Below are 144,179 nucleotides of genomic sequence, written 5' to 3' on the forward strand. Positions count from 1 at the left end.
TTTACTCAAAATAGCAATATGTCACATCAGTTCTGGGGGGAAAATGCTGCTGTTATGAAACAATGTAACTGTACATAATGTGTGTCAAATAAATATCTAACAGTTCAGTCACAGATCAAAAGTTTGTGTTACGCTGCATCTCAGTTTCTGACAAGTGTTGTAGAGCTGTGAGGTCAGAAAGAGCAAAACAAGGTGCATTAGAAGTCATTTTACCTGGTGGTTATTGTTATGCTACAGTATTCAATATTAAATGAATATTTTAAAAGTCACTTTTCATCTGTCTCTAATATAATAGTGTCAAAGGACTATTCTATTTACATATCACTTTTTTCTTAAATTGAAAGGCAATTTTAAAACTTACATAATATACAACATTGTATAATAGTCTTTGCTGCCTTCGTGGGTTTTTTTCACTGAAAAACTGCAATTTAATGATAATTTACACATTTACACATGTGAGCATAGAGAAAGGAAAACATAAAGAGCCTGACTCGGTATCTGATCTCAAATAGCTCAGTTTGGGACTAACCTGAGGGTTTTCTCCTCTAGTAAACAAATGCTCCATCAATTTAATTACGAGCTCTAATTCTCCCATCTCTCAATAGTAGTACCAGACAATTAGATTTCACACAGGCCCCAGAGAGGACCCGCTGAGGTTCAGCCTCTCTCTAAACCTTTCCCCCAGCGAGTGGGGACAGGCGAGGACAGAGCAGGCACGGCACAGCTGGGGGACAGGATTTGCAGGAACAGAGGTGGAGGAATGGAAGGACTGGATGTTTATGGAGTATGTTGGAAGACAAGAGCTATTGCTAGGATGGAAGAATTTTGGGGCTTTAGGTTGTTGTTTGGGTGGTTTTTTTTGGTTTTTTTTTTGTTTGTTTGTTTGTTTGTTTTTTTGTTTTTTTTTTTTTTTTTTCTGAGCTCTTCCCTTTCTGCAAGCCATTCATTTTAATTGTACAACCCCCTTCAGAACCTGGGGTGACTATGCTTATTCCTGTCAGCAAAATAACTTTTACCATTATTGATAGTCAGCCTTGGTAGGCATCCACACTGTGAATTTATTTTTTTTTTTTTTAAGTCATCTTTGTAACTCTTATCCAAACTACCGCTGGCTTAAAAGTAAAAACATGCTGGTGTTATTCAATCTTAAATCTAGTTCATAGAACATGCCTTACTATGTGGACTGAATTTTCAGTCCAATACACTATTACTTTTTTTTCCCATATTCCTTCTCCATTCTGCAGGACCAAAGTCTCACGGCTCTAGGTAAGAGAAGCTGTAGATCAAGTGAAGAAAGGCAAGATTTAAAAAAAAAAAAAAAAAATTACAATGAAGAAAGGCTAGTGACACAGCAAACAGGGACAGGTTTTCCATGAGATGGGTCAAGGTTTTTAACAAAATCTCCCTGCTTTATTTTTTTATGCTGTATAATATATCTTAAATTAAGATTAAATCGTATTTGAATTTTAATTTTAAAAAATAAGTATTGTTTTGCATTAAAAGGGAGGGAGGGAGGATGATGTCCATCATGGCATGGATAATTCAAGGCAGAAAAACACTTCCCGAGCAGGGACAGGCGGCACTTCCCGGCGCTGGGACAGAGGCAAACAGCTAGAAAAGAGGGCAACAAGGAAGCCCTGAAAGGAGAAGTTGTATTCAAAAAAATCAGTATTTATTTATTAGTTAGTTACATCTCCATCAGCACGTCAATGCAGTTTTCACCTTGTCCTACTTTAGCCTCTCCATCTGGAGAAAGTGAGGGATGTTACTGACCCACTGACTGTAGAGACACCTGCATTTATTATATAAAGCAACAAATCTACTCATTACTGAATGAATCAGCCTGGTTCTTCCTCCTTCCTTCCATGCTTCAAGCATTGATCTGTGCAAGTTAAAGAACTCATCCAACTTTTCAGTGAGTGAGTATATCTCCATACTGTTAAAAAAGTAATTTTTAAATTTTTTCTTCTCCTCGTGTTTCCTGCTGGCTTAGAAACCTAAATGGACTCCCTGATAGATCAGAGAGCCACCTGAACTCAGAATCACTTTCTTTCAACAGCAGAGCTGGTAGTGCTACTCAACATGTTTCATTTAATAGGCATGTCCGTTGTATGAGACAGAAATTGATGTAGTTTGTAAAGTTTTTATCTGATTGATGCCCTTAATATTTGTTTAAAATAACTGAAGAATCTGTTTCCAGAGATTTTTCATTGCTAGCACACTGATAAATCCTACTACATCTTCTATGCAGTAATATTTTCTGTGCTCAAACCAACACCAGAAGAATAATTGTTGCTTTGCAGGAAATTATCTTGCACACGGATCAAATGTTTAAAAACATTAACAACTATGAGACACGTCATAAAGTTGTTTCAAGAAGACACTTAAATAGAGAACAGAAAGCACAGCTGTGGATGTCACCAGATGTCCTCACTGAGGGCTCTGTCAAGAAAAACTGTCGCAGCAGTAAAATGTAGGTCAGTTACATCTTCACTACACTTACTTACAGCTCACCATTTACATCCAAAGTTTGAGTCATCTTGGATTTTGTGGCCCACGTGTTCATAAAAAGGGTTGATAATCAATGGAAAATGGGATAAATTGTTTCATCAGAGGTTCTGACGAATGTTAATTGCTAACCAGAAACACAGGACAATTACCTTTTGACTTGTAATTGCTCTCATGTGATGGTCGCTTATGAGATCCAATCACTCCATCAAAGTCCTTTTAATGAGAGCTTTGCCTCAAGCCATGATCTGTATCTTATGTAAATCATCACAATAATGTTCAACGGCATGGACATTAGCATATTTAAAAAATAATATATTTCAAGCATATTTTTGCTGGTGTTTGTCACCTTCACAGCCACTGATATTTCTGGTTTTGTTGAACTTCCTGTTTAGTTCTAACGTTGTAGGTGAAATGACAATTGGCAAAAATAAAATTTGTTGTTAATTGGGGCACAGCCTCCCCAAAATCAATCAATCGAACACAATATCCCAAGTCTCTAAATTTTAAATATCAACCAAAGGAAAAATAACAGAAATATCTTGGAGGAGAAAATAATCACACTAACAAGACCAAAACCCGTTTTAAAAAATAAAACACATTAATTTTCTAACATAATAGAACATTATACATCTTTTTCAATGCAGTCACATGCCAGGACACGAAACTTCGGTCATTACATCATATACCTCTGTTTATAATAAAGCAACCAGTGTCTGAAACAGCCACCAGAGTCACTTTCATTGTATGTCTGTACATGGTTTTCTGCATGAAAAAAGTAGGAAAGGAAACCTCACAAGCTAAACCATAGTCTGAAAGACTGTTTTCCTTAGAGGTAAATAAAATACTGCATTAGCCTCCTGTGTGTTTCGAAATTAGGGCTTTTCTCCTGAAATTGTGCAATCGATTATTCCAATATAGTAAGTTAATAACATGATGGATGATCACAGGATAAAAAAAACCCAAAATACCCACAAACCGACAAGTTTTATTAACACCAAAATACAAATTTAAAAACTGCCATCATAGTAGCAGAAACTTGGTTATTTCAGGACATTTGTTCACCTACTAAAAAAAGCACAATAATAATCAACAACTCAAAACATTAATATAACACAGGAATCATATCTGCTAATCTTTCTGGTTAGATGTTACCTGTAACACTAATATTACAGCGATTCACTGATTCACTTCAGAAACTGTCTAGTACTTACTCATTTTTTCAGACCAAACTGTATTTTCTCCAGGATTAACAGGAGTAGGGAACAGACTAACTGAAAAATAATGGTCCATTATTTGGAAAGGTTCCTTTCAGACAAATGGTCCCGAACACTGAATCATTTCCCAGTATTTTTTACCACAACCTTATGGAAACTAAGAGGGGGTGAGGCGGCGGCGGTGGTGGGTTCGGATTGGTTTTTACTAAAAAGAAAAGCCGTAACTTTCAACTTGCATCTTAATTGCTTTTAAGAGCTGCAAATTGCTGTGGGTAGAATCAGAAACACATGAAGACAATGCAACCACTGTCTTTGTTAGCTTAGTCAGAAGAGCTTTTCTTTAAAACACAAGTGTCAGGTCAGTCAAGTCATTGCTTTACCTCGAAGCGTATGTTGTCACCTACTACAAGTGTCATGCTTCTTAAAAAAACAAAACAACACCTCAGACTGCTCAGGTAGATATTCAAGAGATATTTTTTCTTTTTACTACAAGAAAAGAAAAGGCTTTATAAAAGCAGATGAATGTATGTGTGAAGAATATTCAAAATCAGAGTGTAAAAATTTCTTACGTGTGTCACGCTTCAGCATGGTTAACAAAATTGCATTGCATTTTATGGGAGAAAATAAGAATCCAACCCGAGAAATATAGAAAACCTAAGAATAGAGAGAGGGATGGAGTGTAGCATTATCTTGCTTACCCCATCTCACTATAAATACATCACCCTTCATAAAAGGTGACATGAATTTCTTTGAAGTTTAAGAACTAGCACGTTGTCTCAAACGTGTTCCGCTCCGTGTGGAAGCGGCTTCATTATCTCCGACTGTATAAACTGACGCAGCGGTGGCTGTTTACTGAAACAACCTGTAAATGTGTTCGCCCGTGTTTGCAGAGGATAAGGACTGTGCCATCCCAGGCCCATTCCAGACCGTAAAAGTGGTTCTTTTCTCACCCTTATCTGAATCATCCTTCAGCAGACTGCCTCTGAACAGATTTTACACTCCTCTTCTTTGATCTACTTCATAAGAGCATCAGAACTGTTTACTTTGAAATGCACATATTTCTTTCTTGGGATGCAGGGAAAGGAGGCGGCGTTCTGAGACATGAACAGATAAATTCAAGTGAACTAGTAATTTTTTCAGTGTTTCCTATCCCGTCCAATATCCTGACACATAACTGCTCATTACTTAATCTTATTCTTCAATAAATTCATAAGCATGAACTCAAATTATTCAAAACTTCCCTCCCTGTTTTCTGAAAACGACCTAACGAATTGCTATGCAAATGCCACTGTCCTCTAGTTTCAGTCATTCTCTCCCTGAAGACTTCTTAAAACTGAAGTTAACAAGGGTACCTAGGCCTTCAGAGGAAGAGGAGAGTCCTGGCAGCAGCACTCTGCCTCATGGACAGCACCAAAAAATATTTAACCCCGCACTCTCCAAGTAACTCCAAGCTCAAAACACCCTCTACCCACCCAGCCTTAGTGAAGAGCGCTGAGCTTCTCACAAGCATATCGATAAGATACTCTATCAGTGTTTCTTCACGATTTCCATCTGTCGAGGATTACTTACTTGTTCCTACCTCACGTCCCTACTTCCTTTGCTGATAGAGAGGCAAAAGAAGGGATCAAAATTTGGGCATAAGACTCATAAAAGAGGCTTCTCCCTGTCCTTCCCTGTTATCAGTCCCTTCTGAATCCCCGTCCTTCATGGCAGGAGATAAAGGCTGTGGGGCCGAGGGCAGCCGGGCGCTGTGGGGTGGGGCGGCCCAGGCCCAGGCCCAGGCCCAGGCCCATTCCCAGCACCTACGTGGGGACGGCTGAACTTGGCGCCAGGTCAGGCAGCCTTGAGTTCTGCAAACTGCTGCCCTCGGAGATTAGGCGGATGTAACAATCACCTGAAAGGGGAGATTAAAGCGCCTCTCAATGAGCTCCTTTGTCCCCGGCCTCATTTGATGCTTTGGGCCTTTACAAACCACGCCGGGGAAGGCGCTTTAAATGTTTGCCGCGGCGGCCGGGGCGGCTGCAGTGAGGGTCGGCTGGGCCGGGGACATGGAGAAGGGGCCCTTCTCGGTGGAGTGGCTGGCTCAGAGCAGCCGCGGCGGAGCCCGGGAGGTGCCCGGTGAGTCTCGGCCGTGTCCCCCGTGTCCCCGGTGTCCCCTGGCTCAGCGGCGGCCGCGGCGCTTTCTGTCACCGCGGGTGGGATGCGGCCGCCGCTGTGTCACCGCCCGCGGGGCCCGGGGCCCGCCGAGGGAAGGCTCCCCCCTTCAGACACCCCCGTCTGTCCCCACAGAGTCTCCCCGGCACCAGGAGGCGGAGGAGCGCCGCAGCCCCGGGCACGAAGCGGCGCGGTCCCGCACCAAGTTCTCGGCGGCGCAGCTGCAGGAGCTGGAGCGCAGCTTCCGCCAGCAGCGCTACATCGGCGCCGGGGAGAAGCGGCGCTTGGCCGCCCTGCTGAACCTCTCCCAGAGCCAGGTGAGCGGGCCTCGCCCTCCGCACCAGCGGGACACGGGCCCCGCGGGGATGGGAGGCACCTCGCGGTCACCAGGGGACGGGACAGGAACGGGGACAGGGACAGGGACAGCTCCTGCAGGTGCGGCCGCCCGTCAGCCTCACCCCCGTTTGCCGGGCAGCAAACGGGGCTTGAGCAGAGTGACAGGCCCGCCTGCCGTGCCCCCGCAGCTCCCAGCGCCCGGCGACAAGGGGCAAATGGATAAATGGGGAATGCAACTTCAACAGCTGAAAGTTCAGCGGGAGTAAAAGTACTTAAGCAATCTCCAGAACCTCATTTTTCAGGCCAGTTCTTTCTTGTGGTTGTGTATTTATTTGATGGGTACATTGCAAGATTTTTGAACAGAACTACCCCCACCCAGCCCCACTGCACAAGTCCTGTGTTACAGCCCTGGTCCATTTCTGAGTATTGCTTTGCCTTGCATTATGAAGTGTTCACGGTTTAATTCCTTATCGTGCCAAGACAATTACTCTGTATTAAATATAGAACAACGTTATTAGTCCTACACCTTTACTGTTCATGAATTCTGTTACTTTGACAAGTCTGCCTTCATATTACTATATGAAAAAGGAATAAGGGGGTTGGTTCTTGACTCTTTTTCTCTTATTGTCAGATAAAAACATGGTTTCAGAATCGTCGTATGAAGTTCAAACGCCAGACTCAAGATGCCAGGATCGAAGCTCTTTTCTCGGGCTTGTTTTCGCCCTGTCATTGTCACCCAGACACTGCCACCTCCAGCTATCCTCACGGGCTGGATGTCAATGCCTCTGCTGCCTCCCTTCACCCAGCCATGCCAAACCCTGCCTTGTTGTTACCTTCTGTTCCAACTCAGTCTCTTCAGCCAGTTTTGCCAAGTCCAGCTTTCCTATTGCCTCCCGGGCCAGGATTATCTTGTTACTCTTCTGTGCTTCCAGCAGTGACTCTGACCACCGAACATAACAGACTGATGTTCCAACCAGATCTTCCTTCCTGTTAAAAATGTCAACGACTATCTGTAATCTCAAAAAAGTGCCAAATATATCTAAGAGTAACTACTTAACTTATTTTGTTATATTAAATATATTAAAGATTCTTTGAATTATTTTCTTTAAAATAAAAAAATTTGATTAGAGGAGAAAATTATTTACCCATTATTAGAGAATTTATGAGGGTTGAAGCGGAGGACATGAAATCTCTCTTTATTCCTACAGTCTTCACCATGCTGTATGGAAATTTCTATATAATTTTTCCTATCTAAAAGTTTTCAGAAAATAACCTATAATCATGTAGGGATCTCCACTAAAAAAGTGGAGTACTGTTTACACTGAAACTTATGTAGTGACTATGTCATTTAATAGGCGATTATGCATTCTGAGTGGGGATTTTAAGGAAACATTGGTGAGCTACGGCCAAGTGCATTTAAATTAAAATGTTACCAAAGGTTAAAACGCTATGAACAAAATTGAAGAAGTTGTCCACTATTCTCTTTTATGTGTATATTCTGCATCATTCTTCAAGTGGTCTCACCTGTTTTTTGATGGACAAGTCGCATTTATGCATTAAAAGAGGGATAAAGCTCTAAGGAATTAACTGGCAAGCATGTTGATGCCATGGTCAAGAATACTTGCAATTTAAATCTGCTTATGAAAATGAATTGTTCACAAATTCAGGTCTCTTGGGATACTCAAAAAGAAAATACTTCACTTTTTACTTCCAAAAGTCGCAGCTGGAAGTTGACAGGCTCCCTAATTTTTAAACTGCAGAGTTAGTTTAGGCTTGATCTTAGGAACACTTAGGGCTGTTCCTAAAAGTCACAAAGCAAGTTTTATGGAAAATGGCAAAGACAGGCCTTTAGACAATGGGAAATAAGAGACCTTACATCAGTATAAAGCAGCTGCAGCAGGTGTGACTACATCTCCTTCCCCAGTCCAGATCAGTTTGACTTGCTTGCTAGGTGATGGTTAGACTACTCTGCATTTGCAGACAGATAAAAAAAATTACACAAAAAAAAATTTAAAAAGACCATCACAAGAAAGAAACTCACTCCCCCGCTTCTGTTCACAAGGCAAAAAAGGGGGCCTCCTACAACTTTGTGCATTCCCTTTCCCCTCTTCTCCCTCCACCCTCCCTGTCCGTACCCTGCCCCCCAGCTCCCTGCTCCATCCCCTTTGGTGCACAATAGGGAGAAGGGGAAGTTGGGAGACACTCGAAGGAATTTTCCCCACCACAGCCCTTCTCTGTGCCCCACCAGGGCAGCACTGACCCGTGACACAGCCAGGCAGCTGCGGGGACAACCTGTGCATTTCTCGGTCACTTTGAACACACTCTACAGAAAATTCCCTTTACCCCTTCCAAGTGTGGTGTGGTGGTTGTGTGGGTTTTTTTTTTTTTTTTTTTTTTTTTTTTTTTTTTTTTTTTTTTTTTTTTTTTTCCCACAAGTGAGAAGCCCCTAGGCTATTACATCGAAACTCTTGATGACTCATTGATTAGAGGGTGGAGGGTGGAAATTTGAACTACAATGTAACAATCAATTAATGTATTTAAAAGGCCTTACAGGTGAATTAATGATACTTCATTAAAATCTGGACTAAGAAATAAGTGTTAACTAAGTGCTCTTAGGAGTGAACAGCAATCCCAGGAAGAACTAGAAAAACTCAACACATTTCAGGATCACTAAAACAAAACATTACATGTTTAAAGGGAATAGATCAAATCGCTAAAAAAGTGCAAATTGCAAAGTACACAACTCTAATTGTTTGCTAGTGGTGAGACAGGCCAAATTTTCAGGTTACAATCCCATTCTGATGACATGACTTTGAAACACACAATTACACCTAAAAGTTTTTTTGCCTGATTTATTTTGTCAGTTGTAAAACTTTTAAAGTCCATAATGAAAGACGTTAATTCCTGTTTAAAAACATGCTGACTTAATATTTTATTACCTCTGTCTGCCTCCACATGGAAGATGGGACTGGACTTGTAATATTTGATTCCTATGCAGAAGAGAAACTCACTGACCGCTTAACCTTCCTCTGGAGAATGTACTTAGCTCAAAGCACAGGGCAGGGCAACTGGGTGCAGTTACCTCTGTCCAGGCTACCAAACACTCAACAGCAGACAAGACAGTCTCGGTGGGAGGGTAGGAAAGTCAGACAAAATGTATTTAACCATTAAATCCATTACCTTTACAGGAGGACAAGTGACCACCACAGTTTGCATTGCACAAGTGCAACCTTTTATAGAGTTGACACATATAAACTCTCTTTGTATTTATTTTTATATATATATATATATACACATTTATTTAAAAAATGGGGGGGAGCGATTAAAGCAATGAAAACCATCTGCATAATATACTTTAGATTTATTAATATTTTATAATAATTATCAAATATAAAAATATTCACGTTCACATTTAACTTAAAATAATAAAAACATTCTTCCAAATCAGGCAAGAGATTCTAAGCATGAAATACATTACAGCATAAAACACTGCTTTTTCACTATAATGCATATACAGGGTGGCATTGCCTGTCCATTTTGTGCTGAATAACTGGATGGAAAGAAGGATGAGGAAGAAGGTGTTGATGGTAGTAGGGCAGTTCATTGGCCATGAAGTGGTAGGTGCTTTGTGACGCATCGTATCTGGGAAAGGAGAAGCTGAACTGCACAGCAGGCACCGGGGTAAAGGGCAGGAGTCTCTGGGGCTGGGCAGCAAAGGGGTAGTGGAGAGCATCCTGAAACAGAGCTGGTGAGGTCCCCGGGGCGTAGCTGTGGACTGGAACAGGAGACACGAGGCTGTGCTGCTGGTCCTGTATCTGTCTCTTCAGTTTCATCCTCCGGTTCTGAAACCAGGTCTTAATCTAGGCAACAAAAAGAAGACAAATCAGGGACTTTGACCAAAGATAATGTGAAAACTATGAACAACCATATCGGAGCTGCTTTTGCCATTTTGCTTCAGATGGAATTGACACAGCTGGACTGATGCCTTTGCCCTTTTTAGCAGAAGGCAGAGGACTGCGGGATGTAGAGGGAAGAGTGGCTGCGTTCAGGGATTTTACAACAATCAATTAGAGTCTTTAAGATCAGACAGGAGCTCTGCATGGCTACACGCAGATCTCGATATTCAGGCAGTTTACCTCACTAAGAAATAATAATAATAAACCACCTCAATAGCTTCCCGATAGAAAGTGCCCCAAATTTCCCCGAGGGTAACTCGTTAATCCCCGAGGGATCCCACTCCCAGAGTAAAGCTCTTACTTTAGTAAGAGCCACTTTTAATAAACTCAAGAGTGCTACGTCCGTTCATCGCAGGGAAGACAAACGCGGAGCCTCCGATCCTGGCCGCTCCTGCCAAAGGCTCCGCTTCCTGCGGGACTAACCTGGATCTCCGAGAGCTGCAAGGCCGCCGCCAGCTTCCTCCTCTCCGTGGCGCCGAGGTACTTGTGTCTCTGGAAGGTTTTCTCCAGGCGGCACACCTGCTCCGAGGTGAAGGCGGTGCGCGCCCTGCGCTGCCGCCCGCGGGTTCCGCCCTCCGCCGCGGGCCCGGCGCGCTCCCCGCCCGCGCTCTCGCTCTCGTAGCCCGAGGACTCGTCGGCGCTGAGCCAGCCGCCCTCGGGGCCTGCACGGGAGGAGGAGGAGCGGCGGTGAGACCCCTGCCCGGCTGGGCACTGCCTCCGCCGCCCCTCAGCCCTGTGGCACAGCCCGGCCAGTCCCCAGCCCGCCCCCCCTCCTCACTGTGCCTGTTCCCTGTTCACGCACCTGGCTCCGGGCAGGGCTCGGTGGTGTCCCGGGGACGGTCTGGGCTCCGCTCGGCCGCGCAGGGCTCGCTGTCCCCGGGCTGGCCCGGCTGGGGGCTGTCCCGGCGGGGCTTGGCCCGGGCCAGGAGCGCGGGGCTGTCCCGCCAGGTGGGGCCGCGGGGAGGCGGCGCGCAGCAGATGTGGGGCCTCACCCCGCGGGGTTTGGCATCCGCCGAAGGGACCTGGGCCTGGTGCATGGCGGGGACGGGCTGGGCGAGCCGCGGCCCCGGCCCGCTCTTATATGGGCGCTCCGTCCCGGGAGGGGTCGTTTGTAAGTGCGAACACACATCAAAGTGGGAATCGGGCAGAGATAACAGCTACCGGCCAGGAGGAAAGTTCACACGTCTGGCAAATGTCTACAGCCCTTGGCTCCAGCGTGTCTGCGGGGCCGGGGAGACCCCCTTGAAGTGCAAAGCTGCCCCTCTCCCCTGGAGGGCCGGGCACGGGCAGCCCCGGCCCCGCGAATGGGCCTCTAAAGACGCCGGGACTGCCCGTGGCAGCGCGGGTTGATCCCTCCCTTGTCAGTCACCCAGTCCCGCATTGCACAGATGCCCGAAATCAGCCCCAAAACCCACAGCCACGGCGCCGGGGCGGGCGTGAGGGATAAGGAACCTTGGGTAGAGCCTGCCAGCCCTGCCATCCTTCTCCTTCCCTGGGAAAAGCCGTGGGGGGCAATGTCAAGAAGTCCCTATCCACGGGGCTCAGCCCTCACTGCCCGGGCTGGGGGTGAGCAGAGCCTCGGGCCCTCTCAGCTTGAACTTGGCGCCGCCTGTCTAGCCAGAAAACCCATCTCCCCAATCGTTTAGTGATCAAAGCGCTGAGTGAGCAGCGGAGCTCGCACCTCATCAGCTTCATACTGCCCCGACCCATAGGCCGCTTCCCGAGAGGACGGTGCCCTTGTAATGCAGGGAGAACACCAAGGAGAAAGGGGCATCCCGGCAGCTCAGCCCATCCCCAGGGTCTTTTGTTCAACTTCACCGGGTTTCTGGTCACGCCAGTAAGAAATGCCACACCGGCAGTAGCAGTATTTGAATAACTCACATTCTATCCCTCGCTTAAAGGAGGATGGAGGCGAGCTCCAATCCCTCAAACTGGGCGAATGCACTGACAGGACCTCAGTTGCAATGACGATTCCAAAATCCTCAGCGTTCCTGCTCGGATGCATCACCGGAGGGAGTGCACACCATAAACCTGGGTCTAACAGGGAGGTAGTCTGCTTAGTTCTGAAACACAGCAATTTAAAAAAAAAAATAATCCAGGTTACTCCACACATGGGCAATGTGAGGGGGGGGTGGGGGGGTGGGTTTGTCTTAAAAGAAAAGAAAAAAAAAAGTCAAACAAATCCCAACTAAACCACCTCTCCAGTTTATTATGAAAATCATTCGGGGAAAATAATAATAATAATAATAATAATAATAATAAACCCCCCCTCGTATTCGTGTTATTCATTTTCATTGTCTCAGGTGTTCCCGTAACTCCGTGGCCGCGGGAATGGATAGAAGGTTATCGACCCCTCCCCATCCCACAGATCAGCTTATCCCCACACTGGCCCCAGGGAGGGATAAAGCCCAGGCACCTGAGCAGTGCAAACACCTCACCGAGCCCACAGAGCCCAAGAGCTGCGTGCCTCCTGAAGCTTTGCTTGCAACACCATCCCCTCGGGGCAGGGATGGGAAAGGCTGTTGTTGCCTCGGCACAGCCCCGACAGAGAGATCGCCCTGCTCTTGGAGGGGCGCTGGGCACGGCTACTGAAGGAGTTTCACTTGCTGATGGCACAAGACTGTCATTTTGGCTGATATGCACCAGCCAATGCAAATGCCCAGCTGGATCTCACCCTGGAACAGAACCGCATTCCTGTGAGTGCCACTGACCCAACCAGAACCACTGTAATACAAACGGTTAAATCCTATGCACATTTCAGTCAAGCAGGGATAGGTCACTCACACTTCCCCAAATGAACTAAGAGCCTGCACATTTATTTTAATAACTTCAGGATTTAATAACTATTCCACTTGTGTTCAGTCCATTTTCTGAAGAAAACACATCACTATGTTATCCCCGGTCTTATTTCAGAACAGCAATTTCTGAATAACCCCATATGTGGACAAATCCAAGCAGAAAAGCTCATGTTCTGCCACACAGAAACACATTCACGGCAAGTTGTCCTCAGTAAGGCAGTGAGTGCTATCTGCAGAGCCTGGCTACCTCACCAAAAAGTTTCGAGTCAATACAAGAAAACCATAGGTATTCAGGAGCTCCTAAACTGAGCACACCCCTACCCAGCAAGCAGCAAGCATCCTGCTTCCAGCAGGGCACTTCTCCAGCAGAAGAAACTTGTGCCAAGCCAGGCAGCCTTGGGTCCCCCACACCCTGCAGGCCCCTCTCCTGGGCACACAGAAACACCCAGGGACTACCCTCTAGGAGAGACACTTCATCCCCTACTGCCAATATTGAACCAGACAGGAGATGACCACACAGTGCTGTGCCCAAAGAGACCAACATTTGCATTGATGCATTGTGTGTAATATAGAATGGAACTATTATTAACCCTGAAGAACTGATGCCATTTCCTTCCTCTCCTTTGACTGGGAATGCAGGAAAGCAACTGACCTGTCTCACTGCTGAAAGTCAAGGAAAACTGATTTTTCTTTTTTTTTTAATTAGACTCCAATCTGAATTGCCTATTTAGTGAAGTATTTAAACCCAACATTAGGATCTCCCCCACTTCAGATGAAGCTAGCTGCATCTGTGGACCACAAAACCCTGGAACAGATGGGAGACGTGTGGAAGGTGTTATGTGGCTGTTGTAGTTCCCATTAGAAAGAGGTGGCAGCTTGAGAAACTTGAAAACTTTAATGACCCTGGGTGGGCAGAGGCGCTTCATCTGCAGTTAAATCTTCCCCTCACCTTGCAGTAATATGGGGCTCATATGAGACACAAATTTACTTCCATTCAACTCTTTTCTATCATACGAAATTTTTACAGCATTGACTGATGTGATATATAAACATGATGAAAAATAAATCTAAATTCTCTGGGAAAATTATACATTTTCCTATAGAACTCTCTATACTCAGAATGCTGTAATATATTGAAAAAATGATGTATTTTTCTTACATGTGTTATATTAAAAACATAGTGGACCCATTTTTCCAAATTTCATTTCAATATAATTATTGTTCCGCATTTGTATCTAAGCCTTACAACCATAAGAAACATGCTTGCTGCTTCCAGAAATGGACTAAAAACCTTTCACTCTTGTAACTCGGTGTGATACCCTGAATGTCAGTGCCGTGATTCACGGCAGGATGTGATAATTACAGATACGCCTGTCAGGACAGAGTGCTCTTCTCGTGTGAGCTCTACAAGATTTCTAAGGACAAATGGTAGATTTCTCTCTCTGGTATGCCTGGGAATATTTCATCTGGGGCTTTGTGCACACATGGAATATAAACCCATGGGAACAGGCAGGACTGCAGCAGCCCTACAGCATGAACGTTTTGCCTAAGGAAGGTCCAGCCCATCATTCAGGCCGCAGCATCTCTTGCACAAGAGACCAGATACTCATCCTTTGCCAGATGCTGAAGAACTTTCGGTGCCCAGGAATGCTGTCAGTGTGCCAATGGAACCATCACATTGATTTTGCTTGAAGACATAAGAGAAAGTGGACATATTTTGCCAACAGAAAAATAGTCCTTCTCAAGGGGAATAATTGCTAGCATAGTTGGGCAGTTGCAAACTTTTTAGCTGCTAGCCATGTCTGTAAGTAGACCACGGGGGAAAAAAAAAAAAACAAAAAAACAAAAAAACAAAAAAACAAAAAACAAAAAACAAAAAACAAAAACAAAAAAAAAAAAAAAAAAACCAAAAAAAAAAAAAAAAAAAAAAAACCAAACCAACCAACCAAACCTAATCCCCCAACAACATACAGAACTATCATAGAAGTTATCATAGTTTGAGAGCTGATGTACTAGGCCACCAGATCTGGGATAGTGGCTCCGTCATAGGCAGATCCCAATTATATTTACGAGGAGCACAGGTTTTCCAATACCTTCTTGACCAAACGGGAGAAGTGGAGATGATAGGGGATGCGATAAAAACAACTGCAACGCCACCCGCTCCACTATGAGAAGTCGAAAAACATAACAAACCCAAACCAAAAAGACCCCAACATTCAAACCCCAAACAAACCCCATGCTTAGCTGCACAAATGGGCAGGAGCAGAAAGCCTGGGGAAGTGCAGGGGCCTTGTAAACTCACTGTAGGAAGGGGGTTTTAACGCGGCTAAAAGCGCAGGCGAGACAAGGCAGTTTGCCTTGCTACATACAGAAGGGGCCCCAGGAATCCCAGGCGCAGAGGCAGCCGCAGGGCCCGCCTGGGCTCCGGGCTGTGGGACAGCTGATGGCTGTTTGTACCCTCCGCTGCTCCCCTTTAGAAATGCTAACTTGGTTATTCAGCGTCTCCTTTGATGTCCTGATAGGTGCTATTAGATAGTCAATTAGGCATCAACGAGATCGATTGTTTGGGAATAGATGCTTTTCTGTTTGAAGTACCCGTGAACACTAACAGTGCCATCACCCCGCCGCTCCTTTGCCCACGGGAACAATGCGGGCTGACACACAATAAATGACAAATGCTACTGACTCAGCCGGCAGCGCTGCACCCTCTTCCCTCCCAGCTGACACACCGCAAACCCAGCCACATATTCCCGTTCAGCGACTGTGGAAACAAACGAGCGCTTTGCATTAAAAACGATTTATCGGGGAAATATTTTTGTGTGCTTTGCAGAACTAATGGACAAAGCACCTAGATAAGTTAAGTACAAGTCAGCTCGAAACAAACTAGTCCTTGTATTTCTATGCACGCCTCATTGCCTGAGGATTTGCGACACCTCCACAGCTGTTCGGAATTCCCCAGGCAGAATAACTAAGAGCTGAAATGAGAAATAAAGCACTCAGCGTACCTGAATACCGAAGAGAGGCTGGGATTAGGTCCCTACGAGGTGCTGTTAGAGGGTAACATGAGGTCGAAGCCTTGGGGTTTAAAACACAGGTATAAAGGAAGGGTAGTAAAATCTACGCAAGGAACATGTCGAGACCAAGAAGTCTCTCCTCTTTCTTCCCCCTTCCACTTCGGTGGGTTTTATCGAGTTAATTGTCATCTAATTGAGTATCAAAGAAAGAGATAATGGGCAGCAATTAGATGTAATGGCCTAACAGTGCGAGATCTCTCTCGATTAGCACACAACGCCGAAAAATTTCACCTAGTTTGTAAAGAGGTCCCTGGAGTGGCTCCACCATGTCTGGGAGCTGCAGGGGGGTGATAAACCCCGATCCTATTGCCAGTCCCCTGGCGGCTGCCTCAGCCAAATTGGGACGGGCGGTTGGGAGCGCGCTGCTGGCGGCTCCCCAGCCCCGCGGTGTTAATTCAATCAGGTTTCTCCCCTCAGCGCACGCACTGCAGGGGAGAAGGGCTTTGAAGTCAGTGCTCTGGCAATTCTCCCCTCCCATCCCCTTTTCCTCCCCGGGGAGCCCAGTGGCCACATTATACAGCCTCTCCCTCGAGAGCCGTCGGGCCGGGAGGGTTCTGACAATTTCACCCCATGAGCATTAAACTACTCCTCCTCATCTAATCGATTTCTCTTTTCTTTTCTTTTCTTTTCTTTTCTTTTCTTTTCTTTTCTTTTCTTTTCTTTTCTTTTCTTTTCTTTTCTTTTCTTTTCTTTTCTTTTCTTTTCTTTTCTTTTCTTTTCTTTTCTTTTCTTTTCTTTTCTTTTCTTTTCTTTCCTCATTTGTAGCTGACTTGCCCAGACCGCTTTGAGCTGCCGGAGAGCGTTCGGGGCTATGTTATTGTGGTGCTGGGGTCTGCCAGGGCTAAAACACAGTGAAGGAGAATTTCAAACAACCAGGAATAAAGCATGAAGTCCGAGTTTCTTTCAGATCAAAGGCAAAGCGAGCATTCACATTTTAATGCCAGAGCTGGACAGCTTTCATTTGAGCAACTACCGGGAAACAGAAAAATACTTGCAAGCTAGCCCTGCCCAAGCACTGGCCAGGTATTTCATGCGCTTGCTGAGTGTACCTGCGGCCGAGGAGTCATTATGTTAAGTGACCATTAGCACCTTTCGAACAGAGCTCGGCTTCTGCCCCGCCAGCCGTTCTGCAGCTGGTGCTCCCGGAGCTGGGCTGTCCCGTTACTCTCGCCCATCAGCGCTCAGCCCTGAACCCCGCCAGCCCCAGCCGGAGCTCGGGGAGCCGCTCACAGCCTCCCTCCATCCCCGACACCGCCCCGCCGCCGCTGCCGCTCGGCCCCGCAGCCCCACAAACCCCGCGGGCTCAAACCCCGGCAAGGACGGCAGCGCTGCGTGTTGTCCCCGGCAGCACCGCCGGTCTCTGCCTGGCTTTAGAGCTCTGCGGGGAGGGGAAGCCGCTGCCCCTGGACGGGACAGCCCGGCCTGGCCCCGCGTTCCGAGCCCGGGGCCCGGGAGGGCAGACCCAGGGGATTCGGGCTCATTCAGAGCCACCCCAGATCACTTCTCACCGGGGACATGGGGACCACGTAAGGTGTGCTCCTATCTCCCCTTTTTCACCGCTGGGGTGGGGGACGACGACCCTCCTCCCCTGCGCACCCTCCGTGCCCGCAGTTCCCCGCCCAGGAAACAGTTCCCCTCCGCAGGAGGGAGCACTTTGTTCTCCCTCTCTCCTCCTGAGCTTTCCCATCTGTCTCTCACTTTCCCCGGTCCAGCTGCGGTGCTGCCCGTGCCCACTTCCCTTTCACCCTCCCCCATTTGTTCCGGGGCTGGGGCGCTCCCGGAGCGCTGCGGGTAGTCCCGGTGCCCCCAGAGTGCTCCATCCCTTCATCCCTTACTCCCTATACCGCCGCTCTGACTTCTGAGAGCACGAAGGGTTATTACCATTATTCCTTCCGAGGAGAGGTGGGGCTCTCCTCTGTGGCCATACAAAATCATAAAGGGATGGAACACCCAACCCTTCAAACATTACTTCCTTGAAAACAGAATAGCCACAATGGTTCTAATGCTTTATACTTTTTTCCCCCCCCGGTAAATTTTACATTTATTTTCCTTGACTGTTTTGTTATTTTAAACATGACTTTGCTTTAGAGCAAAAGAAAATATTCACGATTGCAGCTCTTTCTGGAGACACCTCAGTTCCCTGACGTTTGAAAGAGTCAAGACAGGTTTCTTCAAATCAATATTTCCGCTTATTGATACTTGGCTTCGAGAAATAAGCCTCCATCGAATGGGAATTTTACTTACCTGTCGACAAATTTCCTTAATCCACAACTGCATAATGTTCCTGAGATCTCAGCAACGTTGATAGGACCCTTTTTAATTTAGCTGAAACTCTTGCACTGGAGACGCACAATTCGTGCAATTGCAAACAAATACTAATATCTCAAAAGACTAGAAAAATACAGCATAGGCTACAAAATAATCAAGGAGACTTCCAGAGGTGACTGCAAAGCCCACTGCCCACAGCAGCACATAATGTTGTTTTTTACCAGGCAAGGGCACTCGAGTGGCAGATTGGCCCCTGTATACAAAAGATATTCAAGGAGGTTTACAGAGAACCCTCAGACCATTCATTACAGGAGTTTAAATTACCAGTGTGCCGGAAACCTTCTAATAACCCCCCCAGCTCACCTCTAAAGTGATGGAAATTTTTATTGCTCTTTTCATGTTAGTTGACAATTGACTTTGAAAGACTTATGTCAACTTACAGTCAAAAGATCATTTCTCAGAGCCTTTTTCCTGGCCTGCAATCAGGCCGTTTTGATCACCAATTTACTAGCTCATTATCCAAAATTTAAAAGTGCATAGCACTGTGGTAAGGAATTTTACTGCCATTGATGGAAAACCAGCTTTGGAATGTTAAAATTCTTTTGATCATCACCCTTGTACCCTGACAACTGCATGTGAGATGACTAGATACTGTTTTGTAGGTAAGAAATTTCAACATCCTTTCCATATTTAGGTAAGAGGTTCTTACTCATCCACTGAGGCAACTCATAAAAACGTGAAGATATCATATCATACTTATTTAGAAAGTAATTTTTTAATCTTGAAAGCATCTGTTCTGCTACTATAGCTAGCTGAGTTTTAAGTGTACCCACATATTTGGCTAAAAACACAGTTCCACGACAGAAAATCTCATCCAGTAAGTAGCTGAAGGGGTTGGATACATCTTTAGAAGACAGAAGGAAATTCACACTTCTTTGCGCTCAGCCACAGAGTAAATGGCAGGGGGGCAGAAAAAAAATCTAGATAAGGAGTCTATGCTTCTTTAAATGAAGAGGATCGTTCATTTGGGGCAGGATGAATACCTCTACAACCCTTGAGAAAGGAATTCACATAAGATCTGGAAAAAATAGGTTTATTAAAAGATTTCATTTATATTATTGTTTGTCCCACCCCGTTTATATTTTACAGTTGCCTATAAATGCAAGGGCCTGAAGTCCATGACTCAGATTGTCCAGCGTCATCGGTGCCGCATCATAACTCCACCAGGCAGTTACAGACGAGGGCAGCCCAGAGACCCATCAGTAGTGCAAATCCTCTTTAGTCATTGTTCGTGTCAGAGGGTCAGACACCCAGCAGGAAGGCTCTGGGGTCCCGGTACCCTACAAAGCAGGGCGCTGCCCAAAAGCCAAGCGGCTGCGCTCTGCAGGCGCTGCTGAGGTCCAGGGCGGGGGCCGGCAGGGCCGCCAAGGCGAAGCCCTCGGAGGCGGCCCCGTGCTGGGGCAGGGGCGGTGGCCGGGCCACGTATGAGAGCGGCAGGGGCAGCACAGCGCCCTGAGGTCCGTACGGGAGAGCGGGGCTGCAGAAGGGCTCCGTCCTCAGCTCCTGCAGCTGCCGCTTGAGCTTCATCCGCCGGTTCTGAAACCAGGTCTTGATCTGGGGAAGAGCACGAGGGGGAGAAGGAGAAAAGACGAGGTTAAACAACGCCACTCAGGCTCGTTTATCCCGTTATTTGGAACCGCACGGGACGCCCCCGCTCACCTGCACCTCGGAGAGGCGCATCCTGCCCGCCAGCTGCCGGCGCTCGGCCGCGCCCAGGTACTGCTGCCGCTGGAAGGAGCTCTCCAGGGTGCTGATCTGCTCCGCGCTGAACGCCGTGCGCAGCCGCCGCCTGCTGGGCTCCTCGGGGCCCTCGGGACCCTCCTCCGGCACCGCCTGCCCCGCTCCCGATGGCCTCCCGCCTGCTCCTGGGGCAGGGATAAGGAGGAAAGGGTCAGCCAGGCCCGAGAACAGCGTGGGGAACCAACCGCCCCCTCCCTCCCTCCGCCCCCGAGCAGCCACCGAGCGGTGGTGCCTTCCCGGCCCCGGGGGTGTCCCGGAGCCGCCCCCCGCCCCGGAGCCCCAGGCTGTCCCGTACCTGCGGCGGGAGTGACCGCCACTCGCTCCCTGCTCTTGCCGCCTCTCCCGTCCCTCGGGCTCGCTTCAGGCCGCTCCTGGCTCCGCTCGCTCCGGCCGAGGCTGGAGCCGGAGTCGGGCCGGGGGCCTGCGGATGATGCTCGGTGTGGAGAGCCCTCGGTGGGGCTCTTGAGAGCTTGGCTGCTCTGGGACAACCATTCCACGGAGAAAGGGGCCTTAGTCATCCTGCCTTGTTTGGGAGATGCCGGGAAGGAGGTATCGGGGAGCACGGGTCTCTCCTTTATACCGCAACTCCCGGAGGAAAAGGTTGTTTGTGTAAATACACATCAAAGGGCCAGATAAGTATCATGTAATTGCTATCAGTCCTGCCCCCCCAACAAAAGATCTCGTTCACACATTGCCCCAGCTCGCGGAGGCTCGGCTCCGCCGTGTCTGCCCCTGAGGAGTTCACTCCGCCGTCAGTGATTTACAGCTCTTGTTACATCCTATCCCCATGCAAATGGCATTTATGGAGCTGAGCAGCCTCAAACGGCGCTGGGGAATGTACCCCCGGGGGAGCGCAGCATCCCCGGCCGCTGCAGGGAGAGGGGACGCTGCTGCTTCCCCTGGAGTTGCTTTTCCATTCCTTTTGAAGCACCAGGCCCACTGTTCTTCTCAAGCCCGCTCCTCTCTGGGCTGAGCACTGCGTTCCCGAGACAGCCTCAGGCAGGCAAGCAGAGAAACTCCCTCACTGGGTTCTCCAGGACTGCAGCATCAGGTTATAAGCACCAGGCACAGGCTGAGGGGTTTGGATGAGTAGGTTGTGAAACAGAAAAAGGTAAACGTCAAGGTCATTGGATTCTATGAATCGACACACTTCTGGTCGTTTTATATAAAGTATGGCTTCTGGACTTCATCAGAAAATGACAATTATTGCCTTAGAACTGACATTCTGCTGAGAGTTCTGCTGAAGTTACATTATTCATGTCATATCTTCCCTCCAGATCTCTTGCAGCTATGCAGGTTATCCAGATTTCTCTGCTATCTTACTATCCCTCTTTTTCTTCTTACTACCTCAAGTGTGTCTTTCAGAATCGTTCCCGTTCATCTCCGGGTTTTATGTGCGCCAGGAACACTTGGCTGCTGCAGTAAAGCCTCTGTAGTAAATTGACAAAAGGTTCTTAGTGCTTTATGGGCAGTGTTTCTCTGCAGGGTAACCAGGAATTCCCTCCCCTTTTCACCCTCCTGTGCAAGAACAGAGCAGGACTTCCACTGCATTGATAATTCCTATCACAGCCCTGCCTGGTATCAGTCTGCCTCCAGAGATCACGATTCCACATCTTACTTATCTGTCCTTGTTCTTGCTGCTTTACACTCAGCCACCACCTGTACACAAACCTCTGCTGTCTGTCTACCCTGTCACTTGGCCAACCTGTTACTCTGCAGCTCTCTACATTTCTCAGCATTCACTTTCTCTGTGATAACAGTTACTGTGACCACAGTTCTAACTATTTCTTAGACTGTCCGTGAGACAGAGGCTTGAAAACCCTCCTAATTATTTTATGTTTATGATGGAGTATGTGGCATGAACTCTGCAATCCTCTCGGATTCACTACTCCGGTGGATACAGGAGGTTGCACAAGCTCACATGTCTATTTCTTCCAATGTACTCAATTTTAATATTATACAGATGTATTTTTTTCTTTATATTAATCCAGTTAAAGTTTTATTGAAATCCTCTTTGTCAATCTTTTTCCTAAACCAAGCATTTCAACCACTTGTCCACTCCAAATATAGTTGCTATAACCATTTTCATCAAGAAATCCTACAGTTTTTTGTTCACCAGATAATTGTTTCACTGGACCACATTCAAGTTTGACTTGTGAACCCCTTTTAGGCCCTGTCTCTCATTGTTTGCTCATTTTCATGGCATAGCATGTGTCCTACTTTGCTCTACCAGCGATGACATTGTTCAAGAGTTTGTCTCTAACCCAACAAAAACAAAACCATGATTGTCACCTTTATTTAAAGGTGTCTAATAACCAATTTAGAACCACAACCATACATGACCAGAGCCCTCTTGGAGCCCTTTGTTTCTGGCCTGTGTAGGTCGGGATTGGCATTGCAGGCTGAGCCCACTAAACAAGCTTCCTGGAGGAAAAATTGTGTAAAAATGTGTAAATAAACATTCAAGTATTAATGCCTCCCATATATGTTATCTACTTAAAGAAGTCCACAAACACTTCTACCACAGACAAAGCCTGTTGGACACACACACACACATATATATCTATATATATGTGTGTACACATACATGGTGTCTTTTTCACCAAACAAATGGATTTGTTTGATATCTAATTATTTGAATCCTCATCTCTTTATCCTTCCCAATGGAAAGTTTAGAAAGCTTACTTGACCAGACTGTAGAAGATTGTTTTTAAATTTCCTGTTTTATAACACACACCCCCACCAACCCCCCACCCCATTACCTCACCCCACTTTGAATATTTCAGGTTTTTAAATATTCTTTTCTTTAGGTGAATGTAAAGACTTCCCCTACCACAAACCTCAGGATAAATTTTAAAATACCAGAGCTTCTGAGCATTAGACAGTTCTGTTGGCAACATATCTCACAGAGCAGACCAAGCAGGCAGGAGATGGAGGGGAGACATACAGGAACGTGCTCTGTTCACTGAATTACTGAAGGACAAGTCCCTCCACTCAGCCGCATTTAACACGTGGCCTGGCAGCAACCTTTCCAGACAGAACTGGGAATATCAGTGCCACTGCCTGCTTGCAAAATCCTGCCAAGCTTCCCCTGCAGTCAGGCAAAAAGCCATTCTCAAGGACTAATTCTCATGAACATCAAAAAAAGAAAGTGTTTTTTTCTGCAAGCTTTCTTCTCAATTTAAATATTTCTGGATCACTGTAACAGCATTCTGCATCACAGATAGGGCACAATCCCATCCCAATGAGACATATATGTCCCATGTGCCCAGAATTATTTCCAGTCTTAGTCCTTACAGAATATTATGTATAAGTATAAATAATGTATTTATATCCTACTTACATTCTTATATATAACATATATATTTATATCTCTCTATACAAATACTTTTTGAAAAAATACAAGAGAGTCAATTTCTATGACATTACTTTTCCAGCTTTATGTCAGCAAATAAAGACACTTGGCAAGCTGTCACATAGGACAAAAAGAATACATAACCTAAGATGGAGCTCTAAAAATATCGAGTTTAGTCATCCACTGATACATCTGCCTTTACTGATTTGAAGACTTTTTTCCGTCTGAGCTGCAAATTACATTTTTATACACTGCTGGTTTATTAATTGCATTGTATTGAAGTAAATGGCACTGCAGAAAGGTGGCATCAAATGCTGAGCTCCCAGAGACACAAATTGATCATGGTGTGACAAGATTAAACCAAATCTCATTTCCATTACACATAAAATGTATAAGTCTCCTGGACAGGTAGCAGATGACTTCTGAATGTAATGACTGCTACAATATTTAACAGCTGCTAGTTTAATTTTATCTAAAATTCTTAAGCTGCCTTCTTTGTGTTTCCATCTATTATTCATTAAATGCTTGTTTGAAAATCTCCCGCTAAACTGTGATTCAGAAATACCCTGTTTGGAATCAAGTGATATTACCAACGGGATGAAAACCTGCTCATGCTAATGAAATTTGTCAGAGTAGGGCAGGGACAGATAGTAGCTTTTACTCTGCTGCTACAGGGGGGCAGAGACAAAGAGCTCAGACATACCAACACGATTGTCACTAGCAGGAGTCTGGAGATCCATTACCATAGATAATGGCAATACTCTATGCAGATGTTTGCAGAATACACAGCTGCCCTCTTTGGGGAGGCAGCACCTTCCCCTTCAGCTCTGCAGAAATCTTCACACACAACACTGGTCTCATGTTGAGGAGGTTCTGCAGAACTACCTACTAGGCTGCCTACTAGACAGTTGGTAATATTTAAAAATATTGGATAATAGATAATAAATAGAAATAATTTGGGATTACATCTCAGCCTTTGAGAATTAATTGTGGGTCCACATCTTCCAGTCCAAAGCTCAGGGGCAGGATTGTGCTGAGACATCCCCTGGCTATTGGAGATATGGAGGAACTGAAGAGGGAGCAGCTGAGAGTGCCACTACCCTGGGTTCCCCACAGGTACCGGGGAGAACTGCCACCACTTGGCCAAAGGAAGGGACTGTCACTTTGTACCAGAAAGGGACACTTTCCCATGGCATTGGAGTGTCCTGTGAGACCAGAGTAGAGGGAATTTGTGGTTCCTAGGAGTAGCTAGGTGGTGATGCAACTCAAAGAGTAAAATCCAGGCAGTTTATACCACACAGGGGCCTTGTGTTCACCTGTGGACATGCAGATTTCCCATGAAGGTGTGTCCAGGGAAGCAAGGGGCTGCTGGGATCTGCTATGCAATTTACATGGTCTTTGCCCCGGTGTGTTTATCCAAACATTCTGTTTCTGAGTAAGCACTATTTAGGACTTAAAAGCATTACAAATGGCCTCCAACCAATCTCTTCATTATCAACAATTATCATTATCTTTCCTCTTTGACAGAATAAGAGCTACTTTTCCATGAGGCATTTCAAGACTGTATGTGCAGAAACACCAGGAGGGCCTGGTATAAACATAGTGACAATGCACAGATGAAAATTAAATGTCTCATCATGTTTGGAATTGATCTAAATCAACACAGTATTCGAAATGCCAAGAGCTCCCATGGCTCCTTAACACAAGCCTGCCACCAGCAGCTAAAAAGAATCACTGAAATGTTTTTAAAAATGTATGTATTCTGCAGAGACATGCTGAAAATATTAAAAAAGAAAATACTCATTTTAATGGCTCTTTACCCAAATTTAAGCTTATTTTTAAAAAGTCAAATTCAGAATGTAGTAGGACTATGTTTGGAACATGTACTGCTGTTCTTCTAGAAACAAGGTATAGCACCAGAGTCCTTTGTTTATTAATTATTACTAGACAAACTATTAGAGTTGGAAACCCATCCAAGTTTCAGGAATGTAAATCTTCCTTCAGCACTCACTGCTATCATATTGCCAGAGGGAGATCTCTATGGACACTGCTCAGAAGTCTGTAGTTGGTTTAATTCTGTTTAGACTAGAAATTGGACTTTAAAAACAATTAGACACACTTAGACACCTTGTAATCTTTTCAAAATCTAACAGAGAGGTTAACTTCACATTTTACATCCAGGCCTTTTTCTTTGTCAGTCTTTGCTGAAAGGTGTGTGGCTTTTTTTTTTTTTTTTTTTTTTTTTTTTTTTTTTTTTTTTTTTTTTTCTCTCATGATGATTACTTCTAAAGTTACATTTATCAACATGTAAAAGTAAGAATGAATTAATCAGAAATTTTCCATTACATTCCTATTTCCCACAAATACTTTCTAAAGAAATTTAGAAAATGAAAGAAATTATACTGACCAAAGCTTTTATTATTCGTGAAAGTAACTTTTCAATTTCAGCTATTCAAGAATGAATAATTTCCCTCCTTGATTCCAGAGTTAGCATTTGAGCACGATGAGTCAGTCAGCAGGAGAATGGTCTATCACAGCTGGCAGCCTGGGGACATCTATCACGCTCTGTGCCCATCCCGGTCTATGCCACACAATGTTGCTTTGAAATGCATTGATCTCAGCAGTGAAAATGTTTTACTGACTCTTCCTTCCCCCCTAACTTACACCTAAAATAAATAAGGTCTTTGTATTGCTCCAAAACCAATCTGTTCAAATTAAATGGAAAAAAACTTTAGCTTTCTTTTCTTTTTTTTTGGTGACTGACTTCAAGGCCCTTCTCCATTTCACATTTTTAGTTATTTCTCCCCCTCATCTGTATTCCTCACTATACACCGTTTCTTCCTATTTTCCTTATTCCAGTCACTTCCATCAAGTATCCTGCAAATGTTACTATTGCTTGAAGAAGAGAATAACTCTGGCAAGATATATAAGTGTAGCAACAGAGCATAAATGACACAGTATGTCTGCCTTCACTTATCCCAAACAGGGAACACAGATATGTCCTGACATTCCCTTAGTTTACTGATAAGGGAAAAGCTGGGCTTAGTGGGTGAGGACAGGAATGTAGTTAGGTTAAGATGCTTAACACTGCCCCTGTAACCTGCAATTCGATGTCTGTGTTTCCTCCCGACAGTGCAGTGTCATTATTTTCCCAGATTTTATAGAAACGAGTGTGTTACACATGGATAGAAGGTCAATAGGATTTAAGACTAGGATGATGTGTGTGCATGTTCTCTAAAAGATTAAAGGGAGCAGCTGAACGCTGAATATAAATATACGTTCATTTTACAAATGGAATATAAGAAAACCCCTGCCATTTTATGTTTGCATGTTTCTAATGGGCAAGGTTTGGGCAGACATCTGAACGGCCGATGGTTTTTCACTCTCCCCGTGCTCCCGGTGCAGCACCGTCATGTACAACGCTGCAGAGAGCCTCTTGTGCCATCTCCTGGTTGGACCGAGACTCCACAGTCAGAAAGCTGCTACAGAAAGGACGGGAACCAGTAGAAGTTTAGCTGAGGCAGTGATAGAATCAGGGAATCGTTCAGGTTGGAGAAAAACTCTGACTATCGAGTCCAGCCCTTAATCCAAGTTCACTATTAAACCATGTCCCTGAGTGCCACATGTACACAGGAACACTCTCGGATGGTCACTCAGTTCCTGGCAGCTAAAACGACTCACCCAGCACATGGATGTGCATGGCAGGCTCTGCCTCTGATCCCTCTGCTGCTGCTTTTAGCATCAAGTCAGTTTTCTACTGGATTAGCATTAGAAAGGAAATTCAGCATCTCTCTATACCATCTTTGACATCAGTTCTAGCAACTCATGCCACAGCATCACCTACATTTGGTATGTATCAGTAGAAGAATGCAAATAAACCCCTGAACACTGAAGTGACCAGAATACAATTAAATTAATAATCAAATTAATATATTTGAATTATGTCCAATTGCACTTGATTGAAGATCCCTACTGAGTCCCTCTCTCTTCACAGGAACAAGCAGGCCTGTGCACTTATGACAGAGTTTTATCTCACTTGTTCTTAAAAATTCACAGGAAAGCAGATCCTAGAGGTGTGTTATAGATGAGTAACCTGTCCCAGTGCTTCACAGGAGCCTCTCCAACATAAAAACTGAAACAAAGTCAGCCTTGTTTCAAAACTAAGTGCTTAAACTTCACAGAACACAAAAAACCCCCACAAAAATCCCAAACCCTTACCCTGCAGCTACTACAATTTTTTACAGCAACATTTCACGCTCACAGGTCTACTCAATCCAGTCTTGCTATGTAAGTCCAATGCTTTCTGTCTCAGCTTATGAGGAAGTTTATGTTTCTGAATATATACTTATTGTGGGCCTCTACTCTCTCTCATTTTGGCTGTATGTATCCTAGCTGCAGTGCCTAAATTCCTGCTGATGCTTCTCTATTGCCAAACAGAGCAAAATAATTCCCTTCTGTCATGTGCAGCTCTCATGTAGTACACTTCAGGTGTTCTCCCCCCACCTTCTTCTTTTCTTTTTGCAAACTGTACACATGGATTCATATTCAGCTTGTCATCTGTTATAGTCTCTAGGGATTTTTACTGAAGCTCTGTAGTTACTTTTAATTTAACATTTATCCTTCAAAACCATGAGACTTGAAGCTGAAATTTAAACTGTTATCATGATTATTGTGAGTTCTAAGCTTGTATGTTGTGCAAGTGTGCTTTCCATCCCACCTTGTATTTCAGCAGTAAAATTCACAGACATTCCCACACATCCCATACAGTGTAGGCTGTGAGAAGGCTGCCTTATGGTAACCCTGGGTAGTTTGCCTTCCTCACTGGAGCATGCAGAATCCCAAGCAGGTCTTATCTTGTTACTGTGACTGTGATAGTTCCCTTCTTCCCACCCAGGTGTGTTGAGAACGGAGCACATTTTACCTCATTACTGTAAACCAGAATAGTTTGCTTCCCACCCTCTGCAGGAGTGCCAAGGTGAAGGCCATCTGCAGATCTTGGAATTCAAACAGCAGCACCTGCATTACATGGGGCAGCTAATGAGCAAAATGGGACATCACATATGTATGAAATGTTAATTAGCACGGATTTCTTTACTCATCCCCACAGCACTTTCCCTGGAGCTTCACTCCTGAGCAGGGCTCCAGTGCACTGGGTCCTCATTTGAGTGGTGCTCCAAAGCTCTCACTTATTTTGTGCCTTGTCCCTGAGGGATCTGCACCTGCTTTTCACTCATAACATCTGGATAGTCCTAACCTCACTTAATTCACTTTCATAGGTTAACAAGCATGCTAATTACTCTTTGAAATGATGCACTAACCAGTTGTACATTCACGTTAGAGGCCCATCATCTGAATCTGAGTGACCAAATATATAACTAGGCCAGGAGGATCTGTTGTCAAGGCATTTATTGACTTCAATGTATAACGTGCTGGTTTTAGCTCTTGGGACAGTTACCTTAACCACTAGGTCATTTAAAAATTCTTCATGGACAAAAGCATGTCAGCCTTTTAAATTAGTTTCTAAGCTTTGCAGATTTTCAGTAACTCTTCTAGTGTCCAAGTCTTCCTGGCTGATTTTCTGTCATTCTCTTTATCTTTCCTTTCCACTCATTCCTGTGGTTTTGCCCATTTTAAAAAAGAAGTAATATTTTCTCGTTCTCTGGGAACTCACTCATTCTTCCTCCATCAAAAATACAGTAACTCCAAGATTATTTCAATTTTCCTCATTATTACAGAATGGATTTTATCAGAAGTTAATGTTATGATACGTCTAATTAGCCTCATAGCCTCTGACCTGTATCCCTGGTTAACTTTGATTATGACACGCATTGCTTAGAGGGGAAGCAGTGGAACAGCAAGCACTCCAGGCTTTTGCACCATCTGATACTTACCTCTTCTGGTAAGCAGAGAGATCTTACTGTATAATAGAAAAGTATTTTAAAATCAATTTTTATTGTTTTGCTTTTCCCTTGCTGGCAATTTTTTTTGTCTGTCCAGTTTTGTTCCTAACCTGCTGTGTTGTTCTTTTATATTTGTTCTGTCTTGCTTCTACTTTTTCTCCAGTATTCTTTTTTGATTCTTTTCAGGTAATTGATGAGCCCCTAATGCAGCCACAGTGCTCTCTGAGTTTTCTTTCCTTTGCATATGGATAGACAATCGTTATACTTAAAATATGGCCTTAGAAACTCTTCTTAGAAACTTTCAGCTCTCTTGAATTTTTCTTTGTGTTTCAATTTCTTCCCCAGGACCTCATGTACCAATTCCTTGAGTTTGTTGAAGTTTGCTTTTTTGAAGCCCAGTGTTACTATTCTGCTTCTTTCATCTCTTTCTTTCCTTTGAATCACAAACTCTGTTGTCTCATGCTAACTTTCATCTTGATTGCTTTCCACATGCAGATTTTCAACAGTTTATCTATTAAGCACTGTAAAATCTTAAACAGTAAGGTTATTCCCTATGGCTCCTGCACTAGCTTATACACACAAAGCTGTATCTAAAGTGTGCTCACACTGGGATGAGAGCAAATCATATCCTGGCTGTCGTCAGAGGGATAAGAAGGTGGTGTGGGTAGGGATGTGAGCACGGTGCACTTCAATACACCCCTTGGTCTGGAGAAACAAAAAACGAAAACTATTGGTGACATTTCAAAACACATTATCCTTGCAATTTTTAGATGTAGCCTAGGATATTCAGTATTTCATCAGCTTAGTTGATTAAACATCAAAACCTAATTGTTTGGCACTCTGTTGAGTTCTCCACATTTTTCTCTAGGTTTCAGTCCATTGTCTTTTATTTAAATAAACAAAATTGGGGGATTTTGTATTCCCAACAATGGTCTTTAACAGAATTATCCAACCTTTGACTTGCAGTTTACCTTTATGGAAAAAAGTTACTTTGCTCATGTCTGTGGATCTGTACTCTCATCTCAGGAGTCATCTGTTCTTTTCCACCTTTTATTTTCAAGTCCTTGGCCCTTTCAACTCCTTGCATCAAGAAAATGAGAACTAGGAGACATCTTGAAGGGATATCAAGACACTTCTTCCCCTTAAGAAGTGACTTTATTTTTCCTTTTCCCCAGAAAATACAATAATCCTAGTCTATGCCTGTGGAGCTGATTATCCTGGAATTTTGCTACTTAGGTGAATAATTTACTACTGTTATTGTTCATGAATTTTATCACATATGACAGAAAATAAGCATCTATTTGCAGAGTTGTTGTCATTCACTGATAGATTAAAAACAGCCGCATTAAAAGTTTCTTCAAACATGTTTGCTGCAGGAATTTTTAAATAGGAATTCTGAAGGAGAAATTGTTCATTCTCACATGTATTTTAGAGGGTTATCAGACTATGAAACCACATAAACACAAAATGTGAAATGTCTGATTGATGCAAACACTCCAAAGTAGTACCATAACACTATGCATTAATACCAATAGAACGTTTGATACACTGAAACACTCACAGAAGACATGAGCTGATTTTTAAAATCTTGTATAGCACCAATTATTGTCATGGAATAAGCAATGTTTTCTAGATGTAGTAACACAGAACTAAGAGATACATGAGCTAATTCTCATGAGTGCAAAATATAAATGATAAGAAAATTCACAAAAGCAATTTCAAAAGTCTGACTGGTAACTGTATAAAATGAGTTTATTAAGATCATGTGATTAGCAAGTCTTGTGGAGTACTTTACATTAGTAAAACTTATGCTACTTAAAATTTTACTGTCATTTAAAGGCAAGGTGTGGATTTAAGTGAATGGTGATTTTTAATTGGCAAAACCCCAAATAACTACTAACAAAACCAATTCTCTAAATTAAATGCATACAGATAAAATATGTGAAATGTATGTCTGAAGATAACGTTATCATTAACATTCTTAAATCATAAAGGTAGGAGGTAAATATTAAATGTTTTCACATTTGGCAATTTTTAGAGAAATAGCAACATGATTTACTTCCCTAAGGATAAGTCAGAATACATTAATTAATGACATGTTAAACCTACATATGGTAAATAAAATAAATCATATTGAAAGTAGGACAAAAGCAAGAAAACCCTGTTGAGGACAGTTCTTCAATGCTTAAACCAGTATGAGCCAAAAGTTAGTAGTACTGTATTAGTAGGAAAAAGTAACTGAGTATTTAAAGGGAAGTATGGACACACTTTGTTTTTACTGAGGAAGATGAGAGGGTTGACATGTAATATTGCTGTTACTGACAAGAGAAAAGGAGAAGCCTTCCTCTTACACATTGAGAAAGCTACAGTTTAGCATATGCACATGCACTTCTGTCAAACACAACAGTACAACTGCAAAATACCAGACATGTACATGCTCCCATCTCTTACATCATTATCCTTCTCCATCACTAACACTTGAGGAGATACTTAGTTCACATCTGCCCTTCACTTCTCTCAAAACATTTTCTTTAAAAAAAATTTTAACACAGTTCTAAGCAAGTCACTTTCAGAATGGTGCTTAAGTGTTTCTTGTCCTTCCCTACTTCTCATTCAACACTACCACTGCTCCCTCTGGCAGAAATACTTGTATTTTTAATGAATTTGTAGCCTTAACATTCTGGCCTTGCATAAACCTGGGTAGCTCAACAAATTTCCTAGCAATAGCAACACATTTCATGGCCATTTAGAAGGTTTTGTAAGTATAAGCTCTATGAACAGGTTAGCACCACAGTTTTACAAGTTGCAGATCCAAATTTCACATCGTTATCTTCTACTGGATGCTGCTGGAGCACTGTGATCAACAAAAACAACCTCAGGAGCAAAAGCCATACTCAAATGTGCACACATACAGACAGACACGTAACTTGGCAAAGTGACTCTTGTGCCAAATACAGATAAAAAAAGCAATTTCACATTTACTGTCTTCACAATTCCAGGAGTGCAGAACCAGAGCAACAAGTTGGTAATACTTACATTCAGATCTTACTTTCATTTGGAAACAGGTTAGTCTGATGACTTTAAAATGAAACAAACAAACAAAAAAAAAAGTTGAAGGATAGCATTCCTCTCCTTCCTTGGCAGGAGAAACAGACAGTCAACTATTTAAGTCAGTTACAGTTTTCATAATATACAACATAAAAGCAAGACATACCAACAGTCAATGAACAGCAGAAGATTTGTGTTTCTGAATTATAAGCATAATCTGACAGGATATAAGTGTACTACGTTTATATAAAAATAGATTCAACATTTAATGAACTATGTTTTGAACTCTCCTAGGCCAACTTAGCAACAGAAGCTGGAATTTAAACTTTTTTCCACAGTATTTTTTGGATATTGGTTTTCAGGCTAATTAATTATTTATGCTAGAGTAACAAAATTAATAACCTTTTTCATTCCCTCTTCAATTTCATCTCTCTTTTTATTCTTTTGATCTACCAGTGATTCAAATCTCATTAGTCAGCATTTTATAATTCCATGTTAAGAAACAGAATAATTTCAACTTGAGACAGTATCTTATGTCACTTCACTTGAGTATCTGCTTGGAAACAGGTCCAGTAGATGAAGTCAACTTAATCCAGTTTTACAGTCTAGACCCAGAACAGAACAGATGAAACATAAATAATTACTGAAATGTTGCTTTCATCTTGCGCAGTGTGTCCTGAATTTTTCGAGAATGTTTTTCTGCTGGTATCTGATGGAAGTTGGCACAGTTGTCAGCTGCCAAGGCAGAAATGTCTGCATCTTTAAAATGAGTTATTCTTTGTCTGAGGTAAGACTGTAGCTTGAAATCTGGTGCATATGTATAAGGATTCTCTTGAAAGGCATGAACTTGGCTCACAACTTTTGCAATATTTCTTGTAAGAGAATATGGTAAAAAAGATTAGTTTGTTTTGCTGACGATAAAAACAAAAGCATAAACAAAAAACAAACCTTAAAGGAAATTCAAAGGCATCAAGCATTTTATTCTATTGTATATGTACCTCTAATAACATCTCTAAACAAATGAAATTATTTGAACTGTTAATTGTGAAATGCTGCAGTAGCTCTCATTATCTCATTAGACAATAGTATAATAAAAAATATAGGTGATATACACACATAATTAAAATAATTACCTAAGTTTAGTCCACTTGTGAGCTCCATTTGTCATTGTGAATCCTCCAGTTTCAAGCTGTTGGACATGCATAGCCAAAACATGGGCTGATGGAATTGTTGGAAGAGTTTTGAATCTGTCTCCTTCCATCAGACATAAGCTGTCACTTTTTAAAAACACCTAGTTAAAAAATGCAGATTAATCTCACATTAAGTCTTAGACAAGGTTTTACAAGTTCTCAAGTACTTAACACTATTTATTTGTCATGAATATTAACTTTTGGTACCGAGGTTGAAAAAAACACTATGAATTCATCTTGTGGCAAACTTTTCAAAGTACATGAAATAACTAATGTTAATCAAAAGATATTTCATACATATTTCAACTGTTCTAAACCACAGGCAAAATTGCATTTCAAAACTCCACTCTGTTTCAAAATTGTACAGATCAATAAAAGAATTCTTATAATAAAATAAGCATTTAAGATTATTCAGAACACATTACAGCTGCAAAGCTTCTGCAGAAATCTTTTAATGCAATGTAGCATATCTAATGTTTTAGCTTGCTTTTGAAATTTTGACTTGCCACACAGGATATATGCTAGCAAAATACTGAGATTAAAATTTATGTAAACTCTTGAAGTAAAAAGTCTTCAATCAAATTAAAATCATAACTAAAAGCAATAATTATGGTTTGCATCCTACAGAGAGCCCTATTTAAGCAGATCTTGCACCTTCTTCAATCCCAAAGATGTAATTTTGCATTAAGGACTTTATACTATACCTCAACAGCCTTGAGTTCCTCCATTATCTCAGCTACTTTTGCAGGTAGAATTTTCCAGGCCTTACAATAAAACAGAATATATTTTTGTTTTTCACATTAATGTCTATATTGGAACAAGATTATATTAAGGAAAATGGCTAGAGAACAGAGTCCCAAACTTACCGGCAACTGTCGTACAATAAGATTTTCCAAGCCTGTGAGGATCTGCATTGCAGTAGCAAAATTTCTTTGTTCATAGCAGCACTTTGCTATAAGAAGAAATTTTGATAACAAGCTCACCTGCCGCTGGAAAAAAATTAGGATATATAAAATGCACATATACATAGTAAATCTACATAATAAAATTAAATGAGAAGGAAGAAGAGGGACTTCCTTTTTCAATTTGTTATCAAAATTGCTGACTGTAGTAACATTTCTCTTCATACACTTTTTCCCTTCCTGTCACTCAGGTGTCCTTGATAAAAGTTTGACCTGTAGTCCCCTCAGACAATCCATTTCTAACATTCTGTTAGGTTTTGACACCTGCTACTAAAAAGCATCCAAGACCCTCCTTGTGACAACAAACCAAATTGTTAACTGCCCACTCCCAGGTGTATTTCATATTTCTTGCAGATTTGCTACATAGCAAGTCATAGATAATGAATAAAAATTTAATAATTAATAATTGTAGTTAATAATACAATAAACAGTGACAAACCTTAGTTGTGTGACATGTTACAATTTCAGCAGCAACCCAGGTGCTGACACTGTCTGCGTTTTTCAGTAATTGCAGAAGGTACTGGTCTTGTATGCACTTGGACAGAAACAGATTACAGACTTTAAGTGAAACTGTCTCAGCAGAAACTGCCCTAAGGAAAATACAGAAAAAAAAAGGCAAAAATAATTCTGGCTGATATTGGATTTTTAAAGAAAGCCTTGATTGTGAAAAAGTCAACTTCTAACCATTTAAAATAATTTTGCATTTCTTGCCATCTTGATTTTAAACTTCATGATATACATAGTGAGCCATGTTACTCTTTTCTTCCTTATAATTACAAGATAAGTATATTTGATCAAAAATAAGCATATACAGGATACATTTCTGTACATAAAAACACTTTCACCACTCATTAGTGCATAATAAACCCCAGCCAATCTGACACAAAATAACAGCCAAAAACCCAAACTCAACAACTGCAGCCACATAAGAAATGGAGCCTGATATCAAGTGGCACCACACACATTGTTTCCCATGATTTAACCCCAAAATCTATATAAACCAGGTGATCTAGCCTTGGCCATTGAACAACCTGTAAAAAAAGAGTTGCTTTAGATGTTCATTCCCTATCCTTAGGAGCAAAAATTTACCACAGTTAGTGCAATTAACAACTACTAATTAGAAGCTAACTGAATCCACTGAGTATGTAAGAAGTAGACCATCATAAAAATAATTAGGTCTATGTGGTTGGATGAAAAACATTAATTACTGATGAGCAAATAATTTAAATAGGTTGGTAACTACTCTAGTAATTATAGAAAAATTCCTCTGTATCTCTGAATACCAATAATTCATCTCCCTAACACACAGAAGGAACATTGTACAGAGAAGCTGTATATCCACCTTCAAAACCCAGCTGCACACAACCCTGGGCAAACTGGTACAGCTTTCAGCAAGGGTGCTTGGACTACGTATCTTGAGAAGTCCCTTCCAACCTCACCTATTTTGTAAGGCCATAAATGTCTGAGATTTCATATACATACACACATTCATGAGCAAGAATCTACTTCAGAAGCCATGACATTTTTTCCCTGCCAAAAACAAAACCTTTCAAGCAACCCCCAATACAAGTTCTTAAAATATTTTGGCCTCAACTCATTTCAGATTTCAAAGAAATCACCTGGCAAATGTGGCCTTCCAAATACATGCATGTCCATAGGTACATACCCGTATCTACGTATAAAACCTCCAGAAATTAAATAACCCATATACATAGGCTACCTAGGCTGTAAAAAAAAATACTAAGTATTTAAATTGTTTCTCTGTTTCTGGCTGTATTAAAAGTATAACACTAAGTTATTGTGCATCAACAGAATTGAAGGGCACTTAAAACAAGCAACTTACTTTGGCACAGCGACACATTTGTCTTTAACACCAAGAGCTCTGGAATTTAGGAAGTGTACTGGATGACATTTATTAAACACTTCCTAAACAAAAAAAGAGCAAGATATATCTGCTGTTAGTTCTCAGAGTTCTTTTAAAATGCTTGGGGATAAAAATGACAGAGTGTGTCCTCTTTCCCACCCCACCTGCATGAATTATGAGAGGGATCACAGCCTAAGCAGATATTCTAAATTTCACTGTAGAGATTTCAAGAGAAAAGTTTCAGTTTAAAGTCTTATAAAATAGACTAAAATGAAATAAGCTTGAAAAAAGGTTGGGCGATGGTAAAGAAAGAAGAGAGTAAAAAGATATTACTTGTACTTCCAAATAGACCTTTGTACCTGTTGCAGTAGTGTCAGCTGCCAACAAAGCTGTTGGGCACTGCACTCCATCAAGAGAACTGGTCCCACTTCATCTGCTCTAGCTAAGGAGACTGAGGATTCTTCTGTGAAACTGCTACAGCAGGGCTTTGGCAAAACTGCTGAACCTGTGTGCAGCCACTCTCTCTGATATTGCGCAATTGGTCCCACACCTTTGGATAGTTTCCAGTAGAAGTTCTGTAGAAAAAATAAATGTAAGGTTACATCTTCTTTTAAACAAACACTAAGCCTCCCCTTGATGTAACTTTCAAGAAAGTGTTGTTAAGAGAAACACCTTTGTGCATGCAAAACTCTTCAGCTCACCTTCAAGGTTAGCCCAGAACAAATTGGTTTACTCAACACTGCTATTTTAAGCTAATATAATATGCACAGTGGATGAGTCTAAGCAGGAGGTTGCCAGATCTCAATCAACAATCAGTATTGAAAACAAACCTCTGTGTATTCAAGCTTCCTGCCATAAAATATTTTACTTCTCCTTTTTACTTAGAATCAAACATCTCTTTCCAAGAAATACTTGGTTTTTCATTCTTTTCCCTTCCATCTTCCATTACCATTATTGTGCAGTAACAATAAAAAAGTCCATGTTTCTCTATTCTGTTTGCATTTCTTGGCGGAATTCTCATGGAATTGTGCACCTTTATCACAAGGCTGATGTTTAATTCAGCTTGCACATTAATGATACATTTGACTTGCACACATTATTTTGGTCACTCTATAAAGAGATCTGTCTTTGGGAAAAGGCTGCAGTATGTTCTGGTTTCTGGGGCTGTAGAACACAATAAAATAGTAAATACAGACAAAAGTTCAGACAAGTTCTTGCTACAGGCTTTGAAGTTCTAGCAGGGAGCCTCGTAGCTCCTGCTGTTTTCTTGTATTTATAGTCTTACCAAGATGCCTAATAAAAAGCATTAATGGTTGAAAAGGGGGCAAAGGTTTCAAATAACTATGAATCACATGTTAGTGTCAAGAATGAAGAGTTTGACACTCAAAATTTTGATTATCTGATCTGTGATTACTGATTCAGCTGTCAAGAATTAAGATTATTATAATGGTTGCAGAACTGTCTGGATTTTAGATACTTTCAAAAGAAAATTTAAAATGCAGGTACATAATTCTAACTAAGTAGGTCTGGACTCTAAGTTGGACATGTCTGTTTTTGTCAAAACATAATATATGGAAATGTGCTCCATATACTCCAGTCTGAAGAAAAGACACACCTTTCTGGAAACATCTTCTGAGAGCTTTTTACATAGAGAATGTAATGTTTTTCTGCCCTCCTCACTTTCCTCTTCACATTTGCCCACACCAGAGCACAGATCAGCACTGCCACTTTTCCTGGCAGAGGCGTCCTCAAGCAGTGACAACAAGCGTTCCCCGTAGCCATTTAATGAAGCAACCTGGGAATGCAAAACAGGCTTACAGAACACAGAACTCAACTTCCCAGAAATTGTAAGCAAGTTACAATATAGTTGCAAAATTCTTACCTGCCCAAAACCAGACATACTGAACATAGCTGTCAAATATAGCATTATTTTTATTTACTTTAATTGTACTAGGGCAACTTTTTGTAATAACTATGTTACAGACTCCATAACTGACTTCATTTTTTTTTTTTTCTTAAAAGAGTTACTGAAATTCTGAATTACCTTGGAAGAAATAAATTCTTTTAGGGTACCCAGAAGATCAGTATTTGTTGCAAAGTCTACACTGTAACAGTCTTCAATCCATGCCTGCAGGATGTAGAAACTGCGGTTACATATTTTGGTAAGAGATGTGGAAGGATCCAGGCTTGCACTGGTGAGAAGAAAAAGAAACTTAAGACGCCAAAATTGATATCCAATTCCAATTTAAAAATAAGCATTGACAAAACCCACAAGTTTTATTTGATATTTAACGTAGGATCTTAAATTCCTAAATTTCACGTCTCTAGAATCCAGAGCTCTATGGAAACAAAGCTGAGGTTGTAATTACTACCCATTAGTGGATAACTGGTAAAAGTAGGAAGCAGAACAGAGAAGTAAGCCCATTGTCAGATGCAGCTCTTGCTCCCATTTTGCTCTCACTTGATAAGAAAGTCTTACAAAAAACAACATAAAAATTCATTTTAATTAAGTACGACTTATGAGAAACTGTTATTTGTTTTAGAGAGGAAATTCAATTGTGCCTTGATAATGTTTTTCATGGGAATTTACTGTACCTGGATAAAGTGCTGCTGATTCTATCAAGAAGAAACTGCAAAAATTCTTCTTGTGTGCAGAAATACCGAAATGTGTAAAGAAACTGCTGTACATAACCTTCTAAAAAGGCATTTCTGTAAAGCACAAGAAAAACTTCAGACAAGCCAGAACACATCTTCAACTTGCATTTGAGTACAGCAACAGCAAAAAAAAAAATCTCAAAATATCAAGAATAGGCATTTTAGATTATCAAGCTCTTCATAAAACCTTGGTTCTTTCAAAAATTATTTTTATACATTGAGTACTGTGATTGCCAACCATGAAAGCATAATTTGTTTTATAAAGAGTTTCTCTACTTTCAATTTTGTGAATAATCACTTTGACATTTCTATTATTAAGACAAGTTGCAATCTAAATAATATGGAAGAACATATTACATTTTCTTTTTTTTTTTTTTCTATCATCTAACTTGATGCTGCTTTAAAACAGTTTTATTATAATAACAGCATAAGAAGTAGATATATTAAGCAAGAAAATATTGCCTGTAGCTCTAATTAGAGGAGTAGTTACTTTAACAACAGAATGTAATTATTATACACACATTTAAAATGAGGGCATTTTATTTTTTTATATACACAGACTCTCAAGGTCTTAACACAGGTTAATTGTCTTTTCTCCCTATTGGCTTACAGCTAATAATAGAAGTTTGAGTTAGATGAATGTGGGAAGTCCAATTCTGAAGCATTTTCTTTGCTTTGTGCAAAATATTAACTACCAGGAAAAGCAGCACACAGTGTAAGTAACTGGCTCTTAGAGTCAGGGTGAACAGGGAGCAGCAGCTGGGAGGAAGATCCTCCCTCTACAGTGGCACAAGTCTGATGGAGCCTCTGGCAATTTCCATCCTTTGCACTATGACAGCACAGGTATCTTAAAACAACAGTGTCCTCACGGGAGTTGAGGGATGCTTCTGTCCCTATTTAGACCCTGAGATATGCCTGCATCTTGATCAGTGACAAAGACTGATTATTGGGGCTATAATCTGTAGAACCAAACCTAAACATTTTCATATCCAGACCTTACTAATAAGAATTAAGAATTTATATGATTATATGAAGAATGGTTGTACTGCTGGCAGTAACAAAGTCTTGATTCCATGGCAACTATCAGAGCAAACCTCAAATAAGCAAAAGATAAAAAAGTTTAAAGTTGCTAGGTTTTTTATTATCAAATACTTTTAATGAAAGCCAGCTGATCTTTTGACATTTTCATCTCCATTTCTGTAAATGAATGTTTTAAGAAACAACACAAACTTGACAGAAGAGAGGAGAATTTATTAAATGTTGAGTTACTAGGATTTATCACAGAGACAAGTTTTTCCCAGTTTAGCAACTATGCTTCAACCCACTCCCAATTTATTGTAAAATATACTATACCTAGAATATAAATAAGCCATTAAACCAAGTGGTGTACCAGCCTGCAGAACTCTCACTCCATTTTGATTGTTACACTGGTGTTTCTCTGTGTTATAGTAAAGGAGCAATGATGATTCATCCATAGGTGCCGTGTCCATGGTGTCAGCTTTCCCAGTGTGAATGACTGCAGGCAGCACATAGGATTCCACACCCCACTGCTCTGCATACATCATCTGCTCAAAGAAGCAAGGTCATGATAAGACAGGAAATTAAAGAGGAAAATTCACACAAAATGCAATCAATTTAAGACAAATTTCATTTAATACAATTGATTTTTTTTTTCCTTTTAAAATAATACTAGTAGCAATTACCTTTAATAATTCTTTTGGATCTTACTTAATTTTGCAGCTTGACACAAACCATTTCACATTTCATACAGTGATCTGAGCAGCCAGCTACATTGATGCAGCAATGAAATGACAAATGAAGCACAAGTGAAATAAAGTCTGACTTGCCTGCACGTATTTCTTCACCAGTTCAAGAAATTGCACTTTTGATTTCATCTCCTGTAACTGTCCTCTCAGTTTGGGCAACATAGATTTAGTTTCAGGACCTTTAGATTTAAAATACATGGCATAAAAACATCAATAAATCAGATTTACAGAACAGATCCTTAAAAGTACCATGCAGCCATTTAACTACTGGCAAGTTGCTGTAATCTTACCTTTGCTTCTTCTTTCTTTCTGTAATAGTTTCTGATAAAACTTTATGGTCTTTCTGTAATTTTTTGTTTCCATCATTAGCAATTGTTCTAGTTCCTATTTAAAAAGAAATAGTATTCTGATCAGAATTGTAAGTGGAAGGTGGTTCTAGTAAGAAAGTGAAGTTTTAGAAGAGAATTATTTTTATGAAGAAAAAAGAACACCCAAACAGACAATGATATTAACAATGATAAACTACCTTTCACATCTGTATTTACAGGCAAGATACAGCAGGAGTTACCTGCTCCCAGAAAAGCATTAGTGATTAGAACAGTCCCAATTCCACAGCTTAAGAACTGGAGCAGGTTTGTGTATGATGAGACTGTGTGGAAGTTTGTCTGAATCTGTTCACATAAATATGCCTTTAGTTATATTTGCATTTATCTGGTTATTTTCAAGAGTATTTTTAAAACTTAAAATCAGAAGTCATCCAGAATTAAATTTTTTATGTTCTGAATTTCGTGCAGGCCCCAGAAACACTTTAAACAGCTGCCCTACATTTGCAGCAAGAACTGGAAGTCTGACTGAAATCAGTGGCTTCCAAACAAGTGTAATTACATGCTATTATACAACCAGGTCAGAAGGCAGACAAGAGAGCTGCTCGAGAAATAAGACATATAAATTTCCAAGACATATTTTCTATTTATGTATTTCACAAAATTGAAAGAACTAAACTAAATTTCACTAGAACTATGTAACTTGAGCAATGAATAGAAATGAAAGTATATCAGGCTCCTCAAAATATATCTATTTAAAAGTAAACATTTACATTTATAATTGCTTGCATATCAAAATGTCATTATTTTACCAGCCAGTAAAAATGGGACATCCACTTTAGGTTCATCTTCTGATTTATTATGAAACAACAAACATGATGTATGTTGTGCTTTATAAAAGTGGTGACTTTTGCACTTGGGTCCAAAGTTAACTACCAGTGACCCAGTTACATGAAACAGCATTTTAAATGCAGTAAGTTCATGGAATGCAGCAGACAACTCCCACAAGCAGAGCGATCAGAAAACACACAGCTCAGAGCTAACATATCAAACAACAGATTGGTAAATAGGTTAGCTTTAATGGGATGGACTTGCTAGAAATTAATTGGAGCTTAAGAAAAAGCTGTCACTGTTTTTCAGAAAAGCTCAAAAAGGTTTAACAACACAGTTCATTAGCATTGAGCCATAAAAGCCCCCTGGATTTTTAAAAGATGTACTCCTACAGAGGCATTACACAGAGAACAGGGAAAACACAGGAAAGCTATTATCCAGATTCTAATTGGAAGCTGCTTGCTTTAACTTCAAGGTCTGCTTTTGTTTCATCAATTAAAGCAAAATCAAGGTGATTAAGAGACTATGGAAACAGCAAGGGAATCAGAAGGAGTGACCATTTGGAATCTGGTGGGCAAAGTGTTTTGTCCCCTAAAAAATCTGGACTGAGCAGCAAAAGGCCGGAGGCAAATTCCCTGCCTATTCCACAACATTTTCCAATTCAGGTAGGTCTAGAGTACAAAAACTTTTGCTGAAGCTCTGTGCCTGTGATGTGCCCCAGCCACAGTCTTTCTTAGCTCTTTTCTGTAGTACCACCACCATGGGGTTGGTGCAAAGGGCAGATAGTGCTTTCCTAGTCAGCTCTAAGCACAGAGGATGGGTTGTAGATCAGTGATTGCACTTTTGTGTCAGAGCACTTTATTTTGGAATACTACACCTCTACTGTGGTTTATGGGTAACACATGACAAACCGTGAAGATTTTAAACTGCTTAAGAGTCAATATTTAAAAGAAGAAATGGTTTTTTGACTCACTATAACAGAACAAATTTTATCATACTTTTAACCAGCAAGATGTATCTTAATGATTTAAAATCATTACTCACCACTTTTTTAGCATCTATATTTTGTGACTCACTTGATTTCTGCTTTCCAAGGTTTTTCAAGTAACTATGAACTTCTGAATCAAAACATTCAGCTCCATAAAATGCACTGCTCCAACCAGGACTACAGCCACAAAAGTCAGGTAGATTGGGAGATGCCAGGCAGCTCTTTCCAGTTATTTTTATCGTGGCCTGTTCCTCTGAACTTGTATTTTCTTCTGCAAAGCCTGGACCACAGCCATTACTTTGCAAATATTGTTGCTCTTTTGCTGTGGGGATTGCACTCTGCAGAGTCAATTCTTTTTTAATATTATTCAAAGGTGACTCATCAAAATCCATTTCAATTAATGATGTTTTTATCATAGGCTCAGCCTTCATGTCCAAGTTTGCTTCCCCTTTTCCTAAAGAAGGTGTGTGGGGGAAAGGAAATAATGGTCATGTGCTGTAATGCATGCTTTGTTGAACTTAAACATGACACATACAGAACACTATTATCGGACTCCCTATTGTGCTCTAACAGTGCATTCAGATGCTTATTGTGACTTTACTTTTTTTTTCTCAACTACACATTGTAAAATGATAAAGGTTAAAAACATTTTGGAACTATCAAGAAATAGTTAAACAATACATTTCCGAAAAGTACAAAATATTTTCCATGCATATGAAACAAGCATTTAAGCAATACAGAGAAACTTTAAAACAGAAGTTCAACATGTCAGACCAAGGCATACATTAGTAAAATGCTTAGCTTTTGAGTTTTTTTCCATCCATAAGTCTTGAAGCTTTTATTCCATACAGAGAGGGCAAAATATTTGATATAGCCAATAGATGTTAAACTTACTAGTCCTACAGGGCTCAATCCCTTGAGTTATGATAGGACTCTTTTGCAGTTATAACAACTACTACCAACCTTCAGGGACTGAGGTGACAGTCAAAGGTTGGTATAATGCTGACAGGAGTTCATACCTGCCAGAAGTCTCCCTTTTCACTTGAGCAACCCCCAAGGGCTTAGATATGCCACCTTGGAGTCAAACAAACCTAAACTCCTGGTGCAAAGAAATCACACACTCCATGGTAAAGTCTAAGCTCTACATTTGCAATCATTCTGAGCCAAAAATGGAAAACTGTTATATTGAACAGCAGCCAAGTGAAAAATTAAAAATTTATGTTTTGCTATTAAAAAATGAACAATATAAGTATACACAAGCCCTTCTGTAAAGCACACACATTTTCACTTTGCTCAAAATAGAGAAGTAACCAAGTTTAAATGCTGAAATTTGGATGAACTATCTTGAAAAAAACCTCACACTGGTAAAGCAGCAACCAAATAGAAGCTGTCCATCAATGCACCAAGCCTAGAAAGGGTAAACGATTTTGTTACAATATTAAGGTTCACTAGTCTCAGCTCAGTTTTGAGTTCAGTTACTGAAAGATAAGTATTTTGTAAACTTTCAGTCACAAAGTGTGTCAGGAGAAATGGAAAACCCAAACTGAAGAAGTATAAATAAACAATCCACTAATGGAGTAGACACTAGAATATCTACTCAAACACAAGAAAACCACATACAGCAGTTACCAGCTTTAGGGTTTTCAACAGAGACATCTGTTTAAATAAAAGTAAGTAAAAGTAAATGACATCCCACAAAATAACACTGGGTCATATGTAAGCCTCATATAAAAGACATTTATGTCCTTAAGGCATTGATAATGTTCAGATTCAGTGAAAATGTAACTGTTAAGGAGAGTGCTCTCCTGAAGACACAGGCAAAATGTCTCAAAGCTTCTGTCATTGATAGATTCCCAGCACACACAAAGATCTAGAAACATGAAGTCCCTTCTCACCTTCTGTCTGATCACTGCTTGCCAAAAAGCTTTCAGATTTCTTCACATCTTGGAATATATTGTCGCATTTTGCTTCATCTGCTGAATTTTCAGTTATGCTGAAAATACAAGGAGACTAGGAAAAATTAGTATTTCCTATATTTTTATATTTACATCAGTAAAAGGAGATCTTACAAGTGGCTCTATCATGCACATAAAGGGCTTCTTAGCTTTTATCTAATTCCTAAAGTTTTCGTGTTCAGCCTCAGTTGTTATTTTACAAGAAAAAAAAAAATTCAAATGGCTATTCAAGCACAGTAAGACAGATTTTCCTGTACAGGATTTGGCAAAACTCCAACAGAAGTATCAGAGCACACACAAACAGAAGGCCTAACTCCAGGCATAACTACAGACTGCAAGTTACTGCAGTGGGGTTTTCACTCAGCATTCAGTCTCTGGATAAAACTGACTCTAAGTCATCTCTAGTTCGAATCATAATCTTAAGTCAAAGAAGCTAACACTGAAAAATCTGCTATAGTCTTTGTCAAACCAATGTTAAGTAAGCACCATCTGAGAGATATTTTAAGACAGGACTTGCATGTGATGTAAAAGCTAGACCTGTATTTTTCTCTGGATAATAAATTATGATCTCACACCGTCAAAAACTACTTTGTAACAGGAGTTCATACACAGGATAACCCTTCATAAATCTCAGTAATTCAGCTGCAACAGCTCAGGTTTCTCCTACCATATCACTGAGCTTTGGGGAACTAAGAGCCTAACTTCCAACCAGTTTTCAATATCTCCCAACTCAAATGGGAAATAGGCCAGTATACCAGGGTTGGGTACTCAGAAGTCATAATTTATTATCTCTGAAATTTGCTGTAAGGAAAATTTTTCACCTTTCAACACTGAAGTTTTTCTAAACTGTATCTACTAAGCTGCTTTGTCAAAACTTCAAATTTGTAGTTCCATAAACCCTCAAATTAACTTTCACATAAATTGATTACCGTTATTCAGCTATCCTAAGATTGAGTTACAGAGAAGTGTGGTAGAAAATATTTCTGACTGAATCATTAAGCACTGTTTACCACAGAGAAAGCTTTGAAAAACCTCAAACTGTGAAATTAACAGTTTACAGAAACAAGTACAAATACCTGAAGAGAAAATGTATATTCTTTCCTGCTTCAACGAAGTAGGGATAAAAGCATTAAATTCAACTGTAAGAAGGTAAAAGTTGAAAAACACTTACCATAAATGTGAAGATCTTCCTCCATTTACTACCTGATAGAGATTTTCCAGTAACTTTTCATCCCAGTAGAGGTCACAAAACTTCTCACAAATTCTATCAGAGAACATACCAAACTTAATTTCCTTTAAGTTTAAAATGAAGTTACCTTGTTTAAAATAAAAAGAACAGAAACAAATAAAAGAGGGAGAAAAAAATTAATAGCAATATTCTTACAAATCAATGATAATAACATACAGAAGAAAATGCACATACCCATACCAAAAACTTCAGCTCCATTCTCTAAATAACCATCAAATGCAAATTCCTCTTGTATAAGATGAATCACTTCCTGTAGTAAAGTGTCACTTGCTGTGTTCTGATGGGGCAGGACTTTATTGTCACAGAAATTGTAACTGTCTTTGTCCACTGAAGTACGTGGTGTGTGTTCTTCAGTGCAAAAAACATCTGTGCTGGTTGTACACTCAGTTTCTTGGCAGTTGGCTTGAATAACAGGGCTACTTTTACCAAACTGGTTCTCTACATTAGTAGTCTCATGACTTTGCACATTGCAAAGGGAGGCATCATTTTCTGCTTGCATGCTCATTTTATAACTTGCAATAGTACTTGAAAGTAGCACTGGCAAACTGTGATAGCAATCATAAGCCATTCTTGAGCGAAGAGGCTTATTTGGTATTTGCTCTGATACAGCCAAATGTACTGGTACAAATGTCAGAACTCTTTTCCCTGAGTCCTGTTTGAGAATGATGTTATTTATATGAAGAAAATTAGGAGATGTAGGACAAGCTAAAGAGCCGTAGGGATCTTCAGATAAAATGCTCTTCTCTTGTAGAATATGTGAGGAATCAGATGGCGATGGTAATGTAACTGGAGAAGTAAACGTATTGCCTGAGTTTTGCTCTTCTGAAGACATCTGGAGTGAGTGGCTTGGAACTTGTAAATCACATTCAGGTGTTTCAGGTGCAGTTTCAACACCACCTGTATCCTCAATACCACAGCTTTTGGAGTCTTCTACGTATCCTGATTTGTTCTGATTCATATATGCTTCTTTCCTTGCCTCTTTCTCAAATTGGTCAGAAACTGGTGTGTGAACCTCTCTGAAAAAAACCAAAGATGTTTTAAAGGAAAATTTAAATAGCTCTAACAATGAAATTTAAGCTTTAAGTTACTCTGCTTTAAGATATACTAACTTTGTTATATTTGCATCTTGTTGCAAAATAATAGGCTTAAAGTGAGTTGCAGGAGAAGTGAATGCAACAGGCAATGTTGCTTTCTCACAATTTGGTGAAATCTGGCACGGTACTGGTCCTTTAACTGCTACAAGTTTACTTTCACTGGTAAAAGGCACAAATCCTAAAAGCAGAAACACAGAAAGATGATCAATATGTAAAATATAAATGCAAAGTAAGTAACAATCAATTTAGATAGAAAAAAAATTGCACATTGGACTGAGAAAATCTTATGTGGAGAACTGAACTAGAGAATGCTAAACCAGAGTAAACATGTCAGAGCCTGACTGCTTACCTAGACTTGATACTGAAGGATCCATTACACATTTCTCATTTTTAAATTCAAAAGTGACATGATCTTGAGACACAGCTTCTTCCTCAATAGCCTAACAATAAACATGGAATCCCAAATTGATGTTATTAGCATTTTCTTTTTTCAAATTCTGCTCAGCACATTGCTTTAAAAATCCTAATCCTCATATACACCTTGAATATTGCAAAGCAATAACCTAGTCGTGCCAAGGTGAGGAACTAAAAAAGTTACATGCAGAAGTCTAAGGACTGGTAGAAGTGTTTAGAAATCTCGATAAATTGGTATTTAAAATCAGAACCTTAAGGTAAGGTTTTGAACAATTTCAAAGTTTTGAACAAATTCAGCTCCATGGACTAACTGAATCCTGTGTGTATTATGTACACACATTTGAAACATAAACAGAACCCAACAATTACATATTAATTTCTTCTGTGGGGTGGTAAATATGAAATTAATTATGTGTTCTTCATCCATACAGATTGTGGAGTCAGAACATCACAATCTGTGGAGTGATCACTCCAACAGCAAGAACTAGGAAAAGGCAATACTTACAGACTACTTGAAAATACATAAAAAACCCACCAAAACAATCCAAAAATCACACCAAGAAAATCAAACCCAAAATCTAGCTACACTCGCAGGCGACAAAATCTTACTGGAATACATTTACAGAAATAACTGAAAAAACATACAAAATTAAAGAAAGGTGGCACTCTTACCTTAAAGATGGGTTTACTCAATAATATCAAAATATTTTTGCTGTTTATATCTTGTTCAAGTAAATAATGATTACATGTCTAAAAAAAAAGTAATTTTCAGTCAGTAAATAAGTTTTCAATCAAGTGAGGTATTCTTGGACAAGGACAAAATCAAGATAAATAGTCAATTAGAAGTAATCTAAGTTTAGAAAGTCCTATGAACCTTGTCCAAGTCCAAGTACCTTGATAATTTCAATATAAATTAAGAACATACCCCTCTGTGTCCCTAAGGAGGTAATTTTAAAAACAAAACCCAAAGTGACTGGTTATGATTTAATTAGATATCAGTCTATTACAAGTATTATTTTGATTTTAAAAATACTAAAATGAGACTGTAGACACAACTAAATCTAGTAACCTTAATTGCAGCAGTTAGAGAAGGTCTTTCTTCAGGGTTTTTTCTTGCCATATCCAGAAGTAGTTTTTTTAATTTTCTTGGCAATACGAGTTTGTGACTTGGTGGAACACTGTATTTTGCAGCCATCCACAGAACTGCAGCAACACCATAAACACAGACCTATTGGTATAACACAAGAGACAGGAAAGATTTAAACAGACTAAATAAAGCCTCCACTGCAAAAACAATTCCAGCAAATTATCCAAAAATTGCTCCCATTTCCTGCCAAAAAAAGAAAAAAAAATTACTAGAGCTTTTAAAGTACAGATTACATTTGGCTTTTGAGGGTGCTGGTGCATGCTGGGCCAATAACAGTAGCTATTTTTCTACTGGTGGAGCAACAGACATTAATTCTCTTATTCTTTACCTAGGGATATTATTCAACAAAAAAGTATTTAAGAACCATTTTGAGGAATTTGTTTCTCATGTAAAAAGATTGCTGCAAGCTTCAGAGTTCTACCATAAAACCTGGGCAACTGCAATTTACTTAAAAAAGGTCATGATAATTCAGCAAGTAAGTGGCACACAGTAATTGCAAGCTAGCCAGGACAAGTCATATTTTACAGAGAAGATTACACCTGTCAGAAGAATGAGGCACTGCATATTTATTTTAGCAATTATAGTGCTGTCTGCAGCTAGACCAATTGAAGTTGCCCCAATGAGGGACCTTGAAAAGGACTTGGTCTTTACCAGCTTTCTTGTTTTGTTTGAAGAATTATAATTTTCTGAGTCAGATTTAGTGCACTTAATGCTTAGCTTTCATATGTTATCATGTACTATAAATGCAATTTTAAGAAATTTAAAGCACCACACTTTACCTTGCCTCTGAAAGATATTATAAAAGCTCTATGGACAGAACCCTAAGCACAGTAGTAAATAATGTGTTCCCATAAAACAATGTTTTCTGGTACTCTTTTGAGCAAAGTGAACAGCAATGAACAAAATCTAACAAGTAAGTGATAAACTTACAATTATAAACAAAATAATCTCATTAATAGTTCCATTTGAACTATTGAACAAAAGCTACTAATAGTTACAAAAATACCTGAAATGGAGAAAGCAGCTCAATCAAAACAAAAATAATTTTCTTCCCCTTAGGTTTAGAACTCAAAGATTACCCTAAATTTATTTATTTAGGAAAAACTTGCCATCCAAGCCATCTGACCCTTCAAAGAAAGTTCTTTTTACTGTTACTGTGACTGACACTACACAGTCTTCATTCCCAAACCATAAATTGAACTGAACGTTTGTAACTAGAATGGTCATAACTAGAAAGTTATACAGCCATCAGGAAAAAGGCAAAAACCCCCATCAGCTTATTCTATATATAATGTTGTAGAAAAACAAGAAAACAGATTACTTCAGATATTCTAAAGAAAACAAACAAAGCACAAAGACTATAGAATTATTAATTTCTACTGTCTGGTGAAACTGCTCTATTATATTTCAGGGTTAGTTTAAGCTTCTGAAGCCTCTGAGAAACCTGCACATTGGATCAAAGAAGTTTAAGAAATAGCAATTTTAGGAAAGATATAAAGATATTTTCCAGTTACAGATAGCTTTACAGAAAATTGAGTATTTTAGTAGATTTTTATGAACTTTTATTTTCTGATTCATGATTATTATATTTAATTCCAAGGAAATTATGTTACACAAGGTACATATTAGCTAACCTCTTGTCTTGTTACATAACAGAAATGTACTGTAAATTCTGTTCCCCTGACTTTTAAGATCACTGTGGTACAGTTTGCAATTCAAAAGTAGTTGCAGTGGAGACACATTCACTTGCTATTTGACATTTTTATTATCTTTGTTCTAAAAGCTTCTTATGGCTTTTATCTATAGAAAAAAGCTCTAAGAAAACTATATTGGAAAAAGACATCATTCATAATGTTCTTAAAGTAAAAACATACTGATAATGATATTTTTATACAGTCCTCTAAATGTGAATAATGTTTGGGCTTTTGCCCAGATAGTCTGAATGACTGATATTACTGTGACCTTCAGAATGTGGGAACATGACTTCAAAGTCTGTCTTACTGCTAAAAAACTGAAAATAATTAAGTCTTATGGAAAACCATTGAATAACAGATTTTTGGCAGTTACTCCAAGAATTCTGGAAGGCAAAATTATAGAAGCAACTAATTTTATGAGAGATCAATATACAAAAAAGCCCCACAGATAACCAAGAAATGTTGGGAGAACTGAGAAATATTAATACAATCTTAGAAAAGTTTAGCTTTCTTCTTCAATTAGCAGAGGGATAAAACAGTCCTTAGATAAAATACAAAGCAACATACAAAACCTACCACATTACCTTCTCAGTATCCACATCCTCTTGTCCAACTTCAGGAGCTAAATAAAATACATCACAAGATTCTAAATGAGAAAAGAAATCAGAAACAAAAGGTAAGATGTTTGCTTTCTTCTCCATTTCCCTGAAAAGAAATAAACTTTCAATGTCTTATTTTACCGTCAGCTTTTGGAGCAGCGAAGAGGATCCTTCCATGGCAGTCAATCAGCACAGAGTCCAAACAGAAGACCACTGTGAAAAAAAACCCCAAAACACAAAAGGGCAAGGCATAATAAGTATCTGTTCTTGTACCTATTTAGCACTAATGAAAATAAATAATTTTAACCAAGAATTTACAGTGCCAGATATTACCCTATGATAACTGATGCTTTAAATAACATTTATTCTAGAACAGACACAAGCCAATAAAGAGACAGTAGCTGTGTAATTACCCAAAGCAATTTCTGCAGAACAAAGACTAGAAACTGGAAGTTTATTCTCTTTATACCCAGCACTGAAAAGGAAGGCCAAGAAAGAAACAAAACAAAAAGAAATAAATACTATAGGTAGACACACCCTAGTCTTCTCATAAGGTACCAATAAAAGATGGTCAATTTCTCTTAAGAATTTAAGTCTCTCCTCTTTTCCTCCTTCAACCCCACAAAAATAGAGGGTCATCACCTGGAGAGAGCTGACACACACGTGGCCAGATCCAAAACTCCTCTAGGTGCAACAGGATATGAACTCCAGTTTTTCACAAATAGTTATAATCTCACTTTCTCAGTGAAGAAATGTTACATAAGTCGGTATTTGCAAGGCCATGAAATTTTCCATTGTTAAAAAAGACATAATGGACTTCTAGAACTATTTTAAATGATCAGAGGTCTTCAGGAACTTAACATTAAGGTAATGAGATCATGTCATAAAATTTGGTGTTGAAAATCTTGTGGCAAAACTGTGTCTATCTGTTTGCTAACTTCAAAGCACATTTTAATTTAATGTGTTTTAATATATGAAGCCATATGGCCAGTAGTGTAGTTCTCTATTTCTAGACTACCATCAAATGCACAATTTTCTTATTTATAAAAAAGTACTGGAAGAATAGATTTTTAAATTGAATAAGAGATTAAAACATTAAATGTATAAATTATGAAATAAAATATTAAAGATGCCTAAGAGACACATTAATTTATTAATAAAAATTAATTGAAGAGGTCAAAGAGGAAAAAATAGAGTAAGAAAAAAAGGTAGTAATGCTTTTGCTTTTTTTAGTTACCTGTACAAACCACATCTAAAATTAAATTATTCACTATGCTTAACATAAATAAAGGCTTGTCTACTGCTTTCAATAATATTTAAGCTAGGGCTGAAGTATATGTCTTGAAAAGCAAAACTTCCCCGAATTAGGACCTTTGCTGGTTATTTCTGCAGAGGCAGCTTCACTACCACTTGGCTTTGTTTGTCAGCCCCCAGCCCTGCTCACACAAACCAAATCTCAGCTTGTTCAGTACAGTAAGAATCCTCACTTGGGCTCCCTGAATCACCCATGAGCAACATGTAAGCAGCAGCCTCTGATAAGAGAAGAATTAAGTGAAGTCCCAATGGACTTCTTGAAATCCCAAACAACTTTAGTAGCAGAGTTGAATTAACAAATACGTGAAGAAGAGGTTAGCTTTGGGATATGTTTTCTTAGCCAAGTAATTCCTGCTTAGGATAATGAAAAAAGTGTAATCAAGGAAGGATTTGGAGGAAGAGGCTGTCTGTGTGAATAAATAAAAAATAATCCAGCTTCATATATTTAACCATGACTCATCAGCTACCAGTCTTACTCTACCATTGTCAAGACAAAGGATATTTTTACAAGATATATTTAAAATACGTATCAACTTCACCTTTAGTAAGTATTATTCAAAAGGAATGTTGAGAGAACTCCATGTGTGTGTGTGAACACTGAACTAGTAACACCTCTATAAACCTCTCCACAATGCACCACTCCCCTCAGAACAGGCAGAGAATCCTCCTGCAGAAACATTCAAAACCTGAGGTAGCTTTATTTGTCAAATACAGATTTTTCAAGTAAGGTATCTTCCATTTGGTGGTTTGTATCATTATGCTCCCTTCTACAGGCTACATAAGGTTCAGATGGCAACTTTCAATATTTTTAAGACATGCATTCAGATGCATGTGAGTGCGGTAACAGAGGCTGGCTAAGCATATTACATTAAAATCTGAGCCATTATGTGCAGTTATCTGAAACCTTCAGAAACATTAGCAACATGCTGTGAGGCTGAAATAATCCTTCTGTTACAAGGTATATTAAATACTTAGTTTTATAGGTAACAATTCTTAAAGTGCTCAGAATCTTCACTTATGGCTTATTTCCTTTTAAGCAGTTTAATATCATAGAAATAAAATAACTGAAGCTGAAATCCAAAGAGATGCAATAAGTTTTCTGTACATTACTATCTACCTGTTTATATTCACTTACAGGCTTCAAACTCATCCCTGCCCATACTCTCAAAAGCAAGTTTGTTTCAAACCAAGGAAAAGAAAGGCAGGGTGGTGGGGGTGGAAACCTCTGCTCTGTTTATCAGAACTGTTACAGGTTTATCATTAGTATAAGCTAAACCATCATCCAGAATTGTGTATGGAAATAGAGAATGGTCTTCTGAGTTGCACACAACATATTCCAATTTTGTCAAAGGACAGTTCTCTCTTCCTCTCTCAGAAGTTTACTTTTGATAATTTGTCTGTAAACTGAAGCACAGGGGATGTAGAAGGAGTAACTCCATGACAAGACCCCCCGTACTTTAAAATGGCAAAGCCCTGCACTGTAGAAAATATGTCAGGAATCATTTGTCACAAAGAAACCCAGACAAAAGAGGAAGAGGAAGTTTTTTGTTTACATATAGATATATATATATATGTAGAACTTATTTCTTCCTGCTTGGTACAAGTCACAAGTGTTTTTGTTGAAAGTCGAAGTACAGATTCTCTATTCCCAAAAGGTCTAAAATTTGTTCCACTGCTTGAAGCCAAAGATTCATTTCTGCTGCAAAAGCTATCAAAACTCAGAATAAAGAGAAAAAAAGACATTCATCTATATATGAAAACTCCAAACTGAATTTTGTCACAATGTAAGAGAGTCAAAATAGAAATCTCGCCTTTTATTTTCTGCACACAAAATGAAAGCCAAGATCCTTTTAATCAACAGAATAAAATTAACATTAACACAGTAACATATATAACTAGGTAAAATACTTTATGATAATTAAGACTATACCTGGATAATCTATGCAAGTCTGCAGAGTACATAAACACTCATGACATAATGCCCAGAGTTCAAAGTCTTTCAGAGGCCTACCAAACCAGGACAACAGGAGTTTTAGAGAGATCCACTGAAAAAAACAGTGAGGATGAAGAAAGTTATAAAAATTATCACAAATAAAAAACAGCTACTAATGCAATAAAAAAAGTAAATCCTAATATAAAACATACTCAACTCAAAAAGTAACAAGAAAATATATTTATTGCACTTACCAGTAATGAATTAACACTGTTTATTAAAAAAGCATAGCATAGTCAGCTAACTGTATAAATGAATTGTTTCTTAATTGCTTCAGAAAAAGTGAGCTGTCTGGAAGGTCTTTCTTACCATACTAAGGAAAGACTTTTAGAATGTCCATTGTGTAATAGACATATTTTATGATGAAACATAATTACATAATTATAGGGATAACACCTAGACTGAAAAACATAAAAAATTCAAATGATTGCCATCAACAAAACAGTCCCACATTCAAAATCTGATTTACCCTGAAAGTTGCATTACATGTCTTACCTTAAAGATTTCATCAACATCTCTTTTCTTCTGTGAAAGATGTTAACAGTATTGACAGAATTAATGACAGGTTTATTTGAAATTCCAGGACGTTGTTTTAGTTTTAATCACTGGCTGCTCAATTTGTAGTAACAACATTTGTTTTTCTGACTATCAATTTAGCTTTTGATACCTACCGTAACACCTTAACGTGACAAAGATACTGCTCCATGGAAACTTACTGTTCTTTAGAGCCATTTTATGACTTTTTTATTTTTGGGGGGTGGTGTGTGTTTGTGTGAATCTAAGAATTGGAGATTTATAGTAGTGCACACACCTTACAGATCAAACCATGTCATATGGAAAAGCTCATCTCTAGTAGTGGCTCTTGACATCAGCTGCACTTTATAATCTCTGTTACCTACCAAAGGAACACTAAAAAATTCATTGTAGGCAGCAACCTCTGAGTGAGAGCAGACCCAAAGAATTCTTTTTAAAAAGAGCACAACACATTTTTTCTTGCATATACAGTCCTGAGAGAGTCAATTTCAGGCCATGTTAAGGAAAAGAATTACCAGAAGCAATTCAGGATTAACTCTGGAAAAAAACAAACATTCCACCTTCAAAAAAACTCCCAAACAAACAAAACCCAATCAAATAAAAAACCAACCAAACCAACCCAGAAAAACCCAAACACAAAACTGAAGCACAGGAGAAAAACAAAACCTCCTTTGAATTGTTTTGTTGCTTTTACAGGCACCTTTATATCCCAATCAGTATTTGTAAAATCTGCACAGACCAAGGGTCTCTCCCACACACTATGGCAGTACATCATTAACTTTGACAAATCAGCCTCTGCACTGTCATTTACTAAAGTCAATTTTTCATCCTTTTACTGAGATGCTCTTTGGATATTATCATGAAATACGTAATGAGGTGAGTACTGCATTGAATTTCATAAAGCTCAAACAGAAATAGCTTCAGTGCAATCTACTGAGAAAAGGACATTTCTGTAGCTGAAACTTTGTTAATAATTTTAACCAGAAGACCTTCACAAAGTACAAAATACTTTAGCCTCATATTGTTTAAATATTCTTTGAAGGTGAACTAGATAAACTACATTTTTTTAACAAAATATGTCAGGAAATGCACCTTTTGATTTACTGAAAATGTTTCATAGTCTGCCTAACTTCAACAGATAAAAATGAACTTGGTGCTATTATTCTTGTAGCCTACATTGCAGCACATTGCAAAAATTAGTAACTTTAGCATAGACAGATTTGAAACCAGGTGATAAGATTCAGTTTCATTCTCCAATTTTGCTATCACAAGCACCCTGGAGTGCAAAATTCTTTCATCCATGTGCTCTTACTGTATCTAGAAAAGTAAGCTCTTGAATTGTCTGATAAAAAGCCATCAATCACACAGCAGGAAGGAAAAGGACAGATAAACAAAAGAATGAATTAGTCTAGAGAGTATATAGGATATAGCTTCATACTATACTGTTGATAGATTACTATCCCTGAGCAGCACTGTCTCCCCCTCCAGCACACCAGTGGTTCTCATGTGCCTCAAATGCCTTTGCTCACAGACAGTTTACAAAGAAAGGAGCAGTCAAATCTTCAAATTAACCCTGAACAGATGACATGAGTGAAGAGAAACCATGAGAGAAATTTCAGACTGACTAAAACATTAAGAAGGTTTTGGGATTTAGGAATTTTCTTCTACTAAGCACACACTGGTGCCACATGTTTCTCTGTAAGAAAATCCCTCCTCTTGAAGTTTATGCCTCTAGAGGCTCTAAGAGCTGCAGTGAAGAAAGATGGACTTCCTTTACCACATATACAAATCACCTTTCACTTCAGGAGAAGGTGATGAATGGCTAGCCAGGGAAAGAAGAATCTCTCAGTAAACTGGAGACTGAACTTTGTTATACAGCAGAAAGCTGCAAAGTATTTCTCATCACCTCTTGGATATCCAAGCTCTTTAGAGTAAGAAAGAAATGACAGAAAGAAATTTAGGTGTGGCAGGAGAGTAGGAATAAATCCTAAGAGCAGCAGCAAAAGTTTATAAGATAGAAGTGTGTCAATGTCAATGATTAGAAAGGAGAGGATGAAGAGGCACCAGAAAAACTCTATTTTGGAAGAAAAATGTATGTAGGGAAAGCAAATCTTAGCATAAATGAGAATCACTGCCATCTATGAGATGGCCAAAACAAACTAAGTCAGGAAAAAAGGATGCAGTCTGGTTACAGGTTGGTGAACTTTATTTAAATGTATGTGCTCATTGCTTCTCTGGCAATCATTCCAAAGAAATAAGAAAACTCAAATATAGTATTGTTAGCTGGTATTTGTGTGCTAGTTGGTCTTCTGTCATGTTAATAAATACCTGCACTGCTATTGTCTCTTACTATAATTCACATCTCTCCTCACCTTGATCACATCAATTTTATTCCTGAAAGAAATACCCAAGAAGGTCATTCTTCTAAAGCCCTAATTATTCCAAATTTCCACCTTCCTTCACCAGAAAGAGAACTGTGGAAGACTTCAAATGAAAACTGAGGGTTCAGACCTGCTGGGGACTTGTGCTTCCAACATCTTGCAGAAGTTACCCCATGTAGTCAAGGTACACAACAAAACACGCTTCATCACACATTTGCATTTGTGGTGAAAAATGCATGCAGTCTGGTTCAAATAGTTTTCAAACTATACACTTCTCAACCTGTGGTTACAAGGCAGCTTTTATTTAAGCCTCAATCCTCAAACAAAGATATTTAATGCAATGCTCCTGGTACCACACCTTTGAAGTATCGTAACACAATGCACATTGTAACTCCACTGAACCTTGCTTTAGTAAATGTTTAAGTGTAAAACTCCTTATTTAGGCATGTCTCAGGTTTGGCTGTTTTGGTTTTTAACATGCAAGTCTCTGATTCATGGCTCTTTCTATTTCCTAAAACTTAAAATCCCCACTCAAACACCAAGAAAGAAAGATCTGAAGTACTGGAAAATGTATGATTAAATGCTTTTAGTCAAACCATCTTTAGCATGCATATTTTAGCAAAGCAAGCTCAAGCTCAACTCTTCAGCATTTATAAGTCCACTTCATTTAAACCATTAACATTATTTTAATATTGTTATTAAAAAGTCATTAATATATTATCAGTGAAACTGCACCAAAGAGGAAACAAAATTATAATCTAATTTCTCTTTCCAAATTTATGTTCTCAACGAGACGTTTTCATGACAGAAATTATATTACCCATTTTTAAAAGTACAAAAATGTTTTTCCCAGCACAGAAATTTTGTCAGGAAAATATGAAAAAGCCAAATGAGCCATTAGTGCCTATATCTACATCCTGGTGCCATTTTGGTTTATGCCCAAAGATTGCATTTCAAACGTTACTTGTTGGAAAAGCTATGGGTTTTTTGCAGTGCTGCAAAGATTGTTTAACAGATCTTCTACTTAATTGTTGGTACCAGAATTGTAAACCCCAAATTTAGTAAAGCATTCCAAATATGCAAACATAATCTATTTTATGAACATAATGCTGGCATGTTTAAAATAGCCAAAGCAAGATTTTCATCATTCTTTTCTTAGCAAGTATTATTCTGGGAACTGACAACTTTTCTTTCCTTCGTGTTATTTCCCCAGTGTTAAAAGTGTCAGCCTCCAGCTACATGGCTTTTCACTTCTCTCATGCTTGACAGGGTATGAATGACCAACAGAAAACAAACTTGCATTTATCAGGTTCCCATTAACCCTTCCCAAGTAAATGCCATAGCATTTAAATCACAGTGAAACATTTAAAAGGATTAGAGATGAGACACACCTGATTGGAATGAAACTGGTTAGAGAAATAAAAGATCCCCACTCAAACTTGAAGTGAAAAATATTTATTTATGGCATGCAAAACTATAAAAATTACTAGGAAAACCCTCACAAGATACATTGCAGTAGCCAGACAAAAGCAAGCAAGTATTTTTAGTAATGCTTACTAGCAGTAAAGCACACAACAATAAGAAGCAGTGTTTGAGTATTAGAAAAATATTGTCCACTGGAGAAGTACTGACAGGCAAGAAAAACTGTCTGTTCTCCAGAGTAGACAAGGTTGATCTTCAACCGGATGGGGCTGGTATTGCACCTTTAACAACATGAAATACTGAAAGGAATGCTAGAGATACCCTTCTATTGAAAGGAATGCTAGAGATACCTCTACTTGCTGCAATCAAGCCAATCTGTTATAGAGAACTCAGGTAAGAGCAGCACTGCAAATCCTCTGAGGTGTTTTCTATTTGCCCCACAAGGCAGAAATCATAATTAGTTGGGGCTTCGCACTTGTGCTTTTGCAGTAAATGAACAAATTCAGACTCAGCTTTCTTAAAAAAAAAAAAAAAAAAAAAAAAAAAAAAGAGAGGAATCTGGTAAAATTCTGGCCAATGGGAACTTGAGAAAAGACAGCAGTTGTACTTTTGTCAGGTAAGGGATAACACAGTATCGCTTATTTTTTTTTTTTTCAGTTCTCAGGAGGTAATACAGAGGCAAAAACTGCTATATTTTGGAAACCTGAGGAATAAAATCTCTTTTCCAAAAGAAAATAAGAAGCTGAAAACATTAACCCACCGCATTTCTCTAAGAAGACTTGCAGTAAAGTTTGCTATACAGTTAAATGATTACTGACTATGAATGACCTTCCTTCAGAAAACAAAGGATCACAAGGCTAGAAATTCAGCATTTCAGAAGCCTAGGTGTTAATACATTTAAAGGGCTTTTTCCTCCCTAAAGCAGTTAAATAATCAAAGAAGATAATGTTTGGTTTTTTGTTTAAGACCAACAAGGTTTTTCTAAATAGCACATTTTTATTTGGCAGAGCCTGAACACTTGCTGCAATTATTTACTAAAAAAGAGAATACAGAGCATGAGTCTATCAAATGTTTCTTCTATTAAAAGACAGCTACAAACCTCTGATATAAGAAGGAACCACTACCCTGCTGTCTTCATTTTAGATGCTATGTATTACAACACAGCTTATTAGGGTACCTGGAATAGCAGTTACCTTTTCTAATTCACAGTGATTGTCCAGTGAGTTCAGCTGGAGCAGGATAACCTCACTGTTCATAATACCCTACTTGTTTGCAAGAATGAAATTCTGTTCAGGCTGAAAGGACACTTCATTTAAATGGATGATGAAATATTTGAAGAAAAATAAGACTTCAGATAAATAGCAGAATAACCTGAAAATGTGTTTTGGTTTACTTTTCTGTGTGTCAAGTGTGTCTCAAGTGCTGCTGCAAAAAAGCAAATAAGATTTGTTACAGCTTTTAATTTCATGGAAAAATTTTGGAAAACTATAGTTCTGGGGAAGATTATTCTCCTAAAACTACCTTCATGCACCTAGACTTAAGCTTTTGCCCTGGTAATCTGGTAAGGACAGAATACAGGTCTTATTTCAACATTTTTCTTTCTCCTTAAGAAAGAACCCCTATCACTACACTCAACTAATGTTCGTAAGTGATGGCAGAAATAGGAAAAAAAATGAATGTGCGTACAACAAATGGATTATTTCTCAGAGTCTGAAGAATTGCACTTGCAGGTTTAAAAACTAAATGAAGAATTCAATATGCATGCAAAGAATAACCCCCTTGGAAGGCAAAACCATGCCAGTGGTACTTAGCCACACTTATGATCCTCCTGAACTATGAATTTAATAACACACCTGTTGAGGGAGAAGAGACAGGAAAGGAAAAAAGGGACAGATTCTTCAATTTGCTCTAGTTTTTGAGCTATGATGAACCAAAGGCTCTTTACACACCTGATAATTCTTGGTTAGTGCTCCAGCGAAAGTGTTGGGGCAAGGTGAAAAGAGGGACAGATGGATAGAGACTGAATATAACTCCAAGTGCCACAGTATGGGATGGCTGGAAGATGGGCTGGCAGGCAAGGAGAACAAGGCTGACTTACCAGTAGAAAGCAAGGAAAAACCCAACATCTTCACCTAAGAATAATGCCTAGAAACAAAATGTGTGAAGTTTGTGCTGCTCATTTTTATCCTGTCGTAACAAAGCTGGAGAAGGATAAACAACCCTGCAGATTTAGACAGCAGCTCTCCTACCACAGAGATTGTTTACACCTCTGAGTGTGGCACAAGAGAAAACCATCTAGTCGGAGACCAAACTTGTCCACCCTGAGATACGTAACTTGAGCAGAGAAGAGACCATATTACAATTATCTATCAACAAATCATGGTAGATTCTCCCTCTCTTATTTGGCTATTTATAAAGACTTAATGCATGAGACAACATATCCATCATATTGTGCACATATTTAAATTCTATAGTGAAACATATGTAACAAACAGAGACGCAATTTAAGAACACAGAACGAATATAGCATATGTACAATTTCCAAAAACTTAAATGTACATGTAAGATTAAAAAAAATATGGACTCTATCCTCCTGAAGCTGATGGGATATTGCCACTGATTTCAATGAGGTCAGGTATACAGTTAGAAATTTTGCAATTTTCATAAGCACCTGGGAGGCTCACTGCAAGGTAGTGAAATTTATGCATTGACAGTAACAAAGAGTTAAAAATGCACGTATGCTTTGGTCATGTTCTTACATATGTAATCAGCTATTAAGGAGTGCTGCTCTAACACACTAGTGAGTAGACTCCATTTGTAAAAAAAAAAAAAAGTAAAAAATTAATATGGAAGTCGATTTTGCAACAGCATAAATTTCACCATAGCACTTTACTTTTTTAATTTAAGAGGAAAAAAGGATCACCATGTTTCCAATATTAACTCTAAAGTGTGCAGGCTAGCATAACTCCATTTTCTGGGATGCTAAAGGGGACAAGGGGAGGGAAGAAATCACACAGTATTTAAGTCATCTCATCTCCACATAAGTGACTACAGCAACTATATAATGAAGACTTTATTTTTACTACCTGCTCATTACTTTTGATTTCTGAACCTCTGCCTCCACAAAGATTATCTTCATTATTGTTTGCACTCATCACACCGTTGCTTAATTCTGGTGGCCTAATTAGGTTTGATCCATGTCTGTTCCCACTGGGTTTTGTTGTTAACACTGAATCCATCTTGTTAAAATGTGGTATATAATTTTCATTTGACCCTTGAAAAGTTTCAGAACAGTCTTCCAACACCAAGTAGTTGTCTAGCATTTTTGCTCCAGCAATTGACTGATTTGGGCCTTTTAGCATATCAGCTGGTTTTAGCACTTCAGAGGTAGCACCAGAAGAGTTCACCAGATCTTCTTTGTGATCAGATGAAGAAAAACCTATCTTTTTACCACTGATAAGTGACATATGTTCTTCTAGATTCAAGCCAGACACTTGGGTGCATACACAGGGTGCTTGTAAATGACGAACATCAACTTGGTGACTCTTAGATTCTATTTCTGGTGGACTACTGACAGCAAATGAATTAAGATTTCCCTTTGAAAAAGCAACCTCATTATTATTGTCTAGAGGTAGTGACTCTTGTGTTACAAAGTGATTTTTCCTATCTACTGTTGGTCCACTGTTGGTTACAGAAGTAAAAAAGTTATTTGTATCTGCAAGTTCGAGTGGTAGCTTTGGAAAGGTTTTCATTTTTCTCAAAGAACCTTTCTTAAAAAGGCCATCTCTGTCCAGGTCAATAACACATGATTTTATATCCAGAGCAACACTACCAAAGCTGTCAGTATACACTGCGTGTTTGTCCTCTTCTTTGCTCTTCTCAGTTTGAGTTGCAAGTTGAGAATGTTGAGTTTTCTCATTATCCAAATCAATTTGCATTTCCTTCAAACCACTTTCTCTGCCAGTCACCATGGTAACTACAGAAGAATTGTTATGACAGGCAGTTGTTACCTCTTCTACTGCAGACGAATCACCAGCAATGCTGTTTTTCTCATTTGAATATAATTTAGATCCCAAACTTCTCTGACACATTCTTCCCTTCCACATGTTATCACAGACATCTAGATACAAATACAGATGCTTATATTAAATGTGTATTTAAACCTTCTAATCTCTCCTAGTAAATCTTTATATTGCTTTTTCTGCCGTTGCTGTTACATATCTCTAGTATGTTACACAAATTCTCAGTTTCTGAACAAAACACTTTGAATCATGAGGGACACTTTAAATATATTAATTAAGAGTTGCATGTCCCTGTTTCCCCATCACCAATTTACAAATATTTAACAATGATTTGTTGTAATCTAGGAAAGGAACCTAGAACAGGAGATCATACAACCACAGTCTTTAAAAAATCATTAGATATGTCAGGCAATTTAAAGTTTTAGACTAAATACATTTTAAGGTTACCTTGAGAAGCACCAAATGATTCAATTGAAAGAACTCTTCTTCCAACAGCAGACAAGCTTCGACAAATATTACTTGATGAAGCAATCTTCATTTTTTCTTCACATAATGACAAAATGCTCTAGAGAAAATTAATGTTAAATACTTATTTTAATAATGAATAGATTTGTGAATTTTGACTAGCATGAATGATGTTAACTCCCACAGTACATCTGAATTTATATGATGCTACATTGGAGGTCTTTCTTCTCCAATTCTTTATACTGCATGTTTCTTTTATGTGGTTGAATTAATTTCTTGTTTTTACCATGGGCTATTATGAAGTCATTTAATACAATTCAAGTTTTAGCCTACAGTTAGAAAGTCAAGAACAACTGATAAAAATTATCTTAAATGTTATCCTTTATGAGTAACATAGTGAAAATGCAAAAAGCTAGAGTGCTGATTCCTTTTTTAAACAGCCAATGCTTCGCTTGAATTCAGTGACACAGGCAGGTTGATGAATGTTTTTATTACTGAAATTACATTAAAAGTAAACTCTGAATCTTTAAAAACTGCAAAATACAACTCTAAAAAGCAATATTCCCAATTAGAAAAAGCAATCATTATTAGATCACAAGAAGTAACAGTATTTCATATCTCTAACCTGCAGCCTGAGCACCATTTGATGGCATTAGCATTGGTCTCACACATAATTAACTACAGATATTCACACATTTAAAAACCTGTCCCTTTGGGCAGGATGTAGAAGAGCTGCCTTTCCAAATACATCCCACCATTTCCTCAGTAACTATTCCTGGATCAACACTGATAAGACTTCATACAGCTCTTACAAGATGCTCTCACTTCCCCACTAACCCACTCAACTGTTCCTCTGCCGTTGGGCATGGGAAGAAAAAACTGGCCCTGGTGGTTCACATATTCCCATATGAGGAATTCCCTTCCCTTGAGGAAGGACAGGAAAAAAGGAGACAGGTATCCAGCTGTGCTGAAGTCTAGCATAATGCCTAGAAAAGTCTAGGGGTTTCCCCTCCAAATAGCTCCCACAAATGCGTTTACCCAAGAAAGTGTCCAGTGGAAAAGGAACAGAAAGAACATACTCAAAGTAACTCTTATATATTACCCAAGACCAATTATTTTTGGGATGATTTAAATAGTCAGCAACAGCTTTTGGGGTCTACAGACCCACTTGGAGATGATAGAGTGCTATACAATCCCTCCTCTCACAACAGTACATGAATAGAAGCAGAGCAGTTGCCCAAGCAGGTTCCATATTAGGTATGGTCTTGTGCCTGGGCAGTTCTCAGTCAGGGAGACTATATTTTTCACTTTATAAAAATGAATATGTTAATTCTTGTGTTGCAGCAGTTTTCCTGCAAAGTATTGATCACAGGTGCTATACCATTTAGAAAATACACTATCAGCTCAGGAAAATGAAACACCACCCTCCTCCCCCCACCCCACCAAAAAAACCAACCAACCAACCAAACAAACAAAAAACCCCAAAAAAGGTAGCATTACTCTGAAGTAGAAGAACTGAATCCAAGAAAAGTCATATTGCACAAGTGTTATTCTCTAGTTACATTCTCGTAGTCTACAAAAACTTTGAAGTTAAACTTTTGCACATTAATATCAAATAACTCTATCAGGTAACCAACATTTAGAATATAAATTCTTTGAAAGCATCAGCTTGAAAAACCCTATATAGTTTCAAATTCTTTCTAACAGCTAAAGGTAAAATAAGAGGCTAAATGGAATAAAATACAAAATCCAATAATGACATCTAAGCCTTTATGTATTTACAGAAAAACTAGTTAGTAGTAATGCTTTGAACATGCCAAGGAACAGATATTTCCTGGGGCAGGGTCCCTACATCCCCTTCTTGAATGCAATCCAATTATCACACAAATTTCACAGCATAATGCCTGTGCTTTTATTTCTAATGGCACTCTGTCTCTCTGCAAACGAAATATTAAATGGGAAGAAAACAGTTAGTGAGAAAATTTGGATCCATCAATGTATTCACTTAACCTTCTTAAAAATCCAAGGACTGTCTAATTTCTACATGTACTTTTCAGATTGTATATCCATTAGAGTGGGAAAAAGGATGAATTTCTGTACAGTCGGGGAAGACCTCAGCTTTCTTGCAAAACCTGGGCATACTGCTTATCAGGACCATCTTGATAATTACAGAGATTAATGAGCATACATACAGAAATATTAGTATCACTTTTTTTAAAACAAAAATTGATGTAGGGCTGTTTTACCTCAATATCTGGCCTACTTTCAGGATTCTCTTCTTGCATTTGTTCCAGTAGTGTGTGCAGATCTTGTCCAAATTCTGATTCTGTCTCAGGTTCTAGAATATATTCTATTGCTGCTTTCAGTGTTGCACCCAAAGAATAGATGTGTGCCTACATGAAGTTTAAAAAAAGATATTAAATATGTTACCAATTCTCTCCCTCCTGCCACCAAAGCTTCAAGACCACACAAGCTTACACTATTTTCAATTTTAAGGTAACAGTTTACTGGAAGAGTGGTTTAATTTAAACATGATGAACAAAACCAGCTTCAGACCTGCTTTGGGGGATATATGTGCTGCAAACAAAAAGAAATCTTGTGGGGTCCAATTAGAACTCTTTTTTTTTCCCTTGTCAATAACCAGTATTACAAGTATTACATCAGGTTACAATTAAATATAAAACTGAGAACCCTGTGTTGTAAGTATTGTTTAAGTTAGAAGCATGCTGGGAGATTAAAGTGACATTCCTCTTAGCAAGGAAACAAAATATTAATTTGGCAAAGCCCTTTTAATATATAGCAATATTTTATGAGTGCTATCAAGCATAACGAAAAGAAGCAAAAAAAATACAGCATAATACCAATTGTCACTGAAGACACTTATGAAAGAATTTTAAAAAATACTCCATGTTTTCCCCCTCTGCTTCTCTTAAAGCCCACAACCCCAATGATGGGTTAGGGTTAGGCGAACCAGCTACTTTTTAAATTCTACTGCCAATGCAGTAGATTTCTCACACGACACAGCTACCTCTTAATTATAGTAGTATCATCTTGCTTCTTGGGAAAAAAAATAAAAAAGAAAAAGAATTAAAAAAATACCTTTTCAGATCTGCTTAAGTAATGGTATTTTATCCATGATGGTCGATATTTTATGTTCCATTCATAGAACAGCTCAGTAAAAATTATAAACAAATATAAGTGCAAGTTTGAATAAACGTTTCAATGGTGATGCACCATAACCAGGATTTCAAATGTACTGAACACTGCCCTCTGGGGTTTACAGATACATACAAAAATAAAATAATGACTGCACTTGTACATTAAATTGGTTTTAATGCATTTGCTGCACACTTTACCATCTGTTATCTTAGAAAGAAGACGGATTCAAAGGTCAAAAGTAATTTCCTACCCTCACCCACCCCTAACTTTCTCATTAAGGTCTGTTTTTGTCTCTAAATTGTATGGATTGTACTTTTTCCACAGGTATACTTGTACACTTACTTTCTAGTGAGGCAGGACACCTCCATGAAGGAAAGTGTAACACCACCCATCAGGAAGAGCTGTGTGTATGAGATTGGACAATGCCTCTCTTCCCCTGTCCTCTCCATGCCATCTCCGAACCAAGAACACATGAACCAGTGCTGACTACTGGCTCTGAAGCCTTGATTTATTTTTGGGATACATCAAGATTAGCACAAGTGTCAGAAAAGCAGACTATATGCCATCTGATCTAGATAGAAAAGATATTTTTTTTTTCCAAAGGGGCACTTTCAGTCTCAAGTTCTTCACTGTTACACAACTTCATCATAAAGCAGAAGTAGTAAATGAAGACTTTTCAGAATCTCAGAGGAACTAAGAGTGGAACTGTTATGATTTTTATTTTGATTTAGCAGATGAATGAAGGATGTTTATCTGTTCCAAAAGTAAGGGTTACCTTCTCCCCACCTCCTCTCCCTGTGCCACATAAACTACCATAACCCACTCAGTGGCAGCAGCCCTACTGAAGCACACCCTTGATAGACTAGAATGGTTTTTTTCTATTTCGTAAGATGAAACGGACCATGCTGGCCAAGGAATACAAAATTTTGAAGCCTGAGCAAATAGTCCACTAACAACGTGATGGAAAAAAGGTTAAAAAGGTTTTCTTCATACACATCACAACCTTCACCCATACTTATTTCAGCTGCAGAAACTGCAATCCACCTAGACTAACAGAACTACTCACAAAGAACTACAGTTCTACATGGGTAGAACTACATGGGTAATATTTAAGGTAATCCAAAATAACCTTAAGTCTGTCCGAACTGCAGCAATGAGAAAATGAGTTTACAATCATCCACTAGGTGGGGCGTTCCCCAAGTTAATGCATCTAAATGCTTCTACTGACACAGCTGGGCTTAGGAAGACAATTTCACTTCCTGGGAAAGAAGAGCAAGAGGGGATATGCAATAAATACAGCAAATTCTTAAGCATAAAATACCTAATTCTTACTAGAAGTGACTGCTCTCAATGAAAACAATCTCACAGGCAAGATAAAGACTTTTCAGTCTGCTCTACAGAGAGTAAGAAATAGGAAAGGGTGGCAAAATCTTTTCTTCTGGTCAGCTAGAATTGGGACTGAATTGGCTGTTGGGAATTTTATTAAATAATTAAGAGGGCTCTTTTCCTTAATTTCTGAAAAAAACCCAAAACTAACAAAACCACCACCACAAAAAGAAACAAAACCAAAAACCCAACAGAACACCCCCCCACCCCCCCACCCCCACTTCAAAAACTCCCCTTGCACCCACTTTTTTAAAATATAGATAAGGAAAAAAGGTTTTTGAATTATAAGCATTTTGCATTACAGGGTAATAATTTAATAGCCAATAAATAGCATGTATTTCCAGAGAGATCCAAAAGAAAAACCAAACAAACCCAAAGCAATCTCTTCAAAATTCCTAAGGAGGCTCAGGAGTTAAAGACAAAATGTCACTTGTTACAAAAAAATATATAGACCATGCCAACAAGACTGCACCATCCTTTCAAAAAGGACGGGAGGAAAGGGAGGAAGTCACATTAGGAAATCAGCTCTCTGGATTTGGTCCTAGAGAGTACATATCCTCTTAGCCCAAAGCAGCAAATACATCAAGAATTGTAGGCAAACCATTATGGTATGCATTACTGGGAAGGCCATCATGGAAATAATGTGCCCCTTAAAAATCACAATGGCAACACAAAAAAAAGATGTTTGAAGAGAGTAATAAGTATGATTTGAGGTAATAAAAGTTCTTCTTTCAGCAACATCCTGAAACAAGGGAACTCACATATTTCAGAGAAAGGTTTGAAGGTCATAATCATAGAAGTAGCTTCAAATCAAAATAACTTTTAATATTAGAGTGATTTCCGAGACACAAAGGCATAACAAGACAAAAAAAATCCCAAAAAGGTAATTCAAAAGGTGAAGATACATGTTTTTAAATGAGTAGGCTAAGTACTGGAAGCACTTACCAAGGGAGAGGAAAGCTTCTGCCATCATCTTATAATTTTATATCATGATTCAAATACATTTCAAAAGGCTTCTGCAAGTTCTAATCAGAAGTTACTTGCCTTGCTGCATGCCATTTTATAATCATTTAACACTATGAAATGAAATCAGAGAACAGTAATGATCTGCTCTAGTTTTAAAATCTGTCAATCAAAAGATTGGTAGAGGAAGTTAAAGCTCCAAGTCTATACAGAGAGCGTGACAGAGGCGTTGTTGTATTACTGCTTGACGGGGCTAAAGAACTGAACTCCTCCAGAAACTCACATTTGCAGACAAACACTACAGAAAAAAACTGACAAAAGAGCTTTTGAATAGTGACTGCATAAGCATGTAGCAATTATGAATAATGGTCACTTATATTTTGTATTGAGATTTCATTGAGTTCAGAATTGTAGGTCTTCTGAAGAAGTGAGAAAGACAGAGCATAATACAACTAAATACTTCCTGAAAAGTATTTCTGACTAAATGACATGTTACAGAAATTGTGTAAAACAATTCTTGGTTTTGACATTTTTATCTGACCCTTATTTTACTTTGCGTATTTTTCTTTTTTTTATTGAGATTGCACAGACATAGATACTTCCACCCTTTCACAATTCAAAACATTTAAGGGTTCCATACATAAAAGCTTCAGTGTGATTTTAAACCTCAAAGTTTTATAAAGAAATTCTAGGTAATTCTTGAGAAAATTACTACTGGGAGAAAACATTTAATATTTATCTATGGGCCAATTTCACAGATTTCTAGCAGAGCTTCTCCCTCAGGACATTGTCTTCCAGGCTCAAGAGTACTACTTGAAGAAATTGTTTCTTTTACAAATGCTGTTTCACCATCTGGTCCTGGAAATTTATGTTACTGCTAATTTTGCCATGTCATGTCAGTCTATTCTTACACTCTGAGCCAAAATTTTGATAATTCTCCATAAAGAAGAGTTGCCATGTATGAACTTACCAAAGGTACTATGAGATTAAAACAAGTTAAAAAAAATTACAGAACTTTTTAGCTATGGCTTTCTTCAAAAAACTCTTTTGTATCTTGTTCATTTGCAAACATTGCAGACTTGGGGTAGCATTTCTGTGTTTTGAGAAATTTGAAAAATATCAGGTTTTCATTCTTCTGTAAGTTTTATTTCATACTTTTTGACTAACCTCAGGGGTTTCTTTTCAGGTCTTTTTTGACAGGAGATACAGATCAGTTTTAAAAAAAAATAAATCATAAGATACATTTACAACAGTCTCTGTACTACCTGCAAACATTATTTTAACAGCAATAGATTTTCACTTTCATATGACTTTGTTGATTTTTGTCCATAGAGTAATTTGTCAGCATAGTAGTAGTAATAGTAATCACTTTGAAAAGAACCACTGTCAATTCAGAGCTACACCCAGAAATTAAGAAAAAAAAAATCAAAATTTTCAAATGGACCTCAATACAGTTTCAAAAAGCTGTAGTTACCTTAACTACTGTGCTAAAGACAGATGTATCTTAAGCCACTGACTGTTACCTTGGTTAAGATTCATTTCCCTCTTGGAAGTTACATGAAGATGAACATGCCCAGAATCTTGAGCAAATTAAACCATGCTATCTGCAGGAAATTACTCATGTATTTGCAGAGTGAAGACACAAATTAAGAACATTTTTCCTACACTTCCATCCCACTTTTAGGCTCCCTTAATCACAAAGATCAGGCACCTCAACACAGATGAGCAGCACACCAATTGACTCCTCTCCTGCATGACTGAATAACTATGACAGGTAAGGACAAATACCACAAGAAAAAATAAAACCTGCTGAATACCTCAGAGGTTTAGATAGCAAAAGTTACTCATTTATCTTTAAAGCTTCTTGAACAATGGTACTTTTTAAAAACTCCCTTTGAAATGGAGTTTTATGTGTCAGAGCTCTCTTTATGATTTATCAGCCATTAACCTCCTTACTTTTACGTTACGGGCCATAGGTAATTCGTTTATCACTTAATTAAGGTAACACAACTTATTCCCTGTAGGCATAGAAATAAGGAAGCCTGAGAAACAGCTATATGCATGCTGAGCAGACTGGCTCTGTCTTCTCTCAACTGTGTAGGATTTTTTTTCATTTTATGGCAAATACAATGTTAGTCACAGTACTAAAAATTGTTATTTAAAAAACCTCCTACATTCTTTTAATCTTAAACCTAAGAGACGGTGCCTACTGGTAAAGTCTGTCACTCTGAGTAATGCATTCACATCATTCTGTATTGAGGGATACTTATTACACATTTTGGAGGTTAAAAACTGAATTGCAGCACTTCCAGGTAAGAACACTATGGGCCAATACACTAGAATAGCATCCCAGTTCTTTTACCAGGGCATGAATCAATGACATCCAAACATGTAAAATATTCATTACTGTACAATAACCAGTTAACTAATATATTTTTTTCCTATCAGGATCACATATAAGATGAAGTGCAAAATGTAAAAAAAATTGGTCAGACACTTCTGTATTTACCTCTCTGCATAGTATCTTGTTATGACATTCAAAACACCAGTTTTCATAGAACAGCTGGAGGTGACAGAAGCAGCCAAGGTAGGTAGCTTTCATTGTATATTACAGGAAGGTAAATATTTGGCAGGGGAGGGTTGGGGGCTGATGTCAGATTGGTTACGGTTTTATGATTGTTTCACAGGAGAATGTTTTCTACTGAAATAAACTTAGCTCCTTCTCTACTCAAGCACAGAAGCAGTATTACAGTTGAGAGAAAGGAAAAATTTGCTTGGGGTTTTTGGTTGTTTTGTGGGGCTTTTTTGAATTTAATTTTTTTTAAAATTATTATTATTATTTGGAGGGTTTTGTTTGTTGGCTTGTGGTTTTGATGGGTTGTTTGGTTTTTTCCTGTTTGTTTGTTTTATTTTTAAACTTCGTGAAAGGGTTGAAAAGTTCAAGAATCCTGGAGTATATATATACAAAGAGATTAATTCAAAACATGTTGCAAGCTTATCTAAGAAAACTTAAGTCACAAAACTTTCCCAGGAGACACTATCCTCAGCTTTAAAAGCATGTTTGCAGTTATTCTTCTAAGGTTTCCTGAAATGCTGTAACTAAGGACACTGACGTGTGAGTGACAACCATTTTGTCACAATCCTGAAGGCTCTGTTGACTAAATCTCAACAACCTAATCCTCTACAACCATCTAATTCACAGTGGAAACTGAACTAGTCTTGAAATTTTGTCCGGAGATTAAGAAGACATCTACCATCTACTTCTAAGTCAATCATTTCCTGAACCTTTCAGAAGCAGGGGTATTTAAGAATGTTCTCATACGCTGGCAAAATGGCTCTATGGTAAAAAATTAATTGCCATCGTCTCAGGGAGTATAAATTATTCAGATCCAGAGTAGCAAAGATCATGGATCTTTTAGTGACCTGAATATCCACATAAAAAAGACATAAAATTAATGAAAGAGGAATCTTTTGATAAAAAATAATGATAAGTAATAATTCTACGTTGCCAGTAATTCCAAGAGTTTGGGCTTACATTTCAACAGCATGGTTAACCATTCTAAGGAGTGAATGGTGGAATAAGTGGAAAGGACCAGACAAAATTAAGTTCTGCAAGTAAGACCAGTATGATGATGGATCCGTCAAAGAAATGAGTTAGAATGGGCAGCACCAGAAACTGACAGATGATATGAGGACTAAAGAAGACAACTTCATCCACAGCTGAGAAAGTATCAGTACTAATGAGAAGAGCTTACATGGAAGAGGCTGGAGACAAACAACTGATCCAAAACATTTGTGTATCTTTAGCATTAAAAGCCCAGAGATTTATGACACTATGCATGTGTAACAAGAGAAAAAAAAAAATCTCTTTTCCATAGTTTTTTGTCTATGATGGAGACTATCCACAAATTTATCCAACACAACCCTTCAGGCTTCAAAAAAAGTAAATTTCAACTACAAAAACCACCTGTTTTAAGACAGAACATGATCTCCTCTCTTCACTCCCGATCTTTTCCAAACAAAAATTCTTAAATAAGATAATTAAAAAATTCTTTTGTACATCAGTGCATAATCCTCAGAAATCTCAGGGGAAAAATTATATATCTTAACTTTAATAATGCTTTCTTATAGGAATCTTGTAGCCAAATAAGGAAGAAACCTAAAATTCTATGTTTTCATTGACCAGGTTACCTGTACAGTCATTTTTCTTCTAATGACATTTTTCTGCCTAGGAGATGGACTATTTCCAATAAAAATAAGTCACTCTGAAAAGTCATTTCAGATTTAGGGGCAAAACTGTAGAAATACTGGCAATATGCTCAAAATGTTTGCTAGCAAAGACCAATATGACAATTTTCCAAGCCCAACTTCAGGACTAAGCAGAAAACTGTAGGTTTTTGAGGTAATCAAGTTAGGCTTTAAGATAGTCTAGTCATTAAAAGGAAAAAAAAAAAAAAAACCACCAAAAAAACTGATGTAAAAAAAATTAAATCCACTGGCCTCGTTCTTTCTTTCATTAACTTTGTGTAAAGCAACTAAAGGGTGTTTGCTCAGTCCTAAATTTCTGAAAGGAACCTCAACTGATATGGTGATGTAAAAGCAAGAACAGGAAGATTCCATTTTCTCTTCTATAGCACAGTAGAGGCAAAGGTAACCAAATGAAAGTAATTTATTTTTGTCACTGCAGGAAAAGACAGCTTTAAATAACACTCAGAAGATCGAATGGTTTAGACTACAGGAGGAGATAAGTTACCATTTGCTGATGACAAGCCTTGCTGCTGTTAGATAGAATTAGTCTCAAGGGGAGGCTACATGAAACTAAGGGGAACAGAACTAAAGAAAAAAGGCACTAGGTGTTTCAAAAGACTTGCTTCCCCCGTCAGATAAACACAAAACCAAAAACCCCTCTAGGAGAACATATAAAAGTTTTCTTTCTTTCTCCTGCACTGAGAGCTAAAGAAAGAATAGAACAATAGAGATAATCTCACAGTATTCAAAGCTGCTGCTTTAAAAGACTAGCAAAGTCACAAAGACAAGACTTTCTTTATACTGTCTGCTGTTTGGATTTGGGAGAAAGATGAAAGCTTTCACATTTAGAGAAGGACCAACAGCTGAGACATGAGCGCTAGGTTAGTAATGATCAGCTTTTGAGAAATACTGCAGCGTGAAACTGTCTGCTCAATTTCCTTCAGCAGGCCTGACATAGATATATAAATACACACAAACCCTCATTCTGCACCTTTCTTTATCTATTCTGCAGAACACAATGTTTCATTTGACACTTCAATGCATGCATTTATATGTACATAAAATATTTGTATGTATATTGCATTTATCACTCCAACTGCCTTGTCACATTTCATAGGAATAAGCTATATGAATCTTAATTTAGTATTCAAAAACAATGCAATAACATTTTATTTTGTATCTTTTCTATTTCCAACAGTTCTACCACTTCATGTACATGTGTTTATTTTTAAGCTGCTGAAATACTTGGACTTTTTTTTAATATAATATAAGCCAACTACAGTCCACTGAACTGCAAGTTGACAGTCATGACATTCTAACAAAGACAGCGACAGCATTCAGCCTTTTCCAGCTGTGACTCTCTCACAGGTGAGAGATCAGCACACTCCACTCCTGTTCTGGTGGACAAAAGCAAGAACAAGTTCTAGATGGGAAAAAGAGCTAGTGCGAACTTCACTCTCTTCCCCTTCACTGACCCGTATTTCCTCCTTCTTTTCAAGGTAGTCTTTAACTCTGTATCACTTTTTCAGTTCTTTTAATTTCTGAAGTTTTAATCCTGCCACACATTGAGGCTTCTGAACTACTGCATCTTATCACCTCTAAAGAATGAAATAAGTCATTGACAGAAGTATTAGCCAACCTCCTTTAGATAAAAAAAAAAAAACAGACAAGAGTGAAAATTCACTGATTTCTATTACAAAGCTTCATTAGAACAAGCAAAACTGAATAGCCACATTATTAAAAGATTATAAATGCAAGTTCACACATGGTGGACATTGGTCCTTCATCTCACTGAGAGTTCATATCTTAGAAATGTGGTGTTCCACATCAATGAACCTCTGTGTGAGACTCAATGGCAGTTTTGTGATGCAGACAAATAGCTATTTGAAACTGGTTTGAGACAGCTAATGTTTTTAACCTGAGGCAATCTTGCATTGTAGTGATAGAAGTAAGGCTATTAATGAACTCAACAATATTTAACTATTCGTGTTGAGCCTCCCATTGGTCAAATTTCACAAGTCTAACACTGTACTGCTCAGGGCAACAAAATGAAATATGAACCATTTTCATCAGGAAAAAGGCTAAAGTTCTTCCTATTTAGAAGGCAAAATCAGGGCAAATTTTAAAAGAAGCCTCTTATAGATATTTTTGCATCTCAGTCTCTTCCTGTCTTTCAAGAATAGAAAAATTCACATTCTTTACTGTTCTCTACAGTCTGATGAGTAGAAAATTATAAAATTAAGATGCTAGTCTTCATAGTCCAGACGTCTCTAACTAACTTCTAGCTAAAGATCAGTGAGAACAAAGACGTGATCAATACTTGTGAGAGCAAATTGAGGCACAACTTCCAGCTTAGACCATCAATGCAGAACTGGCCTACCCAATATCACTCCAAGCACTTAGCAACACAGCGACTTCAAGTTTTTTTTCAGATGTTCAGAAACTGCAATCCTTCCTCCAAGGCCACAGGATGGAACTGTGACAGCATTAAAGTCACCACAGAACGTTCAGCTGCACTTCAGTACTACAAGGCCATTTCACAGCTAATTCCTTCGTAACCACATTTCCCGCTAAAAAGTCTACTTGACACCTGATACTGAGACTGAAGGGGCAGTTTTCACCTTCCAACTCTCAATAGTGACTGAAGCTGCTGTTATTATTCCTACTTAACAAATGGAGAGCAGGTCAAGAAAGAAGGCAGGAGTCTAAAACCAACCACATGAAATCAATTACTTTTCAGTCTTGTGCATTGTCATTTGGACAAAGATTTAGATCTCTTGCTATTTGAAATTCCAACTAGAAACTGACATCTTTAAGAGTGTTGTTCCAGACACCAGGATAGTAATGCATTTCAATTTGTTTCCTGTGTCTATTAGCCTTGTGTGTTTGTGCCAGCTAAGTTTAGCAACTAATTAGGTTGGAGTCACAATACCATTAGAAGTCTGGATCAGTAATTCACCAAGCAGGAAACAAAACAACTCTTGTTGAAATAGCTGTAGCTGTAACTGAAGCATTTTTTTAAAAAGAGTTTAAAGAGGAAGAAATCATCCAGTAGCCATACAAACCTCATTGTGGGCATCCATATTAGAAGCCACGAAATAGGTCACACTCAAATCCAGCAAAACCTCTGGCTGACCTAACTATTTTAAATCAGCTGAGCTTTGACACTGGAGTAACAGCTATAAAAGATCATCCTGAACATAATTAGTAGTTCCCAAACTGATTTTTTCTCTTCATATTGAAATCAGACAGTTTCAATACAAATATTAGTTGCCATTGTTCTAAACAAAGCAGACCAATCAGCTGCAAAAACACTCCAACAAAGAAGAACCAAGTCAGGTCATCACCAAGGAAGGAGTAAGCAGTAATACAAGAGACTTGACACCCTGTAAAAAGGGCAGCTTATTGTAATCAAAGAACTTCATAATGCTGAGAAAGCACAACGGGCCAGGAGTTGTATATAAAGCATTACTACTCTGCTATTGCAATAACAAAAGGTTACAACAGAGGTTAGGAGAGAGGCAAAAGTCTCAATACTTTTGGAAAAAGAAGAACTTGAAGTATTAACACCAAGAAGGAAATGGCCAACTTGAAAATATTACAAACCCTTGAAACAAGTACATAAGCATTAACCCACTCCAGGTCTGGGAAACGGCAAAAGTAAAAATGAGCAGAGATCAGCATGGAATCCTTGGCAGAAGTTGGTCTAGTACTAAAGCACTTTAAAAACTCAACCAAAGTCTACACATGGTAAGAGATAAAGCTTTGGAAGTTCCACAAGTAGTCTGAATCTCATAGATGTCTGACCAAATCCACACAAATCCCAGAGTAAAACAATACATTTCTGCCTTAATGCAGGGGAAAGCCCTCCCTTTTCAGTCTGGTGTATTGCTCTAGGGTGATCAGTGAAAAACAGCTGAGGCAATAGGACACTGTCATAGCAGCGCTCTCCCTGATTTGGAAGGCTTCCCAACTTGCTAGATGAAGAAATAGCAGCAAACATACAGAAATGAGTGCACTCAGCCCACATCATAAGAGACAAGGCAGAGCACGTCAACTTCCTTCCACACAAATCTGTACCCTCATGTATCTTCACTGACCTTTGTAAAAGGAGTAAAAGAGTCAATGTTCAGAGCCACTCCTGACTCAAAACAGCTTTCACTGTTTAACTGATTGTGCTGTACTTGGTACTGGGATTCACTGGGGCTTAACAGGCCTGTACATGCTGCTGAAAGAAAAGAGTTAAACAACAAATCTGTACACAGATGTGTTCTATCCAAAAGGAATACAATGGCTTTGTCTATCAGATGGAACTAAAATTTCAGGTCACTTAGTATTACCACAGTCTTCGCAAATTCCTATTTCATCTTGTTTTAACTCCTTGGTCCGTGAACCTCTTTCAGTGCATCTATTTACTTTATACAGACAAGTTCAGCAACTTCTACACAAGGAAAAAGGGTTGGGGGAAATCAGCTGGCCAAAGGAGCAAAGAATTCTGCAAATCTTGTAAGTGTTTCCGTGTCATGCCTTGGAAGCTTTTAAGGCATGAAGAACATATTTATGTAAAATCTTAACTCCAGCTTCGGAAGTACAACAAAAAGAAAGAAACAAAAAACAAACACCTTTGGGTCAACCACATCTGAATATAAAGGCTTCTACAGTCGCCAAGTTTATAGGCAATGCAAGACACCTCCTAACAATCCTTGTCCACAAAGAAAGACTCTCCACAAACCATCATGGTGATGAGGAGAGTGAGCACAAAATCACTAGAACTCTGCTGACCTGTGTAGATACATTAATAAAGCATAGCAACAACTGAAATTTTGCCTCTAACTTTCAAAGACTGCATTATTTCATATTCTATTCTACCACACTTCCTGCCTTATCATTCTCATTTAACATGTGGTATTTCACACTTCCAAGGTTCACTTCTCCTCCTCCCCACCTCCCCCCCATCAAGAAACACAGAACTATAAACATGAAGACTATAATTATGAAAAGCAAAAGTCATTTGTATCGAACTATAAAGAACCAGATTTTTTAAGATACCTTGAATTAAATGTATTGCTAATTAAAGCATTTGAATTATCTAAGAATACATGCCAGAAAGAAATAGTGTATTAAGAAAAAGGATATTAAGCAAGCAAGTGCTCCTGTAGCATGCAATGAGATGGTTGACTTGGGAGGCTAATGAATTAGTATAAACAATTTAAATCTAATTTAATTTAACAATGTAGAGCATTTGTGTATTGAAAAGCAACAGATAGTAATCTGTTTCTTCATTAAATCAAAGATAAAATTGCTGATTACCCTTCCCTGAATTATTTTATTGAAGAGGATAGCAAACAAATTTTATATTTAGTCATAAAAGTTCATGGCTAGTCCCCAAACAAGCCAATGTAACCAGTGAAGGGTACCACTGAACATAATATAGGCCAGCTGTGGTTTAGTGCAACACATTATTCAGCCAAAATAGATTCTCACATTTTAACAGTTAGTGAACAAATTTTTATGCTGAAAATTAATACAACACTTTAAGTTTACTTTTTATTTTCACAAAACGTATCTAAACAGCACCATTTACTACTCACAATCTTTAGAAGTTCTAAAATTATATACTGAGAATGCTGAGCATTTGGTATTGCCAGAAGTACTAAAACTATTAACCTCCCCCTCTATTTTACAGATAAATTTATGAACTTGCCTCAAAAGTGTTACCGGTGATATCAAATTCTGGTGGAACAAAGGCACCTTCTGGATCATCTTTGAAAACAAAAGGAAACATGCCAGATTAGAAATTAGCAGTCTCACAAACTAACTTGATTATACAAATTCAATTATAAACTCCTATCTGATACAAAAGAAACTTTGTAGAGCAGTATTTTGGCTCACTCCAATCTGATGTACAAAGAACGTGTTATCCATGTTTATAGTGCTGGAAGTAAAACAAAGTTCTGTTTTCAAACTTTCTCCAAGAAGGTATCACAACTTCTCTACCAAGAAACAAAACAGATTAAACACCCACAAAGAAATACATTTAACATGCCTAACCATTTCTTGCCTTCAGGCAATTATATTTGCACCCAGTTATCACCTAAGCTGGTGTGGCTCAGCTGTGGCTTAGAGGTTTGATTTGATTAATTGGACACTTCCATTCACTATTTTCCACTACAGACCTGGGTGATAAGGGTTCAAGCAGCAAAGCCAGTCTGAATAGCTAATTGCTTCTTCATCTACAGGCCAGCTTACAACTTTGACCTTTCTGCTTAGTTTGTTTTACTTCTGATAAAAGAGTAGAGGAGGTAAATTCCCCACACATATGCTGCTGAGCAGAGAACTGAGCTACTGCAGCAGCCAATTCTGAGTGAGGAAATGAAAAGAAGAAAAGAACATCTTATGAAAGACTGATGCTGTTTCTGCATCCAAGCAGGTACACAGGATCACACTGCACTTACGTCACATGAACCCAGTAAAGAACATCAAGGAATTAAACAAGAGTACAACTAAAAAACCTACTCTCCACACACATATTCAGCTCACCTAATCTATCCTTTTGGGAAGTCAGGATGACTGAGATGATTTACACACAAAAAATGTGTTTCCCTTCTCAACAAGAAGAAAAAAAACAGTATATTCAGAGGCACAGCATAATCATACTAACTTTAGCTTTAATAGAACTTTCGTGCCTGTACTTTAGAAGTGAAATGCAAAGTTTTTATTAAACACAGTTATATAGCAGAGACTACTAGAAAGGACTTTTTTTACATATTCATACATTGCAGCAACATGGCACAGCTGACCAGCCAGATGCCAGTAACTGATTTACAGCTCCTTAGGACATTCCCAAATGTACTTCCCCACTGAAAAAGAGGGTCATGCAACTAATTTTGCATTCCTTACCCACCACCACATTTTTTTCTGATTTTGGGGATGGGCAGAGGAAGCAGAAGGGAGCTAATGGACAGATGTTTTGTTCTCCCCTCTCCCCATCTGCAGACTACCACTCCTTTTTATCTCCCCAGTACCTTTCCCCTCTCTTTCCATAGAACAACTTACAGGCTGTACAAGTATTTAGCCTATCACTGGTACAGCTCAGTGTATTCTTTTAATATAATATTTACAATGGGAATTTGTGTGATCTGAAGAGACAAGAAGGTATCAGATCCCTTGGCAAAACATCCTATTGAATGTTTGTTACTTTAGCACCACAGAACCCGTAGGAAGCAGAACTTGCTGCTAAAGCAGATATGACAGGCTGTTCGTTTTCTCTCACTGGAAAGCAAATCCAGAGGTTATAATTTTCTTCTGGAAGAGTAAATCCATAGCCAACAACTGCAGGGAAACAAAAAGGACAACTTCCTCAAGCGCCTACCTAACAAACTGTATTTTAACCAAACAGTAACAAAATCTGAGAGAAAGAGCCAAAGACACAGTGGAGCATGAGAAGCAGAACATAGGCATAACTTTTTTGCATTCCTATGGAAAACATACCTTTCTTTAAAGAGAACTAATGAAAAGTCTTTTCCTTAGAGACTAACATGACTTCAGGGAACTAAATCTTTATACATTTGCTTTGCACAGGAATTTGTTATCCCACATTTTAAGTACTTGAACACACATTCCTGGATCAATTGTTTGCCAGCTATTCAATTAGACTAAAACATTTAAGAAGAAATTGATTTTTCTCTTTCCTAGCTACAAGCAAAGATCTTAGTTCAGGGGCATTTTTCATCCACTAGATTTATGCTCTTCAACAAGTCTTTCATATACCCTTGGCTTATACAAAGCCAGCTTTTTTTTATTTTTTTAATTTCAAGGTAATTTTAATTTCCTTAAAATAAAGGAAATTGATTCCACATTACCCTATTAATATGGAACTAAAAGTTGTCTCATGTCTATTTAAGGACTTTAATAAAAAACAAATATCACAACAATTATGAAGATATATTTTCATCTTTATTAATTATACTTTATGATGTTCCATTTATATGAAAGACTATCTTTAATTCTAAAGAGGCAACAAATCTTTATTTGTTGCAATGTTACCTTATTTCTATTCTAGTATTTTTCTCAATACTGTGATCTACATTTTTCCTTAAACACTTATCCTGATAGAGATTTAAAAATAAATTAGGTTAAAGACATCACAGTAAAAACTTGACTAGTGTGTATCTAGACTAGAATGGTTCTCCTAGTTATGAGCAACCATAATTTTAAAAGTACCATAGAGTAAGAGCTGTTTGGGTTTTTTTACTCTTCTGTAAAATCATTATGAGGCTTAAGACCTATCATCTTGAGATGCATCACATGAGAAAGGAACAGCAGCCATAATATGCTTTTTTGTCTGAGCTGAAACAAGAAGTTTTTCTAAAGTCAAGTATTTCCCTGTTCATCTGCTGTGATACAATGTACATACTGGTTTTTAACATATTAAAATTCATTTCAGTCCCAATACTTGGCAAGTCTGAAAATAATTTCTTAAAAAATAATGATTTTTTTTATTCAATAGAGAGCCTTAAAAAAAATCCCAAGGCCTTTATTTCAGAGAACTTTCCTTTATAATAGCATATAATTGCTCCATGTTTATGGCCACAATCACCAAGATACACTGAGTATCAGACTTCTCTAGAAATAGAGCATAGCCATGAAATCAGAATATCTGTAAGAGATGAAGGACATGCTTTACAAAGGTAGAGACTTGTGCACACAGGTACACAATCTGTGTGTTAAAAATGGTTATAAAGAAGACTTATACCCTGGATAAGTCTTAAAATAACTAGGGGGAATTTTCTAAGCAAATTCAAACCAGCCTTTGCTCATCAAGTACAAAACTGAACACATAGTTTCACACGTACATATACACACCCCTTCACAAACAAGTTTTATTTTATCTTTATTTTAATTGTAAGCCTTAAGAATAGAATGTAACGTTTTACTGCAGTTTCTCACTATGAGTTTCCAGAGTTCTAAAACAAACGGCCTGGAAACACAAATACTCACCACTGAGCTGTTCCATGAAGCAGACATTGCCATTGGTGTTAAAAGCCAAAGTGTCAGGAGTGATGCAGAGTGTCTGGAAGATTGCAGAATGGGCAATGCTCTTCAAAGAATGGCAACACTCCAGGCAAATTGCCCAAATATCTTGCTCAGTAAGACAGCTATCCCGCAGTGACAAAATATCAGCAAGGGACACATTCTCCTGCCAAGATACGAATTAATAAATTACCCTGGATTTCATGACACTACTTTCTGTATCATAGATTATATTTGACACAATTGGCTACAAGTAATGTTTCCAGCAAGTTCTCAGACTTTCCAGGACACTGATTAACACTCCAAGAAGCACCAAGTGCATGACTTTGCTCTTAACACAGAGGTGTTTTAAGAAGCAGTTAACCTGAACAAAGATATCACAGTATGCCAACATTAAAAAAAAAGGTACTATGGGAGATATGTAAGTTACATAAACACTGCATCAAAGGAAACAGACCACTTGGAGGTAAAACAGAGAGACTAAATGAAAACATTTTGCTCCACCCATGCCTTTCAAGCTCTCCCAGGTGTCTTTATATAAACAACTTAAAAATTCTCTTCACAGCACTTCTCCCTACCATTTGTGATCTGGGAAAAAGTACTCTTTAGATTAACTTGTCTTAAGAATAATGCTGTTGTGACATTTAGTGGTGTAGACCATTTAAAAAACATTGAAAAGCCAAACATGCCCTGGGAAAAGTGTTTTATACTTGGACTTAAAACCAAACACTTTGGTTATCCTAGGCCTCCCCATTACATCCAGAGACTTTAGTGATCAAAGCAGCTCAGGACTTAAGTTTCTAAGTTCCTGTTCTAAACTGTAGTCAACTTGAATGGACCCTGTTATCACAGTAAGGCTATGAGTTCAGTCCCAAACAAATGTGTTTCTAACGTGGCTTTCCTGGTCAAGACGCTCAGAAACATTGCTTGTCTCAAAGCAACCAGCCTCTCTACGGATATTTTTGGAATACAAACCCAATACATTACTCACAGCTACAGAAGTAAAGTTCTCATGAACTTAAAGGAATGAGGAAAAAAAACCCCAAAACCACAAAACATCAATTCCATCTCTACAGAAAAGTAAGGTAACAGAAATGGAAGGTAATCTGCAGAAGTTACTTTGTACCAGAGCTATAATTACTACTAATTACATAGTGATATTAAATATACCCTGAATGGAAGATGTAGATACACATTGCTTAGCACAGAGAAAAAAAGGAAGTATGTCATTCATCAGCCAAAGAGGATGCAATGTATCTTACAGCTCAGAAAACAGCTGTGGTTTAAACTTTTAATCCCTTGGAGAACAATTATAAATTTCTTTACCTACTCCAGCACTGGAGAATATCAATGATATCTGGATTACCATATTAAGAAGGAGTTAACAGTTTATTAACATGTCTTTCAGAGAATTAAGCATTCCTTTCATAATATCCTTCAAATAAAACCCAAATCTCAGTCCAAGAGTATATTGTGCTTTTTAGTCTAAAGTATAATGCTTAATAAATAAACATGATGCAGGAAATAAAGCACACTCACCGCTTTTTGGAAAACTTCTCTTTTCAATGGTCTTATTTTTTATAGACATGGCCTAGACACAGATTGATTTACTAATGGCAGCACTACTACAGTGCCTTCTAGCACTGATCATGGATCCTGGTATTATCAAATTCAGTCCCACATAACAATGAACACAAGATCTCAGCACAAGATCCCTAATTTTCTCTGCACTGTGCTCAGTACAATTCTGCCATCAGAGTTTGAGGGTGGATAAGGAGGCTTTGCACATCTCCATAGGGAAGAGCAGCAAAGAGCTTCCTCTGTCTGCAAACAAAAACATGGCAAGAAACTCTACTACAAACATTAGACTGTGAAACTGACCAAACTGAGCCGTGGGATGAGGACAGGTTTGGAAAGAAGAGACTCACTGCTTATTCTATAGCCAGAAAAAAAAAAAAAAAAAAAAAAAAGGTTAAAAAACTAGAAGTTCTATGATCAAAACAATGAATAATTATTTTTAACGCTCCTAGAATCCTCCAGCTAGGTGACATGTTGGCATTTGCCAATACAGAGAAATAAAAAGAATGCTTCACTAATCAAGATGCAAAACTCTGAGTTTCATCTGTGCATATGGAGAAAAGAGGCTCAATTTACAGTGTACATGAAAAAATTAATCCTGCAGTTTTTAAAACAGCTTCACTATCACATTGCAGTCTCAATAAGGACTTGAGAGAACTTTTGAGTTAAGCTTTGAGGCTGAACTCCACTGCAAATAATAATCAGCAATGATGTCTACAGCACAAACCTACAAAACATCTTTGTCTTGTGGTTATTTGGGAAGTAAACAAAAGGTAGTGATCTAACACCAGGTAAGCTTAGTTCCTCTTCCTTCCCATGGGTGAGAAAGCTGTGTTATACAGAAAAAGAAAAGCAAAGAAAAAAGAAAAAAAGTCCCATGAATCTTCCCTGGATTCTATCAGCAGTGGATGGCTAGGTGAAGAAAAATCTAACCTTAAAAAATGATAAAGCAAAATACCACCACGTTGCAGGCCTTCCTATTTTCAGTGGTCCAGAGCAGTAAGTTACTTATTTCACAGAAACCACATATTTCCCAAATGATCACACTGCCTTGACCTTAGTTATTAAAGCAGCTCTTGCAGCTAAGCAAGGCCTTTGTAGAGGATGAAGCATTGAAAACACTGAGACTTGCATTTGACTATCCCGTATCCCCAAAGCAACACAGACCAAAAGTCATCACTGTGGAAAAAAAATCTTTTTAACACTGTAACACAGGAGGTTCTGGCAAGGTGAACCTTCTGGTGAGCAACTGCTTCAGTACTTTGGACCTCTGGAAGTTGCTTCATTCAGATGTGGTCAATATCAGAGATGCTGGTGCCTCTTTTTTGTCTCTTTCAGCAAAAGACACTTGTGTCTGGTTTTAATATGAAAGTGTCTGGTTTTACCATTAAGAACTACAAAAAGTAAACCATGCTTAACTGCTCACTTTAGTTTTCAGCTTGACCTTATATTTTTCTTCAGCAAGTACAAAACAGTTCAGTAGCATATAATTAAGAGAGAGTAGGATAAAAAGTTAATTGGCCACAGACCACTTCCTAAAAATTTTGAAATCAAATATTAAGGAGTATGAAATTAATAAAGTTCCAGTAAAGATAGGAAATTGAAACACCCCCTCAATCCTTAGCATTTTCCACTCTTCAGCTCCGGCAGATTCCTGCTGCACATTTGGCAAAAACCACCTGCATCAGACACCAACATCATTCTTTATACTTGGTACAAAGATGAGAAGAGCAGACTCCACTAAATGACTAAGCAGCTCAGAGTTCAGTACAACAGCACTCACAGCCTCCTGACACCTTTTTGCCATGGCAATTGACACAAACTTCAAAACAATCTATTCCAGAAAATGTGGCAAATGCCATCCATTATATTCATCACATCTGAAGAAAAAGACTGGGTTGCTTTAGTAAGCTCTGAGTACTCTTCAAAGCAGTTCTTTTTTATTAACTTACCTAATCACCAGGTGACAGGTCATGCTCATTCTCCCAAGAAAAATACTGAAACTCTCTATGTATCTGTAATAACTAAATTATTATGGGAACCCACAATCAAAGCATACACTGAGCAGGTATGAAAAATGGGCCCTGTTCTTTCTTGTACAGAAAGGTTGACCTTTAGCCCTCTCCATTCTGAGAAAATACTCTATTTAAGCCAATGTATGAAAAATAAGGCCATTACCACCTTCCTCCTAGATTTTGCACGAGCCAGTCTGAGAGGGCCTAGAGCACTGAGCACTACAGACAGTGGAAGAGCCAAACTGCCAAGCCTTTGGGTGACTTAGGAAAGCTGAAAGAGGCTTTGCATTTTCAAACTTGCTTTTAACTCCTGATTCAGCACGGATTCTTGACACAGCAAGTTAGAAAGTTTGCAAGGTTCGGTTCAGAGAATGAGCACCAAACCTTTACTTAAGAAAGAAAAAAATCTCCAGACATTTTGTCCCAACATTCACGAGGGGGTAAGAAACATTTCACGTGAAAAGATACAAAGATGAGCAAGCGCAACAAATAGCAAGGGCAAAACTTGTAATAGAGCCAGACAAATGTGATGACAAGAACTGGGTTTAGCTACAGGTTATTTGGCACAACAACTGAACAAACAGATTTAACAGCTTGATATTTTTGTTTTTCATTTCCCAGTGTCAAAGGCCTTTTAGCACAAGGCAGCAATATACGGCTGTACAAAAAAAAAAGTGGTTGGCAGCTTCGGGAAAACTGTTCTGCCCATGTAAATTTCCCTTGATCGGGTGCGACAAGGACACACGTACTGGGCGACTGCAGCATTAACCCACGGCTACGACAGCAGTGACGAGACACCCCGCACTCGAGGACCATGACTTTGCTGTTATGTGAGGCTGCAGGGGAACGGGCTAAGGCCAAGTTGGTGGCCGGAACCGCGGGGCAGAGGCGGCGAGGAGCCGGCGGGGCACACACGGAACGGAGCGGAGCCGCGGCCTGGCCGCTCCCGGGGGCCCGGCGCCTCCCCTGAGGCCGCCACACCACACCACAGGTGAGCGCAAGGGCGGCGGCTCCATCCCGCACCTGCCTCACTCACCTCATCCTCCAGCAGCGTCGGCAGAGGCTCAAAGTCGTAGCAGTTCACCTCTTCTTCCTCCTCCTCATAAAACACGTCCTCTGCAGCGCCAAGAGTCTCCATCCCGCCCGGCGAGGGAGCAGAGGCTTCACCTCCGCAGCCTCCCTGTGCGCTCGGAGCACGGCCCTCGGCCCCCGCCGCGGCTCATCCCCACACCCGCCCCGGGCTGCCCCCGGCGGCGACCCCCGCAGCGCCGCCCGCCCGCTTTAACCCCGTCCCCTCCCGTGCCGGGCCCGGCCCGGGGCGCCCCCGCCCCTCCGTCAGGCCCGGGCCCGGGGCAGCGCTGCCATGGCAACGGCCGCCGCCGCCTCGCCCGCGCGGCCTCACTGCGGCGGCTCCCGCCCTCCTGCGGTGCTGCCCGCCCCCGCCCGCCCCGGGCGGCCCCGGGAGTCACCGGTAGCCACCGGGGGCCGGCTGTGCCCCGCGCTCTGCCCCCCGCGGCCCCCGCTCGCCGCCGTGGCCGTGCCGTGCCCCGCGCCCTGAGGAGCGCGCCCGCCGCAGTGCGAGCCGCGGCCGCCGGGGCCCCGCGGGAGCCGGGGCCGGGCCCTTCTCGGCTGCGCTCTGCGGGGAACGGGAGCGGCGGGCAGGGAGGGCTGTGCCGGGCGAGAGGGTCCCCGGTGCCCGAGGTGGGACCGGCCCTGTGCCGGGCGCTGCCGCCGGCGCTGCTGATCCCTGCCCTGCCCGCCCGGGCCCTCGGGCTCGCCCTACCGCCACCGGCTCCACACCACCTGATTTACTGGGTAAACCGGGGCTTAGAGTTGAGACAGGTATTTGCCAAGTATTTGCACGCTCATGGCATAACTCTTGACGCAGTTCGAACCATAACAACCACAAACAAAACCAAGGCGCTGTCACCCGCTTTAAGTTCATTAGCCCGGCCTAGTTTTGCTCCCCACAGGGCTCAGGGTGCCTCAAGTAACTTCATTAGGACTTCACTTGAAATCGAAGGTTAACGATCAAGGGTTCCTTCAAAACCACCACCCGCACAAGCCAGTTTTTAATTCAAGTAAAGCCCATTGGAAAGCTCAGATTGTTTTGAGTGCACAGGCTGTAGCCTGGGAACGGGAATCAGCGTTGGGTAATGGACAAGCAACCCCTGAGCAGGCAACTCCTGATTTCACTTTAAGCCACATCACCATCTTTTATCTCCTTTGTAAAAACATGGTGGATGGAGAGAATAGACTCTTTTCTCCTGTAATTAAATTTTAGAGCTACTGGAAAGTAATGGTGCCAATTTCATGATTCTGTTTTCCTTTATATCTATAATTCTGTGTCAAAATGAAGTATGTTAATTAATTAATCTGTGCATAGTACATCAAGCAAAGCAAGAGCTGGTTTTCTTTTTTGTATGTAGTATTCTATGGAAAAGATTAATACTCTATTAAAATATACATTAACAAACACTGTGAAGCAAACAAAGGTACGTTGATTAACTGCTCCATAAAAATCATCCTGCAGTTGTAAGATTTCTCCCAATTAAATGTTATTTGGATACATTCCACAGTCATTCCTCAGTCACATGAAAAAAAGACAAACTCAGACAGATTGCAGTCTTTCATATATATGCTGTTCTCATATCAATTTGAACTAAATTGATATGAACAATATATATACTTACAATCTGGTAACCCAGGCTTTTGTGAACAAGTGTTGAAGCATGGAAGACAATGAGTGCTTGATACTTCTGAAAACAAGCACCAGCATGAATCCAGTAACAGTCATTATAAAATGCTCCTTAAACTGTGTTTCACCAGCATTTTTGGCAAAATATTTTCCTCAGGCAGCACAATCTACCCAAGAAGAACTCCAGAACTCTGGACTTTTGTGGGCTGGACTCAAGTGCATTTAAAACAAACAAACAAAAACAAAACAAAACAAAAACAAAAACAAACAAACAAAACACACACACACAAAAAACCCAAACCCAAAACAAACAAAAAAAAACCCCAACAAAACAAAACAAAACAAAACAAAACAAAACAAACCCAAAAAACCACAACCAAACAGGAAAAGTTTCTCTGGTGCCTAAATCAGGCCTAATATCTACACTCACCATCAATATATCTTAGATGGTACTCCATTGCAATCACCGCTTGAGCATTCAAAATATTTCTGAAAAAAGATTTTTTACAGTAAACCTGTGGAAGCTGCACAGAAGTTCACCTGTTACTTTTGAAAGGATCAATATATTTTTTTGACTAAGAAATTCCCTTTCTATAATTGAGTGGTAGGGCATTTCCCTGTGAGGTTAGCAGGCTCAGGTTCAGACATCCCTGTGTTATTTAGACCTGCATTATTTATTTATTTACTGAATCTAGGCTTAGGTAGATTTTGTCAGAGTAAGTACCTGACTGACTGCCTCCAAGTGATCCAGGATACCTCAGACCTATCTTGTGGTTGCTCTGGTTCACTTATTTGCTTTACTGAAGAACTATTTGTATGAAGTGGAATATGTACAAGATGGAAAACAAAATGAAACAAACAGCATTGCTCTGTAAACAAAAACTTGTAGTGGATTTAGCCTTATTACAAATGTCGTGATAGGCAAGACAGAACAGTCCCTGGAACTGACATGATTTGGTATATTTTTTCCAGAAAATTGCTATGCAAGTTTTTGCTCTCATCAATAATACTGTTGTTTTGCTTTCCTCACAGCTGAGGCAACTGTCAGAAAAAGCATTGCAACTTGTTTGATACATTCACGTGGCAATTCTCAGGTTAGAATATTCATTCTTATTAACTTCTGCAATTAGTCACGGCCCACGGGAATTGTTGGAGGACATGTAACACTACACAGTTCAGCATTATAAATAACCCCACGTGTAGGTGAAGCTGTCAGTTTGTCTGCAGTCATATTTTCCATTCTTTTTTCCATGATATTGCTTAAGGAATTTTAAGTTCCTAGGAGGTCTTTATTAGTAGGCATTTTCTGAAAGGCATTTTGATGGATACATGTCTGTGGAAATTTACTTCTGAGTCTGAGTTTAACTGAATATGCAGGTGAGTATCATATTAAACCCAAATATAGAGAAGACAAATCAGGTTCTCATAAGTAAGAGTTCTCAAAAGGCAGAAATAAAAACATTACTTTGCCATAGTAATAGTCTATAACTGGAAAAGAGATAAGAATTTTTAGCATAGATTAAATGAATATACTGTGATTAAAATTGTTTTGTTAAAGGATATTTGAGACAGGTTTTAGTATGAAAGTACCAGAGAGAGGTTTCACTTACCTGTGATCAGGTTTTGAATATGAACTGAGATCTCTTTAGCAACAATTACACCAGGAATCACAATTATTAGAGATTTTGACTTCTTAATATTAGATTAGAGATGGAAAGCTAAGCAAAGGAAACTCCAGATATAGTGTAGATATTTTACATGAGAAGGCTCTTGACCAAAAAGTCATTAAATCAACATGGAGCTTTGTGGTTTAGACTGTATGATCACAATGTGGAGGGAATAGATCAAATACATCTGATTTTAGTCCTCCCAGTTTTAGCATGCTCCCCTTAAGCTGTGTCAAATGTATAGGAAATGCATTTTAGAGTAGGGAAGTTTGAAATTTTCACATAAGAAGCACTTGCAGTGAAGCAGCTGGCTTGATTTGTCTCTGACAGCAGCTGATGGCAGATGTCTAGAGAAGAGTGCAAGAATGAGGTAGTAACATACAATGTTCCCAGAGCCTCCAGAGCATCACAGCTCAGATAGCCCCTGAGGCAGTGGTAGTGTCTTCTGGTTCAAGAGACACTGGATTATTTTTCTTTAATGAATTTGTTCATTCACTTTTTGAGTCTGAATGGGTTTACTATCAACCATACCCTATTACAAAATTCCTCCGCTGACCACACATAAAGAAAATTCTTTGTTTCATTTGAGCCCCCTAACTTCTTAAAAAGATAGATTCTTTATTTGGATAGATTCTTTATTTGTCCTCTTTCTAACATTTATGATACTGTAGAGTTTTCATATTTCCCCTAGTTTCATCTTTTCAGGTTGAAAGGCCCTGGTGTCGTTGTTCATTTGTGTAGAATAGAAACTATTCCATAACCTTGATCATGCTTTAACACTTTGCAGTATTTTTTTTCTAATTGTGTCATTATGTAAGAGGAAGGAAGGAAGGAAGGAAGGAAGGAAGGAAGGAAGGAAGGAAGGAAGGAAGGAAGGAAGGAAGGAAGGAAGGAAGGAAGGAAGGAAGGAAGGAAGGAAAGGAAGGAAAGGAAGGAAAGGAAGGAAGGAAGGAAGGAAGGAAGGAAGGAAGGAAGGAAGGAAGGAAGGAAGGAAGGAAGGAAGGAAGGAAGGAAGGAAGGAAGGAAGGAAAGGAAGGAAAGGAAGGAAAGGAAGGAAGGAAGGAAGGAAGGAAGGAAGGAAGGAAGGAAGGAAGGAAGGAAGGAAGGAAGGAAGGAAGGAAGGAAGGAAGGAAGGAAGGAAGGAAGGAAGGAAGGAAGGAAGGGTTTTTTGCAAATATATGAATGACCTGCAAAATAAAAGGAAGTATTTCTTTTAACTTTGGTTTATTGATTTAGTTATGAGTTGCATGCCTTTTATGGGATATAAAAATTAATTTAGTGGGCAACTGGCCATAGAGAATGCATTCCTGAGAATTCAGGAACTGACTGCCAGCACCCTTGTCTCTGCAACAGAGTCTAAATACAGTCTGCATGAGAAAGGAAATTGTATAGAGCACTACTGTTATGCCACTTTAAGCCACTGGAGATGTCTTTCATATTCTATTGTAGGTTTTTCCTTTTCATTATAGCATTTTGGTTATTCTTTTTAATAGATTATATAATCATAATTGACTATTATAATTTGGAGTACCAGACTTGTAGATGAAAGGTACACATTTGTTACACTATAATTAGATTGTACATTCCCCTTTTAAGAGTTTTCATGTAATGGCAATTTGCCTGAAGGTTCTCATTTTAATTTCGTTTGGGTGAAACCGAGGGAACTGAAGGATTGCTGTATAAAGAATTGGGGGGTTTGTGTGTGTGATTTGTATCCTTTTCAATTGTTTGGGTTTTGTTAATCAGAGATCTCTTTATTGCCATGGGTTTTAATACTTTCACAGTCTATGAAACTACCATTCTTCCTTTAGCAGTTATTTGGATTTCAAGACAGAGACAAGCTTTCTGCCAGTTCCCAACTGCTGCTGCCTTTGTGGCAGCAGTGAGAAAGCATTGCAATAAAAGGCAAATTGTGTCACTGCTACTGAAAAACCTGAAAGAATTCAAAGGTAAGGAGCTACAATTTTTAAACCGGCCCCATTACTGCTATGACTCATAGAGGAGCATAAATCTACTTGCCTGAAGTGGTAGGTTAGTTTGTATTCTAGGTAATTCAGAATTATTGCCTTACAAAGGCAATAGGGCTGAGTTAGCCTTGCATTCATAAAGATGATCAGAAAATTACATGCATACTGTATGGGGAGGCCCATATGGAGGCCACTCTTTTCATGGAGTTGAATGGTAGAAGAGTTAACATCAGAGTCAGGAAGCACAGTTTTCAGTCATTATAGACACCTGTCACATCATTCTTTTCAAAGAAATAATCAAACTCCACCTGTTCCTACATGTTAGGAACTTTTAAATTTCCAGCCTTTACTTACATTCATTCACTTTTGCCCCAACATTGTCTTTTATTTTGTAATCTCAGTTCTATTTCTTTACCGATTACCACTTTATGTATACATCTATTCTGTTGCCTTTGACTTGTTTTCATCTTTTCCTAACAGTGCGTTTTCATAAATCCCCATTCTAGTCATGATTGCTTTTCTACTGCACTACACTTTCATTGTATTTATAATACTGATAAAACTTAATTTCATAATTTCCTCAGGTGCTTGGGAGATCTGATCTTTTCCTCTTCTATCTCTCCCCTTGATGCATTTCTTTAGGTATGTGCCTTTTTTCATCTTCAGAATTTCTCGCATGTCCACTCTCTAAAGACTTAGATTTCACTGCATCTTTGAGTAGTAGCTTCATTTGTTTTCATATGAAAGATGATAAAAGGATTCTTGACCCTTCTCCTCCTCAGGACATCTTTCAGCCATCTAATATATTTTCAAATGAACTGCAGCAGCAGCTACAATTCCTGCATTCTTTTCACATGAACTCTACTAGGTGGCACTCCAGGCATAGATAGCTCCCATCAGGAGCTACTTTAGAATAATGTGTTTTGCATTAAGGCATCTCCACTTTGTCATTCTTTAAATATCCTATGCTGTTGCAGTTGGATATTACCCTCCTCTACCAGCCGAAGTGCAGAGATAGACGGCAGAACATAATTTGGCCCAAATTGAAGTCAAAGCAAAACTGTCATGGCATAATTTCCTTTGAAGTGAATCACTGATATGCAAGATCAAAGACTGGAATTGTTTTTATTTGTATGCAAATGGACAAATAACCTAGGAATCATCTGATATGCAAACACACCTTTCTTTTTCACCACTGGAAAAATAGGAGGTATGTGTCCAAAGTGAATCCGATGCTAAGTCTGATATTTGGGAATTTCCAAGTTGTTGTCTCATTAATTCAATTAGATAATTAGGTTTGTCATAGGCAGTACCTATCCAGAAATATTTGTGTGTGTGTTTACACACATGGAAAGACTGATAGTGAGATTCTTCCCATTGTTATCATTCTGATGTGTTATATGACTTCCTTTATCTCGGTATCTTACAATAAGCTTGTATTGCAATGTAGAGTCCACTTTGCTCGTTCCCCATGGTGAAGTAAAGCATCATGAAAATAACTTCCAGCATTACTCAGGAGTCTCATACCAGATAGAAATTTAAGCCATAAACCTGGAAAGCCAAATTTTTACAATAATTGCAAAATATTCTGCGATTGATTCTGAACTGCTTTAGTTTTGACATCATAATATTATCTTCATAACACAGTATTGTCTTTATAACACCTCTTGGTCCCCTTGCTCCTTTAATTCATTTTAGTGGTATTCATTTGAAAATACAAGAAAAAGTTGCACAGAAGATATTTTCAAAGAAAATGTGCATAGTAAATTCTAATATGGTGCCTGTGGCAAATTCACATTGGAAAATAAGATATAGCATAGTACTGACCATCCTTCAGAGAAACATCTCATAATGATTAACTTAATAAACTAAGTGCATGCCACATTCTAACACTGAGATTGCTTATATTTTTGACATTTGGCTATTTCCTTAAACTTTCCTCTAGAGATTTATGAAATCATTATCAGCTGCTAATAAGGGAAAGGAGAACATTAACAGGACAAAGTAGTCTCCCATCTATGAGGCAGTGAATCAAACTGAATTGTTTAAATTCTTCTTGAAGTTAATAAGCCAGCAGGAAAAGCCCATCCTGAAGACCTGATGTCTCCAAAACAATCACTTGGTGTCCCCAACAGCTGATACACAATCCACGTGTCTGTGTTCTTCTCCTTTCCACAAAGGCATGACCATGGCTGTCCTGGGAATCTTAAAGGCAAACTAGAACACAGATAACACTTTCTACTAGGGACAGAGGTAATATACAATATTTACAATTTAATCTTTTTGATTTGCTGTGACTACTTGTCTCCAGTGAGGATTTAGCTACTGTGTTTCACGCTTGGGTCAATGCAGTTCTTTCTTTCTGACGCTGAATGGGAAAGGCATTAAGAAATTCCACCTGTGCAAGACAAAACAACACAGATCTCCTGGGAGGATACCAGGTGCTGTTCTCCATATTCCTTACAGGCCCTCCAAAATAAAAGCATTGCTAATCCAGTAACCTGTTCTCCATTCTTACCCTAGGAAAAAAAACTGCTCTCCATGGAAGCCCAGGGGCTGCAGCACTTCATTGTGAAGCACTCAGGAGCTGAGATCAGACTGTTCTTGGCAGAGAGCCCTATGTTATGCTACTTTGTGCCAGAGCTGATTAGAATGAGCCTGATCCCAATCAATTTCAGATCACAATGCTGAACGTGATCTTTCTGCCGAGCCCTTCAATAGGTAACAAAGATAGTCAGAGAAACTCTCAAAGGTACAGATCATCCAATAAAGTCACTTGACCTCAGAAGAGCAGAGGTTTTTTTACATACAAACTGAGGCAAATCTCATACAGGGTATCAGAAAATGTTTGTTGAAGAACACAGCAGGAGCCGTACTGATGCTATTAAAAATGCAAATTTAATTTCCAAAATAGTTCCAGAGAGACTTTTGTTTTTCTCATAGCCACAACTGAAGAGGAAAAGGGCATTTGCTAAGGGTGACCTCTGCTAAGATAACTTTCAAATGCTGTGAGTAGGGTATGCTCCTGGCAGATGGAAGAAGTAGTCCTTTATGCAGGCCTGCTTTGGGTTTGAACCCTGATGCCACACACAGCTGAGTGCCCTTTTTGCATTCTCAGGCAAAACTTCAACACTTCTGTTTCCAGTCACCCTAAATTAAGACTCTTCTCTAACTTCTCAACTCAGCTACTATAGTGAAAAAAATCAATTATTTTTACTGCAAAATCTCAATTTTGTGACTGCTGCCTAGATAATTTACTGATGGATACATTAGTAATATCTATGTGTTATCCCACTGATGACTCCTTTACACTGGGAAATGCTCCTCTGAGGAGAAGCAGTTGATATGCAGAATCTAGCCATAAAATTTACTAATACAACCTGAAAACATAGTTGAGACTGAATTTTGTACATTGCACATTCAGATTAGCAGGAGAAGAGAAGATTTTACCAGAAGAGCTCCTCTTACCAAGAGATCTCATCAGGATAAAGGGGAAAATATCCCCCAACCTTCAAATGATATAGGCCCTGAAGGATTGATATGCACTCTATTTTACATGATTGTAGATTTTTAGACTTTTTAAGAACTAATTCCAGGGCAGAGGTGACTGATTTGCAAATATTCTTAAAGACATGATCATTAGCTGTATATTAGTGAAGCTCAAAATAGAGTTTAATGAGCCAGGAAGAAAGATAAATTGCTGAGTTCAGCTAAAAGACTATAGTAGCTACAGCAAGTATGTGTTTGAAACATTTGTCATTAATTAGGTATCGTCAGTTACCTCTTGGATGAAGGCAAAGCCATCTTGGGCATCATAAAATCCATGAACTGCAGTCTATGTCTCCAGAATTTGATAATCCAAATTAATCAACTGGGCAAAACTCTCTTCCAAACCATTAGAGCTATTGATTCATCTGAATCTATAACATGTTATTAAATTTTCATTCTTAGTAAAGATGGTTGATTTATATTAAGGAGAAAAAAAGGGAAAGATTGTGTATAGCTAGCAGTTAGGTAGAAGAATATCCAATAAAGAAAGTCTCTTAGCACACAGGGAGAAGCAGAAATTGTACAAGATAGTGCTTCCACCCAGTATTGCATAGGATTTCAATGATTTAATGAAATTTTTGGTCTCTGAATTGGTGTCTGCATGAGCACACCTTCCAAGAGGCAGGAGAGAGCCAGTTACTTGTCTCTTAGAAGCAATACACCCCAATTTTCATCTGCCTCACAAGAACAGATAAATATTTAAATTCAACTTCTTGAAATAAACCCCTACTATTGTAGGGGCATAGCCAGGAAAAATGGTTAAAACAAACAAAAAGTTCACCTGCATGCAGCCTTCCCTAGTTAGACTTCCCTAATTCTGGTCTCTCCTTACTACTGCATGGAATAAATGGAAAACTCTTCTCACGATGATTTCTCTCTGAATACTCTCTAAGACCTCTTCCACTTGGGACCTGAAAATACAAAACTAGAAATCACTTGCCTATTCAATATAACAAATTCTAGTTGTCCCAGGGCACTTAATGTCTTCTAGGTCCCTCAGACATCAGTAGTTGTGAGACTGGCACATCATCACTCTGTGGAATGTTTTTTTTTCTTACCTTGTTCAAAAGGCTGTCTCCTCATGACCAGAGGATGTGGCCTCCAGGAATGTTCTCTTGAAGTCAGAATTTCTGTAGGATTGCTCTGACCAGTGTGAAGCCAAAGGACATGACATTTTGTTTGGTGTGAAGGAGAGCCTCCAGGTGGTACAGAAGCAGCACAGGAACATCCAGTCCATCAAGTATTCCTATGGCTTATTCTGTCCTAGGCTTGGGGTGGAACAGGGTAAAACCTAGCAGCAGGCTGTTGTGCCAGTTCCCCTTGGCTGTGCCAGACATACCTCGGCTGCAGCCGACAACCTGGCACAGGGGCTCAATTAATCAAGAGAGGTTATATAACAAGCACAGAATTCCAGGCAGAAAAATTCAAACGTATCTGCACACAAAACCCTCACTGTCCAGTGCGGTCACTTCTGCTCTCCACCAGCTGCTTCTGTGAACAGTTTTTTAGCTTATCCTCAAATGTATCTGTCCTTGATCATTTAATCAGTATTTAAAGCTCTTGATGTTATTGATCTACTCATGCCTCCAGCATGTGTTTCCAATGGAAAATCCAGCAGAGAGGAAAAGTGCGGAAAACCTTTTCATCATCTGCAAGAAGAAAAAGATGCATTTTTCTCCTTTCTGATTTTATAGTTTGTTGTATAATAGCAATAATCTCTTTTGCTTTCATGTACTTGCAATAAATGGCTTTTGAGATCAATGAAATGTCTGAGCTTCACTTTGGCTATTAATCATTCTTAGTAGCATTTTATTGCTTCATATATTACAAATAACAGAAATTATTCCTTAAACCTACCCAGATAGCTGAGGACTGCAAATTTCAAACCTAACTCTGAGAGACAGATTCACTGATGGCAATCCCTGCGTTGTGTTTTATAAGAGTAAGTAATAATAACAGCATTATGCCTTCCACCTACAGGTTTCAACCCCCACTATACAATGCATTAAGGAAAAATGAACCTTGCTTCTCTGTTTGAAGGAGGGGAGAAGGTGAGTTTATGGGTAAGAAATATCTGTGAAGATCCCTCACAATTTTTTTTCTCATTATCTGAGAAAGCAGTATTTGTAACCTGGCAGAGTTTGTAATATCTGCTCTTGGTATTACAAAGCTCCTTGGGAGCCAAACCTCTGGCTGCAGCTATAGAACATGCACTGACTGCCTTGGGAGAGAAGCAGTGTTGCTTGTGTCCACCAACATCAGCAGGACTGGAGTGAAACAAATATTCACTCAACGAACTTGCTCCACATGTTACCTAATTTGACCAGTTTTCAGTCCCTCTCTTTGCTCCCTATCCTTCTGCCTAGGGTCTAATCATGGCTTTTTGGGTAATCATGAAATAAAAATGGACAGTGACATCAAAGGAATGAAATCCCCTAGAAGTTCAGTTTGGGAAAATATGTTCTAACCCTGAGCATAATAGTATTTGCCTTTCACAAAAAAGAATTACCATGAACTTGAGCACAGTGTGCTATTCTCTTCCATTAGAGTCTTCTGCATTGACATATATCTCTTGGATGCCTCTTGGATGCCTCTGCTTTGATCATCTATCATCCTTTATTCCAATAAGAACACAGAACCTATTTCTCAGTTCAGTGAAATTCCATGTTTGTTTACTCAGGTGATGACATCAGTATAATTTCTTTCATCCACATGAGATTTACCAAACCTAGTAAGAAACCATCACTGTGACTCCCACAGCAGTGCCTTCTCTTGGGGCATCATGAGCAGTCAGTCGCTAAAGACAACCAGAGCATTCTGACAACACAGCACAAAACACCTTTCTATTGCCACAGGCTGGGTGAGGTTGAGCTGTGCACGAATCCTGGCCAGCTGGGGATGGATGTTGGGAGCTCAGAGAAAGAACCCAAGGCATCTCCCAAGGTTTCTCCCATGCACTGCATCAGGGTAAGGGCAGATGGCCAATAGATCTGAATGCCAGGTCCCCCAGCAGCACTGACAGCAGGAGCATACTGGGTGTGCACACTGGTGTCAGTTTGACAGCACTGCAAACGTAGATCTCCCAGTTCTGGACTTGTAGTAAAATAATAGGGAAATGGGGTGTTCACTCACCTACTTTCCTGCAAGTTACAGAAAGTCAAAAAGAAATTGGGCTGGGATATCACAAACCTTTTTTTTGGGCCTCAGTCAGCATGAAAAAAAAAGGGAAAAGAAGCTTTAATTGATTTGACAGCATTTTCATAACAGTCTCAGTGACTGGCTAGGGGTTTTTTTTGTTGTTGTTTTTTTGTTGTTGTTGTGTGTGGTGGGTGGGTTTTTTTTGTTTGTTTGTTTTTTGTTTGTTTTTGTTTGTTTGTTTGTTTGTTTTGGTTTTTTTTTTTTTTTTTTTTTTTAATTGATAACTAAAGGATAGACTTCAATTTCTTCTGCCATGTCTACTCTAGGTACTTTACTTTCCAGTGTTACATTATCTTCAACACTGTGTCATGGTTCTAAAACTTTATCCAGGTTAGCTACCTCAAAACCCAGAGTTTATTTTAATGTTTTCTGCAATTTAATAATGATCCATCCTGCTGAGCCTAATTCTGCAGGCAAAATAGGGCTATACTATTAATGACAGCAATTTTATGTTATCGTAACACACAGTTGCAGTGTGTGAAAAGAACACCTGAAAAAAGTCTACTTAAAACTTCTGTTTTTCAACAAGTCCCTTGTTGTATTGCATTTCCACTAGCCTTACATGAGACATTCTGCCACCCTCTAAATCACCTATGTCTTAGTGCCTTTGTATTCTATGGATTACTTCCCTTTGAATATTAGGAACCATATTTTAATAAGAGTAGAGATGATTTGCTCTTTATTCTCTGTCTTGACAGAAGAGAATCAGAAAGGGAGAACTGGTTTCTGTTCCTTATGCATCACCGGCCAAATTGTTTCCACATTTCCAGTCTAATCTAAATTACACTTGTGTGACTTCAGATCGTGACAGAAGAGATGCAAGACTGAAACTGAGAGAGCTCTTGTAGCTTGCTCTTGAAAGTTTCAAAAAATAATATTGAACTCCTCCCTTACTCTCCTACCCCCTTTTCCCAAAGACATTTGTTAGGGATGTAGGAGGTGGTTGTTCATACAACTCAACGAGGTCTTGCCAGGCCTCCTCAGAACTGGTTTAAGTGCAGATCCTCCCTATATCTAATGAATGCATATTAATTATATTAAAGAAATAATATTTTACCTCCACCAGCCTGAGGAGGAATATGAGGTCTCTTGCCTAAATATAAAAGCTGATGGCCATCTCAAATCAGAGATCCAGTTAGTTCAGTTATTCTGTCTCTGCCACTGGTCAATAGCATATGCTTAAACAAGACTATAGGAACACAGCATGTACAGAGTGATCCTTCCTCACTTTTAGAAATCAGCATTTTACTGTGATTACAAAAAGACCTATGTTAACTAGTGAAGAGAGAACAGGAGTCTGGAAAGATGAGTTCTCCAAATGACTCTTCCCTTGAATTGCTTTGTGCCCTCAGGCAATTCACAAAGGTTGTGACTCATTTACCAAGTCAGTATGAAAATATTCGTCAGACTTTGCAAGTTGGTAGGGTCTCAGTGCCCTTCTAAAGCTGTGTGTCACTGCAGCAAAGCTTGTGAGACAACAGCTGTAAAATCTGCTATGGCCAATAATGGAAAAATTGCCTTAGAAATGCTCTCACATCTTGAAAACTAAATAGACAAATCAGGTTATAAACTTAGATCCAGGGAATTTTGCACAGAGTAGAAATGACAAAGACAAATTAGAGCTATGTAGTCATAATAAAGTAACTTCTTTTGTTTATATTTTGATAAAAGTAACAGAAGAGCTGGTGGGCAGAGAATAGTAAAATAAGTACCTTTCAAACAAATAATCAACAAAAATTAGCAGTTCCATAACATAAACAAAGAAACTAGTTTCACTTCATTTGAAAGACAAAGGTTTTTCTCAGGACTTGTTATGTCCAAAAGTCTTTACAACAACTAAAGGGAGTATACTATAAATTCTTTCTTACAAAATTTACAAGATTTATGAGTTCCTCTTTATTTGAAAATTGATTTCAGAAACCTCTAAGGTATAACACAGTTAGGTTTTGGGAACATTATTTATCATTTTTCTATGTTGAAGATGCTATTGTGAATCCATCAGTGTGCCCTCTAGTTTAACCGTGGTTTTCCAACATATTTTTAAAGAGTTTACAAAAATAGAAAAGAGAAATATAGTCCTATAGAAAAAGAACTGTACCTCATGCTATCTCTCTTAATTTCTATTTATTCTTCCATCTACAGGAAATATAATAAAAATTAAGAAAATGAATCTACACAGCAAATTGCACATATGAGTGGAAAAATATGCATGAGTTTCCTTACTATATTCCAACAAATTGCATATTATCCATCAATAATATTATCCAGTCATGTGGAATATTAAATAATAGGTTGGCTGCTTTCCATGAATTTCATCGAATTTTCCTTTTATACCAAAAAAGTCTTACAACTTCAGCGAGAAAAAGGTCAATCAGAAAAGTCGAATCATTTTCTTCACTATGTCAGATAGAGAAGAGATTTTAGGTATCTTACATAATGGAGTTCTGTCTTGCTTCATTTGATAGGCTCTCCTCTTCTGCTTTGTCTGCTACTTAATATGGTGATAAATTTTCCTCTAAAAACTTCCAAGCATCTTTCATATTATGAAAAATGTATTTTGTTCATTATAAAATTGTAATTTATCTCGTGACAAATTGTCACACAACCCTTAATACATGTGTAGACTGATATGTTTCCCTTGTTTTTTAGTGTCATGATCAAAGCTTATAACCACTGGATTCACTTTTGCTCAGAAAATGTAGCAATTAATAGCAAAAATTTATTTTTATAAAGGTTCCCCTTCACCATCACCTGCCATATAAAGATATATGCAAGGGTTTTTTTTTTTTTCAAAACATTGCTTGATCAGCAGCAAGGAAATTGCTTCCCATCAAAACCAGAGTGTTACTCTATGGCAATAACCTCATCAGATGGGTTTGCCTGTATAGAAAAGCTGACCAGAAAAATTCTTTTCCAAAATATATTTTTTCTAAAAAAGCTATTTTCCAAAGTAATAGTTTGCTTTTTGAATACAGTGTCAGAGGGAATGCATTCCAATCATTTTTGTTGCAAAAAGTTCTCTCTGAAGAATGGGACATGAAATTTGCTGTTTGCCTCAGTCTTTTAAGAGCAATATGAAAGTCCCTAAATAAAAAGGCTGAGATCAAAAGCAGCTGTGGCACGTGATCTCCCTCCATCCACTAAATCATCAAGTCACCATATTGCATAGTCATAACAGATAATTCCCAGAATATTCTTTCTTAGCTCAATGGACTCATATGCCTTTGATTATCTATTAGAAACTAGGGAATTCCACCTGCAAATTCATTCTTTAGGTGTAATTTCATTATAGTTTGTTTTGTGAAAGGGAAATAGTAACAGTCAATTTAAAGACAATGTTCTTATGGTTGTCAGGAAAGTGGTGGAGACCATGAGTAACCAAACTCAGAAAATAAATTCTGCCATGTCAGGCAAACCATTTTATTACTGAGTCTCTAAAAGCAAAAAGACAATACAGTAGAAGAATGCTCTAACACAACATCAGCATAATTGGTAAAAATCTAGAAGAGTATAACAAGAATGTCTGACATACTATAGCTGCATGAACTCAGTGCAGTTTCCAGCTGTTTCATGCCAACATCTGTACTAGTAGCAGACTATCAATACCATTTTTTTTTTAATTTAAAAAACAAACCCCAACAAACAAACAAACAAAAAACCAACAAATCCAATTCCAGATTAATTTCTTAAATTTACTTCACAGACTTAAACCTGTCTTCCCAAAGCTATGAATTTACTTAGAGTAGGAACAGACCTAGGCACACTGCAGAGAGTTTGACAGGGACACTTTTCTAACTTATGCTTATGCCAAAAACTATCTTTCTTCCAGTATGTGGTAAGGGATTAAGAATGCCTACTCATCATTCCTACAGCACTCTGAGATGTACAAAAGCCAGATAAATATTACATTTAATTTTGAATAATGTTCCAAAAATAATTCTTGCTTTATTGTGCACATGACTGCTCACCTGCACAGGTTTGTGCCTCTGGGAATGAAACTGAACATTTGGTTGGACTCGATGATCTAAAAGGTCTTTTCCAGCCTAGTTGATTCTGTGATTCAGTCATTACAGGACAGGAGAAGTGCTCTTTTGTAGAATAATGTCATTACATTACATGTTACATTTTTTCATACTATGGCAAATGGCCAACAGCCTTGAAACATGGCTTTCATTAATGTCTAACTAAATTAATTGCACTGGGTGCTATGCTCTGCTGTCATGAGTTATGTAATCATAATGTGGTCAGTGAAACTAAGTTGAGTTATTCACCAGAAAATCAGGGCTACCAGCCTCCTTAGACACCCAGTGGGTTACTTAAAGTCAGAGTTGAGTTTCCAGGTACTGTTCAGTTGCTTAGGACTGACTTGAATACAGTAGTGCTTCCATCAAAGAACAGTGTGTGCTGCATTTGAAGTTGCTCCTTCATCTTCATGGAGCAACAATGTCAATAATTGTCACAGAACTCTATAAAAGACCCTGCTGCCCCTCAAGAATTTTCAATCTTTTTACATTTTAAGATAAATCATATTCCTAGTGGTACATAAAGTATTACCTTTAGACCAGGTTTTGAGAACATCACAAATGAGGAATTGCAGGACAATAGAACAGAATTTGCAAGGAAAACTTTTCAAAATAAATCCCCTCCAGAAGGGAAGAATTTAGCATTTCAGCCCTGGTGAAGCAGAAGTCCTGGATAGCATCCAGCAACCAACCTGAGCAGAAAAGCTGCAGCTTAATTCCTTCACTTAACGGGAAGAAGCTTTCCCACTCCAGGCTCCCTCCCTCCCAGGGCAGACCAGTGCCAGAGCAATATCTCCTGCAGTAAAGGACACCATTTCATACATCATCACCTCCCTGGCCAAAGGTGGTATGACAGCCCCACTTTCATCAGGGCCTGGCTGTCCCCCAGATACAGAAGAGGGGTTGCATTACAGAGTGGATGCAGTGCCATGCATGCCAAGGATGAAAAATTACCAAGACATAATGAAGTAATATCGACCACCACAATAAAAAAAGGATCAAAGAGAATTTGTGTGTTAAAGGGGTATGGGTGTATTGTTTGACCTGAGTTTTGTTGTGCACAAGCACCCTGAAACTCCCATCCTGCTCTTCCTGCTGTTGTTTACCTGCCCACCACAGCTGCAACCTGGGATAATAAGCAAATTGCTTATTATCAATCAATCCTCATCAAATCTCTAAGTTCAGCTATCTGTATGTTCTAAACCCAGAGTGCATGGCTGGGCTCTGAATTTCCTGGAACTTAATCAGATGATCCTGAGTAAAAGCAAGACAGAGACACGTGGAAATGTAAGGGGAAAATGCATTTATAAAGGTTGTTAAATGATTTATGTCACGCTAGTTGTTTTAATGATTAACTTAGTGCATCTAGGGAACTATTTAATTAGATCCCAACTATTAGCATGTTATAACAGGATTGGGAAATGTAACTATATTCTCAGTTGAGGCTTTAATATAAATATGTAATATTGACCTGCCTGCCTCCAAGTAAGACACTAAGGAATGAATTTATGAATTGTCTTTGGGAAAAAAAATCAGCATAAAAGTTCTGGAGAACTAGAAATTAAGATTTGTTGGACAGATATTCCTCATGATCCACTTTTGAGCCAGTCAGTCATTACTTGGAACCTTCATATAAATTTGATTTGGAAACATAAATTTTTCCTTTGTGTTATCACGTTTATTACTTAAGAATAGTGAAAAAGTCATGTTTCCTGGAACAGGACAGTAGTTAAGTTACACCAAAATTTGGGATTCTCCTCTTTCATCTCAGAAAGTTCTGAGATGTTTTCTGGCAGCACCAAAGGTTCTCTGTCCTCAGTTTTCTTTAAAGTCTTTTTATATGAACATTTTCTACTTTATCCTGGATTATTTTGTGCTTTATCTTTGCTTCCGTTCCTGTTTATCTGTACCAGTTCACAAAGATGTTGCTCAAACAAAACAGGAAGACCTCATGTTCTTAGGCCAATACCATGGCATTACTTACTTTTACTGTTTTATGTAAAAACCACTTTATGTAAAAACACACATTCAAGTGCAAGGAATGGTTCAAATGAACCAAGATAAAATTATGTATGGTTGCATACATTTCGCTCAAATTACATGACCGTTAGATGATTCCCTTTTTGTTAAGCTGAAATCAGATTCCTGAATAGGAGTTGTTAGATATTTTTGTGCTATTTTTGCAATGATAAATTTTAAAGAGACCACAGACCTTATGAAATCCTTGCTGTTCTGAGCTGGGGAGCATTTAGGCTTTGGTCAGCAGGACAGCAAACTCTCTTCATTGCCTTAACCTCCAGGCTTGTCTTGCAGAGATCTTTAATATTCATGGTAAATATGACGATCTTCTCAGTCTGTCTGGAGAAGCTAAAAGAAGAGGCTTTTTCTATCCTGATAGCTGAAAAAAGATAACCAAGAGGTTGAAAATAACAAAATTATTCCATTAGTATATTTCCCTTATCACCCTTGACCTTGGCTTCAGCCAATTTATATTACTCATGTAGCAGTTGTCCATCTATATTTATATAAAAATGCAATTGCTGGGAGTAAAAAGTTAGAAATAATCTATTCATACATACACATAAAAAAAATATTTATATAAAGTTATAAATACATCCGTTGGTAATTTAAGTGGACTAGGTTATACATGTTATCCCAACCCCTGCAGGTCAGTTCTGAAGTCTGAATTTGATTTGTCCATTGACAGAGAATTTGTGAGTCATGCCTGTGGCTATTTCAGCCCTTGGGAATGATTCCAGTCAGGTAATCACTTGGGAAAGGTGTGATTTACCAGTGGACTGTTTTTGCATTAGTTCACAGGTCTATTAACAAGTACACAGGAAAATTGCAGCTTTGGAGCAATAATAATATAGAGGATTATAAAATGCTGTAATTCAAGGCATAAAACTCCTTGAAGACATGAAGTGTTCCTTTGCTAAGTACCCTTAGCAGAACTGGAGTAATAAAATAGCCTTATTTTAGAATCTGATCTGTCTGGCCCACCTTTGTTAATTAGTAAGAATGTTGCTAAATAAATAAAACTCCCAATTTTCTTCAAGAAAGGGCTTGCTAAGATCTGAAAATTATGATTTAACAGGTTTCATTATGGTTATGACATATCAGAGAGAAACAAGTTATAAAGCACATCTGAAACATCAATTGCGTCCCATCTCTGTAGGTCAGACATGGGATATAAATTTCCAGAGGTGTGAGTAGGATGTTGAAGGATCTTTCATTAATGGCATTCATGTGAAAAATTTAAAGTGATCTTTCTGGGGGAAATAAAAAGATAACAACCCTAGCTTCACATTAAAAACATTCTAATTGAAACATTTTATTCAGTCAGTCTCACAGAAGTTGCAGGTAGAATGTCTTGAATTACTAGAATTCCTGCTTCTGAAGGGCTCATGTCTCAGAAATATGGAAGGTTGCCTCCCTCCTTTTACAAAAGACACAGCTGTGTGTTTCACTGCAAAGTGCATTAAGGCACAAGAGAAATATCTTTCCTTTAGTCTTGCAATGTGTAAAGCACACCCCAGGTATGTAACAAATAATAAATAAAATAACAGTGTAAGTGTGGCTGGGATTAGAATACTATTACCGTACTCTGGAGTTTCTGTCATGCTCTTTCATCTCACTCTTGACAGCCCACTTGCCAGTTCACATCATAGTTTGAGAAAGATCTGCCAGAACATCAGCTACACATGAGAACAAGAAACCCAGGATCTATTTTTTATTAACTTGCTCTTTGCATTGGTGAATCTCCACAAGACCTTTGAATACAGCTTGTGAGTACTGACCAGTGCAGAAATGGAATGCAATGTCTAACACTCCTTTCCCATGAATTCTTAATCTGTCCTCTGAAGGAACTGGCAAAATACATATTCTCAAATTTTCCCTGTCCTTTATCTGCTTTAATCCTTTGCTTATGTATGACTATACTGCCTGTGTTAGAAAAGCCTGGAGAGGGGGTCTGCCTCTAACCACAATTATCTAGGACGCAGCAATTTGGCACATACAGGAAGATGAATGCAAACTGTATAATAAATCCTGGAACTCATCACAGCATGGCACTGGTGGAGTTAAACTCAGTCCGAAGCACTGTGATTGCTCCACCTTTATATTTTATCTGACAGTTCTCTTTCTCTCCCTGGATTGTCATGTAGCCCTTTTGCTCTGTCTGTTCACATTACACAGTAACTCCTCTGGTGTCGCTTTCAATTTCTTCCATGAGTTGCATTCCCTGTCTTACATTAAAATTTGTGCACAGAAGATTTCCTTAGGCTCACTGTTGCTTTGGCACCTACCTTTATTAATAAATACTTAATAATAAAAATACTGATTAATAAATGTCTGGGCAAAATATCAGGAGCATCTACAAAAGTTGATTTTCACCATATAGGTCTTAATAGACTGCTAGTGTAACATTTCCCTGTGGAGGACCACTGAATTCTTCCATGGCTGAACTGGTGTCAGTGTTTGTATCAGCAAGCAGAGGAACCTCCAGCAACATAAAGTGATGGTGACAAAGGCTTTGCTAAGGAAATAGATTCAGATTTGTGAGAAAAGACCATACCTGTCCTCAGGCAGGGGCAGACAAAGAAAACATTACCTGTAGTACTACAGGTTATATTGCTACATCCATAAAGAGTTGGTGGATCTCTTAATCTCCAAGGACAATTGGCAGGTAAGATTTGCTATGAGGACATTCGAGCTTTGTGACTGAGAAGTTACCATATCCCTGAATAACTCTTTAGTGCTCCTCCTCTTTCCCCAGATGACTTTTGGATATGATTTGAGCTGACACCCACAGTTGTGTGTTTGAACAGCTCTGTTCAGTGCTAGGTTACAGTTTACACATCAGCTTCCCAGACCTAAAAATCATGAAGCTCATGATTATGTTTGTCAGCCCATCGTGAGTTTTTACTTCATTATGAAGTTTATTGAAAAAGAAATATTGAGCATTTCTTCCCCCTTTCAGATCTTTTAAATGTACAGAAAAACTTACTGAATAATATACATTCTTCCTAGAGGATTTGTATTTCTGTATCAGCAATAGCTCATAAAACAGAAAAGCTTATTTTAAGGACTTTGTACAACTAAGTTTTTGCTTGTTAATATATGGTTTTGTCCTTTTTGATTTTAAAACACATAAAGGTAACATAAATGAAAACACATATAAAAAGAACTCCATGATCTATATACTTTCCACAGAAAATTTAAACATTTAAAATGAATGAATTCTGAAAGGAACAGCTTTGAGTGTTATTGACTGAAAAAGCAGATGGCACAAGGATACATTAGTGTCACAGAGCATTACCTTCATCCTTAGGAGCAGAGATGGCATCTCAATGATGCACTGGGCTTTTTTCAGTGCTTTCTAGGTGGTTCAAATAATAAAGCATAAAATGTCTTCTTTCTTACTGAAGTGAAGAAATTAATGTATCTATGATTTACTCTTTGCATATCAATTGCTTCTCCAATGGGAAAATTCAGCTTAAAGCTGGTAAGTCATTTAAATCTCACCTAAAACCTTAAAATAGGGTGTAAGTGTGACTTAAATAATGTATAAACCTTAAGCTAGCCTTTGCAGAAGGGTAAATTCAGTTTCTTTAACCCTAACACACTAGAAATGTTTTCAATTATAGGGATGATGAAGGTTTGGCACATGAAGATACCTACTTGTTTCTTTCAATTTACTGTCTTTCCAGAAGCCTGAATATTTTTTCCTTGCATAGACGTGTGAAAGAGGTTTATAAAAATTATTCTTGAGTATTTTAGAACAATGTTTATAATTATCCAAACATAACGTACAAATCTGTGCCAGCTCCAGATTGTATTTTGTGAAAATTTGGTGCAATTAGAGAATCTGGTGCTTTTGAGATCTTATCACTCTCTACTGCTCTCTGAAGAGGAGGTTGTAGCAAGGGCCCTTCTCACAGGTTACAGGTCAAGAGGAAATGGCCTCCAGTTACACCAGAGGAGGTTTAGATTAGAGATTAGGAAATATTTCTTCATTGAAAGGATGGCCAGGCACTGGAGCAGGCTGCCCAGGGAAGGGGTGGAATCACCATTGCTGGAAGCGTTCATAAAATGCGTGCACTTGGGGACATGGTTTGAGAGTAATATGCTGGTGCTAGGTTAAGAGCTGGACTTAATGATCTTGAAGGTCTTTTCCAGGCTTAAGGCTCTGTCATGTGAAGGGTCACAGTGTCTTACTCTTGGCTCTACCATTCCCCAGCCCAGAAAGCAGAAGCAGCCAGGATAAGGCAAGGAGGTATCTCCCCCTTCTCTCCCATCCAGCCAAATTTTTTACAAGAAAAACAAGCTAGAACCACCCCCCTACAAAAAACCAAAACCAACCAACCAACCAAAACCCCACCAAAACCCTAAAATAAACCACACACAATAAACCAGCACATGAACAAATCAATAAAAGGGTTAAAGGGGATCCTATTCATCACAGAAACATATTTCATGAAAATAAAATTATTTTTATTAAGCACATTATTCTCAGTTTACAGCAGTCTTAGGACAAGATTTTTTGCTAGACAGACTTCTGGAATATTAAATACCTTTTTCTGGCTTCGCTCTGAGGTCACCCTTGCCTCTTACACCATTTCCCATTTTCTCAAACACACAGGAATGGACAAGCCTGTGTCACTGTGTGACTGTGATGGAACCAGGAAGTCTTCCCACTCTGGTATGACATTTTAATCTTCATTAATTTTCACCTACTTTAAAAGAAACTCCTCGGAACAAAATTCAGCACTCAAAGTCTGTGTAAGTGCTCCCCAGGGTTTGCTGTGCAGCCAGACACTGAACGTGTGTCTGGACGGCACCGCACGGAGAGCAGCTGTGTGCCAGCAGGACGAGGGGCTGGGTGACCACGTGAGTCTGTCTGCTGCTTCCTGATCAAGGTTAAAATAATTTATACTAAACTGCCATCTGAGACTGGGCCTTGATCCAAGTGTGCACACCAGCCTACAGTGTCCTTTTGCTAAAGAAGATGCTGAGAGTATAGGGCCTTGCCCTCAGCATGTTGGCGGTGAAAACAGATAATCACAGAATGATTATATGCAGGTGTTTTATTGAAGGGCTCTGGGAATCAGGGGTACAGACCCAAATCTGACTCCAACACGGGTTCAAAATGGACGTGTTTTTATACCCTTTCGTCATATAACTATATGTGTCAATGATTAAACCCACATTGTTCTATTGTATCCATTGATCTTATCCAAGAATGAATTTTGTAAATATCGATTCTCATGATTCTTGTTTAAGATAACAATCATATTCGATTACCAAGAAAATGTTGCAATTGACAATCATGTCCTTTATTATATGATAGTTATTTAGGTACAGTTTCACCTGACTTAGTAAAGAAGACCTAACTTTTGTTTCCAGAGCCTACGTGTTGACTAGGAATCACACTCATCCCCCTTCCCCTGATTCATTACCTAGGCAAAGTCATACTTGATTTGGTTAGGACAATACCATGAAAATATCGTCTTGGTTACAGTAAAGCTAATGTTGTATTCCCAAGGCCTTGCTGCCCAGAAATCATTTCAATCCTATACAATCAAGAATAGAGAAATAGTCCATGTGCCTATGTGTAAATTTCTCTTGCCTTTCAGACGAAAAGGTGGTATGTAGACATGCCGTGGCAGCATAATTGCTTTTGGAACTGGGATGTACCTGCTCCCTCCAGGAACAACTAATCACACCTCAGAAAGACAAACAGTACAGCTAGTCCTTAAAAATAAACAGAGGACATTCTGGAGATCTCTCCAGACTGTCCAGCCTTGCTCTGTCTTGCACCATTTACCTTGCAATAATTTTGAACCATTCACGTAAGAACTTCCATGAAACCATGGAGAAAAATCACTTGTTCTTGTATATCTGTCTCTCTGGTTTTTATATCTCAGCTGGGGGAACATACAGGAGCAATAGGGAACTTTAACATGGGATGTTATTAAAAAAAGGAAAGAATTATTTGCTTTAGTTCCAGAAGTGTTTTCTATTACTAATCTATTATTAAAAAAGAAAAAATAACATTATTTTTAAATGACAGTCCAATTTTAGTAAAACTGGTGAGAAACAGTAAACTTAAATTAGCCATAAGAGCTCATTTTTTCAAAATGGCCAGTAGAGTCATTTGCTTTGACAAAAATACTAAGTATGAAAGTTTACAGACTTCAAATATGCTGGTTTTTATATACTACTATGCATTTACAAGAAGATGGTAAAAGATTATTTGCCTTTAAATGTTTAACTTGATAATAGAGGAAAAAGTTAACAAATGAGAAAGTGTTCCTACACTTGTGCCTTAACTAGTGGGTGCAAGATGATTCACACTTGACATGAAGGGTCTATGTGACAAAAAATGACTATAGCAATGCATATGGATAAAGGCATTACAGGCACCCACAGTGAGCACTTTTGGACTCTCATCTCACTATTGTTCTGATGAATAGAACCAAAACAATCCCTTCCAAGTGGCAAACATGCCTGCTTTGAATAATCTATTCAGCCCTAGTCAAACTTGCAGATGAGCTTTTGGAGTCTGTGAAGATAGGCTGAAAAAAAGGAGCTTCTTGCTTATTTATTTAATATTGAAATGAAAAGAGACAAGCTAAAATGAAGCCCATTTTTGATGGGTCCAGTTATGACTCAAACTGTGACTTGCCAGTAAAAGAGGGAAGAGCCAGTGAAATGCCTTTTGAATAAACTCTTGGAGTATCTGAGGGGTGGGACCAGGTAGGCACTACATTGTTAAGGGTGAGATTTGTCTCATCTACTTCAGCCATCTGGAAGTCAGGAATATGGTATGAGCCATTTGCCAGGTTGTGTTTGGAGACAGTGGAGAGAACAAGGCTTTCAAGGAAGGTGATAAGTCCTGCCTATCACAGGAATGAACAAATTTTTGATTTAAAGTCTTTTGCCTGTAAGGTCAGTTGTCTCTCTGTGATAAGCTTGATTTAGCTACCTAACATTTAAATAGCTGTAATTAGTAAAGATTAGTACTTTAAATGCTCCAACTGCTTAATGAAGTACAGACTCCTCTTCTGAAATCCAGGTTAGTCAGTGAAAGTAAGTGATACAGATTTCAGCTGGTGGTGAAAAAAGGCCAACATCAAACACTGAGACCCAGTTTAGGCACAAGGGGATGTTGAGCTCCAAAATATTGATAAATGGTGGTATCCTGACTCCTCCTCTATCGGTCAGTTCTGGAGATAAGATGGGACTTCCTTGTGACACAGCCTTATGTATCAAAAGAAAAAAAAAAAAAAAGAAGCATGTCACATTGAATATTTATAAACCTAATGTTTCAGGCTCAATTTTTTTTCTTGTGACAGCTTAGACAAGTGGAAATAGGCTGGTTACTTGAGCAGAAATTAAATGAAACACAGTGAGAAGTGGCAGGTTTCCTCTTCTGTGTAGGTTAATGAGACCCCGTAGGACAGCAAGAAGGTGGTTTTAGCTGTTCTGATTAGCTTGACCTAAAAGCCACTTCATGATTCACACACAGAAAATGTAATTTAAAATGATCAAATTGATGTTCAAATAAAGACTAGTTAACAATAGAAATTTTGAAATACCCTCTTCACAGCATCTTCTTCTCCTTCCAACCCCATGCCAGGTTTTATTGAATATAATGTTCTGGGCTGTGAACAACTCCCACCAGAAATCGTGGCTGTTTTAACACATAGGAGAGTTTTTCAGCACACTTGCAAGTCACATCTTCAAATACACTGGCTCTAAATTCAGGACGACCACACCTCACCCTTCCTTACACCTCCTTGCTGACCCCCACAGCAGTTTGTTTGAGGGACCCCTGTGCTTGGCTTGCTGGTGCAATCTGTCTGGGAAGGGGCTTGCTGGAAGCCTTCACTGCTGAATGCCTGCTCTGGAGAAGCTGGCCTGGAAACCCACTGGGAATTCTCTTGTTATAGCTGAACACTCTCCCTGCCACGTTTTCTCCTACTGCTAGCTATTTTCATTGGTGGTGCAACTTCATTGCTGATAGAGAACTACTGGCATTTTAATCAGGGTCATTTCATTCTAATCTGACTGCTGGTGAAAAGGGGAAAAAAGGATGTATTTGATCCATCCTTCTAGCAAGACAGAATTTTTCTTGTTGAATGCTGCAGAGCCAGAGAGATAAGACTCTTCAGATGATTTGAAACTCAATTCTACAAACAGTGGTTTGAAATGAAATGTAAGCTGCAGGTTCTGCTATAATGAGAGCAACAGTTTGGACAAGGGAAAGAAAGTTGAGACATATATACGTAATGTAATTCTGCACATTAAGTGCTCTTTGTAGTTGTAAAGAATTCTCTGTATGTGTTAGAAATATATTTGGACAGGGGATATCAAAAAAGCATAGGAGCCAGTTCCTTTTTTTTCCTCCCCCATTAGTACATAGCTTGAAGCCTTTTCTAGGCCAGAAAAAATGCATCTCCTTAATGTGGTCATTGTCCTATAGCAAATTAGTAGAGATCATCAAATCATTCATTCTACTGAAGGCCATTTCCAATCTATCTCATTAGCACAATGTTCTATCCAGTTAAAGCTGAGTCAAACTAAAATGAGCAACTAATGGACTGAAACGCTGCATTTTTTTTGTATAAAAGTTCCTGAACTCAAAATACAGTATCTCAGATACAGGATCAAATTATAGATTGCAGAATTGTCTTGAGAAGAATTTTAAAAATAGATTGTAATGCATCTATGCCTGATTTCTTCTGGGAGAAAAAAATACTATAAAGGGCAAAATGCAACAAAGACCAAGTTAAATTCCAAGTTAAACCTTGGAAAAGATTATTTTTTTCCTGTATGCCTGAATATTATAAAAGTAGAGATTGAAGAGAGCCCCACCAAATACCATCCAGGCCATATTTAAATTTGAAAGCAACAGTAAACAACGTGTTATCTATGCAAATTTTAAAACAATTCAGGCTTGGCACACATTCCAATTTGCACTACATAGCCAAACTTTTCAGCCTATGCCTGGTGGGATTTGTGTCTGTTGATGCATAAGGTTCACTTGTGTGAGGTATGTCTAATACTCTCATGTGTAAAACAGACAGAGAGTCTCACATTTCACTCTGGGTATCATCCCTACAGTGCTTTTCTGAAATTCTGGCTCCTAGTACCTCTCCTGGTGTCACAGACAAGTGATTGCAGCCTGCAGGGGTCCCAGGCCGTGTTCAGCACACAGCTACACGCTCACTTACAGGCAGGCATTAGGTGGCTTTGCCAAGCCAGTGGGAAGCAAATGAAATCTCCCCAGACAAGCTGTCAATTTGCTTTGCCCGGGGTAATAGACTGTGCAGCTCACTCTGTGGGCTTATGCAGGGTGGACATATGCATGACCGTGTAATTTCTCATTTCAGAACTTTTTGTTTAACTTAAATAGCTTTCACAAGGAAAAAAAAAAAAAAAAAAAAAAAAAAAAAAAAAGGCATGCCTCTGCTGTTCTCTTGTTCTCTTTAAAATTGTCTTGAAGATTGACTGGAACTGACCCTATAACTACAAGTTAATTAGTGTATAGAAATGTGGGGTTTTTGAACCAGTAACTGCAATTTGAAAGAGATAGAAAATACTTCAGAGCATTAGGTGCCCAGTGTAAAAAAAAAAAAGGCCAAGAAACTGCAAAACCAGCATCACAACAATGATGGTAGTACCAAACTGAGAAATACCAAACAACAACTTAGCAAAACAAATTTGCTTAGCTTATCCAAAAGTTTGGATTGTAATATGTTTATCTCTAAAGAGAACACATGCTCACCAGAACAGCCTTGACAGGGATCAAAAATACTCACTGGAAGTGGAAGGCAAGGTTTACATTGTACAGATGTCACAGGTTTTAACATAAACTGCTGAAATTAATAATACTGAATAGTGTGAATTTGCTTTCTGGAGAATATTTGTTAATCAAAAATGATCACAGGCCTCTGACATATCAGTCAGAGTAGGCAGTCACTTCTGGCCTCCAAACCTCATGAAAATGAGTTATAAGTGGTGGTCTCAGGAGTGCATAATGTAGCAAGACCAGTATTTCATTCCTTGCTAAAAATGGTCTGAGTTTTGAAATGCCATGAGCAGCAAAGAAGAAAAATGGCTACACTATCTCTTTGGCATGTTTGTGCAGATAAATTCTAACCTTAGTTTATATTAATTTTATTATATAAAATAGATTTATCTTGACCTTTATTATATCGAGCTTTTTCTGGTTTATCAAAACAATTTTCCTCATGGCTAAAATAAGAAAGCTGTGCTCACTTTGTCCATGAAACAAAATGACAGCTTCACATAACAATAGGCAACCAGAGACCTGGAATTCCAGAGACATTTGGTACAATGTTTCTCGTCAGAATTATTTTTAATATACAACTGTAAAATTTTTATATACCCATGATATGCCAAATATGGGGCCTTCCTAAGATCTTTGAAAGTATGAAACCATCAGTGTACCTTGACATTAGTACAAGAGACCTTTCATCCTCCCAAGAGCTAATTTTACTGTCATAGTTTACAACCTACAGCTGTAAGAAAATGTTTTTGTCCTTGAAAGACTTGACGGTGAAAATTTGCTTCTCAATATAAGGTGATTTTTCTCACACATTTATAAAATCAAAAATTTCCAGATTTCCTTTGCCCACATTATTTGCTAGGAAAATGTCTACCTCATTCAAAATTTTTAATTGTGAAAAAGAAATCCTGTGAGAAAAGGAATCCTTTGGGAAGCTCTAGCTATAATAACAATGTCTGTAACTCATGTTCTTTTGTGTGTGTGTTTGTGGTGGCTTAGTTTTCTTTTATTTTGAAGGAGAGATGTCCTCTCTTTATGACCAAGTTGTTTGTCTCCCTGTTCAGCTTACATTATTTGACATTTCAGGGGGAATGACTTACAGTTCAGAGGCATTAGAGTTATGATCATCACAAGCTTTTATTTTGGTGAAATAAACACATTTCTCTGTCCATCCTCTTGCCTTCCAGCACTGACGACAAAAAGGATGCTGACAACTGTCAGTGCTATTAATGTGTGCTGGGGAAAGAGAAGGAAAGGCTACAGCAAGGAGCTTTTACTATTATTGCTGGAAAATTTCTTAATCCAGTAACAAAATATAACAGGTGAAAGACTGAAATTTCACAGTTACAGTAATTCTATTATTCAAATCAAATTTTTGCAGTCTGCCCTCATGCTGGCATCAAGATTAAGTGTAAAACACCCCACACGGGCTGATAGCATTTACGAATGAAATTTTCCCTGTATAGAATGGAGTCTCTTGCGATGATGTTCATGAAATTCAAGTAACTTTTGAATGATTCAGCCTCCTGGTTACTACATCTGACCCCATCAGGAATCTCCAAAAAACCAGTGTGCTGGAACCTCATGTTCAATTTTCAGACTTTTTCTGTGTTGCCATCAATGTGACCTCACAACAGACTAACTGGCTTTAATGTTACTGGGCAGCTACACCACTTATACAGACAAGAAAAAGGCAAACACTGGACCAATAATTAAAGAGGGTAGAAAGGAGGACCCCAGAAACTATCTGTCAGCCTCTGTGCCTGGGAAGATCATGGAGCAGATCCTCTCAGAAGCTCTGCTAAGGCACATGGAGGACAGGGAGGAGATTTGGGACAGCCTGAAGGATGAGATGCCATCCAGAGGGACCTCAGCTTCATGAAGTTCAACAAAGCCATGTGCAAGATGCTGCACTTGGGTCAGGACAATCCCAGACATGAGTACAGGTTGGGAGAAGAAATCATTAAGAGCAGCCCCACAGAGATGGACTTGGGGGTGCTCGTGGGTGTCTTGGAGTGGCTGGACATGAGCTGGGAATGTGCACTTGCAGTCCAGAAAGCCAAATGTGTCCTGGGCTGCACCACAAGCAGTGTGGCCAGCAGGGTGAGGGAGAGGATTCTGTTCCTCTGCTCCACTCTTTTGGCACCTGTTGGAGCAAGTCCAGAGGAAGGCCAGATAAATGATCAGAGGGCTAGGACACCTCTGCTATGAGAAAAGACTGAGAGAGCTGGGTTTGTTCAGCCTGGAGAAGGGAAAGCTCCAGGGAGATCTTATTGCAGCATTTCAGAGCTTTAAATGTACAAGGAGGGTGTACAAGGAATTGTTGCAATAAGAAAAGGGCCAACAGTTTTAAATTCAAAGAAGGTAGATTCAAGCTACATATAAGGAAGAAATTATTTTAGAATGAAAGTGGTGAAGCATTGGAACATGTTTCCCAGAAAGATGGTGCCCCATCCTGGAGACATTCAAGGTTGGGTTGGATAGGGCTCTGAGCAGCCTGATCTTGAAATTTTCCCTGCTCCCTGCAGGGTTTTAGACTAGATGGCCTTTAAAGGTCCCTTCCACCCCAAACCATTCTATGACTCTCAGATGCTTGCCTGCTTTTGTCCTTGTTGAGTTTTGCAGCAGTGTTCTCTTTAACATTAACTTTTTTTTTTTTTTGCCCCCACTGTATTGCCAGGAAAAAAGGGATGAAAGCAAAAATGACATTTCTGCGCCTGCAAGACAGACAGCACAGCTGACAAGATGCTGTGTTGGTGACAGACTGAAGAAATTTTGTCTGGATAATGCAAAGCACAAAACAAGCCAATATTCACCCTTCAGTACCACAAGAAAGATATATATGATATTTTTCCGTACTCTACTCATCACATTTCTTACCTTATGCTTTGTTCTCTATAGCAGTTAATGCTCGTCTTGGTAAATTCTGACCTCTGTCATGTAAGAGGACCGTGAGCTTTTGTAATCCTGGAAGAGGTCAGGTATCTGAGGGCAGAAAATAAAGGTCAATTTTCTCTTTGCATCATTCCTGTAAACCACAGCAGTATTACTACCTGGTTTGGGTAGTTTGAACCAACCATGAGGAGAGATTCTGTCAGAAGTGCTTTTGCAATTCTGAATTTATCTTCAGGAGACAAATAAATACAAACAAATCTGCATGTCAGGGTCAACCCACAAAAAAAGAATCTCTCTCATTATAACAGCCTATTAAAAGACACATAAAATAAGAAAGGAAGGGGAATCAAAAGAGAAAAAGAAGTTAATTTTTCATGTAACTTCCTCTTTATAACTTTGATTTTGCATTATCAAAATACAATTGAACTCATCATTACTAAAGAACCTTTAAAATACTCACATAATTTTCCTCTCCCCTGTAGTTTCCATGAAACAGATGCATGTGCCTATTAAGTTATATTTTATGATTCATCTGGGGAAACTTAGCTCAGACATATCTTTCTGTTTGCTACAAGAACAGCCTAGAATGATTTTTTTGGCAAATTATTTCTTAGTGAATGACAGAGTAAGGACTTTAGTTCCCAAAGTCATAAAATTACTTCTTCTACTTCATAACAAGCCAAAGCAATACATATCTAGGTTTTGTAAACTATCAGGGTACAAAACCAAGGACACATGCCCTGACTACACTTAATGCCTTAACAGAAAGTATGGAGCAAAAAATAGGTTCAGCTGTGGGATGGCAGCTTTAATTGACAGTCTGCAGGTGTCTCTCTATGGGTTATTGCTTCTCCCTAGTCACCAACTCACTTATTTTTGTAGCCCTCCTCATGTGCCTGAATGCTTCACTTCTGCAAGGTGATGCTGAGAGGGCCCTGGCAGCTGTAGCTGATGCATTTAGCCCTGAGTTTTAGCAGTAAGGTGGTGGCTTCAATAAAAGTATCACAGAGCTTCTGGGCTGATGAGCCAGAGCAGGCTGTAGGGTCATCAATCCTGATCACTGCCTGGGAACACCTGGCACTAGTAGTGTGAGATGGTTTTTAGTGAAGACAGAGTGGATGACATTGCATTATATAACAAGGGACTTACTCTTAGATAAAATAAAGCCAGCTGAGAAGGACCAGGGTGGTTATCTTGGTGCTCAAGTTGTTTCCCCCACCTCTGACATTAGCTGAAGAGTCTTGAATAGCATTATATATCTGCAACATAAACAGTTCTATAAGCAAGTCTCCATCACACAGGCCATTAGGGTTTACTATGAGCTAAAAAGCCAATGGCTTTAGACACTTTATGCTATACTGTATTGGAAGAGTTTTTTTGTATCATATTATTTATGTAACAACTCCCAGGGTGCTTTATGAAACTTTGAGGCTCTTGCAATTGATGTTTGAAATACTAACCATCTATATATTTGGTAACTTTATTTCTGGCTTGTGCAGTTTTCCAGATAATTGTGCCATAGTAGCTTAGTTCTCATGCAAAAATACTGACTTCTAGAGGAAAAGCTACCTGTAGTGACCATGGCTAACAAAGTAAATAATTCAGAGATGTCCACTTGAACCTGCAGCCAGCAAGAATTACATTCCTTGAACTTGAGAGGGAAATCATAAAATTGCGGAATCACAGTTGGAGTTGGAAGGGACTCACAAGGATCATTGAGCCCAACTACTGGCCGTGCACAGGAATATCCCCAGGAATCACACCATGGGCCTGAGGGCACACCCCATGTGCTTTGTCCAAAGGCTTCTTGAGCTGTCAGGCTGGTGCTGTGAGCACTTCCCTGGGGAGCCTGTTCAGTGCCCAAAGACCCTCTGGGTGATGTACCTTTTCCTGATGTCCATCCTAAACCTCCCCTAACACAACTTGAGGCCATTTCCTCAAGTCCTGTCACAGTTGCCACAGAGAGGAGATCAGTGTCTGTCCCTCCTTATCCCCTCCTGTGATGAGTCTCCCCTCAATCTCCTCCAGGCTGAACAGACCAAGTGACCTCAGCCCCTCCCTATATGACTTCTCCTCAAGAGGGGTGTGTGTTAATTTTACCTCCTTTTCACTACATGACTATGAGAGTATGCATCTATCTAACCAAATGCCTTTTCTTCCTCTCAATATAAAAATGTACTGTATTTCCATAGTAACACAACATCAATAAAATAATTTAGAATATTTTTAGAATAGAATTATAGTATAGAATAGAATTATATATATATATAATATAACAATTTTTTCTCATTTTGCATTTTTCTTCCAAATGCCTTCAAATATATATATAAAGAAAGCCTTGTGACTTAGTAATTGTAAGAGCATATATTGTGGCACTATCCAAGTAAGTGACAAGGTATATAAGATCAGGGAGTAATGAAAAGTAGTCACCTCACAACCAAATTGGATATCAGTCTTTTCTGTAAAGCATGCTAAATCTCAGCATAAAATATCTCAGTTGTTCATTGGTGCCAAGAATCAAAATCACCTCATCTGTCCTGGATGCAAGAATCACCTGAGGTGACCACCTCCATTATTAAATCACAGCTTTATAACTTCACCGTGTTCTTTGTCTTTGTGTGTGTGACAAATTAAATCTTCCAGTGATTAACGATCTTTTAGTCTATATTTGAATTAGCATAAGTCCAGTTGGTTTTAAGCCAATGGTATCATTTATGCTTCAATAATTCTTTTCCTTTTCTTGTGTTACTACCCCCTGCAGCACTGATTTATTTTCTCTAAACAAGCCAAGATCATCTTTTATCAAACTTTATTCTGCCTTCAAATGTTGTTATATATTGTCCTTTTGTACTCTTCAAGTCAAATAATAGAAGAGTTCTAACATCAAATTGCTATCAGAATGTTGTTGGGTTTTTTTTTAATACAGCTAACCAGAACTATTTATTGTGTTGCAGATAAACTTTGAATAGTGTCTAGTATTTTGGTACTGTTTTTCAGATTGCCTGATGTATCTGAGAACAGTTTTTACTTTTTTTCTTCCTTATTACATTAGTGACTCACCAATATGTTGTGACTGTTCAAATGTTGAACTCCAAATGTATCATTATTACTTTCCTTCCTAAATGCATGGCTTATACCTCCTTTGTTCAGTGAAAAAATCTTTTACTTACTATGGCTAGATATTCCTCCACTGTGCCATTATTAGTAATATTTGTTCTAAAGCCGGTTTCTGGAAGGTCAAAATCTTCCATAAAGACAGTAAATCTTCCCTAATGCTAATATTTCTCTTTCTAATAACATTATGGAGATCTTTTTCCAATGCAAATTAAACTCTAGGGGGCTAAAGCAGGCAACATTATCCAAACCTTTTTCTGATCCTTCCCTAAACTATTTTTTACTCAAACTTATCAATTTTACCATTTTTTTAAGCCTAGCACAATATACATTATAATACTCTTTCACTACTCTGCCTTTTATTTCTAGCTTGCCTGAACAATGTGTACTCTTCCTATTTATGTTGCACTCTATTATTATTAGTCTACCTCAGCTGGGTTGCCCCAATTATATCTGGTTTGACACCTTGCATCATAATTCAGTTCCCTCTCTTTTGTTGTTCAGATGGTTTTGATTCCTATACTAACATTTTTACTGTTTCTCAGTAGTCTCAGGTGATCACCTAGCTAGATTAGGAATATTTGATTTAACGCACTGCTCACCTGACCACTGCTGTCACCAGCTTTTTCTCCTCCAAATTACTCAAATTACTCTTTCCCTGCAGTATCTTCACTGATTTGTGTCACCTCCTGTGGCATTCTGAGCAGCCAGGGGTGGAGCAAAGCAGATTAGAAAGTAAATGCCCAGTCCCTTCTAATGGGGGAAATCCACAGGTGTGAAAGGACCCTAAGAAGGGAGGACAAGAAGAAATTATGATGAAATTCAAAGTCAATAATTTTGAAAGGAGGTTCACTTGCTCATAAGAGCACTCATGTGAGGAGAGAGCTGATGGTTTCCTTCACCCCCTGGTAATTCACCTGTTGAGGGTTTCCATTGTCTCTGGAATTGGTTTCTCTTCATCCTCCTTTGTAGAGGAGCTGTGTTTTGAGGATGATGTGGGTTTGAAAGAGCACTGGCTTTGATGCTAGGAAGAACAGAGACTCAGATGTTTGCAAAAATTTCTTTAACACAGTGATCAAATATTGATCAGTTAATTAAGATATCTCTGAGAATATCAGACTCTCAGAAATGAAGCTGCTGCCTATGCTGCATAATTCCATAATAACGTGCTATTTTAAATTGTTGTCGGCAGGCAAAACCTTGTTCTGGCAGGAAAGTGGCAACATGTGTAACAGCTTTTTGCCTACTTAGCATCCATATTTCTACATTTGAAAATGTGAGAAAATTGTTATATTACTTACAGATCATGCCTCAGCTATAGAGGTAGGTGTTTGGGCTTTTTTATTATTGTTGCTGCTGATTATATTTCTTTTTAATTCTGTAGAACTCTGTGACAAAAATAACTTGTCATTCAAATGAAGAAATAAATTCTAGAAATTACAAAGATCTGACACTGGAATAGAATATAATTATTTGGAGAAGAGTGATTTCTTAAAGGGCTTGCATCCCAGGCAGAAAAAAACCCTATGGAGTCAGATGAAGGCAAATAGTGAAGTCAGAGCTGCCAGGGAGGATAAAAATGGTAGGATGTATTCTTTGTGCAAACAGTCAAGCAAGAAACATTGTTTTGGTAGGAAATGAATGGGACAAATCTGACCTTCATTACGCCAGCTCTTCTGAAATATTAAATAGGGCAAGTAGTGAAATAAGGATTAAGGCTATTTTTTGCTGTCACTGGAGCGGCACAAAACAGTCTTAGTGAGAACTGAGACCCAGCCGTAGGACTCTGTTAATTAAAATAGCCACTATTAAGATATTTACTGTCCTAATAATCAGAGCTATGTAATTTGTACTAGAGTAAACAAATCATGCTTTAGAAGTTCCCAGTTGACTATTACAGCCTGGTCTGTCAGCTGTCATTTAGTTACAAAACCAATTTTCCATGTAGTTTATTTGCATAAACAACAGTTCTTTTCAAAGAGCTTCACAGAAAAAGAAATCACATTAAACAAAATTAAAATTAGGTTAAAGTAATGTTAATAAACTGACAAGCTCCCCAAAGCCCAACTAGTCAAAGATTTTTTAAAAATTTCATGCTGAGTTTTTTTGATGTGTTCACCTCTCTAGGCAGACTTACGCTGTGTTAAAAGAATGATCATTACTGCTTCTTGAATCCTGTTAATTATGCATGTGCGTGCAGGGTTATTTGTAATTGGTCCCTCTCCAGATATTCTCTCATCTCTCTCTGTTTTCATGAAAATTTAAAAAATATCTACACCGACTATCATTTACTCACTAATCTCTCCCTCTGTTTATATATTTCAGGCATCCTGTGCTGATGTGGGGCCAGATTGGACAGATATTATCACATTAATTTTATTTGGATGGACAAGTTCCATCTGCCAGTTGGTGGTATTGGGCCATGGACTGTTTTACCTCATTATAAACACTGACAACGAACAATGAATTTTTAGTTCAAATACAGAACAGTTTTCACACCTGGCACACAGAGATCAACGTATTAAATCTTGAAGAAGGAAGAGACCTCATACAAGACACCTGAGGACTTTTCACGGGGCAAGAAGCCAGTGGGGTCATTCTGCAATGTAGGTGTTTGGTGAGAAAATCAGATGGTTCAACTTGCTTTGTACAGTCCACTGTAGCAGTTGAAGTCTTTCCCTGTTCTTCATTAACATTTCCTGTGCCTTCACATCTTGTAACATGTATCAGCTAGCTATATTTTCTAGACAGAAGCAATATTTTAGTCTCTTGCACAAATTTATTTTATTTTTAAATAATATAAGATTTTTCTCCACATATTATCCCAGTATCTTACATTCACCCATGTCAGAAAATTTTGCCCGTGAGATATTAACCTTACCAAAGATTGTAGGTTAGGCAACATTGCAGGGAACACCATTAGAGGTGCAGTGGCTAAACCATGGTTTTCCACTGAAAATACTGAAGGATGGAATTGCAAATCACCAGATTTCTGCGGAAACTTCTTTTAACGTGCAGCAACTGCCCTGCAGGACTTGAAAGAATTGTTAACAAGTAAGTTTTAGATAATATCTGATCTCCTCTATAAAATTTGCATTGCTCTACAATCCGTAGTGAGTCTTTAGCTCTTGCACTTATGTCAGATGAGTTTTACTGAGAAAGGAAAATATTGAAGCTGCTGACTAAATAAATATAGCAAGATGCTCATGCACCTTTCTCTCGATGACACTGATGCAATGAAAATTCGTCAGTGCAGATGGCATTTGCAGGTATGGCAGAGACACAAGAACAAGAAAGGCCTTAAACTGCCATGAACAGCTTTACCTTTGGGGAAAGAGAGATTTCTCTGTTCTATAGGATATTTTTTTTCACATATCATTCAGCATAGGCTTATGCAACCCAAACTGGTCTTGTTATTTATATTTCACAATATTTCAGGCCAGGTTTTTCTTTTCTTCCCCAGAGCTTTAGCTGAACTGCTCTTGCTTGACTGCTCCCGAGCCTGCATCTGATTGCAGAGTGACTGTGCTTTCACAGTGCTCAGATAAAGGGCTTCACTGCAGTCGTGACTTGCATGGGGTTGGGTTTTATACCTTTCTTACGTCCAGACCTACGGAGATGACGACATGCTGATTCATCCATGAATAATCTAAGTGAACTCCTAGACAGTATCAAAAATAGACTTCTTTGCTCACTTCTGTTAACCCCAAGCTTCCTGAACAGTACTGAGATGTGGGAAAAAAATAATGTCATAATATGTGTTATGTGCTGAGACCATGGGGTAAGACATTACAATAGGGAAGGGAATAAAGTTTAACTAAACACTGCAGTCAAAAACAGGAGCTCACCTGTCTACTTTTTAAAGCCAGTTATGGCTTTCAGCATGCAGCTGAACAGATCATCCTTTGATTCTCCCTGATGCTATTTTGATGCCCAGCTCACTGCTCATAGAATCATATGAATTCAATTTTGTAGTATTTATTTCTTATTTAGACTACTTCCCATGCAGAATGTTTCCTTTTATCTTAAACCTCTTTAATAATTTTACCTTTTTACCTGAAGTTGTTTTTTTGGTGGGTTTGTTTGTTTGGTTGGTTGGTTTTTTGTGTTTTGTTTTTACTGAAATGAGGTGCTTAAGCATTGGCCAGTGAGAAGAGAGGGACACTGGACACTTGCTGGCTTTTACAGGGCAGTAACTTCTGGAAGGACACTCTGGGCAATTCTGAAACATCTATTTTATCTGTTTTTCCCTCATGCTGGTCTCTCAATGATATGCAGGGAGTTTGAATTGAACAACATTTATTTATCAAATTATTTCATTTCAGCACCAACAACTGTGGAAAAACCTTCACAATTTGTCTAGGAGACCATTCATGTTTTTCCTTTAAAAATTGGGCCGAAAATATTTTTTTCCCCTGTATCTCATAAGCAATGTGTCTACAGATTGATGTGCATCCTTAGTTTTATGGAAAAAAGTCATACCGGGCAGCATCTGGATTTTATTGTTTATGAATTGGAAGATTTTATCAGTATTTGAGACCAAAAAAGAGTTAAGTATTTGGGCTGTCACATTAATTTTGTTATTACTTCTCAGATGACTTATCTCATATTCCTCTAATATTCAGCCAAAATGATTGTTGTGTTTTTATTTACTGACTGTTACTGTTATTTTTAGAGTTTAGAAAAACATATTGTGTCCAGTACTCTTAAATTAAAAATTACAATAGAAGTATTATAAAGAACTTTGAAATAAAGAACAGGCCTCTTTTTAAATTGAAGTTTCTTGAGGCCTTTTGCACTGCTGATATTTTTGTTTGTTTTACGACACTAAAGTGAGGTGACCTTCCATCACATAAACTGCAATGAAGCTTAGGGGTGGCCTTGGGCTCTGATATCAGCTGCACCTCAGCTCAGTAATCTTATTGTCTCTCTCAAAATTAGGTCATCTGAGAGCCAAGCCCTCGTTCTTGCCCGTGGGGGTATTACATACCCTATCTGGATATACAAAGAGATTTAAATGGAACTGGTCACCCAATATTTGAAGGAAAGACTCAGGTTAACAGAAATCAATTTTTCCACAAATGCCAGGAAAGCGCATTATTACTTTTGATGAAATAATATAGTATCTGGCTTATGATGAAAATCCATGCAGCATCTGTGTATTTTCTTGTATATAAGAGAAAAATACAAAATTATTTTCTGCGCCCAGCTTTGTACTGAAGAGCCATGTGACATATTTTATAAAAACTAGCATGTGTAAAGGATCATGTCATTATATACAGCTGTTAAAGACCTAGAAAGCTAACAATGTGCTACTGACATATAAATAATACCTTCTGTGCACAGTTAAACATTGGTGCTATTTTTGCCAGATTTTAAGCTCTTTTGAGGCCAACTGGAACAGCTGAAATAGAACATTAAAAAAATGTTTTGATGCTGGGGCACAGATGGCTGTAGCCCAATGTGTCAAAATAAATGTTTCATTTTTGGTCTAATGTGAGAAAAATAGACCTTCTCAATTACTCCAATAATCACAGGTGCAATAAGTGACTCTGTAGCTAAGAAGAGCTATTTCAGATGGGCATTCAGAGAAATTCTATGTATTCTATGTCCAACAGTATGAAAAGGTAAATTACCTTAGACCAATGACTTACTGCCTTTGAAAGGGTGCTAACAGCCACAGTGTAGCCTGAAGCTTTAATCTTTTATTTGGCAACTGAATTTCACAAACACATGATTGCTCCTTATGACAGAGACAGTTTGAGAAGATGCTGCAGACAGCAGATCTGTTAACTTTAAATCAATGACATATGTATGCTTAGGAAATTCAAAATGCCTTGAAGAGACTTCAGCACTTAAACACTTGTCCAGACTTTTCTAGAAGGCTTTGATAAATAAAGGAGAGTCAATCGAATACAGGTAAAATGTTTTCAAAGCCAACATCTGCCCAGACCTTACACATCACTGGAATTGGAGGGCCACAACAAATGGGGTGCATCCACCAGTCTCTGCAGCAGCTAGAGAACAACCATGAGTCAGACCCCTGACTGCTGTGTTTGTAGCTCAGAGGATGACATCTCCCTGCTGAAAAGGGACAACCCATCAAGGCCAGAGCCACCTCACTGAAATGGCAAAGAGCTCTGAGGAGAAACTTCAAATAACCCACAGAAAGCAGTGTGGGAGAAGATACCAGCCAGGCAGGAGACAAATGGTGTCAGCTGCCAAAACTCAGGCTTCTTGGGTAGGGCTTTGTTTGTGAGATGGAGTCACGCGAGAGAGGGAACAGTAATGGTTGTGCTACAGCACAATGGTGAAATGATTCACATTGTCATAACCAACATTTTACTTCCCATGTGAAATTTAAATCTGCTCCAGCTGGTGCAGTGACAGTTCTCACAGCCTGCACAGACAGTCAGGAGTGGGAGGGAGGGAGCAGAGCAAAGCAAAGCAAAGCCAAGCCAAGCATGCTTACAGCTGAATCTGGAAGGCACCTCTCCTTTTCCCGAGATGGTGCCCTTCCAGGCAGCTCTGCGTGCTGCTGGTGCAGGACTGTGGCTTTGCATTGTTTCATCTGAAGGGAGATTGCTGCATTTCTGCTGAAGATGCAGGATTGTCAGTTTTCCCTGGGTACTGCAGGACAGAAGGAAAAGGGAAGTTCTTTTGGCTATAAGGGACCTGTAAGGATCAAAAAGCCTGAAAAAGCCTTTGAATATATTGCAGTATTCATTGTCTTAATCTAAACAACCTGATTTCATTCATAACTCTTATATGCTTACATTGTCCCATGTACCTCAAAATATTACTTTTTTTAGGAAAAATATTTGGACCATAATCATGTATTTTTAAACAACCACTAGGGCTGATCCTCTACTTGAGGATGAAATGCTTAGTGTGGGCTTTATATGGGTGACCCAAGAGAGGGTAGGAAAGGGAATGTGGTACACACAAGAGGTAAAGGACAAAATCATGAACCTGCAGATTGAGTTTTAGGTTGTTAAAATGTTTTTCATGATGATAACTAAAACTCTGACCAATAAAGATATTTCAAGGAAAGGTATGGATGTCTAAGAAGGTCTGTGTAGAGTTGCCTTACTACCTTCAGAGGGCCAGCATGAGGAAAAGAAAACAATGAGAACAGTCAACACCCCCATCCCTTATGTCTGTGAGAGGGGGATTCTCCAGAGTAGCACAAATGTCAAAGTGCTTCAACTTCAGATGGTTATGATAGCTGGCATGCAACGGCAGCCACAGAATCAATTCTGTCTACATTCTGCCTCAATTCCAGATGGATAAATTAGGCCAGTAAGAAATGAAGCAGCAGACAATGACTGGTAAATGACCCAAAAAAACTAGGCCAACAAGATTTCTAAAGAGAGAGATGTTAGAGCCACAGAACTTGCTAGAGGCATAGAGAAGTTGTTGAGTGAGTTAATTGTCAGCATCCCTCAAGTTATTATAGAAAATTCTAAAGTTAAGGTTGAGCAATTCAACCTCTCATGTATGAGAAACACAGCACTTAGTTACTCGAGAAAATTACAGCACTTAATTCTGAGTACAGAATTCAATTTCCAAGGATTAATAAGTAAACACCTTAATTAATGTATGACTTTAAAATAATTAAAATAAGTCCTTTAAGAGATTTAACATCTTTTTCAGACTTCTATTTGTCCTGAATGATCTTCAGAATAATAATTATGTGAGCGTTTCCTATTTGCAATCTTCTACACCAGCCACAGTCAAAAGAGTGATTATAATTTAATTAAATTATTAATGATTTCTGCCTCTAATTGTTATGACTAGATAGACCATGGTCTGACTCATTTAACTCTTAACTGGAGAAACTCATCAATATCTAATGGTTTATGGGGGAAGCTCCATTTGCAAACTACATGCATCTGAAATAATTTGAATTAGAGCTGCATGGCTTCAATTCTCTAAAAAACCCCACATGGTAGTATTCTTTGCTTGTAAATCAAGACATTTCCAAGGAAGAGAATTTTTTTAAAAGGAAATTAAAGTTGCTAATGTATATCTGAAATATATAAAAGGTCTAATTTTGTCCAGCCTGTGCAAAATTGTGTTAAAAATATCACTAATTTTACAACTCCCTGTACCTCTGGGAAGACACTTGCAAGTGAAAGAACAATTACGGCTACTGAAAGACCTTCTGAGGTTTTAAATTTTTCAATCCTTTTATGCAGAGTTGCATTACCTTTAACACTTAGAAAATTGTAGGATCCATTTAAAATCAGTAGGAAATACTAAAAATACTCAGAAAATTTCAGATTAGAAAACATAATCTGAAAACATGATCTGCTTGCTCAAAACAGAGGGAGACAGTAACAAACACTCAGCTGATACCTCTGTAATGTTAATTTATATGTGTGTGTGTGAATCTCCACATGTACAAACTGCACACATATATGCACACACATATATGCAGTGTAGAGCTGTGTAACTCCTAAGTACCAGTGAAAGAAAAATGACCTTTTGTGCTGTGCACAGTGTTTTCAGGTCAGCTTCATCCTCTGGTGAGTGGCAGCAGTGAGGCTTTTTCCAGAAAAGGCTCACTTCAGGAAGAGACCATCTGGATCCAGTCTGAGCCACACTGAGCAAAGAGTGGGAGGGAGGATGAAATCCAAGATACAGCAAGGAGCTTTTGGGGCAACACAAGAGTGAAAAATGAAGAATTTAGATGGTTTACCACAAAAATGAGAAATGATACCCCCTGGTAGATGGGGTACTTTTGGGGAATGTCACCAGAGGACATTTCCAAACTGGCTGTGGTGCTTATGCTGCAGTACTCATAAACAAGTGGTGACTGGGTAAATAAAATAATTACTAAAAGAAGGAGCAGAAATAATTTCTATCCACTTTGCCACAGGTCTTTAATCAGAGCAACCTTTCCAATATGTGGGTGTTTCAAAACAAATAACATAGAAAATCAAGCAGAGCTACGTGCTGCACAGCAAAAGCATTTTCAAAAAGGAAGAATAAAGAAGAGGACACTGTGGATGCCTGGCACTGAAATTACACAACATGCCTGAGAAAGGACACAAGTGATCCACAGGACCCAGCATGCAGCAGCAGGCAGGAGAAACAGAGAGATTGTGGCGACTATGGCTTCATTATCTCCCTGGATAAATTCATATTTAAGAGGAGAGAGAAAAAGACAGCAAAGAGCATTTCAGATCACAGCTGTGACCTACCCTGTCAGCAGAAGACCTGGGGCTGTCAGGTAAGCTGAGGTCAGCACTGAACCCATGCTGCCTTTCAGAAAGACAAGAAAAAGTGAGTGGAATAACAGTGAGCAGTCAGTGCTCAAATCAAAGCCAGGTAATGAAAACCAGGAGGATATGAGAAAAAACACTGTGCATGAGGCTGGAAAGAGGAACAAAAAAGGACCATCTCCTAGTGCAATCCAGGAACAGAAATCCTGTTCATCACAGTTTGAGGAGTACAGATATCCACAGATACAAATTCCAGGACTCTGTACAAACAGTAGGTACAAAACCAGGGCTGTGTCTAGCCTGAAGATGCCAATCTCTGTGCAGTACTTTGGGATCCTGGCACAGGGTTGCTTTACCTTGTTCCCAACAGACTAAAGACTCAATCATTTCACATCAAGATCAAGTAAATATATAGAATGGTGAAACTTTGGGCTTAGAAATTGGAACAATATTTTGGGGAAACTTTTGATATGTTCAATTTCTCTATTACTGCAAATATGAAATATGGAATTATTTTACCAATTACTGGAAAGATAGAAAAATAGAATATAAAGAATGTATTCTACTGTCACCAATACTGAGAAGTTTGGAAGAAACTAATTAAATTTGAAACATCAAATTCATAATACAGCTCTAAGTTTGGTCATCATGTGCTAGAGAGGAGATAAGGAAGAATTTGATTTAATGCAGTTACAGGACTGTTACAGGATATTTTGATATCATCTAATTAAGCAAATATCATTGTGGTTTTTGTCAGAAGTTAAGGGAGTTTTTAATTATAAACAGTAACTAGGAATTTTATTGTGTTGCAGAATATAAATATTTTTCATGCAAATGTACAGCTTACAAAGAAGCTGGAATAATAAAGATTAAAATAACACTTGAACTGAGCAGAGCCATGAAGGTCAAAGTCAAAGTTTTTGGAATACAACCCAATTTCATAGGTTCTCCATAGGCACGTTGAGACATTGTCTTTCCCATTCTATCTCACCTCAACAACACCTATCTGAAAGGAGGATTTTTTTCCTGAGGCTAAATCTAGTGAACATCAAGTATAATGTACACTGCCTGGAAAATTTACCCTGCAGTTCTTATAGCACCAAGGTCAAAAATTTTCTATTTGAAGGGAAAAATACATTGATAAAAGATACACTCTTTTGAGGGAAAAATTTCAACATAGTATGTCACTAAGAAATTTTTATGAAGTTAATTACTTTTACAGATTAAAGGGAAAGTGCTACTTTCAGCTCCTAATCACTGGATTTTTTCATACCTTTGCTGCTAGATTAAAGACCTTCCTGTAAAATACTTTCTACCCATTTAGTTACCTGTGGACACTGATTAAACCACTTTTGGGGTTTTTTCCCCCTCTCTTCCCTCTCTCTGTAATATGAACACATTATCTGTCTTGAAGCATAATTTCAGTTTTCAGCCTATCTTTGAGGCTACTGTCCAAATATCATCTAGTCTTTTGTCTTCCTTCCTGAGTGACCATCACCACAGAAGGAGGCTCACATGTCCTGCTCAATACCCTCCTTTACTCATCCAGGGCTTGTGGTTACTCTTAGGATCACACCATTTCAGCAGGCACTTGGGCTCCTTCAATAATCCATCACAACACCTTCCTCCCCTTTATATTCCATTTCTCCTTCATTTCCACCCACTTGTCCTGTGCATCCTTCTGTTTGTGAACTCATGTGACCCCATGCTATGACAGAAAGGCTCCATTTAATGAGGTCTGCAGTTTGTCAGTCTGCAGATAAGGTTCTAAACCATCTGCTGAGCCTTTGCTGTTCACACTTAATTCTAAGACCCGTGGCAACCAAAGGAAAGGATCCTTAATGCAATTTCCACTCTACATCTATAAGGAAAAAGTTTGACTAAGGACTGCATAAATTAAACATTTCCTCACATCCAGCAGTAGTTACACAAGGAAAGAAAGCTGTGCTGAGCTGTTCAAAATGCTTCTTTGTCAGTCTTTTTCATTGTTTCACTGCTTTAAATTCAAAACTCTATTTCCTACATAAGATATTTTCATCTTACTTTGTCTAAGTAAAAGGACTTTTGCTAAAGATTTTTTCATCCTACAGCTTCAGGGCCTTTGAAATTATAACCTGTATGTTTTCTCTGTATCAGCAGTTTCCCCACATCAACCTACAATGAAATATGTAAGCCACTTATACCACAGACTGTTTAAGTCATTCCAGATTTGATTGGCATATTCTGATCTTCCTGGTTTTGTTAAGCAAGTTGATCCTAATAACACACTGAAAAGATGATCAGGTTAATGAAGCAGATTGCATGATCTGAAATCATTCCCTTACAGATAAAGTTGAGAACTACTGATTGTAATAGGATTTTTTTCCCCAGTTCCCATGGTTGTTTTTCACTCTTGGTGTTGTGCTCTGTTATGCAGCTCTCTGGCTCTGTGTGATCTACATACTGAAGAAAAATAACATCTCATTGTAACACTGATGATTGACTTTCTGTGTATTTAAAATAAAAAAGAAGTAACTTTCCCTCTTTTCACTCCAATATTACAAAAACATTTTAAGTGCCTGTCCACACTAAGTGGGTCTGTAATCTAAGACAGTCCACCAGTGTATCAAAAGATGCAGAAAATTATTCCACGGTACAACTGTGTACAACTTATTTTTATCTAGGGGAATAGCATTGTGGGTGAAGTGTAGTTACTTTGAATGTACTATAGCCCTTGACTGGGTGTCACATTGCTTGTGCTGTGCTGTCAGGTGGAATACAACATCGTTATAATGCTGGAGTTAAGGCTTCCATACTGACTCAGAATGGCTGGGGGTTGGTTTTGTTTGTTGCAGCATTTAAACTATTTCCCTTATTATTCTAGAAGAGATTAGCTGGTCATTTAACTCTCTTCTCCCTGCTTTTTTGTTCCTCATATATAGGAACACAGGGAAGGTTTCAATATGTTTCGTTCCAAATGGAGAGGAACCATCCATGCTGATGCTGCCTTCTTAGGCCATCTTGTCAAGGGGATTGGGACTTTCCAGCTTTTGGATTGGGTAATGGGCTCAGGGTTAGCAAGGAAGTGTGAGTTTGAAGGAAAGGGACCTTCCTGGAGCTCACAGCAGAATGACCTTTGTATAATGACTTAAACCAGCAGTGAACCTCTTCCAGTGTGCAAGGTTAGCTGTTGGCTGGAGGAGGTCACTACACAGTGCCACACAGAGACAAAAGTGTCTCATCCCTCAGTGGCCAGAGCTGGCACATCCTGCAGGTTGGAGGGGCAGGGCATGTGCTGCCCTTCTCAGCAGCCCCAGGGATCTACTCCATGGGAGGCTTTCCAGTGCAGGCTCCATTGCAGGGAAGATGGGATTTACAGGCAGCCCATTTGTCAACATTAATTATCATCATTAAGGTACAGGCTTCTACAGACTGCACAGTCAGGCAGGCACTTCCTGACTTCAGCCTGCTCTTCTCCTGAGAGCAATGACAACACTTGGGACAATTATACAACCACTTTTGAAAAAAAGAAAAACACAACCAAACAAGCAGAAGTTCAATGCAAAGTCTTTCAATCCACTTCTTCCATTCTAGTAGTCAGCACAGGAAGGTTAGAAAAGCAGAATTTCCAGAAATTCTGTTACCAGAAAGTTTGAACATCAAATTTTTTCTAAGAACTCCTTCTCTAAAAGTTCCACAGGAAAAAAAATTATGGAAAAAAAGATAGAAATTAAAGCTTAAAGTGAAATGACTGGCTTAGCTCTAGATGTACACAAAAGCACACATTTAAAGAACACTAAATGTGCAGCATCAAAGCCAAAGTGTTAGAAAGCAGCATGAACTCAAATACTGAAAAACATCAAAAGACAGACTGTGAATGAAAAGAAGCTGTGAATGAAGGTTCCAAAGACAGCCTTAATTCTAGCAGTTCCTCAATTTGGTGTGTTTGACTTTCAGCTTCACTTGCATTGTTTGAAAATGGTTGTCTTTTTTGTGATAGCTCCTGGATTTCAAAAGACATTAAAAATACAGATATTCTGTCATGTGGAACATGAAATATCTGGTTAATCAACAGCTTTGAGCATTTGTGATTCAATACCCAGATTTCTGACACATTACTGGAATAGCTGACAGCACTAATACAGTCATTTTGTATGAGGAGAATATTATAAGTGAATAGCCATTTTACTAGTAGGTTTTCAGATATTTACTGAAGGCAGAGGAGTTTCAAAGCTTGGCTTTCACACCCTACTTGGAAAGGCTCATGGACATAATTGTTTCACCTTCCTCCTGCTCACCCTCAATGACCAATTTGGTCCCAGTTTGTTTCCTGCCTCTAAGTCTCTCTTTTAAATTTTGTTCCTTTCCTTTTCTTCAAATTAGTCCCCAAGTCATGCTGCAGCTCCCTACTCACACCAACCTCTCTCCTTCTGATCAGCTTGCTCCATTCAATTCAATCCAGTGCTAGAAGCTCAGCCTCTTTTTGATTTCCTCTAGCCCAGCATTTGTCACCCTGATACAAACCAGTCAATTCTCTCCTCCATTCCATCATGGTGCTCTGAAGTGGAGACAAACTGGAGCATTTAGCAAAGAAGATGAGAACCAAGACCTCCTGTTTTCAATCCTAATCCTAGCTGAAGGCAGCTGAAGTGAATCATTTACAGGGCTGGTCCTTTAGAGCCCCCAGGGCTTGCAGCAGCAGCACAAGAGCAGTGAGTGTGGTCCCACTCGGGCATACACAGCCTAAGAAGGGAGACATTTCACAGTAATGTATTGTGATATTTTTAGTGGCTAAATTATCTGTATTGAACCACTTACTTTACAGAAGCAGCAAGAGATGCCCTTTACTTATAATAGCCATACTTCACAAAGTCTTCAAATAATGGGCCTTGAAGACAGGGCTATTACAAAATTACTGAAAGGTGTTACTGTGGACAGACATTCTTTCATCAAGCCTCTTTTTTTGGCTGAACTCTATAAAATCATCCGAGGGCAGTAATTGCTGAGGGCATAAATCAAGCTAAATGGTTAACTTTCAGCTATGTTCTAATTAGTGGAGAACAAGGTCTTGCAATGGAAAGAATCAGGGAATAAGTGACTGTAACTGCTTACAGCTCCCTAACAAATGGGCTAACAAAAGAAAGTAGTGTGAGAAGAATATGAATAATGTGTTTTATTGCTTTCTCTTCTCCCAGAATTCCCCCTAGTCCCAAAATAAACTTCTCCTGCTGCTTTCCTCAGGTGTTATTGAGTACCTGGGAAACAAACCAAGGAAAGAATGAAAACACTGACTATGCTGGAGGATCTTGCCTGGCAGTGTGCTGCAGGTTAAGGCAAACAGCTGCAGCAGAGTGATGGGCTGATGGGAACAGTCAGTCATTTTGTTGTTCAGACTGCAAGGCACTACACAATTCAAACAGATCAAAATGTAAAGAGACAGCAGTACCTGTGGGGTATGCAGACACCATGTTTACAAAGAACCCCTTACCTCAGAGTTGGCCAGTTGCACTTCAAGGCAGGATATTCATTTGAGGTTGAATTGCTCTAGAGTTTGCAAATTACAACTCTCCCTACAGAGAACTGAGTCCTCTAATATTGTCCTGAATTCACTTATGCTTACTTGTGTGGCTCCTGAAAAAACTCAGGTAACAGGCTGGTCAGGTAAGGGAATAGGGATTCACTTGCACCTTCACAGACCCACAAACAGGGAACAAAGAGCCATGGTTTATAGTCAAGGTAATTTGTAGAGTAAGTTTTGTTCTTAGCTATTTAATTGCTAATTAGAAAATAGTCAACTGTGCAAAAAAATCCCAAACAACCAAACTAAAAGCTCCTTTCCTTGTGGAGTTAACTAAGCAAGTAAAAGCTGCCTAGAGCACCAAGTTACTGATGAGACTGCTTCATTGAAGTCAGCCAGCCAGCCCTTAAACTCGGCCAATGAATTCTGATTGATCCAGCTGTGTTCTACAGCTTCTTTCTGAATTGGAGGATGCTGCTACAGGAACTTGAATTTATTTTCTGGCAAGGAAGCTGCTGAGCTGCCAATGTCTTCATCAGCCTGACATTTCTTTTCATAAGCAACAAAACCTCAGTGGGAGTACAGGTGGTCTCCTTTTACTTGTTTCCATGTAAAGAAGATGCTATGATAAAAAGGTTACTAGCCTGATCGTGATGGCAACTTTCTTCTTCCCAGATAGTGAAATGTCAGATAATCTTTTCATGGTAAAAAGGCATATAATCTACAGCAGAAGCTACTTCTGAATTTGTGGATTTGAAATCAGTTTTGTAAGCCTTGAGTGTCTACATAAGAGCAGTTTCAGGTCTTCAGGCATCCAGGACACTTAGTTCCATGTCTTCGCACATAACCGACCTGAAGCATCTTTGTGACAGAGCTTCCAAAGAGGTTTTCTCCAGCTTGGGTTCTCTGATTGTTAACTGTTGTTGTTGTGCTGTGTCACTCATTTCAGCCAACCAGGAATTTTAGGTCAGCTGTCTAATTTTGCCTGGGTTTATTTGGATTTGGTAGCTATCTGTAGGCAGCAGACTTACTAGGCAGGCACTTTAGAGAGATGCAGGGAGGAGGACAGAAAACTGTTTAAATCCACTTCTGTTACTTTTTCTGCCTTCAATGCTTAGTGTTCAAGTGGGGACTCTCCAATTGCCTGTGTTGTCCATCAAAAGTGGCCTTGACTTTGTTTTAAGCACAGACTTTGCTTTGGATCAGACAGGATGAATGTGTTATAGCCCCAGTGAAGGCCCCGTGGTGGGCTAACATCTGGATATGGTGCTCACAGGGTAGCTGGCAGGCAGCTGTGTGGTGAAGGAGAACAGCTGTTTATGGCCACTGACAGTGACTGCTCAGTCACATCAGTGCAGACACAATCAACAGACTTCTTGGGAATGACACATATGACCAGACATAATGTGCAAAAATGTATGCTTTATTTTTACACCCGAATTCATTGTATGAGGCTGGGTAGGAATTCTTCTTGTAAACGGCCTATGTGACTTCAAATTCCGTCATGAAAACTGGAATTTCTATATGCAGAGAACAACACTACAGCAAGAGCGTATTTTTATTCTAGTGGCAGCTATTCAGATTTCTGTTGATTGCATCATTCTCTGAAAATTATCTTTTTTGGATGAAATTCCTCTTGCTTAATCTCAGACAGAAAGTGAACAGTAAAATCTGTTCAACCATTTTTTTATCATCAATGAATCACCAAAACTAAAACTGATTTAAAAATATGATCCATGAGGAATTTACTAGGACAATATATCTCTTATACTCTAGTTATTTCATTGACTTTATTTTTATAGGGAAGAAAATCAGGTGAAGTAGTAATGGTTCCCTGACTATAATTGACCAAAACCCCACAATAAATCCAAACCAGACTTCCAAAGCATTGAAATTATCTCATTTATCTTAAGGGAAAAAAAAAGTCAAAAGCATAAAAAGCATTTTGGTCAAATTTGATGGTACAAAACATTTTTATATTTATTTAATAGAATGTCTCCTACTCTGTAGATATACTGTATATTTGCTGAAAAAATAATATGCAAACAGATTATTGCGTAACACATCTCTTCCAAATTAGCCAAGGAATATTTACTAAATTAATTTTTAACGCAATAAGAAAAGTGGTTTAATATTTTACGTTTGAATTCCAGAGAGTTTTATCACATACAATATTCTGTGGAAAGCAGCACCTATTCACTTTTTTGTAAGCCATTATGATGATGGAATTGGCCTCTCAGACAAAATAACAGAGGTGATTAAAACACAAGCTGAATAGAGGAGCTTACTGAGTGGATTCTTGCAGAGTGAGTATTTCATCTTGGCTCTGTGTGTGTGTGTGATATTTTGCATAATGGTCTACAGACTTACTACAATTTTACTGTTACAGAATATACATATACATAGTGCTAAGACACAGAGAAGTGGATTTCACATTATGCTTATTTAGGGCTCACTGTCTATGTGGAATGAGTAAAAGTAATATTAAAAGAAAACAATTATGAAACAGAAAATATTTCGGTATGCAAACAAAGAAAAATACTGTATTTTAGTTTAGAGACAGTTCAAGCATATACAGCATATACATAATAAAGCTCAGTGTTTTGTCTTTTTTTTTTTTTTTTGTATTAGCTAAAGAAGCAGTCATGAAACTTGAATATTGGCTTAAAACTTGACAACCACCTAGTGCATTCTTCTTGCTCACCTTTTAAAAATACACAATCTGAGATGGATACATTGCACTGCTGGAGTTTACAATATATATTTCAAATTTACAAAAATACAGAAAAACAAGATTTCTTGCACTCAGATACTGAGCATTAACCCTTTGAGTACTAATTCCCACCTGCAACACTGCAGAACACATTCATCTGACTTACATGTTTTTATAACATTCTAACAATTATAATTGTCATCTTTATGTACACTATTAGGAAATTTATTCCTACATATTAAAAAAAAAAAAAAAGCAGGTAGAGTCGAATAAACTGCTAATAACAGAAAAATATGGGGCTGAAGTACGGTGATGATTTCTGCAACATATACACAGAGAATCACAGACTGATGGTCTCTCTGGAGAGAAAAATCATGGAATTTTCTATTTCCTCTCTGCAACAATTATGTAAGTCTGTGTGAAGACATCACAGCAAACTTCCTTGTGTGGCTTTCCTGGTTTAGGGGAAGTTTGGGAGGAAACCTCCAAATGGGAATACAGAACATACAGAATTGTGCTTTTTCTCTCATTTCTGGATGCACTGTTCACTTTCTGCTGTAGACATTTTCCTCATAGCTCTATGCTCCCATTCACTTTCTGAAATCTGTTATTATTCTGCACCCTTCCTATCTGTAAAAAGCAGTTTTATTTCATATAGGGATCATTCTGATGCAGTTCTGTACTGTGAGTTGATGCTTTGTGTCCAGATGTTCATGGAAACATGAAAAAAATCTTGCCAAGAGCCTTGTTAATAGACAATGCTGCTGACCCTGAAATGCCCTACAATTCAGCAGAAATCATGAACATAAAGAACTTCTCTGAAGGTCAAATTTGCATTAAAGGATTAAGACAATCTGAAATTTGCTAGGGGAGAAAATGGGTTCTCAGAAAGCAAGTGGTGAGATTAAGAGATGGATTCTAAGATGTGTTTTTAGAAAATTACTGAACTTCCTCTGTCCTGACAACTCTGGACTACATTGATCATGTAACTAAATAGACAATATCATATATACAGTATCTCTGAATTAGAATAAGCTACTTTTAAGAAAATAACTGTAGTCCTCAAAGAGTTAATGATAAAACTGCTCTACCTTAACAGATGTGGAAAGGTTACTGTGGAACAGCTTACAGATTTGTTTAAAAGGCATACTTTACAAAGAAGTGTAAAACTTGTTGAGACAATTGCTATTACACCGCACAGTGCCACATACAATGAGTAGTGCATGCTCCGTAAAGACATTAGAGTGGACCCTTATCAAAGCTATCATATAACCTTATACAAAGGATTGTGCCACTTAAACTAGTGCAGAGTGATTTTTTCCTGTAGATTTATAATGCTCTAGATTAATATCAATAGGGTTTTTCACAGCCTTGTACCACACTTTTTTTTGTTCTTTTTTTAAACACATGTAACACTAGAAAACAGCAAATGGTATATCCTGACATATGTCATGCAAAATACAACCAATACAGCACCAAAGATGTAACAGAGACATTACCTAGCACTTCTCTCCAACAAGAAAAAGGACAGAACAGAGACTGTACATTACATGACTTTACAGGCCATATGCTACAGAAGGTTTTTAGAGGCAGTATCACTTTTGTATATCTAAAAAGCTGCAATTTTATAAAATCCTGTTTAACATTTCTACCATAGCCACTTCTGATTAAAATCCATGGCACAGTAATAATATTTTTCTACAAAAATAAATAAGTAAAAGTTTAAGATGCTGATATGTTTATAAAAAGTGTCTGAAGTTACTACAGAAAAAAAGTGAAAACAATGAATGAAAATGATGTTTCTAAAGAAATGTCATTCTGTATAACAAAAGGATATTGCCTCTCTTATTCAATTGTCTAGACTTCATTTTCTCATTATCTTTCAGAATAATATTATAACTTTCTTTTAAAAATAATTTCACTTTAAAACTGTCACTATCCCTCTTTTCTGACACTTACAAAGAAAATGAAAAGCTGTACAATTTACTGATGAGCTACGCAAACATATCACCATAGTTATTTTGAAATAAAAACAAAGATAACGATGGTTTAGGGCAAAAACCACATTATGACGGCCCACGAACTACACAGTAGTTTCATTTTTCCAAGGGCCAGTTTTGATATTTCCTGTACTATCCGAGCTGTATATCATGGCTTCATGCATATTTCCCTTGAGAATTCCATTGTGATTCGTTGTGTTAAATGGCAATGACTGTGTCCGTGGGTGCATCTCAAAGTGAGCTGGGTGGTGCACAGTGTCACTGTCTGGCATTTTACCACAACTGTATATCACAGTACTGGCGTCGCTGCTCTCAGGCTGGTTGACGGTCGGGTACGGGTCACTCTTGGAGCAGCAGGCCCGCCTGTGACCCGACTGGCTCTCGTGTGTGCTGTGGGGACTGTCTGTGTGGGAGCTGTGGATGCTGCCCTCGATGCTCGAGGGGATGTGGTAAGCGTACTCTCTTTCCCCCGCAGACCTGTGCCGACTGAAGTAACGTGGCTTAGTTCTGCTTTTCAGACATCTGTGAATGTGCATGTTGGGTCTGAAGGTTCCCTCGTTATGGACGTGAATGTGAGCTTCGTCATCAAGCAGCTGATCACAGTGCATTTTTGCACAGCACGGTGTCACGGGCGACAGGCAGTTAACATGGTTCTGAACTGCTTGCAGGTTGGTGAGTTTGCAGTGGCTGGCTGCTGGGTGATTAAACACAGCTGACTTGTTGGGACATGGTGACTCCTGCAGACAGGGTGCATGAACTTGAGTGTCGCCATTGACGTTGACCTTTGGGCGCACATTAACTTGCACAGAATAGGTGTTTCTTTTGGATGGGCAACAGGACCACCAGCAATGCCACACATCGTCTCGCTTTGCACAGTGATGGATCAGGATGAAAAGCCCCAAGGTCACACAGAAGGCTCCATAAAGACAGCTGAATATCATATCCAAGAAATGACCTTGAGATACTGCAAGTGCTCCAAAGGTCCAAGTGGCGGTAAACAGGAACAAAGTGAATGCTGCGGCTCGAAGCTGAGCCTTAAATGAATGCTCATTTTCCAATAAGGAAGAAGAAATCATGGGGCAGGTTGCCTGGGGAACGGACACAGAGTCTGTAATATGACCGTGGCCCATGTCAGTACTTGGCATTCTCTGCGGGTCTTCTGTCTTTTCCTTCAGCTCGTACTTGCGCTCAGGATGGCGCTTCAGCTGCACGTACGTGCAGAGAAAGTAAACACAGGTCACCAGCACTATGAATGCCACTGGCCCATAAAAAGCACCAAGACTGGGCTCCCAGGCCATCCAGCAACTGAAAACAACAAAAAAAGAGAGTCAAGAACATTTCAGAGCCCACATTAGATGTGATGGACAACAGACTGTTGTCTGACCGGTATGACACGACAGTATCTCAGAAGTTTAGCTTGTGGAGAGAGGGAGTCTGTCTTAAATATTAATTAAGCTGAGGCATCACTTTCTAATTTTTTTAGTATAATAGAATATATGGTATAATTTACAGATTATTAAAACTGAAAATTTCCAAGAAATGTAGGTAGTTTAGACTCTGGAATTGCAGTGAAATATAAGACCATTTATGTCAACCTTTTTTTCTGCTATTAAAAATGTCAGCACTAATACTTTGATTTGAAAGCAAATGAGGCAGAGTTTATATACTCTATGTGAGCAATAGAAATGTACAGATTTCAGTGGTTTGTATCAATGAGCATTGCTACAAATTCTTAAGCCTGAAGATTGTTCTTATAGAATTTTCTTGCAAGAGAACAGCCTGAGTACCAAGAGAGGCTGAAAAAAGACTTCCAGTTGAACTGTCACCATTTTCTGAAGTAAGCAGACCTCAAATATATATGCCATTTCTGAATCCTGCAGTTTCTAGAGCTCCTGGGAGTTCAGCTATGTCACTTTGAATGTCCTCAGAAAAATTAGGGAAACTGATGGTCTCTTTGTGATATGTTAGTAGCATAATATCATTGTAGCATGATCATGGTTTGCTAGGCTTTAAATAATATAAATGTAAGTGTTTTACAGCAGCTTAAAGTAGCTCACAGGCCAGTATGAGTCTGAGAGGACTGTCTTAAGTAAAAATTAGCTGATCAAACAAACATAGAAAAAGAAAACACTAATGAAATCCTAGATGGAAACTGGCAGAACATGGGTTAAAGGGAGAAGGAATATTTGCCTTGACTCTTCTCTATGATCTGCTTTTAGCCATGGTTACAGAGAAAGAACTGAGCTGGCAGTATAGCTTAGTACAGCTGCTACTACGTTCTTATATCCTAAATATTGCATGGATTTCTGGAAAGAGGAATAAGTTACTTTATCTCTTGGACTTGAACAAGAAGTAATGGGCTTAAACTGCAGCAAGAAAGATCTAAATTAGATTTTTTTAGAAGTTTCTTAGCTGTTAGGACAATTAGGATAATAAGCTGTTGGAATGAAATGTGGTCTATCCATTAGGGGAGCATTTAAAGTACTGCAGATAAATAACTGTCAGGAATGGTTTGGATATAGCTAATTTCCCACTGGGTCAGAAAGACATACCAGGTGATCTGTCATGATGATTCCAGCTCTAAAAGTGACACTGTGTGACACTTCATATTCATTTAGGTGTGTGTGATTAGTTGCTGTTCCTCCAGTTCCAGTGAGGAAACTTCTGATATCAGATTCTTGTCTAGCCAGGAATTATCTACAAGTTACTATAAAAAGGGCAGAATTACTTTTTCTCCCAGGCTGAGAACCTCTCAGCTAAACAGAGACAGTCCCACTGGGTTTTACAGCAAGAAACTGCAGAATAATGACTTTGAATTTTTGAAATCTGAACCTTAAACAGAAGGATACACACATGTATTAATGAACTTAGAAACACTCCAAAGAGTATATCATTTACTGTTAGACAGGCACAAGAAAAGAGTCCCTGAAAGATATTTGTGAAAAGATAGGTAAATTACCACCTATATTTAATTGGGTAAGCAGAGAACACAAAGCTACATGAATACTTGAAATCCATTTGAATGCTGCATATTTGATGCAAAGTTGAGAGTGGAATGCTCCCGAGTGGAACAGTCCCATGGGATGCTGTTATTTCAAGTAAAATCTCATTGTGTATTACTTATAAAATCTATTCTCTAAAAAAAATGTTAAAGTTTGTGAATCTATATTTACTTTACTAATACCATAAAATATGAATAAGGCACATAACTCACTATGCTGCCATTGAATTAGAAGCTTTTTACTCCATCTTCTAACCATTCCTCATCTGTCCCTTGTTTTCTGTGCACACTGTGGCACCAGGTATTGATTTGCTACATTAAAATGATTAAAGAAAAGTATAACCCCAGTAAATGCACCAAAATGAAAAATGTCTCATATTTATGAACATAAATAATAGAGCTTTATGATACACTGTTGATTATAAACTGGCTGTTTAACTGGATAAATTTGAAGTAAAAAATATGAGTTGGGCCCTAGGCAGAGCATACAGTTAGCCATGGTATACACTGATTTTTTATTGCAATTTAAATTTCAATTACCTATAAAAATGTCTTTAAGGAGCCAGATGCTCACTTATGAACCATTCTCCTTGGCTGCCACTTCTCATGCCCAGAACATAACCAGTTTCAAATGTGTTACAATAGATGCTCAAAGCAGTAACTAAGAGTGATGTCCTCTAGAGTATTAGTGCTGCCAGAGCACTAAAATATCCATTAGTGTGCCAGTCACTGCCATGCTGATCTGTTACACACACTGTATTTAACTCTGCAGTCTAATTCACTTTCTGCTATGCTTCTATGGAAAGACTTCTGTACTTAGGGATACCTCACGTTTCATGCCAAGAATTAGGAATTAATAACAATGTGATGCCTGGTGAGCTTGTGGAGGTCTAGTGAAACACCTACCTACACACAAGGACACAAAAGGATTATGACAGGATTGCCAGACATTGTGACTGGAACATTTCCAGGTGGTGAAAATCCAAAATATTTGGCTTTTCATAGAGGAACGGGAGTGGAGAAAGTGGGGAAGGGATTTTTACTTGTCCTTTTCTTACAACATTATTTTTAAATTGCTGTAAGTTGCCAGAAGGATATCAAATCAAGGTAGATAATGAAATGAAAATATTTAAATAATTAACAGATGCATTA

At 38.8% G+C, this 144,179-nt stretch overlaps 4 protein-coding genes and 1 pseudogene across 5 annotated transcripts in view; 1 reads left to right on the top strand and 4 right to left on the bottom strand.

Moving 5' to 3' along the window:
- Positions 1-5,773: 5,773 nt before the first annotated feature.
- LOC310912424 (homeobox protein Nkx-2.8-like) lies at positions 5,774-7,209 on the top strand (the record flags this gene model as incomplete). Its single annotated transcript, XM_083867007.1, has 2 exons — positions 5,774-6,196; positions 6,847-7,209. 2 exons carry the CDS (start codon positions 5,774-5,776, stop codon positions 7,207-7,209), a joined length of 786 nt encoding a protein of 261 aa, XP_083723133.1.
- A 2,506-nt stretch (positions 7,210-9,715) lies between these two features.
- On the bottom strand, positions 9,716-11,208 carry LOC310912425 (homeobox protein vent1-like; the record flags this gene model as incomplete). The annotated part of the gene is made up of 3 exons (XM_083867008.1): positions 9,716-10,075; positions 10,595-10,833; positions 10,974-11,208. 3 exons carry the CDS (start codon positions 11,206-11,208, stop codon positions 9,716-9,718), a joined length of 834 nt encoding a protein of 277 aa, XP_083723134.1.
- Positions 11,209-19,613: 8,405 nt separating this feature from the next.
- Positions 19,614-24,327, bottom strand: LOC310912134 (annotated as a pseudogene). Its single transcript has 3 exons — positions 24,176-24,327; positions 20,031-20,704; positions 19,614-19,925 (listed from the first exon to the last, which is right to left on the bottom strand). The product of its transcript is annotated as an uncharacterized misc_RNA (transcript).
- Positions 24,328-31,223: 6,896 nt separating this feature from the next.
- On the bottom strand, positions 31,224-86,856 carry KNDC1 (kinase non-catalytic C-lobe domain containing 1). Its single transcript, XM_083866872.1, has 30 exons — positions 86,695-86,856; positions 82,033-82,231; positions 78,737-78,795; positions 65,523-65,669; positions 63,259-63,376; positions 61,876-62,909; positions 54,390-54,504; positions 51,287-51,358; positions 51,131-51,192; positions 48,775-48,933; positions 48,378-48,455; positions 47,641-47,731; positions 47,307-47,469; positions 46,372-47,213; positions 46,120-46,264; positions 44,889-44,986; positions 43,050-43,447; positions 41,142-41,235; positions 40,933-41,030; positions 40,439-40,650; positions 39,026-39,139; positions 38,475-38,622; positions 38,046-38,225; positions 36,790-37,005; positions 36,410-36,492; positions 35,006-35,156; positions 34,471-34,593; positions 34,309-34,368; positions 33,548-33,705; positions 31,224-33,286 (listed from the first exon to the last, which is right to left on the bottom strand). The coding sequence occupies exons 1-30, from the start codon at positions 86,794-86,796 to the stop codon at positions 33,055-33,057; spliced, it is 5,751 nt and encodes a 1,916-aa protein (XP_083722998.1). The 5' UTR covers positions 86,797-86,856; the 3' UTR covers positions 31,224-33,054.
- A 51,058-nt stretch (positions 86,857-137,914) lies between these two features.
- Positions 137,915-144,179, bottom strand: part of LOC310912352 (adhesion G protein-coupled receptor A3-like) — a 253,587-nt gene continuing 247,322 nt past the window's right edge. The window contains exon 19 of the mRNA XM_083866869.1: positions 137,915-141,331. Within this exon, the coding sequence (XP_083722995.1) occupies positions 140,110-141,331 (1,222 nt within the window). The 3' untranslated portion in view covers positions 137,915-140,109. The remainder of the gene's footprint in view (positions 141,332-144,179) is intronic.

The sequence above is a fragment of the Zosterops lateralis genome (genome assembly GCF_965231275.1).
Source record: "Zosterops lateralis genome assembly, chromosome: 8".
In the NCBI taxonomy this organism is placed as follows: Eukaryota; Metazoa; Chordata; class Aves; order Passeriformes; family Zosteropidae; genus Zosterops; species Zosterops lateralis.

Coding starts and splice junctions, on each gene's coding strand:
- KNDC1 (XM_083866872.1), bottom strand. CDS start 86,796: ATGGAGACTCTTGGCGCTGCAGAGGACGTGTTTTATGAGGAGGAGGAA. Junction 48,934..51,130: donor AGGATGTGGATACTGAGAAG/GTAATGTGGTAG, acceptor TTATACCAATAG/GTCTGTGTTTATGGTGTTGC. Junction 36,493..36,789: donor AGCTGACACTACTGCAACAG/GTACAAAGGTCT, acceptor TTTTTTGTTTAG/GAAGTGTTTAATAAATGTCA.